This window comes from Rhipicephalus sanguineus, chromosome 1, assembly GCF_013339695.2.
Source record: "Rhipicephalus sanguineus isolate Rsan-2018 chromosome 1, BIME_Rsan_1.4, whole genome shotgun sequence".
Taxonomy (NCBI): Eukaryota; Metazoa; Arthropoda; class Arachnida; order Ixodida; family Ixodidae; genus Rhipicephalus; species Rhipicephalus sanguineus.
The window spans coordinates 323529057-323673235 of record NC_051176.1 but is presented as its reverse complement, the minus strand read 5'-3'; the positions used below and the strand labels follow the sequence as shown (position 1 = coordinate 323673235).

Below are 144179 nucleotides of genomic sequence, written 5' to 3'. Positions count from 1 at the left end.
GAAGCAGCGGCATTTGCCCGCTGAGAAGACCGATCAATACGCAGTGCGAGACAACTTGTCAAATGACATTGAAACGTACCCGAATTTAGACCGAAAAAGAAAAAAAGAAACACTGAATCGTCGGGACGGCAGATCACAAAGTTGTCATGCGCACCGAAGCCGCAGTTGTAAGGAAATTGTTTTTGAACTGCTCTGATAGCGTCAGCGCAACAGTAGTTGTTTGTTTACTCACAAATTCTCATGTTTTGCGGCCTAAAGTTCGCAGCGCGGTACCAAAACGCGCTCGTAGCAAAAGCGAAACCAGCAGTACGAACATACATGCAGACGCTCATACATGTAGAGGCACCGTCAGTCGTCGCGAACCCGTGCGATCGCTGGCTTGAGGCTTCTTTCTGTTATGCTCCGTTTGGTTATACAGGCAGTCTACTCTAACGAGATATTTCACATAGTTTGCACTCAGCGAGTGACTACCTTTCACGCAAGAAGCCGGTTCAGGGGTCTGCAACGCGGTGACAGCGTGAAGCGGGTGCTCGGTTTTCTGCAAAGAGACAGCGACTGTAGACTATCTTGTGCTTTCAGTTCGTAGAAAATGATTATCTTGACAGTAAAGAACACAGTTCATTTCGAAAGTACTTACAGAAATGCCCTGGAGGGCTCCCGCGAGGTGTTTTTGTAGAGCGCCGACAGCAAAACCTATGGGGAGCGCGCCGGCGGCATCCTGCCTAGCACGCAATCGAGGCGCGTCCGATAGAGGGCGACTCCGTAACTCCTCGAGGCCAATACTCTCTTTGCAGAAAAACGAGCACCCGCTTCACGCGGTCACTGCGTTGGGGACCCCTGAACCGGCTTCTTGCATGAAAAGGTACTCGCTGAGTGCAAACTATTTTAAATACCTCGTTAGAGTAGACTGCCTGTATAAACCAAACGAAGCATAGCAAAAAGAATCCTCAAGCCAGCGATCGCATCGGTTCGCGACGACTGACGGTGCATCTGCATGTATATTCCTACTGCTGGTTTCGTTTTTGCTAGGAGCGCGTTTTGGCACCGCGCTGTAAACTTTAGGCCGCAAAATATGAGAATTTGTGAGTACACAAACGTACTTTCTGGTCGAACTGCGCAAAGGACGGGACACGAAGAAAAGCAAGACAAACGAGCGCAACTGTTGCGCGCACGCTATCAGAGCAGTTCAAAAACAATTTAGTTACAACTACGGCTTCGGCGCGCCTATGGGAACTATGTGATGTGCCGTCCCGACGATTCAGTGTTTTTTTTTTTTTTCGGTCTAAATTCGTGTGCGTTTCAATGTCATTTGACAAGTTGTCTCGCACTGCGTATTGATCGTTCTTCTCAGCGGGCAAATGCCACTGCTTCTGTTTCTTTATTCAGTGCATTCGTTTCGTTTGGTGCTCACACAAAACATGAGCAAATGCGAGGCCTTTTTTAATGCTCTTTATTTATCGTTCACTTTGCATTCCAGTAAACTTGCCGCTCTCTACCATCAACAAATTCACAGGCCAAAGCTTCACCACTTCGAGGTTGCTGGTGGAAGGAGAAGCAGTCTACGAGACCGAGCATGGTAGTAGCATGCAATGCCAAGGAAAAGAAAGAAAGTACAGTAACGTTCGCCGGACTTGTTCTGCAAACGTCGGCTGTGAACTAGGACCCACATGAACTTGAAATAGCGGTGAATAAAATAGAAGTTATTGCATTAACCAGCAGTCGCAAGACAGGATAGTAATTATTTGGCGGGTACCCCAGCAATTTTGGCAGCAGTGTCGTGTCTAACGCCAACAGGGTGGCATCTTTATCACGTAAATAAATGAGGCTCCAAAAAATACATGGGGTTAGAGAGGCCCAACGTGAGTTTGAGAGTGGCACAAATAAATTTGGGCTGTTTAGCACATAGTGTTTGCGTCAGCGGAACGCAAGCTTGACCGAAAAAATGTTATTCCCAACATAAATGCACCACACATCAGCCGCAGCATTTGACTCTCTCGCTATGTACGTCCACCAGCAAACGTCGCGTAGCTTATGAAGGCGAAAGCTTAGATGCCTCTTCAAAGGGGTAGATTGGCGTCAGAACGAGTGACGCAAAAAATAATCCTCACGTGATGACGTCATCATGACGTTACAGATCGCCTAAATTTGTGACTTCATTATGCCATCACCATGACATGAAATAACGTGATGTCACATGATGACGTATTCACACGACATGGACCCATTGCATTGCCTCCGTGATCGGCTCACCGATCACGGAGGCAATGCGAAACGTCGTGTAGCTTATGAAGGCGAAAGCCATAGAGTTTCTTACAATAATACCTAGAGGAGAATCTGGCGCTAGTGTCTACGCGGGCTCCTTGAGCGGCGCTTCAACCACGATGGGAATGATGGGAAGTACAGGCTTCGGATTTGCTTCGGATGGATTAGGTTCTTGAGATTCGCGACGCTTGTTTGCCGAGCGTAAAACAAAACGATATGAAGTTATTTCCAATTAAAACTTGCTTCTTTCTTTTGCACGTAAAATTTATTGCAAAAAGTTCGCGTGACCGTGAGATAGGACTGAAACCTGGACAAATTCAACCACCAGGGTATGCATTGCTCTGCAATTGTGTTCCAGATTTGGCATCACAATATAATGAATTATTTTCTTAACAACACTTGCAACAAACGCGCTTATCTTTCCCTCGACAGTACGCATTATCTATTTATGAAAATAACAGTACCGTATTGAGTGAGAAACACTTAACGTATCATCTGCTGCGATGCCAGATGCGTCTTTCCAAGTGGCTTGCCTTCAACGCATCTCTCGTTTTGTTGTGCAGTCAAGGCAGAGGAGCTGGACGGTGCGTCTACTTAGCTTCGCCGTCATTTTGCAGTCGATTTGAAAGAATTTTGACAAGTAGCACTTATCGCAAGACCTGAACTCTATGCAATTTCCTGCACTGGCATGGGACGCTACATCTATGCGCAGCGGTGAGTGCACGACGCTTCGCTAAAACTGTCAAATACAACCTGTAAAGCTTCAACGTGGCAGCAAACCAAGAAGCCTAGCGGTCTTCAGCTTCTTTGAACAACAAAGGCACTGCTTGGGTGCTTTGCAACGCACCCCACTGCCCACGCCTCGCAAAGAACGAAACTGAAACTGCAGAAAAAGATCCGTAGACAGTTCGCTAGCTAGCTCAATCCAATCCGAAGCCTGTACTTCCCATCATTAGGGTGGCTAGAAGGGGAGGTGTGATGACCGGGCGGCAAAAGTTGGCCGCCATTCGCGTGAATGCCGTGGGGCGGCGCTGTCGTCGGGGGCGCCGTCAGCGAACGTAGCCGTTCTCCGTTCTCGGCAAGGAGAACGCTTCAGTGGAAATGCGCGCGTTACCAATTTATATAAAACTTTAGCTGATAATGCAGTTCCTAGTTGATAATGCAGTTGATAATGCAGTTGCACGCATAATACTTGAACATGTTCTATTTACCAATGTTATGACTCATATGAACACGCATTCCTTACTTAATCCTCAGCAGCACGAATTTCGTAATCGTTTTTCCTGTACAACACAATTACTTGAATTGACACTTATCCTGTGCTTTAGATAAAGGTTTCTCTGTTGACTGCTTGTTTCTAGATTTAAAAAAATGCCTTTGGTGTTGTACCCCACTCTTTATTAATTGAAAAACTAAAAACGTATAATGTGAACGATACAGTTAATTGTGAACTCGTTAAACGAGTATTTAAATTTGAGAAGGCAAAATGTCATTATCAATGGTAAGACATCCCGGGAAGTTGATGTGTCCTCTGGCATGCCCCAAGGGTCAGTCTGGGTCCGCTATTGTTCCTCATCTACATAAATGGCATTTGTTCCGGTATTTCATCACATATCAAATTATTTGCCGATGACTGTGTTTTGTACAGAATTATACATAGCTCCCATGATTACACTACTCTCCAAAACGACCTCGACACGGTCTTAGAATGGTGTGATAGGTGGCGTATGTTTATTAATGAAAAAAAAAAAAACAGTGCATATGTGTTTCACTAGAAAAAAGGCCCCCCATGACTCTTTTTATGTAGTAAATTCAACCAGGCTGCTATCAGTTCGCGAACACAAGCATCTTCGTGTACATTTCACACCGGACCTTTCCTGGAGCTGTCACATCCATCACGTCACAAAGCCGGGTGTGTGCTAGGTTTCCTGCGCAGAAATGCAAAAGTTAACCATTTGAGGCCAAGACTCAACTGTACATGTCTAACGTTCGATCTATCTTAGATTACGCTTGTGCTATGTGGGATCCGTGGAAGGCAATTGTGACGTGTCCAATTTAGAAAGAATTCAGAACTTGGCTGTTTGGTTTGTCTGCTGCTCTGACTATACCAGGAATTTCAGTGTTTCAAAAGCAAAAGAAAGGCTTGGTTGGGAACTTCTACACAAACGAAGGGAATATCTGCGGTTGAAACTATTTCATAACGTATTTCATGACCTAACGGGTCTGGACCCCTCGCGATACTTTCACAAACCGGATTACGTTTCGCAGCGATTACATCATGCCAATAAGATAAAGGAAATAAGCTGCCCGACTGACGCATTTAAAATGTCATTTTTTCCGAGGACGATAAGCAAGTGGAATAGATTGTCTCCTGAAGTAGCAGAAATTACTTCACATGAAGTATTTTCAAGTTCACTTCTGGGTTTCCAGTAGTGTACTCGTGCGGTTGTGTAAGGACAAAACTGTACTATGAACCTGATTTATATTGTGTATATCCCATGTATCGCTACGTAAGTTGACAGTGAATTGCATTTATTGTAATGTTGAAGTGTTGGAATCTGTATTCTGTATCGAAATATTGTATTCTCGCCGCCCCCCCCCCCCCCCAACTGTAATATGCCCTTGGGCGCTGTGGGTACTATGATAAAGAAATAAATAAAGCAGGAAAAAATTTCGGGGGGTGTCAGATCCCCTCAACCCCCCCCTCCTTAATTATGGCCCTGGGGGCTTAATTATGCTCTAATGCACTCTGATCATTTTATTCGTGCGCCTCATTACGTGCGAAAGCAGATAACTTGATCTACGCCAACCAAATCAGGATTAAATCATGGCCGGCATACATGGTAATACAACGCTAGGTAGTCTTTTGAGGCTCAATTCAGAAACCAAATAAATTAATGCAGCATGTTACTAGGTAAAGAACCTTTATTGTGTACAACAGAATGCACTTGATTGTTTCCGCGGCTTGCCTCACATCACACAAGGCTTTCTCCTTTTGATTTTTTTGTCATTCATTTCTTTGACATTTTGCCATTCATTCCGCTGTTTGCGCAAATGCTTGCGCAAACAGCAGAATTCTCTTAAAGCGGTTTGTCAGCCCTCGGAATGGAGCGTGCCCACTTCAAGAACAGTTCTTGGCAAGTCGGGGCACGGAAAAGGGACACTTTTTCCCAACAAGATCTGTAGCCGGAATCACACCCTGGCACGAAGCACCAACGCTGAGTTTTTTTCTTTGAGGTAGACGGCATCTTTGCTAGCACACAACACTCATGAATCAACAGCACACGCCAACAGTTCGCAGCAAACTACACAACTACAAACCGCCGGGCCGCCGGCCAGCCTCTCTCCGCGGAAACGCTGACGGCGCCCCAGACGGCAGCGCTACGTTGTGCCCTAGCGGCGATCACGCGAAAGAGGACCACCCTCTCCTATGGCTGGCCGCCGCGCTCAGCACACCTCCCCTTCTAGCCACCCTACCATCATTCCCATGGTGGTTGAACGATCGCAGCGCCAGTTTCCTCTCTAGGTTATTGTATGAAACTCTATGCCTAGATGCCTCATCAAACGGGAAGACTGCCCGTCGGCGGCGTCAACACGAGTGATGCAAAAAATAATCGTCACGTGATGGCGTAACCATATGACATCATGACGTCACAGATCGCCAAAATATTGTTACGGGGATTATTTATTCGGCAAGCACTGGTCGAGCTAACACTGCACACAGTGCACAGGAACGCAGGTCAAAAGCAGCTCCAGACTCTGCCCCACAGCAGCAACGTCGTCTTCATCCATCCGGTATCAATGCGGCGCCCGTGCCAAAATGACCTTTCCATACCCGTGACATTACCCCGGTCGGCAAAGCACCGTCCCGGTGTCTGTTATGGTTAGAAGGGCGTGTCACCATTGTAGGGCTTCAGGCGAGAAACATGCACGATGTCAGTTCTGGGTGTAGCAGTCGATGAGCCAGGGAAATCTCGTAGGTGACAGGTGTCACCTGGCGCGAGACTCGGTAGGGCCCAACGTATCGCGACAGAAGCTTCTCGCAAAGGCCAACACGACGAGATGGGAGCCAGAGTAGAACGAGAGAGCCGAGAGGAAAATCGGCATCCCTATGTCGACTGTCATAGTGGGACTTTTGTGCAGTCTGGAATGACGAGAACCGAGCGCGTGCTACTGTACGTGCGATGAGAGCACGGGTGATGGCATCTTGAGCGTATGAAGTGGTGGATGGTGGGTCAGGCGCAAGCAGGGTGTCAAAAGGTAGTAAGGGATCACGGCCAAAGAGAAGATAAAAGGGTGAGTAGCCGGCAGTTTCATGACGCGACGAGTTGTAGGCGAAAGTGACGAACGGGAGGGCAGTGTCCCAATCGCTGTGGTCGTCAGAAACGTACATGGAAAGCATGTCCGTCAGTGTGCGGTTGAAGCGTTCGATCAGCCCGTTAGTCTGAGGGTGGTAAGAAGTCGTAAAGTTGTGTCGAGTAGCACAAGATCGAAGTAAGTGGTCAACCACACGAGACAGGAAGCAGCGACCACGATCTGTGAGTAAGTGACGAGGAGCGCCATGCTGGAGAATGATGTCGTAAAGAAGGAAATCTGCAACGTCCGTCGCGCAGCTGGTCGGTAGCGCTCGAGTGATAGCATACCGAGTAGCATAATCCGTAGCTACTGCGATCCACTTATTACCTGTTGTTGAAGTTGGGAAGGGACCTAGCAAGTCCAACCCCACTCGATAAAACGGCTCGGCTGGGACTTCAATAGGTTGAAGGCGTCCGGCAGGGAGAGTTGTAGGCTTTTTTCCGCGCTGGCACAGGTCACACGCAGCGACGTAGCGGCGGACTGAACGATAAAGGCCCTTCCAGAATACCCGTCGTCGAACGCGGTCACAGGTTCTGGATACGCCTAAATGTCCAGAAGTTGGCGCGTCGTGAAGTTCTTGCAGGACGTCCTTGCGCAGATGACGCGGGACGACGAGTAAAAGTTCCGCGCCATCGGGGTGTAAGTTGCGGCGGTACAAAACGTTGTCTTGAAGCAAGAACGTGCTCAGTTAAGGGTCGGTATCGCCGGACTGAAGGTGGTCAATGATGGAGCGCAGTGATGGGTCGCGGCGTTGTTCATCCGCCACCCTGCAGAAAGTCAGTGATGGCTAAGATGCAGTCATCAGCTTCCACCTCAGTGGAGTTGGGTTGATCAACAGGGTGTCGTGATAAGCAGTCGGCATTGCTGTGCAACTTGCCAGATTTGTACACTACCGAGAACGTGTACTCCTGCAATCGTAATGCCCATCGGCCTAGTCTTCCTGTGGGATCCTTAAGTGTGGACAGCCAGCAGAGTGCATAATGGTCTGTGATAACTTGGAATGGGCGTCCGTATAGGTACGGACGGAATTTCGCGATAGCCCAGACGAGAGCTAGGCACTCCCGCTCGGCAATGGAATAATTCCGTTCCGAATGTGACAGAAGGCGGCTAGCGTACGCTATCACACGGTTTGTGCCATTCTGTATCTGAGCGAGTATAGCACCAATGCCATGGCCACTTGCGTCGGTGCGAAGCTCTGTTCGAGCGGCTGGGTCAAAATGAGCCAACACAGGTGGTGATGTGAGCGCGGAAATCAGCGACGCAAAGGAATGTTCTTGGTCGTCACCCCAGGAGAAAGCCACGTTCTTTCTTAGGAGATCCGTGAGTGGCCGAGCAACTTCTTGTGTGGAACGTGGAACCGGGAATTCGCGGACAGCGCGAACTTTGTCGGGGTCGGGTTGGACACCAGCAGCGTCAACAAGGTGGCCAAGTAGTTTAATTTGACGGCGTCCAAAGGTGCACTTCGACGCATTAAGCTGGAGGCCAGCACAGCGAAAAACGTCAAGAATGGCCGACAGACGTGGAATGTGGCTTTGAAAAGTGGGCGAGAAAGCAATGACATCGTCCAGATAGCAAAGGCAGGTCGACCATTTAAAACCGCGTAGGAGAGAGTCCATCATGCGTTCAAAAGTTGCAGGAGCACTGCACAACCCAAAAGGCATAACCTTGGTAAAGGCCGTCGGGTGTGATGAACGCTGTCTTCTCGCGGTCGCGGTCATCGACAGAAATCTGCCAGTATCCAGATCGAAGGTCAATTGATGAGAAATACTGGGCACCATGGAGGCAGTTGAGCGTGTGGCGACCACTGCGCACAGACCTACGCAGCCTCCGTCTCGTCACTGATTAGCCCGGCGTGACACAGCTACTTGCTGCAACACGCTTCCGATAAAAGACAGCGCCACGCAGTTTCGTCGGAGGCTTACGTCACCACTGCTGGCTATATAACCCAAGCTACCAAGCTTGATTTCATGTTTTGTTTCGCTAACCTTCCGAAGCGCAGCATCGGCATGCTTGCCCTGCTGCTGCTACTACGTTAATAAACATCGTTTTGTTTTATGTTGGGATCCGTCCTTCACCGACTCCGCATCCCACATCTGGTGACCCGGAAATCGAACTAACCGCACCGCCATGGCCGACCCAGAAGACCTCACCGCTCTCCGCCATCAGGTACAACAACTCCAACAGGTACTACTGACCCAGCAACAGCAGCAAGCTCGCAACGCTTCCACAAACGAGGCCGTGCCCACCGGACCCGCAGCTGCTGAAGCCACCCCGCACGCTGCTTCCTGGCGTGTTGCGGTCAAGCTTCCGCCGTTTTGGGCTGACTCACCCGAGGTCTGGTTTGCCCAGGTCGAGGCCCAGTTCTCCCTGGCGCACATCAATCAAGACCGGACCCGATACGACTACGTCGTCGCCCACTTGGACGCACGTTACGCCAACGAGGTCCGGGATATCCTCGCTAACCCGCCAACGGCTAACGCGTACGAACACCTCAAGAGCGCACTTATTCTTCGCTTATCACTCTCAGAAGAGCAAAAGATACGACAACTGCAGTCCGCTGAGCTCGCTGAGCGCAACCCTTCGCAGCTCCTGCGCCACATGCGTGCACTCGCGGGCAACATGCACGTACAGGATTCTTTCCTGCGATTGCTGTGGCTCCAACGACTCCCGCCGCACGCCCAGGCAATTCTGCAGGCACAGATCAGGCTACCTCTCGACGAACTTGCGGAAATTGCTGATCGCGTCGTCGAGGCCTCCTTATCGCAGTTGTCGCCCACCACCCAGGCTGTCGCCGCACCGCGGAACACCACGGAGCTTGCGCGCCGTATCGACGACATCGATCGACGGCTCACCTCCATCCAACAACACCTCAGTGAACGTCTTCCGACGCGACAGCGCCCCCATTCGCCAAGCCGCGACCGGAACACCGCCTCATTGCCGCAACCTGACATCAACGGTCTGTGCTACTACCACCGACGCTTCGGCGACAAAGCCCGCCAATGTCGTTCACCTTGTTCGATGGGACATGCGGAAAACGACAACGGCAGCTCGTAGAGACGGCCGCAAGCTGCCAACCCGGAGGCCGTCGCATCTTCGTCACAGACCAGATCACGAAGCAGCGTTACCTGGTCGACAGCGGTTCCGACATTTGCTGCTACCCGCGATCTCACCTTCAAGGCCCTCACCCGCCGACATCTTTCGAGCTCAGCGCGGCAAACCGGTCCACAATCAAGACGTACGGCTCGCTGCGCCTGCACATCCAGCTCAAGAACTTACGCCGCGACCTCCACTGGAACTTTGTCATCGCCGACGTCGCCGAGCCAATCATCGGCTCAGACTTCCTGGCTCACTACAACCTCCTTCCGGACTGCCGCAACGACCGGCTCATCGACGCGACAACGGGACACTCCACACCAGGCCAGCGAACGACCGCCCAACAGCCAAGCATCAAGGTCCACAGTGTTGATGATCACTCGCCGTACCATGCCATCCTCGCCGAGTTTCCCGGCTTGACGCGCCCAAGCGGACTGCCACGCAAAGTGCAGCACACCACCGTGCACTACATCCGGACCTCTCCAGGCCCCCCGGTTTTTTGCCGTGCCCGTCGCCTTGCCCCAGACCGCATGCGCATAGCCAAGGCAGAGTTCGAAGCCATGCTCCAAGAAGGCATCGCCCGTCGCTCCGACGGCCCATGGGCCTCGCCACTTCACCTTGTCCCGAAGAAGACCGCTGGCTGGCGACCATGTGGGGACTACCGCGCCCTCAACGCACGCACCATCCCGGACAGGTACCCAGTCCACCACATACAGGACTTCGCCCATCGCATTCATGGCTGCCACGTCTTCTCCGTGCTAGACTTGGTGAAGGCTTACACGCAGATACCCGTCAACCCGGACGACGTCACGAAAACTGCAATAATCACCCCGTTTGGCTTGTTCGAGTTTCCCTTCATGAGTTTTGGCCTTAGGAACGCTGGGCAAACCTTTCAGCGCTTCATCGACGAAGTCGTCCGTGGCCTCGACTTCTGCTTCGTCTATCTTGACGACATATTGATCTTTTCACGAGACGCCGAAGAACACCACGGGCACCTTCGTCTGTTGCTCCAACGCCTCGACGACCACGGCCTGCTCGTCAACGTCCAGAAGAGCACGCTCGGCGCTTCCACCGTCCATTTCCTCGGCCACGAAGTCTCGTCAGAGGGAACTCGACCCCTGCCTGATCGCATCTCTGACCTGCAAAAGTACCCTCAACCCACCACCGCTAAGGACCTTCGCCGTTTCCTCGGCATGCTGAACTTCTATAGACGCTTCTTACCGCACGCCGCCGACTACCAGGCGCCCCTTCATGATGTCCTGGCTGGTCTACGTGGAAACCAACCCGTCACGTGGACACCGACTTTGGTGCAAGCTTTTGAGGAATGCAAGACTGCTCTCTGCACCGCCACGCTCCTCTCCCATCCCGTCCCAGACGCTCCCTTGGGACTCTTCACGGACGCCTCTGGTTTCGCCGTCGGCGCCGCCCTGATGCAACGCGTGGACAACACCTGGCACCCCTTGGCATTCTTTTCTAGGAAACTCTCAGCTCGGAAGGTGAGCCCTTCAATGGCCAGTTCCACCGACGAAACCACGACCGCTGCCCGTTCGAGTTCGCCAGCTTACTACAGAGAACTTCTGGCGATATACGAAGCAGTGCAGCACTTTCGCCACGTTCTCGAAGCGCAGCACTGCACCATCTATACCGACCACAAACCTCTAACGTACGCCTTCTCTCAACGTCGCGACAAACTCCCGCCTGTTCAGCAAAACCAACTCTCGTTCATCGCACAGTTCACCACCGACATCCAACACATCAGCGGGAAAGACAACATGGTCGCCGACGCGCTTTCACGGGTGGCCACCATCAGCTCGGTGCAAATAACAGCAGACATCCTCGCCGAGACTCAGACCACGGACGCCGAGCTGCAGGAACTTCTCCAGGGCACGTCCTCACTTCAGCTAAAAGAAGTCCCCATTCCAGGGTCGGCAAGAACTATCTGCTGCGACATGTCGACAGGACGAAGCAGGCCCTACGTGCCCCTGTGCCATCGCCGTGGTCTTTTCAACCAGCTCCACAACCTCAGCCATCCCGGCATACGTGCCTCTACACGCCTCGTGGCTGACCGCTATGTCTGGCCCTCCATGCAGCGGGATTGTCGCACGTGGGCGCGCTCCTGCATTCACTGCCAACGTGCAAAAATCACCAGGCACGTCACGTCCCCACTCGGAACATTCGCTCAGCCCTCAGGTCGGTTCGAGCACGTCCACCTCGACATTAATTATCAGTTGGTAATTATGGATTACCAACTAGCCCGAAACAACGCCTTGCTGGGTTCATTTGAGTAGAAAATGCGAGAAAACTTCCGTATTTGAACAGGCCGCAGCGCATGTGGGACTTGAAACTCGTTTTCAAAGCACGCGGCAGCGCTCCACAAGCAGCCGACGCGGTCGCTGAAACCACGTGATCCTGCCAAGCACGTCACGCCGACGGTGGCGCCGGCGTTTCCAGTGGTGGGCCTCGCGGCCAATAGCTGATTTTTTTAAACACGAAAGTGTTTTATGCCGGGGTCCACCACGACTTTATAATGACGTATTTCCGTCAGTCAGCAAAATGAACGCCATCAAAAGGCAAAGAAAAAACTATAAGAAAAAGTTCCGCTGACAGGAGTCGCACCCATGACCTCTCGGTCCGCGACGATGGCCGGCGGGCGTTTAGCCCACTGAGCTACCGCAAAATACATAGCGGAGGCTACATGAACGCGCCTCTTATCTTTCCCACTTTCCTCTCACAGTGCGCTTGGATGGATGGATGAATAGATTCTATGAGCATTCCCTTTATAACTCGGCGGTGACATGGCCACTAGGCTCGAAAAAAACAAAAAACGTGCCGTCGCTAGACCGTCCTATTCGGTGCGTTTCCAATAGAAGTGCATTTCGTCAGCGCTTTAACACGCCGCGAGGTGGTTGCTTTAGCCCAAGCCTCTCATAGCATCCATCCATATCGAAAAATAGATCTCCGACGTTTGCCTGGCTGTCGCACCGCGTTCCCCGCTCGGCGTGGAAGAATTAACGGCCAGGCTAGAGGGAAGACACGATGCGCGTAGCGTTTCTCTTCGCATTTCACGACGCTTTGAAGGAGTGCATATCGAGTATCAGTGTTTATTATGTGTTTGTTGATGCCACATTTGCGCGGGATTCACAATATGCGGTGTCCACGTATATGTTAAGAACTTCAGCTACCGCAAGGGTTCATGATCGTGGGCGTTAGTCGTTGGTACAGAGATGTGCCACTAGGCGTCAACGTGAGTGCGTCCACATTAGGGAGCCTTCATGTGTGCGCCTCCGTGCCTCCGCATAGTCCACATCAAGTGGTGCTATATCTGCCAAACAACAGCAGACATGTACAAGCTCTCATATAACAATGTACTATAAACGAACAACTACTTGTGACGACACGTTTCACTTTCGTGTTATACCGATTCCTATGACAGAGGGATCAACAATCTTTTTTCATTTTGTCTCGGCCAGTCTGACAGCAACCAATCGGCCGTTCTAGAGCCTGGACGCACATTCGAACCTCATCGTAAGGCCGCTGCAATGAAAGGGCACGCTTCTCACCATTCTCCCTAATGAATAAGCGATCCACTCGTGGATTTTCGACTTGTCGTTTTTCCGGACCCGATTCTGCTGCGAATGCGACGCGCCTTTTCTCAAAGTTCGTCACGTGAAGTTCCGGTCTGACGAAACACAGTGGCGGCATTTCCTGCGCGCCCGGCGCGCTGTTTCGATATCGTCTTGATCGGGGCCTTCAAAGTCGATTATTAACACCCTGAATTACGTATGTTTCTTGGGATTCCTAAAAACTGCGTATGCAACTTTTCCATATCAACAACTGCCCCGAAATTAATATTAAAAAGCGAATTAACGAGGTTTTCTTAATTGCTCATTTTAATGCGACTTTAGGTGCAGCAAAGTATTTCCGCCTCGAAGTAGAGTTCGTGTGTGAAAAGCCTTACTCATGTTGAAACTTTTTTAGCGCGCACAAAAGACGGAGGACACAGAAAGAAGGTACAAAACGAGCGCTCGTTTTGTACCTTCTTTCTGTGTCCTCCGTCTTTTGTGCGCGCTAAAAAAGTTTCAACATGAATTCATACCAACTCGCCCAGCTCTCAGTTTTACTGAAAAGCCTTACTGTCGTAGCATTCTTATTAAAAATCTGAATTGTCTAAAAAAAAAATCCCTGCATTGGCAACGAAGTGCTGACGAGAAAACAGGATCGTCTGTCGGACACCAACACTGAGATGCGACTCTAGCCGAGTTCCAACAAGGGACGTTATTAAGTTGCGAATATGTATCCTGGACATTATTTTCCCTCATACTGTAATACTGGATCAGTACTCGTTGAATGCCCACGTGTTGTCCCTTTCGATGTCACTTCGTGTCCAAGAATTTCAATAATACTGGCGCAAGTGAGGAAATTTCTTTCAACGTACGAGGCGTAGTACTGAAGAACGACATGAAAAGTTTCCCATGTGCTGCACTTGTAATAGGAGAGCACCAGAGTTGCATGTCCGGTGATCTCTACAAAATTCGTCTAGGAGCGTTTCTTTAGATTTGTTTTTATCTCCTTATAACCTGCTGCCGGCGATGTTCAAAATCGTATAATATATGTAGTTCGATCTGAGCTTCATATAGCTGACTTTATTTCACCTCATTATTATCTGACACTGTGTTTTCATTTAAAAAATCAAATGCCATGTAGAAGTGACGACACGTCCCAAGTTCGAAATGTGATTGGAACGCGTTCCTTTCGCTTTAAAGAAACTCGTAACGGGAATTGGTTTCTAATTTGGGAAGGAATGAGGAACGAGCTTTCATTCCTGCTTGAGAGGAACGTGTACAGCAATAGATATGTTCACTTCATCAATAATGGGCGGTAAGATATTTTCCCCATTTAAACATTTAATATTAACACACCAACACGCGTCCAGCCATACACCGCTTGGCTGTAAAAATCACCAGAGGGCTTACCGTGAATTCAATCTTGCAGTCAATACACTCACCCTTGGCCAAAGGTGTCTTCTTTGTCCGTGCTGCAAGCAAATAAGGCACTGAAATGGGGGTTCAGCTCCCCCAAAACTAGTGCATGCTTTCCTGTGCTGTTACGAAAGATACTGACAACACTCGTGCAAATGATGCGTCGCTCGTTAGCAGGCCAGTAACACAAGAACAGCCTCATCATCCGTAGTTGTCACAAGCCTGTCAAGGTAGATGAAAGGCACAGAAAAATACTTTTAAAGGCCATATGGTCAAAAATTGATTCTACACCTAGAAACGGTGGCAAATGAATCAAGAAAATTCATTTCTCCTTCATTTTATACATAGGATGTAAAGGCCTGTCTCACGATCACACATCGGAGGTTCACCGCCAACCCAGGGCGTGTGCGCCATACTCAACAGATCGTTTTCTTGTATTTTTGTGATAAGCGGCTGATCTTAAAAGTTTGCATCCTCCCCTTATGCTGCCAACAGCTTCTACATGTACTCGGTAGCAGTCTTCATCACGCTATAGAACAATGGCTTTACATTAGTTACCTCAAAGTAAAAGGCTAGAACTTTGCACGGAGGGCCACAAATAGTGAATGCAACATTAAAGCAAATAATTCAAAGCCTCCACACTCAACAATGTAATTGAGTGCAACTCTGCGCCAGCGGGCGAGTGCCCTGCACAGGCGCTGGTCCTTGCTCTGACATGTGCGTACCTGGCCAATGCCCCTGCAGTTCTGAACGATAAAATGCTGCCCTCACAAAGCATAGCCTTCGAGGTTCGTGGCTGTTACAGGAAAGCGTTGAGGGGATACAAGTTTGGATGCCACCTATATCGTGGATATCGAAGCCAATAAACATGTACCCACGTGAGTACATAGAATACCAACGTTGCAGCAGGTGGCAGTGTGCTTTGCATGTGGAGTTTTTTTTTTTTTTCTTTCATCGACGTGCGGAGAGGGCAGTGTTTCAGTGTTCAATGTCTTCCATTTCTTGTGTTGTGCTGTGCCATGTCATTAGTTGAACAGAAGTACCACGCAAGTTATCTTTTCGTGCACTTTACTTTCTTCACATTTATATCCTAATTACTACAAATAACATCCCATATGCTTTCCTTGGCATTATTGTATGTTAGTTATCATTAATATTGCGTCTAACAAGGAGAAAACGAGCCCTTAAAAGTCATCTTCTTTCCTTCATTCTTAGCGAGGGTCTCGTTCTGGCAGACTTGATGCCTTCGGGTAGTATGCGAGGGATTATTGGTCAGCTGCCAGCTCGTAAAGAGATCACGTGCTACGTGACGCCAACAGGCAGAAAAGAGTGTTCCACACTCACCGCCATGGCTGCAATCGGCGCTGACTAACACTCCCATATTTAAAATACACATATATACACCATAAAGTGGACGGGAGCATGACCGCCGCCGTAGCTCAGTGGTAGAGCATCGGACGCGCTATTCGAACGTCGCAGATTCGGTCCCTGCCGGCAGCAAGTTATCTTTTCGTCCATTTTACTTTCTTCACATTTATATCCTAATTACTACAAATAACATCCCCTATACTTTCCGTGGTATTAGTATTGTCTGTTAGTTATCGCTAATATTGTGTCTAACGAAGGAAAAAGTGGAAATATTGCGTCAAGCTGGAAGGTCTGCCAAACCTGAAGTAGACAATAAATATTAAAAGTGCATAGAGGTTGTTGACAACGTACCTGCGCAACAGAAAAGCGATTTAAGACAAAGCCAAATCTTTCTACGGTGACAGGAAAAGACTGGCAAATGAGTCAGATCTAGAGATGCTGAACCAAATTAATAATAATAACATCTGGGGTTTAACGTCCCAAAGCCAGGATATGATTATGAGAGACGCCGAGTGGAGGGCTCCGGAAATTTCGACCACCTGGGGTTCTTTAATGTGCACCTAGATCTAAGTACACGGGCCTCAGACATTTTCGCCTCCATCGAAAATGCAGCCGCCGCGGCCGGGATTCGATCCCGCGACCATCGAGTGGAGCGCCATAACCACTAGACCACCGTGGCGGGGCATATTCCCAGAGTTCCCTCGGTTTATCCCCGAGCGCAAACTTTCATGAGCGATACAGAACTTTGTCTATGCCAAGACAGACTGAAAGCATGTTAAGAAATCAAAAAACTTACCCCAGTTTGAATAGTAAGGAGTAGCGTTTATTTCATTCAAAAGAAAACAGAAAGAAAGGGTACTGCACATAAAATAATGTATCTTTGAAAAAACTGACAGATCCCTCTGAAAATTCGATCTGAACATTTAGAGATATGTATAATAAAAATGAGGTGCATACAGAATAAAATGTTTTCGCACACGCACTATTTCTATCAATTGAAAGCAACCTCATAGGCCCTGACTTTTCCACAAGTGAGATTCTCTCTCAGCAGTTGGAAGGTCAACCTCAGCCGTCCTGACATTCTCAAAATCACTGCTTTAGAGAGTTTATTTTGATGAGGGACACATGCATTTTCACACGAGGCTCTCTCAAAAGAAAGGTGCTAGACATCCCGGCTTGCCTTTACCAAGATGCACTTTCTTGGCTTTTGCTGATCACTAAAACATGTCGCGGCAGCAGGGTACCATGTGTGCGTCATGACAATATTGAGACACCACATCACGCTGAAAAATACCCTTTCCTGCATGCTCGGGTTGGATGTCACAAGCCATTCTTTAAGCAGATGAAAACTGTGCAGAACCTAAGGCCACTAGTTCGGCTTTCGTCAGAACGGCAGCCAGAGGTTCGCTTGCCAGCAGCATGTCCCGGCTCCGGTCTCAGGAAGTTGGTGTCTCTCACTTTCAGCGTAAGTTGTCACCGCTCTCCTTCCCATATTGATGAACAAAAGCTGCTTCCCCGTTCACGGTACTTTCAACGGGCCTCAACCAAGCTGCAAACTCAATGTTTCGGATTCGTTTTGCCCTGGACAAAAGTGCACCTTAGCGCTGTCATACTAGTCACATCAAACACCACTGCAGTGACTAAGTCGGTTCACAACGACGTCACAAAATCTGGACACAAATCGTTACTTTGTACTTCTGTCAGCATCGGCAGACCACGGCAGTGTGCGGAGCGACATTGCCCTTCTGCTAAGCCGCCTGCGTCACCTTATGCGACCCCCTGAGGCAGCAATACACGAAGCTTCCACTAGGCTGTAGGAAGAGTTCGCTTGGCATTGGACAACCGAACAAAAAATGTCCCTTCGACAGAGAGAATTTGCATACGTCCAATCAAACACTTCTCGAGCGTTTAAGACAGTTCACTTCCATATAGACGCATGCTTGTGTCGAGGTCAGAACATTGAATTTCCTGGCAAACTTCGCCAGGGAATATGACGCCGCTGCTCAGCCATAATGTATTGTTTTAGGTAGTAATGGCAAACCTCCTAAAGGAATATTGAAACAATTTTGAGGCATCACAAAAGGGACATTTCTTGCTTCGTTGACCCATAATGTAAACGCTCTCCGCACATCGGAGCCAGGAAACACGTATAACATCATTTACTTTGATTTTCAAGCATCTGCAAGACAATCCAACCGCAATGGACATTATCATGAGGAGCCAACACAGTTTTGCCAACTCTGCATCCTGGATGCGGCCGAAATGGCTGCCAGAGCTGCTGGATGTCAATTCACCATTCATTGTTTACGTGCAACTAACAGCAAACTGCAGATTGCTGCAAGAACGTCAGGAGTTGTTGTCCCCATGTGACTTAGACCTACGTCACACTGTGTTTACACGTCACTGGATACCTCCATATCGAAACAGAAAGTGGCTTTTTAAGGAAGTGGTATTAAAAATATATTGAATGCGTTCCGAGCAACCACAACACACTTTTTGGCGTTCTTGACAACAGTACTTTCACTAAGAGCAACAATATGAGAATTTCTAAAATTCGTGTCATTACTCCTTAGAAGGTGCCTCGCAGCACTTTTGCAAGTACAGTAATCCGTCGTTACAACCAAGTCAGTGGGACGGCGAAAACATTCGTTTTATGCGGCATTTCGATACAAGCGCTCACTCGAGAAAAGCTAAAGCAGTCGAGCTTTAATTGCGCCACAACTGCGATGAAGCCAAAACGCAGTGTATTCAGTGAAGCAAAACTTTATTCAGGGCCAAAAAAAGCTTTGGCTGTTCTTGCCGGGTTGGGGATTCGTGGCGAACGCTCGGAGCGATCGGACGCACTGCACATCGCCTCCCGAGTGTTTCGGCTTTTTCGCTGCGACGAATGCTTACCGACAAATAGTTTATGTACGAGTGGGTGCATGAAGTTATTAGGAACGCGCGGATACCACACTCGACGCTGGATTTCTTAAGATTCTCCCAGGAGAGTGTTTACCCGGCCAACGCCGCTCGCCGCCCTGAGCCTATAGCTGGCTCAGCGCGCGTTCGGCTCCTTGTCGAGGCCTTGCGCCGCACCTGTCGCTACTCCCATCGTCGTACCCCTGCCGCCCACCGGCATGCAGTGCGTCGTAGAAGGTCATACCATCTCTGAAGAGGAGTGGTCGGACGACTCGTGGCAGTCGCCCGGCTATCGTGCCCAGGAACGACGCCGACTAGAACTTCAAAACCAAGGCAAGCTCGATCTTCAACTGAGTGCGTCGGACAATGCCCGCGCCGCTGTGCCGGAACGCCAACACCAGATTAAGCCACGTCCGCCTCCATTACGCCGGCGTGCACCACTTCCCCGATTGCCGCAAGACACCATCCATATTGTAGGACGGCCAAGAACACCCATCGACTTGACGAAAGTGCCACCGTGGCAATGGCATGACGCCCTGCTAAAGGCAGCGTCGCTGCCGGATCAGCCACCCGCAAGTCGGGATCGTCTTCGGACGCACCCCACCAATAATCCTTTACACTGAGTGTCATCGACTCACAACACGCCCAGGCCTACCTCCGCGTGAAGTCTATTAACGTGGGCACTGATACCATCGAGCTCCATGTCTACGCCCCTCCTCCGGATGACGCCGTACGAGGCATAATGTTCCATGCATACGATGACTTCTCGGACAATGAAATACTGGCGGACCTACAAGCCAGCAACCCCGACATGCCTATTGTGAGTGGAAGACGCATGGGGCAAACTAGGCACATTGTGGTCGCACTCACGACCAAGAATCTTCCCAAGTGGATATTCTACCACGGCACCGACATCAGGCTCTATCCGTTCTACAACAGCAGGGTGGAAGCATGCTTCAACTGCCGCAAGGTCGGCCATCGCATGGATGTTTGCCCGCTGCCACGTAAGCAGCGGTGCCGCCGCTGCGGCGAGGAACACCCTCCGCCAGGAGAAGGCGAGAAACCCAAGTGCACGTCGCGCTGCATCGTTTGCTGTGGTGCACACAACACCGGCAGCTCAAACTGCAAGTATCGCTTTGTCAAGAAAGCGCCACCCACCCCGCAATTGAAGCAAGAAGCCCAAGAACCTACATCGAACACCCGAGGCAACCCGTCCCACAGCGGCACCTCCAGCAGCCGCTCACCATCCCCACGAGACCATTCTCCATCTTTTCCACCACCCGGGACCAGCAGCAGCCAGCACAAGGCCCAGAGCGCAGGCCCCGATCCCAGACCCGGCGCGTGAGGTCCCGCTCAGCCCAACGCCGACACAGCAAATCTCGATCTCGCTCACCGTATGCAGCTTTTCTGGACACCTGCGGTCTATTTCGCGTGAACGACACCACGTGGCGTATCGACCTTAAAGGGAACGACAACCAACTTTTGTGGTACCAGTTTTCTTGGGTGCAATGGGAAGCTTACCGGTCAGAGCTTCTTATCACGGAGTGGTAACGCGGAGAACGCCGTAAAACATTTGTAATCAGAGTTTTTCGATCTGCAGCGATTATGCAGTCTTAATATCACATGCTGCAAATAGTGAGAGGTGAGCGCGATAGCGATTATACGCCAGCAATGGTGACAAGTTATGCCCTAAGTACGAAAAGGCAATGTTACGTTTGCAAAGCCTGCGGTGCCGCGACTACTGCTTTCTAGCCTATTAAATTATTTTACAATAGTTATAGCGTTTTTTCTGGGGCTTCTTATAGAAGTACTTTGGCCGTACACAGGTCGCTTTATCACATTTTAGTCAAGCCAAGCCAAGCTAAGCCTTCGAAAACGAAACAAGTGGTAGGATACACCAACGTTTATAGATACTTTTTCAGTTCCGTAACTACTCCGCCGAAGGCGGCCGCCACTTTTACCCAGGCAGTGAGAGGGCGCCACAGTCGTGAATAGCGCTGTCGCGCGCGCGGGCACACGTGTTCTTTCCCGTAGCTGCTTCGCCGCGTGCGGGGCTGACATGGAATGTTTTTCCTGGGTGTGTTGGCTGTGCATGCGCGAGGTTACTCTCGACGACTTCGGTGAATTCAGACAACCGAGCATTCCTTGCCACAGGAAGTCAAGCAGTTTTCAAGCTTCGCGATGCCAACTTGTCTCGTGCCCGGCTGTGCCAGCGGGTAGAAAAGCGGCACTTTTTTGCGCCGCCGCCCGATCCGCAGCATCTTGAAAGCTGGGTGCGAGCTATTTCTCACGCCGATAAACCGCGGAGAAAAACATGCAAGACCATATACCATAGCGACCAAGTTTAGCCACTAGTACCGTGCTCAGTGCATTTGAAAGCATCTGTGCAAAAAAAAAAAAAAAAAATGCGTCGTGAAGTCCTCGTCCAGAAACATGCGATGAAAGAGAAAGTGTGCCAACAGCTTATGTCCATGCCATTCCGTGACCTCTTAGGTGCTTCTGACGACCGTGGGTACTGTGCACCATTACCAGAAGCAACGGCCTTTTGTTACCTGGCAGGCTACGTGGCTTTCAAATTGAAGAAAACAACGCGTTGCGAGGTCTGCAAATACGATGCCCTTGGTAGGCGGGATTCCCTGCCGCTTGAGTCCATGCTGGTCACTGTGCGCGAATGTGTCAGTGGTAGCCTTTCAGAGAAACGGCTTGCACGTAAGCACGTACGGTAGAGCGTGCCCTCAAGCATGCTGGCAAGGACACATTTTTGGTGACCTGTTTTGGGGTGTGTTGAATGCTCTCATAACGAGAGGCACAAACACCGTTGGCTTCACTTTTATTTACTCCCATGCACTTCTTTGCGCAAGCCAAATGCTTGGAAAACAGCAGTACCATTAGGGCACAGAGAGAGCGCAAGAAAGCAAGCTTTAACAATTAGCTGGCAGCAAACCTGCCAACACAAGCGTAGCCAGGAAGGGGGTGGGGTCAAACTTCCGCGTCCGATATTTTTCGATTTTGCATGTGTATATACCCACGCACTCTTACAAACACACGAACGAACACACAAAAAATGTGATTGACCCCCCCTCCCCCCCAGGTCCGTAGCCTGGATTTTTTTTTTTCGGGGGTGGGGGGTACTTGCTGAAAACCTTGACTATTTGAGAACAACACCTATTTTCATTATTTATTTTTGGTAAAAACACATACTTCAAAATTTTTGAGGCGGGGGGGCCCTAGGGCCCCCCCCCCTGTCTACGGGCCTGCCCTCCTCCCCCCCCCTCCCCGAATATAATGCCTGGTTATGCTACTGCCTGCCAACAATTCTGTGCAGTATCTACGCGTGTAAAAAATTTCCACGTTCATTTTGCATACCAAGGATCTCGGTTTGCTTTCACAATGTAATATTTTTTGCGATGCCACCATGTTCGAATTAATTGACCAAAATGCATGTTGCTTGTCGTTTTGAAACAATACAAATGCGCATAATCATTTCGTACAATGCAAGGCTTTCGAAAACGTCACATAACGCGAAGTTGCAAAATTATTACGCACAGAACATGGTGTGCTCTTGGCTAGACCACATATTTTCGTGTTAATGAACGCACTAGAATTACTGAAATGATATGTATCCGTAAGTTCTCGCGAAATCCGGGACACGCTTGCCAACCGCGAAAAATTCTCGGCGAATAATTCGAGTATGTTGATAGAGCAATGTTTGATTCGTACTACAAAATGTTGTAAATTTCCCCGTGTTTGAGAGATGTTATGTTTAGTTTTCTACGTTTGAAATTCGTATTTTTGGAGCATGCTCAATAGCCAAACTAATGTGGTCTTAACGAAACGGACATGGAAAGGCGCAGAGCGAAGCGAACACGTTGTCATTGCCCAAAACTGACGCCTGCGAAGCGAGTCTGTACAGGTCTTTTCAAGTTTGTGAGCAATATAACGCGCACAAATTGAAGTAAATGTCCAATTAATGTTAAGTAAGGAGAGTAAAGACCAAGTACAGTGTTCGCGCAATTCTCATTCGGCCGTGTGCAATAGCTCATGCGAAGAAGCCCTTCGTGCTAGCAGACGACCCTCGCTCTCCTAGCGCAAAGCGCGACTGCAGCGCTGTGGTGGCGGGTGCGGCGACAGGCCGCTTCCTCCCTACGCGCGCCGCGAGGAGATACGGAACTGAAAAAGTATGTATAAACGTTGGGATACACTAGCAGTGCTGTTCATGAAGTGGTAGCAATCCTCCATAGAACAGTAAGTCGATGGCATTTTGCGAGCAGCAGCGAAAACTCGCGTGCTACTCTTCAAAAGTCCGATACGACGAGAACAGACGAGAGTCGAGCTACGCGGGAAACGCCGCCGGACGCCGCGCGCATGCGCCGCAGCCTCCGTTTCACTGGAAGCCACGAAAGCAGCGCCGCATCTCATGCTTTACTTCTTTTACCTTAGAAACAAACGGTAATTGAAAATAACATACATATTCAAATTTTCAGCCCTCGTTCTGGTGCGTGTAAAAGCATTAGACTACGTACAACAAAGCGCTTAAGACTGCATACGTCTGGTTCATGGCGCTCGCGCTAGGCTGCGCGACATACCGGTTCTTGTTACTTTTAAACGCGATTTAAAAATGTAAATCCTACTCAGATCGCGAAAAGTATTCTGGAATCTGTCACTATCATTCACTGCCTTTTCATTTCCACCAGGATATAATCACCCGTTCTGGCCAGTTGTCGGTCCCTTTAAAGAATTCAAAAAGTCCCGCCAAGACGTATGCAGTGACGCGGCACTAAATAATAATAATAATAATAATAACGTTTATTTCCACCAATACACAGTTGATGGAGGGGGTGAGAATAAAAGCGACTGTCCGCTTGACTACGTTCTCACCCCCCTTTACATCAGACAGAGGCGGCAACAGAACACAAGATCTGACGAGGGTATACACAACATTCTAGAATCTAGCAATAACAGAAACTCGAAACAGCAGGCCGCGGTGCTGGCAGAAAGAAAAAGAAACACAATGCAATAAACATATATACCTACAAGCATAGATCAGTACATAAACTACATATACACTAAACACAAAATTTACGCGGTAACAGTGTTGGTTATTTCCTCATTTTTATTTAGGCACGTTATTTCAAGAAATTTTCAATGTCAGATGAGTTAATGAGATATTGGCGTAGTTGAGAAAAGGTCTGTTATGTCAATACCTGAGGAATGTAGTCTGTTTAAATGTAACGGTAGCTGATAGGTAATTTTTTGTTGTCCATAATTAGTCCTCGTACGAGGAAGGATCCAGTGTGGTTGATGACGGTGGGGGTATTTTGGTTCATAACGCATCATGGAAGCTAACTCTCTAATAGTGGATAGACGTCTTTTTTGTTCGATCTTATAGTTGCGTAAGAGCCTGTAACTGTAGAGGTTGAAAACATTCATGATTTCGTGTTCTTTGAACAAATGTTGCGTAAAAGAGAATCAAAAGAAACGGTACACACGCCCCGACACTGTCGCTTCACCTCAGTGCGCAGAAAAGAGAGTGCTGTGTGTCGGCGTTATCTCGACGGCGACGACTGGCAAAGAATCGGCAGTTTTTCTAGACGTACCGTGCCAAATGTCTGGCCCACGGTGGTCTGGCCGTTATAGACGCACCCGCGATGCATCAAGAGAATCGTGTCTTTTTTATTTGTTTGTTTGGTTAGTTTCTTGCGCTGCCGTACAGGTGAGCTTTTGGAGCAGCATGCTGCTTTCCGAGTTTCTTTTTGAGCTAGTTGGAACCATTATGTTTGGGTACGAACAGGATATTGTGGTTGCATAATAACCGAATTTCCTTTGGTGTACCACTTAGGTGTTGCTCATTTGCTCCTTGCGTTACCTCAAATTAAAACTGGATAAGTTTGAGAACGCTAGGAATGACAGTAAAAAAACACGAAGTTAAAGATAGTGTTTATTTGTTTTCATTTAGTTCTTATCGAAATGTGGCTGCCACCGCAAGCTTGGCGCCGTCGAAGCGGGTGTGCAAAAATGATACCGTCGTTGAAAGATAATCTTGTACACCGGAAAATGTGCACTTGGTTAGTTTTTTTTTTTTTGGTTAGGAATGAACGTATAGTAGAACACATACGACCGACGCGTTGTTCAATAACCTCTAGATCTGCCGTCTATCCCGCGCAAAAGAGGCACCTATCTAACCTATTGCATTTTTTTTTCTTTCCTTTTTTTTTCCCCCACAGTCGACCGACTCATATGCTGGAGGTGATTGTCTTAAATCCTGTTGGCGCAGGTGCACCAACAGGTTACTCTAATGGCCTGGAAGCTCTCGTGAAGCTCTCGATTCATGTTCTGTAGGCGCAGTCTCTTTCAACTTTGCACTTCAGCAAGCATAAAGTCGATCATGAATCACCTAATGGCCCAATCTTCCACTTTGATCAGCACAAAGAGTTTCAGAACAGCGAATTGTGGCGTTTTTGCGCTCACAACAATGATTGTTAATGCAACATAATATAGTAACTATTCGTACAATCTCTGAAAACCACTTCTTTATTCTGTATCGCTCCAAATGTAGAATACAAAATGCATTTGACTTGCTCACCAACGGCCGGGTCACAAGACGCAGCAGAGAAAAGCGAACCCTCAAAGCAGATAAAAGCGAAGACATCGCTTGCCGAAGGCACTGATATCCGGTCAACATCTATCTGATCTGAACAACATTTCTGATGTGAACAACATTCTGCAGCCTGAAACTAGGAAGGAACCTTCACAAGAATGTGTCCAGCACCACTACGAATTCGCGTTCCATACCCAGACAAACGACCTTACCGAGCGAACTAATCCGAGTACCCAGGGAAGACTCGCTCCGTATAATGCGGTAAAGCAGAAAGGAGATGACGATGGGGACGTCCACTTTCCGGCAGCTGGCATTGCAGTTAATACATCGTTGCAGACGTCTACTGGTGTGAGGCCGTACATAGACGTGTATAAAAATCTGCCCAAGCTGCAAGCGCTTCTCAGTCTAGATACTCCTGTTAGCGTCACATTTATGCACATGTTAAGGAACCCCAGGTGATTAAAGATTTCGGAAGCCCTCCACTACGGCGTCCCTGAAAATCATGCCGTAATTTTGCAGCGTTAAACATCAAGAATTATTGCTTTGAGCGCCACACGTTAAGAGAGCCGCAGCGTGTGACAGCCGTAACAGTATGCCAGAAGATCGGAGTTGCGCCGATGAAAAAAGCCACACAAGCGCAAAAAGAAACAGGCGCTCCTTTGACAACTGCCGCCTACTTGCCGTACAACATCGCAGACGCGTTGTGGGTGCGCAACACCACTCAGTAATCCGCACATAAAAAAATTAGTGCGTGTACAAGTAAAAAACCCCAGAAGGCTATCCCATGCACTCTATAGCAGAACAAACAGTCGCGTGCGCGTTCAAATGCAGCTGTGTGGATGCAGCTCGCCAATTTTGCGTGTACCGCCGTATTAATCGCTGCGAAATATGCCAACAATTTATTGAAAGGTGAAACTTGTATACAGTTAGGCTCTGCATACCCATGAAGGTGCCTTTCGCACAAATACTGCGTATAGTACATTGCATGGACTCGCGCTTCCAGAAAATATTCTAGTAAACTTGTGTGAAAAATATTGTATCATCCAGTGTGAGTTTAGCGAATTCTCCGTTTTGAGACGAGTATGAGGCGATTTAAATTGCGCGGCGGGACCGCTATACCCGCATGAATCGAGATGTTCTAAAAAATATGGCCACTGATGGAGTCGTAACAGAACGTCGCAAATATTTCGGCGATAACTACTGCCGGATATAAGATCCTGTTCATGTTAGCAGCCAATTCCCGCCTGCGCACTGCGTGTCGGACAACGGCGAATGCCGAGCCGCCATGTCTTTAGCGTGGACAGTCCACTTCACAAGTCACGTCTGTTCTGTCGCGCGAGTGTCGTCCAAAGTGAGCGCATGTTAGAGGCATTTCTTCCGCGGCGCAGTCCGCCGAGCGACCGCGAAGCTGCATGCAGTCAGCTCTACCTCTTCCATGGTCGACCGAAACGTGGGCCGCACTTTCTGTTGAAGCAAAAATAATATCTGCGGGAATAGTGTCATTCGTTTGAGGGGAAGCGACGTGCACTATCCAACGTTTAGAACCAAGATGTATTCCTTTACAAGTGAAGTTCATCTGCAGTGCGTGCACGACGCACCGCACCTGCTCGGGCGTGTTCGAATATTGTATATATGGCTGACAATACCACGATTATCAGCGCATGTTCATCTCAGTGTGTAATTATTGCGGGCAGAGGGTCGAGCCAACGAAGGTAAGAGGTAAAACATCCTGGCATATGAGCGTGAGCGGTTTGTTCTGAAGCACGGTCGACTACGGCTTCGAAATAAACTAAATAGGCTTAGTGACGATATCGGCTACCGGCCTGGTAACCATCGGCGGTGAAGCGGCCAGCGACGTTACTGAGAACACGGTGATTCTCCGTCGGTAATCGGCTACGTCGCTGTGCAGTTGCCGCGGATGGATTCCGAGCACACGTTTCACGGCAAGCGAATCTTGACGTTGAAAACTCGTTCAGTCCACGAAAGGCAACAGGCTGACGGCCAACATGAATAGAATTCGGATATTATGCACGCCAAAATTCTTTAAATGTCACTGAGGCGCCAGTGCCAAATGTATGCGGAACAGTTTTATCTTCTTTACCAAGCACGCAAATTCGCTTGAAGCATAACTTGAGTGACGCCGTATATAGTTTCACGAATGTCATTTAAAAAATGTCTCCTTACGTATCAGTGAACGCTACATGCACAATAACGACCTCCACTGCACTAATACGCCAGAGCGTGTAGCGACACATTGGTGCATATAAACCCCCGTACTTTTATCACTCTGGCCGCGGCGTGACGTGGTGTAGTGGTTAGCGTACGCGCTTGCTGATCGAGTGTTCGCGAGTTGGAATCCGCGTGTGTTCATTGTGAATTTTTCTGTGGTTAACTTCTGATTGTAATATGTGTGTATGGATATGTATGTCATAAAACATGTGTGTAAGTCTCCAAATACCCCGAATACAGCTTAAAAGGTGACCTAAAATCTAATTGTTTTTTCGCCGCTTCGTACACCGCCTATAGCTAGGACGCGCCGCAGCTGGGACGCACCGTAGGTAGGACTCCCCGTAGCCAGGACATCTGGTCACGTGGAACGAGGAGATGTCTATAGGCGGCCTTCAACTAGCCGGGATTCGAGACGAAAAATCTCCGGGCTATATTGAGTCCCGCCTATGAGATGAGCCGCTGAGAAAGCTATTACGCCGAGGGACGGCTACGGGTGGCACCGCCTACAGGTTGTGCCGGCTAACAGACAGTCTATAGGCGTTAGATTTTTCGTCTCGTTTCCGGGCTATAGACTGCCACTTTAAGCAGGACTTGATTAAGAGTAGCCACAACCAAGCCTGGCCACTGCGTAGAAGTCAGCAGCACACGCTCGAAAACGTCGCACTCGGGTGCGCTCGTACGGTACACTCACTCCTGTGTTGTGAGACATTCGTAACACCAACGGCCAGTACAACAATGACGTCACAGGCGTTTCTTCAGTTATTGAACGCATCAGATTCTACGTCACCAAACGCGATACTATCGCTTTTTGCGATCGTTTGAGAATACGGGCCCTGCGCCACTCAGCAGAAGGAGGGGGGTTGCACTTGCTGACGGCCTTGACAGTTTGAGAAAAACACCTATGCTCATTATTCTTGTCGGTAAAACCCTCCCTCCATCAAACTTTTGGGAGGGGAGCTAGGAGGTATTGCCCCTGCGGCATACCCCCTAGATACGGGATTGGGCTCTCGACTCCTAGGTGGCCCCGGTCGGTCTACGAAACTTGTTCCCAAGTACCACGGCCCGTACCGTCTGGTCTAGCAAGCCTCGTAATTGATCTAAGCCGTCAAGTCGCTTGAGACTTATTGCAATCAAACAATGTCGAGGCATGAGATTGTGCATATGGACCTGCCTTACTGTCACTGTGCATATGTCCGTAATTAGCCAGGATGGCTCTTTTTCGGACGGGGAAGTAAATGTAATGTAAAAGAGCAGCACTACTTGCACAAGCAGAGAACGCTGATCCTGTAGAAATAAGGAGACGATTCGACAAGCTTTGCATTGGTTCTACAATTGCTGGTTACATTTCTGCGTGTCTCTAATAGTAGAGTACTTCTTTAAAAGGCTTCATTATATTATCAATGGCTGCCCTCATGCTTGCCTTGGTTTCATTGTGTATTGCCTTCTTATGGTTGAGGAAAATCGTGCCCGGTGGTTCCTTTTCTTCGTTATCAAGTAATGGGTTGCGTGGTAAAAAATAATGAAACATGAGAAGTTTACTTGCTCCATTTCCAGAAGCGAAACCGAAACTACAGCAAATATCTCGGGTGCAATGCTCCAGCGAGAAAACAAGCAACTAAATCTTCAGCAGTGTTGCACTAGTAAGAATAATTGCTGGATGTGTCAAAACCACAATATGTTTATGAGGCGTGCCGTAGAGGAGGGCTGCGAACATTTCGACCGCTTCGGCTTCGTCCATTTAAAACCATGTACGCGAGCCTCGAGCATTTTCGCCTCATTCGAAAAAATGCTGGAGCCGCCGTCAAACCCTTTGGGTCAGCAGCCGAGCACCGTAACCGCTGTACCACCGCGGCAAACATAAGCAATTCTGAGAGAGACAAAAAAAAAAGAAAACAACGCATTGGGATTCGAACCCGCGCTTCCGCAATTACGCGCGACCAGCCGCCGCGCGCGCGCGGCGGCTGGCACGTGATACGATAGGTATTATAAAGATACTACGGACAAATGCTGCTTGCAAGTGTCCCCACCTTCCAAAGAGCAGGAACGAAATGCAGAGTTGAAAACAGCTGCTTTCCCTTTGCAAAAATGCACTGTAGATAATAATTCGATGTTTGACAGCGTAAGGAACGAGGACGATATCGGAAGACAGCGCTGAACTTACAACTGGCTATATTTTCGAGCGTGCAGTAATATAGACGCGCTTTTCACCAGGAACGAAAAAAGAATAGAGCAAATGAAATATACAAAAAATCGTAGAAGCCCAAGAAATTTTTACACGTGATAAAAAAGGTGCATGAGTGCAGCTTCGCTTGCTCTTTCGAGCAACGAAAGTGAATTTCTCGTGATCGTAAAATATATGTGATATCGATGATGGGTTGTTGTTTCCTGTGACTGCAATTTTTTGTACGCCAGGCCTGCAATTGTCGCCTGACTGAAATCACGTAACATCGCACAACATCTACTCACGTGACTACAATCGCGTTACAACACGTAACAACTAGTCACGTGACTAAAAATCATGTAAGATCATGTAATTAGTCACGCGACTAAAATCCCGTAACGTCACGCAACTATTTATGTGACATGTTTCCGCCAAAAACTTCGGAACAACCGGGTGGTGCGGGGCAACCTCAGCGTGTCTGCAATGGACTCTAATAAAGTTGTACTTTCCCTCTAGGCAGGGGCGTAGCCAGAAATTTTTTTCGGCGGGGGGGGGGGGGGGGTTCAACCATACTTTATGTATGTTCGTGCGTGCGGTTGTATGTGTGCGTGTATATATACACAAGCAAAACTGAAAAATTTCGGGGGGGGGGGGGTTTGAACCCCCTCAACACCCCCTTGGCTACGCCCCTGCCTCTAGGTGACTAAAATGACATCACGTAACTACTAGTGACGCGACATGTCCCCTTCAGAACCACGTAACAAGTGCGTACTGTGGGGAACCGACCGAAACCTGAGAAGAATAGAATATCCAAGTCTAGGCATATCCTACACCCACAAAAAAGATCGAGTAAAAAGGGCGCCTTTTTGTCCCACGACAATAATCGTCACCTGGCTTGCTTGCGTTTCCTTTCTTGAAAACTCGGCGCTGGCCACTTTCCTACGAAGAATGGAGGAGGAGAAGAAAAACGGAAAGACAGGGAGGTTAGCCTCATACCGGCTGCCAAGAATGTTATGCCACGCTGATAGTGCACATGCCGTTCGTGACCAGAAAGTGCAGGGCGCGCGGCGATAACGCAAGGAAAGGAAGGCAAAATAATTGACGATCATTGTTGTGGGACAAAAAGACGCTCTTTTATTCCATCTATTCTGTTAGTGTAGTACGTCAGGGCTGGGCAAAGATACTTTGAAATTGTATCGCGATACGATACAAGATACTCAAGCAAAAAGTATTGGAGATACGATACAAGATACTACCGCAATAATTGTATCCGATACGATACTTGCCAACTGTATCTTAAGATACTTCGATACATTCGCAAATCTTTTATTATAGACCCCCATAACGAAGTAGCGACCGCCTATGCACGGAAAGGTTTTCTTGAAAATTCCTTTAATGTGAACAATTTTGTTTCATCTTAATGAAATGTCAGTATCTCAAAAGTTTTGTCCTTCTTGCTCAAAGTGCACTAGTTTACTTCCGATAGAACTTATTGGGGTTTGTTTTGGCTGCTTAACAGGACAGCTCTTCACTGGCAGCGGCTCTTGCTTGGCATTTTTGTAATTTATAGGAGTCGCTGCTCAGCTTGCCGACTAGCTAGCGGGTGGCCATCTAATCACAAGAACTTCAATAAGAAGCCTTCACACGATGGCGCAAATACCGGTGTGGAGCTTTACCTTGTCTGTTAAATACCGTTTACGCAACACCGAATCACCGGTGTACAGCAGCGACAACACTGCCAGCGACATTGTTCGTGACGCATTGTGTATACGTAGAGCTCATAAAACTGCAGCGACTTTTCATATTCTGCTTATCTGCTGGAGCAAAGGGTTCGTTATCAATATACTCATTAACGTGTAATCTTTTAACAATTTTTCTTCAACGAGAGAACATGTGCACCCCAGAAATGCCTATTATCTATTGTATACTGAAATTGTCACGTGGTGGTGACGATGAAGAAGGCGGCAGTCACTCTGGTAGAGACTAAACTGCTCACTGGGCAAGCTTTTGCGCAGAAAACTAAGTAACTCAAAGTACAAGCAAAGCACGCTGTACACTGATAGCGGCAATAGGCTTCCAAAGCAACGTCGAGCGGCGCCACTGCTCTTATCGCAACTGGGGGCATCCACGGCCACAAAACTGCCGTCCCCGCTTCCGCGCACGCGCAGAGCTCTCGGATTGCATCTGTGGTGCGTCACAATGTAAGTATTGCTGACTAGCAGTGCTCTGGGCCGAATGAGGAGCACATGCGCGCACGTGTCCTTGCCGCCGCCGCCGCTGGCAAGTCCGGCGACGAACCGCCCTCGCGGGCAGCGTCTGCCCCCAGAAACGCATAGCTCAGCCGCGCGAGCGTCGCGCCCAAACTTGAGCTTGGTTCCCTATAAAAGTCGACGGCCTTCGGTATTGTGGTCATCGGCGGAACGCGTAGTCTTTTATACATCAGCGATCGAACCTTCCAGCGTTACCGCTGGTGCTCGCGTAAGCTCCTGAATGAACTAGAGTACCTCACGTGCTGCGCATAATTTTAATAATAATTGTTGCAGTTTTGCATCACAAAACCACGATATGATTATGATGGACGCCGTAGCGGAGGGCTCCGGAAATGTCGACCACCTGGGGTTCTTTAACGTAAATCTAAGTACCTGCAGTATTTCGCCGCCATCGAAATATGGCCGCCGCGGCTAGGATTCGCTCTCAACGCAACAATTTGAAACAACCGAGAGCGCTGCTAATATTTCGTTTGCGGTTTAAACCCGATCACACCAAAATAAAGAAATAAGAGCGCGTGGCAGTATAGTTGCACAATTCGTCGCAGGACACCGCTGCTATTCACGCTATTGTCACCTCCGATTACCTGGCGATTAGTAATAGTAGAAAAATTAAGGAGGCCTCGAAAGGAAAAACAAATATACGTAAATAAAATAGAAAAGCCGTTCTGTATCGAACATTCATTGTGAATAAGTATTGAAACACGATACAGGCGGCACCCCTAATAGCTATTGCAATTAAGCATGAAGTATCGTCAACGCACCTGTTAATGTAAGACAATAAAAAGATTTAGTACCTATGAAAAATTGACCATTTGTACTAAATTGATCATTTAGTATAGCAATGTTTCTCGAATCCCCTTCCTAACGACTTTAAGATGGCTCCTAATTATTTTCATTATTATAGTGCAAACTCAATTTCACTGTTCTACTAAGCAGTAAGCAGTATGTTTGGTACTGTATACTCGGTGCGCGCCTACATAGTTATATATTTGTTTTCAAAATCACCTGGGCAGAACAGTAAACTCAAGTTATATATAAATGTGTAAACAGTAGCAGAAATAAAGCAGGCACTTCAAAGTAAGAATAAAGCAGAGAGCTTATTTTGGCAGCACGTTACAAGAGGCACATTGCTGTGACCAGACCGAAGAAAAAAAAAAACATTTCAGAGCGCTATAGTTAATGTGCGGGATGCAAGAGAAGGACAACTAAGAAATCACTTGTGCTAACAATCAAATTATAATTTCAAAAACTCTTTGAATAATGATAGCAGGAAGGTAATAATAATATTTGTTAGGGTTTAACATCCCAAAACCACGATACGATTATTAGGAACGCCGTAGTGGAGGGCTCCGGAAATTTCGGCCAACTGGAGTTCTTTAACGTGCACCTAAATCGAAGTACACGGGCCCCATGTATTTTCGCCTCAATCGAAAATGCGACCACCGCTGCCGGGACTCGGTCCACAGCAGGCAGAAAAAGATGGGGCACACGATGATATCTTCTGTTAGGTAAACGATTGCTCTATTAGATCTAGCATTGGCACTAGAGGTGCTATAGTTAGGATCTTATCTGCACATAAGTCAATCGCATGTATGTCGAACTTGCATCCACAAAATCCTTCAAATCGCTGATGTATAGAAGCCATGAGACGCAGAGCAACTCTATGCTTCAGATTTCGTAACGAAGCACCAAGCACGAGAGCGGCATCAGAATTTCCGCGATAATCGCCGCACGCGTTGTGGTACGCGGCGCTCGACAGTGGACAAGGGTAAGTGTAATGGCACTGGCACAAGTAAAAAGAAAAAAAAATCGAGAAAAACGAAAGGCACGTGAGCTAAGCATAGACGTTCGCGCCCTTGCTCTGTCGAGAGTGCGCGAGCACTGTCATTTTACTCTGCTCAACCAAAACGGACGCGCACACCTCATTGCCTGCCCTCACTCGTGTACTCTTCTAGAAAGACAAAAATATTCACTGCCCTTGGTTTTATTCAGGCGCTTTAGTGGCACCAGTACCAGCTTGAGAAGCAGAGTTGAGCCAGCGATTATTGTTTCGTAGGGTGGTGTTCCTATAGGAGTATCTTGCATCTAAAGATACACGATACATTATTGAATGTATCGGAAATACAGATACAGATACTCATCTTGCGAGACGTATCGCGATACAGATACAAGATACCCAAAGTGTATCTAGGATAGTATCTAAGATACATGTATCTTCGATACTGCCCAGCACTGCTAGTACTATACTAGCAAGAACTTGCACCTCTAGCAATAGCTTGGTATTACTAGCAAAACCTTAGAAGAAGCTACGTCGAACACTAGCTCCGCTGTCGGTTCCAGCCTTGCGCAACCAGTAAATGCTGTGCACATTTTTATTTATAGATGTTTAAAATTGCATCTTACTGCGGTACGTTGAGGTGGGCTGCGAGTGCGTGCGAAAAGCTGCTAAATCACAGGATTTTCGTTTTGCAACTGGCAGCACCAGTCCCTGGACTTCCCCAAAGCTATAATCCACACACGTACGTCATATCACACGGACCATCAGATGCAGCGCACAGTGCTTTGTGATGTCAAAGGAGAAGGCATGCTGATCTTTTTCTGTTCACGTAGGACGATAGATATGACCAGAGATGAATAAAAATCCCAGCTCCACCGCAGGGCGATGCAATGAGTGCGATAACAACAAATGAAGTAATTCTGGTCGAACTGCGCAAAGGACGGGACACGAAGAAAGGCAAGACAAACGAGCGCAGACTGAGTTTATTGAACGATGAAACCAGCCTTTTTTAACAGCCTCAGACCATATGACGCGTCCCCCTAGGGGCTAACACAGGAACCGCTAAAAGCCATGAAAATAGCACGTTAAGGAATTATCAATGAAACATCTCAAAAGCTATCATAAAGACATGTGACAGGCTATAAAACCACGACAAACAACATGAAAAAACATGAAAAGCGCAGTGCGAGAGAATGATTGTGCGCACATGGAAACAACCAACGTAGACTGAGATGATTACGTGCACGTGGAGCAGAGATATGCGTACTCTTTGTCAGTAAGAATAATCGACGGGTGGCTGATGCATCCCTCCCCTTTCCTCCTTATATGGAACGCCTCGATAATTCTGCGGCCTATGAACTTCCTTTCTTTCGACAGAACTGTCGCGTCTTCGAAAACTGCCTCGCATCCGCACTGCCGGCAGTGCGCTGGTAAATGCAAAGCTGGGGCGTTAGACAGTGATCTCTCGTGCTCCCTTAGTCGCATGTCAATGCATCTCGCGCTCTGCCCTATATACGGTTTCCCGCAAGTTAATGGCACCTGGTACACCACACCGACCTCGCAAGTTACATACTTATTCCTGTGATGAATTAAGCACTCACTTCGACGCGACTCACTCGTGTCTTCCTTCCTCTTACTAACCATGTTGCACACTTTGGAAAGTTTTGCAGGGGCAGGGGTGGAATCACTAAACCACCTGCAAAATTTCGCGGAAGAGCACAGCTTACTTCCCCCAACAATGGTGGGCTTCAGGGCCCATCTATCTACCCAGGATGCACTCATCCAGTTGCACCACGATCTTCTACGTCCTGGGAGTGGAACTAGTACCAAGGCTTTGCTCGGTCTGGATTTTCACAAAGCATTTGACAACGTGAAGCACACTACCATTCTAGGCAGTCTAGCTGAACTACAACCCGGAGAACGCATATTTAACTACATCCGTGCTTTCTTAACCGACCGAACAGTTGAACTCTCGGTGGGCGACCTCCGTTCCAAGCTAATAACTCTTGGTGATCGCGGCACTCCGCAAGAAGCCGTTTTATCCCCTTTTCTATTCAACCTCTCTATGAGGTCACTACCCTCCGAACTCGACACGATACCGGGCCTGCGATACACCCTCTACGCAGACGATATCACGCTCTGGACGACTGTGGGATCCGATGGTCAAATCGAAGAGACCCTTCAAAGGGCTACGGGCACAGTCGTCCAGCACGTGACGGATGCGGGTTTAGAGTGCTCGCAGAGCAAATCGGAGCTACTAATACTCCGACCTGCAGACCGACGCAAAATTAAGACTCTACTCCCCAGTATCAACGTTTATGTGAACGACACGCCAATACCACAGGTGGGCCACATGAGAGTGCTCAGACTCATTGTACAAACAAACCACCAGAACAACATCACATTGGACCGCCTCACCGTAACGGTGAACCAGACAACCCATCTGATATCTCGAGTGAGCGCGCGCAATCGAGGCATGAAGGAGAAGGAATTACTCCAGATAATCCAGGCCTTCGTTTTGTCGCGCTTCACGTGCACCTCCTTCAGTCTGAGCGAGCCCAACTAAACCGCCTTATACGTAAAGCTTATAAGGTGGCACTGGGGCTCCCTCGAAACACCTCGACCGAGCGCCTCCTCAATCTTGGGCTACATAACGCTTTAGAAGAACTTCTCGAAGCGCATCATACGGCGCAAATACACCGATTACATGGAAGCAGGACGGGTCGATGGATCCTTGATAAAATCGGGCACGAGGTTTCTCCAACGGGTAACCCCCACCCCCAATATCAGAAAAAAAATCCCCATAAACCCGCTGCCAAAGAACATGCTGGCCAACCAGCGCAACGGCAGAAGGAAAGCGAGGGCCAAATCCGTGCACAAAAAGTCCAACCCTGAAGTGGCGTACGTTGACGCCGCCCAATACCGAGACTTGACCAATGCATACGCAATAAGTGTATTCACTCTTCCCGGCGTCAATGCAGATTCACCCCGAGTAAAAACAGCTGGTTCCGTCCGCGCGCTTAACACGACAGAAGCCGAGGAAGCGGCCATAGCCTTAGCAGCAGCAGCCGGATTCACCGTTATACTAAGCGACTCAAAGGCCGCTATTTCCAACTTTGCACGTGGCATTGTGGCCCCCACAACACTGCGTTTACTCCTCCCCACTCTGCTTACTGATCCTGAGGAAGAAACACTATGCTCCACTGAGCTGATATGAGTCCCGGCTCACGCAGGGAACCCGGGAAACGAGGCGGCCCACCAATATGCTCGAGAATTCGTCAGCCGAGTGGTGGGACCCACCTCTGATCCGGGGGACCCTGGTGAAGCCTTGACATCATATCACGACATTACGCAATATTACCGCCTATCGAGGCAGTTAAAACCACCCCGGCACCATAAGTGAACTAAGCGCCAGGAGGTTGTCTGGCGCCGACTGCAAACGCATTCATTCCCGTGCCCATATATTTATGTACGTATATAGCCCGACACGATTGACCCGTATTGCTCGCATTGTGGGTCAATAGCCACACATTCTCTGGGACTGCAGGGAATACCCCCCCTCTCCCGATCTCCTGGCCCTCGCCCGAAGGGTGGGAGGAAGTTTTGACCTCCACCAGCCTGGGAGTTCAGCAGAGGAGGTTGCCACCAGGTTATTTCGTTTTTCAATACAGTTGACAAAGTAGATGCTGAATTGCTTCGCGATGTCCGTTGTTTTATCAGCACAACTTTCTGCTTTCTCTCGCCCGGAGCCTGGCGGCCCATTTACCACTGTACACCACAAAAACACACGCAAGGCATGCCTAACGAAGCATACCACAATCACATGGCCTGCAGCACGGCGCCAAAGTGACTCAGTGCGGCGCAGAAACTGGTGATGGCGACGGTTGCAATGGCGGGCTTGGCTTCACATGTCGTGCAAGAAGCGTGGAAGGTCAGAGGAGCAGCGACGTCAAAAGTGGCAGAAAGGAGGCTTGTCATGAAGGCGAGCAAGAAGAGCAGTGACTGGCGTCCGCGCTTTTATAAGGTGTGTGTGTGGACGTCGTTTCACGCTGGAAAGCCAAGTGGCTCCCGCCCGAGGTTGTGTTCGTTGTGCTCAAAAAACAATTAACCGCTCATTTTGGGTACACGACACGATCGTGAAAACAGAATGGCTTTGCAGTAGGGGCTTTTCATGATCACTGGGCCATTTTTTCCCAAGGCGTGCAGCTGTGAAGTTTGTAAAACAAGAGTTTTTCGGTGCCCCAATGTCGACGAAACGGCTAATTCTACGGTTCGAGTGTCGGTGTTCGCGCACCGTCGCATCCACGCAATTGACGTCTGGGAACAAAATGCAATCACGCGCGTTTGGACCGTTTGTCTAAGTCGGATGACACGTTTGAGCGCCAGAAGTGCTCATTGGAGCGCTTTGCTTGAGCGCACCCCATGGAAGGTGTAAGTCAACTTTTTTTGGCCCCTTTTCGGCGTCCACGAGAGCGTCTGGCGTCGACAGTTCTTTTTCCGATAAGAATATTGACGGCCTATTTGGATTATTCGGCACGTGGTGTTCCGGGGTAGGTACTTGCTCTTTTTGTGGTTCCTCCTTCCCTTTTAGCTTTTTGTTTGGTACTTGCATAAGCATGTGGTCTTATATTTCCTGTAGGCTTTGCATATTTTTGTAATAAAATTCAGTTGGAAGTCTGCGCTGGTCCTCGTCAATTCTATGTGCGCTGAGCAGTTCAATACCCGCCAGGTTTCTTTTTATTAGAGGATATTTTCGAGCCCTGCCAGCTTGCACGGGCGGAAAGTACAATCGGCACATCGTGCAAGGTCAAATTAGATCGGTCGCGAAACACCGTGTCTTGTAGTGTTCCCCGTCTAAGTCTTCTTTCACGCGCAACAGTTTACGATGATGACAAACCGCCCAAGTGGACACCCTTCTTGGAACAAAAAGTGGCCGAAAACCTATTGCCACAGACATCAACAACGCCTGTGGAACGATTGAGGCGCGACTAGGTGAGCAGGGGACGAAAACCAAAAACTCTTTTTTTCGAATACTCTTAATTTTATATAAAACAGGAAATTTGCTTTACGGTTTGTCTGACACTTGGCTAAATAGTTTATTGGCTCATTTTTTGGTCGAGCGCCATAAATGGGGGGCAGGCAGTCTGCTATGTGGGCTCGTGTTCGCCGCATTGTCGGGTCAATGAGGCATCGCTCACCGTGCGCATCTTCCGAAGGTTATTTCTTTACTGGCGTGACAGAGAAGCTGAACTTGCCCACAGAGTGTGTAGAAAACCGCTCCTGTGACTGCATTCGCACGGCCGGCGTGCCTTTCGAGACACTGTGCTCTAAGGTTGCCAGAGTGATACGATCAGGGCTGCTGTCTCGCTCCAGTGGTTTGCCTCGAGTGGGCAACGTGAGTTTTCCAACTACTAATGCTCGTGAGCCATTGCATCATAATTTCTTCATTGCAAAGTATTATGGTGTTTATTGCAAGTACGCTACTTGGCTAATAAAACAAGCTTGCTCTTTCCTGTTGATCTTCCTTTTCTCTCGCACGCAGTCGGTGAGCCATCAAGACGCAATAATATCGCGCAGTTTGTGGAGATAGGTTTGCGAGACGCTTACCCTACGAGGCGACCGGCAAGGGACGCGACGTCGAACGAAGACGCTACGGCCGGGTTTGTCGACTCTCCGGCACGGCGCAGAAAAGGCACTCCAGGCAGGATGTCAACAAACAGCACGGGTTTATTAACCCAAGGTGCAGCATAGTACGACAGTCACGGGCTTGCAGGCCGTAAGGGGAACTCCGCAAGACCGATCGAGTACGCTTGTCGGCGGCGACTATCACACAAAGGGCAGTAGTCGAGCGCACGAACGAGAAGACACCTGCTAGAGCAGTGCGTCAACCTCTCGTGCTGGCCTGAGAGCATCTCCCGCGGGCAAGCCCGCGCCAGACAGGGCCCGTATTCTCAAAAGGCGACAATCGCAAAAGTATCGCCTTTGGTACGCGCTGACTGGCTATGGGAGACCAGCGCTGGATAGGTGGCGCGCCGAAAAAATGCGCCTGGCGGGAAGTCGCGGCATAAGTCCGCCGCTCGATCCGACGACGTTTGTTGCAGCTCGCATATGTTTCGGCTGTGCGCGTCGTTTCGCTTCGGTTCAAGCTTCTGAGAGAGAGAAAACATTAACAAGGTTCTGCGAATGGTCATTCAGCTAGCGCCATCAAGCGAAAGAATACTGAAGAAAATTTGCAAAGCTTTATATATTTTTCGCAGTGTGCCGCGGCGAGCGCGCCTAAGGCGAACGAGCGCATCGAGGCACTCTAGCCTACGTAAACCCGCTAGCGTGGTTCCCGGGTTCGCGGTCCCGTGCTTAAGTTGTCGACAGCTATGGCGCCAGTTGTGCTCCGCTATGGTTTTAGTAAAATAATATGGCCTGAGGACCACTTCCGCAGAAAGGCACTTGAAAACGGGGCGAAGCTGTGCAAGGCGAAATACGTGTACGATGTGGAAGAGACGGTGTCGTGCCGTGACAGCGATTCTCAAGTTGCAGCGAAATGCCGCTCGCAAGTACACCAAGCCAGCTACGATGTCACACTTCAGGTAAGCGAGCATTTGATGCTAGATCGGTGATTACCGCGTGTTCCTGTCCTGTTTCTTTACGGCGCGTGTAGTTGTGTAAAATAAGCGCGAAGCTGTACGCAGTAATCGCACAGTTGGTTTAATCCTACAGCGAGTTGACTTCCGTGCGTGATCGCAACGCTGGCACTACATGTTTCCATGTCGAACGAAAACTTGTGCACGTTTACTTAATGCAGTTTTTATGTGTTCGCCTCTAGCTGTCGTCTCAGCGCCTGATAAGTGGGGCCACCTGTTCCTGCAAGGCCGGCAGCGACGGCGCATACAAGCACGTCGCAGCGGTAGCACTCGAGCTCAATAACTTAGCCGATGCAACGTCGTCAACTGACATGCCTCAAGTGCTCCCATAGCTGGCCGTCTTCACTGTTGTATAAAACAATGAAACACGCGAAATTCGCTTTATACCCCAGCTCGACGCCGCCACACTCTAAGCAGAAAAGGACTAAAATGGGGTATGGCATTGGTCCTTCAGGGGACTAAATGGGCTGCCACAGATTTTGAACCATTTTTGGACCAACTGCGGGAGTAACTACAGGGGTTCAACTTTTACTCTCTAGCACTTACTCCAGGGGGTTTAAACGTTGGTTCTCGTAGAATGCTCCAGAGGGACTAACAGTTGAACCGTCTGGTCTAACCGAGAAAAAAAAAAAGATGGCGATTCTTCGCTATGTCGGCGTAATTCTTGGTATTTCTAACTGAATCAGCATTGAATAATGCATTATTTGCGGCACGTGCACAAACATACAACCACACACACAACCATTGCAATCTGAACACCACACATACCTACCGCCCGCGCTACACAGCTGAAAACCAACCATCGGCTATATATAGGCACAGTATCTTGACCTCCCATGTGGTGCTGGTGGCAGACTTCTGTTCGAAGTAATAAAACAATAAACATTCGCAGCGTAAGTGTAAACTTTCGTGGGCTCAATGGTAGCACCGCAACACACCGATCTTTTAATATGAACCCGCCGGATGTTTAACCCCCCTTTCAGTCAGCGAATTCGAATTATCAGCTGGTAGTCTATTATCAGCTGGTACTCTAATTCGAATTATCAGCTGGTACTGGTAAGGTCCGTAAAATGCACTTATGCACACACAAGCATAGAAGCGGCGCTTATGCAGGAACGCCGGCGGAGCAGTGAGGCGCCCCGCTGGTGCCGGCTTCCTGCCGACAACGTCGCTAGGCCTTTACGAGGAGCACGGTTATGAGTTAAACGACCGCTGGCGATCACAACATGCGTCTCCTGTGCAATTTTCGTCGTCGTTATTTCACATACAAACGAAAAATAGATGTCCGCTGTCGGCGGCGTCTTACAGACTGATGTAGATGTATGTATACCTACAACGACGAGACGGCGCGCAGGCACGGTTCTTTCACCGTGCTCGTAAGTCGCTCGCTGTACACCGCCGGCCGCACGTTGATTCGTATCGGCGCTCGCCTTCACGCTAGATGTTTGACAACAGTTGTCGCATGGAGAGAAAGAAACAGATTGAACTGTACTTTATTCCAGAAGACATCATTCTCCGTGAAACAAATTCTACGCAACGTTTCTTTCACCTGCACCGGCAACGAACTCGCACCGGCCGCCGGCCGGCTTGGTGCCGACGACGCTAAGCCTACTTCGTATCGCTTCGTATATATAGTTGCAGCCGGTGACTCTGCGGCAGTAGCGCACCCAGGAATTCTCTCAGGGGGGGGGGGGTTGAAATTCTGAGAAGCCTACAGGAGTGTGGGATGGGGGGGGGGGGGGCACATTGCATAATACGCCATTTCGTTGCTTAGGCTGGAGGATTGCAACGACAAAGAAAATATGAGATACCAAATAGTAATAACAATACTACTACTACTGCTAATAATAATAATAATAATAATAATAATAATAATAATAATAATAATAATAATAATAATAATAATATCTAATGTGATGATGATGATGATCTTTCAGCATTTTACAGCAAGATCTTGAAAAACTTGAGAGGGCCAAGAAACTGTTCAGTGAAGCAGCGCACGGAGAAAATAAATGGCAAATTGAATAAACCAACGCGTAATATAGTTCCAACAAAGATGCCTGGCAAATACTTATTTTTGCTAGTTCTTCAGCTCCAGGTAGTGATAAGGGTGCTGACGTGCCGGCCTGCTGGCGGTCGCGCATTGCTGTTAAAAAAATTATTACTATGTTAGCGCAAACAAATGGGACGCAAGAAAGGCACACGAGGACACCCAGCGCCATGTGCCTTTCTTGTGTCCCATTTATTGTGTCTTGTGCCTGATTACCACAGTAATCAGGAAATGTCATACAAACAAGCCCCATTGGCAACTTTAGCAGTTAAAGAACTCTGCAACTGAGAATTTTGTGCACAATGTGAGCAGAACATCCTATATTATACTTCCTTCAGGCCTCGCCAAACTACAAATATGGAAGTACATCGTAAATATTTACTATAAGCTTTGTGACATTGATTATAAACATTATATACGTACAGCTCAATGCAGCACACGTACAGTACAATTCTCAGCTCACGGATAAACTGCACTGTAGCCACGCTTACCGATTTGCCATGTCATTCGGGTGCACAGGTTCGGCGACTGAAGTATCCTCAGTGATAAGTGACTGATCGATTGACGCATCTGAAGGCGATAAGTGCTGAGTCATCGCTTCCTTTTTGGCCGCAATCGGGCATTCCGGTGCTGTCGCTGCATCTCTTGAATCTGAACACGGAATCTTTTTCGGGAAGTAGTTGAGGATCGTGTTCGACTGGCGCTTCAGCGAAATCCCTGTGATGTGGTAGCTCATTCGACGCAGATTCGCGCAGCAGACACAGAAGCAAGTACTAGCGAGCGAACTGAACGTGTGCATGGGGGCACATCAAACTTCGTAGCTTCCGTCCGATGTAGAACATACAAAAAAGAAGTGGTGAAAAGAGAGAGAGCGAGAGTTGTCTGAAAAAAAGAGAAAGAAAACGTGGCACCCCAATATAACTCTCGCACTTTCCAAAGCCCTTTTTTCTTGTCACGCGTCCTTGAAAACAATTCCGTCGTCTTACTCCTCCCATCTTCGCAACGTATGGATTTTCGCATAGCATTCGTGCTTGCTTGGTGTCCCTGCGTGCGCGCGGTACTGCGGCATGGCTGTCGACGCACACATTAGTTGCGCCAAGGCTTGCTCATAAATGCAGGAACCACAGTGTATGTGCTTAAACGAATATCGCCATGTGCTCGAGCTGTACGGCCTCCCGGGTTTGCTGTCGCTTTGACGAACGAGCCGCGTACGAGGTCGACTTTCTTCTCGCCGCTCCAATACAGCTCGTCCGTCCTCTGTCAACAAAGTTAAAAAAAAAAAGTGCGCGGCCACCCCGCTGGCGACACCATTTGCCTGTAGAAAACGCAAGCCCCGAAAAAAACAAAAAACACTCTTTTCGAAGCGCCGCCGACGCCCTCTTATCTTTGGAACTTTGAGTGAACATTTTTCCCTACTTTTCGGAATACATACGGTTCCTTCTTGAGCGGTCGAGGGAGGGATGAACAGGGCTTCTTTTCTTGTTTGGTGGGTATGAAAGGGTGAGGCAGGCGGCGGCAGTGCTCTTCGGTCAAAGAACAGAGTGGGAATGAGTTGAAGAGTAAAAGGGAGTGGGGAGCACCTTTGCCGTGTGGATGTGTCGAGGTGCACTGTTAGATGAGAGACAGGGAAAGGGGGATACTTGGAGTGCCGGACTGTGAGGCTGTACGCGTACATCTTTTTTTCCTTTTCTTTTTCTTGCGCTTTGCTCGGGGAAAAGCCAAGTCCTGTCAGCATTCATTTCCGGTAATTGGCTTCAGCTGCGATGGATTGGGGACGTCTTTTCCGTCTCTCTCAGTTCCGCTGATGCAGCTCGCGTCGCAGCCAGTACAATCAGTTTTGTTGAAGATGGCTTGGGTACGCTCTGTGGCCGGTTTTTGGGAGAAGGCATAGAACGCGCTATTGTGTTCGTAATGCTGCAAACATTATCACGAACCGCCGGTCCCCATCGTCGGCTATGGGCCACGCGCTCGGAGGAGTGGGGTGTCAACAAGACCGTTTTTTTTCTTCTTTTTTCGGCAGCCTAGTACGCCGGCGGCTTTTCGAACATGTGGTTTCGCTTTGAAGTCGCGCGCGCCACCGTTAGCGGTTTCGAACTGGCTTCGGTCAGGTCTTTATCCCTCCCGTTTCGGACTGCACGTGTGTATGGCACAAAGGCGGCAAAGCGCAAGAGCCGACGGGCCATTCGCGTTCTTACTGTCACGTTACTCAGCCGGCCGCGGAAACGGGCGATGGTTTTGCTGGCGCCACGGATAGCGGAGATATGTATTTCTGTCGTGATGTTGATTGGGAGACACCTGTTACTGGATTTCTCAGCTTGCGTCGTTGTGTTTTTGGAAGCGAAATGCTTCCTGAATAAAAGATTTTGGGTAGCCGTTCCTGGCGCGTTTCCTGAATATATCGCGTTTTTCTTTTTTTTCTTTCTAAAGTTGTGTGCTGCAGTGCGTTCCGGCTCTTCTTTACTACTGATGTATTGCGGATTTTTGTGGGGTTCTAAAGTGAACTGAAAATATCGACTTGTGTAGGTGTGTTTGCACAGTTTCATTTGCAAGTTACAAGGGCATCTAAAAACGACAGGGAGTCTTCTGTTTCAAGGGTGAACTGAATACTCGTTGGATAAATTTAGATGAGAGAATAATTGTGACTTATGACCTCTTGACGCTCGAATGACAGTCGTTGACACGTATCTGTGAAAGATTTTCGACTGCGGCTGCAATGAATTAGGAGCTTGTTCCTCGATGTGTTTCATTGCTATATTTGCTATGGCGACAGACATGGGCACAGGGTTCCAAATAGTGAAACGTTTATGAGAAAGTTTGCATATTTAGCAAAATTAATGCATTGTGATAAGGCAGAAAAAGAAGATTCGCACCATATGTCTCTGGAAGGGTCCAAGTGCTTCAAATGCTTTTCTCCTTTTTTTTTTCGTTTTGGAGGATCGATAGTTACCTTGGTTCGGTCCTGCCAATTAGAATTACGCTAGAGCTCGTCTGCACGTAAAAAGTGGCGCTAATTGGTAACACCGTGAATATAAAGGGCATTTTAGCGGTGACACGTGGCTATATACTTTAGAGCTTGCCGTTGAATTAGTGCCTTCATTTTCATTTTGTGTTTTGTCACGGCCGCTAGATGAAAAAGCTTCATCCAGAGGGCGTGGTTTTGTAGAGCCCATCTATACACCTTTTCAAATTCTCACGCCAGGGAGGCGCCATATTGAAATGCGCGCCGTCTAACGTGCAAGATTGGCGAAATCGCCATCTTGGGCTGCGCGTACTCGAACCGGCGCGTTATCTGTTGGTGTGAGGTCCCTGCTAAAGCCTGTGTTTGCTGATTTTTCGTTTCTTTAAGCTGTTTTGTTTGGTATCGTCGCTGCCATTGACTTATTCGTCGCTGTCTGAACCGTTCAGCGGCGCGCATTCGCCCGTGCGACGCAAGAATTAGCTCCGCGTCAGCGAACGGCAGTGCTTCGTCGTCGGTACCAGTAGCAGCCAGCGTAGTACCAGGTCGATCACGGCGTGAAGTGTTAATAATCGGTAACTAGAGCGTTGTTGCAGCTGTCTACCGCTTTCCTTTATTGGCGTACTAAATGTCTACGGATTATCCATCAGTTTCAAACCTCTGCGCATACTCGTTCGCGGCGCGTAAGTTTGTCAGCTGTAAACTGTAAACACCGCACAATCCTCCTTCACAGATACAGTTGACCTACATTCACACCGACGACGTCGAAGACTAGGTCGAGGAGACCTGTGAGTGGCCAGAAATACCGCGAGCGAACATTGTTTATATCTCGTTGAGGCGAATGCGTGGGGTCTTCGCCAGGTGTGCAACTACGAGGCACTGGAGTCGCGCAGCTACGTGCAGTTTGACTGTGTGGGTCAGTCGCTGGCGCACAGTGCGAAGGAAAAAGTCGTGCTGGTGAAGGGGAATGTGACACCGTCGCAAGCCGTCAACAGTAGGCCCCATCGCGCGTGGGTTTCCGCGAGGCCGTCCGCTGAAGTACGGCGCGCGCAGGCTGCACATGCGTAACCGGGCAAGGCGAAGTTTGCAGCCGTGTCGGCCGCTGTGTTATGGACGATATGAAGTGTGAATCCGCAACATTCTCACGAGTAGGTGAGTCATCAGTGGCTTGCGTACCTTTCTTTCCTATCTAGGATACTGCTTGGGAACGTTGTTCTCGTCGTTTTTCTTGCCGCCAACGAAATACCGGGAACAGAGGCGTGACCAGGGCGACACGCGCAAGTTCTTACTATTTAGTGAAGCCGCCCACTGCTGCCGCAATTTAGGCGACGAAGGAAAACGATGCAGCGCGAACATGCCACGCTTGCACTCATCGCGTGGCGTATACATGCATTGCGGACACACGATTGCACCTTAAATATTTCTCTTCCGCTGCTTGTTCGTTCACCCGTACACGACACAGTGATGACCAGATGACTTGCTATGCGAATGCAGTAAATTTTCTGCCGTGGTAGTCACTTCGTATCGGACACAGGCGCATAACACAGTCACACAAACGCGTACCGAAGCAACACACACACAGTACTGGCGCAGCCCAAAGCACGGAAGTTTTTCCGATTTACCGACGCCACCCATTTCTTCTGCAATTCCGGCGACGACGGAAAGTGATACAGCGAGAACATGTCACACTTGCAATCCTCGCGCGGCGTGCTGTGCTGCGGGCACACAATCACGCCTAAAATGTTCCTTTTCCGCTGATTGTTCGTGCACCCGTGCACGACACAGTGATGGCCAGACGATCGGTTCTTTGAATACGCACCATTTCCGGCCATGACAATCGCTTTTTATCGCAAAGAAGGGCCTAATTCACACACAACATCCAAGCGTACCAAGCGTACAGATACAACATGCGCAGCCCAAAGCGCGATGGCAACACTGAAAACATACCCTCGACCCCTGCAGCGCACAGGTGCGAGCATGGGTGCGAGGGTGCTCCTGTGAAAAGGAAAAAAGAATGTTTGTCGGGAAGGAGAGCGTACATTATTGACTATTTAAAGGAAAACAAAGGTGCTCCGTGACGGACACAATTCGTGTTCACTATAATATCAAGGATTTAAGAAAAAGTAACGAGAATGCCACCGGCATCGCAACAGGAAATGTTCATCACGCTTAAGCGAGTTTCGTTTCCATGGCGAGTAAGGCATTGAATGTACATGAAAGCGCTTGTTATTTCTATAAAATGAGTTTTATGACGTAGAATTTGAAAGAAGTTGCACATTCAAGACAAAACCAGCATATATTCATTGCGCAATTTCGTCGTCGCGCCATTAGTGCCAATAAATCAAGCCATGTGACACCGACAATTTAATGGTATTTAGGCACTTGATATCTTAATCTCTAATTACATTAGAAGCGTCCCAGTGAACCAGGTATAATTTGCATGTGCGCAGGTAAGTGCATTAGATTTGCCCGTGTGAACCGGATAATAACGTTACAAACGGTAAACAACACTGCGAACTCTTGTTCTGGACAAACATGTATGTAGCACTGCGTACACAGCTGGATGAGCTGCTATACCTAATATTTTTCATGTCACATGCACTGTGCACCGACGTCTGTGGTCAAGTCACGCGGCGCATTGTCATTGTACACAGCCCCTTTTAGACTTCCCCCGAGAATCAAACAAATAAAAAAAAACAATAGCTTGTTTTGAAGATTCCGAAATATCTCCTTGCTCTATTGCAATAATCAGAGGGGGCAAGAAAAGAAGAGGGGTCAAACTGACGACCCGTGAATGCATCTTTTCTTTCGTCCAAAGCCGCTTCACTGGAAGTGAACGCAGAGCCACAGAGCACGCGGTTTGCGCTCTTTCAGTTTAGGAGTAGATGGGTGAATACCACGTATTTCTGGAGTAAATGAGAGAAAATCGACCTCAGACCACCTCTCGAATTGAAATAACAACGTCTGAAAGGCCCGTGAACGTGTACGCTGGATTCTCGGCGACAATGACCGTGAAGCAGTTACGGGGGGGGGGGGGGGGGCAGCCTCAGGGGGGGGGGGTTACAACTCCCAAACCCCCCCCCCCCCCCCCCCCCGTCGGTGCGCCACTGCTCTGCGGGAATACAACCGCTGGCGAACAGCTTACTTTTGTGAGCGCTGGCAGTGTTCTTCGTAGTTCTTCCTAATTCGGCACATTGAAGCGAGTTATCCGCGGTGTCCGGGCTCGAACACTTGTTTGGGTCCGGCAGCTCGATAGAGAAGAAACGTGGGTCAGCGCGCTCGCTCGCTGTGTGCGCCGGCGCGAGTTGAACTTGACTCTCATAACTGCTTCTATTTGTTGTAACAGTGCTTCGCTTTCACTCTGGCGTGTAACCGATATAACTCGTGATCGTGCTAGCCGACAGGGCCGAGAAGTGCAGCGCGGCAGCAGGCGATCGGCGCGCAGTTACACCCCCCGTTGGTCCCCTTCTTGCCAGGCGTTTGCGCACGACACGCACTGTCTCGCATTTACACCCTGTTGGACGAACCGTTGATCCTTTGGTTTAACGACTGCCGTTAGTCCAATTTTGCCCAGTTTCGGCTTAGAGTGCAGAGAGGACCGAACTTACCCCGCTCGCCTGACAGCTTGTATCCAACGTTGCCTCCGTTCTTGCTCGTATGGTTTCGCAGGAAAGACGTAGAAAGATATATCACCTCTCATTCCTACGTAGTTATGACACTTATATACGCTGCAGTAACCGTCAGCCTCCTTTTTTTTTTGTTCGGCGTTCAGTGCCCGCACCGCCTTTGCTAGTAGCCATCCTTGTGCGTGTCGTCCGCGGGAGCGGCTGAGAAGTGCGCGCTTTGACCGCCAGGGCGGCACGGAAACTCCAGCCACGGCCGCTTATCCAGCGGCCGTTGCTCCAGCGCTGGTTCCCTATTGAGCAAACCAGAAAAGCTAGGGCGCCATCTGGTAATTCCGCCGACGTCAATTTTGCGTCATGGTGCTCGACGGTGCTCTCGACATATTTGCAATAAACGAAGGCATCGTTAACCGTCGGTTCGTGGTGAAGTCTAGCGTTTCAGTGACGTAGGCGGTAGCTTCTAGTATTCAATCCTCGGTGGATGTACGCAGCATTTCTTGCGCTGAAGCTTTCATCAAGCATTACCTTGGGGTGTTATCAGCACTCGTTCTTTGCCAGCGCGTGTTTTTTCGTGGTTTGAACGTCCCAGGAACATGAACCGTGCGTTGCTCGCGTGGCTTATCGCGAGCCGGCAACATGTTGAGGTCCTGAGACGATGTCGCTGCGGCGGCACGCTACAGCTACTACAGCTGAACTCTCCGAGTACGCCGTGTTAAACTCTCAACGAAAATACGTTTCACGCAAAGTTGCATTCTTTGAATATTATACTGTGCGTTAAATAATCGGACAAAAAAACGTTGAAAGCACTTTCAACACGTCTTATATTTCAAGTAGCCACAGCCAAGCCGGCCAAGCCTGGCCACTGCGTAGAAGCAGCAGCACACGCTCGAAAACGCCGCACTCGGGTTGCTCTGCGCTCGTACGGTGCGCTCACTCCTGTGTTGTGAGACATTCGTACTACCAACGGCCAGTTGCAACAATGACGTCACAGGCAAGTGTTTTTTTTTTTTTTTTTACTTATTGAACGCATCAAATTCTACGTCACCAAACGCGATACTATCGCCTTTTGCGATCGTTTGAGAATACGGGCCCAGAAGCGAGCTCAAGGGGGAAGGGGGTTGTCACTGGCGGCCAATGAGGACCGGCGTTGTGCAGTGACGTAAGCTGCGCGGTGGCTTGTTCAAACATGACGGGACGCGTGGCCGCGCGCCGGGAATCCGACACATGGCTCGCACCAGACAAAAGGCCTGGCGGCGCCGCCGTAATTAACGGCGGTTCCCGGCGCTCGAGCCGCGCGGGGCCAACACACGCGCTAGCTGGGTAACGAGGCGCCAAAGGGGAGGGCGCGCTCGATTCCCACAAGTTATCAAAAGCATGTAAAAGGTCAGCAATTAAGAAAAATTTCAATTTCGCGCTATGTAGTGCAAATGCGCGACGTCGCTACCACTTCCGGTTGTCCCCGCGATACGTAGACGGTGGCAACGAGCCGCCAACTACCTGATACATGGGCTTCTATAGAAGTTACGCTACCAGTTTACCTTGCATCATGCCTGCTCGCAACCTTCAAATTATGAGAGGTGCGATGCACATAGGGCAGCACCTCAGGGCGGCTCCTTGACTGCGGCCCAAATTTCATACCAGAGCAGGCTGCTTCAGACTCGCACAGGAGATTGCCGTAACGATCGTGCAAGGATACCAACACCCGTCCAACTGGGTCAGTAAAGCTATCCTGTGGGCACGATTTTCTGAGCGCAGAACCAAACTTTTACAGTACTCCGCTTGACTAGCTTAGACTGCACAGAGTCCTATGGCAGCAGTGCCTTCTGCGCTCGGGGGCTCTAAGACCAACAAACGTGATCGCTTTAAAAAAGCCATAAATTAGAGCTGTCCAATAGAAAAACGTTGGGCGCGAAGCGAATTCGAATAATAAAGTTTGAGTGCGAATCGAATAATTTTCGAATATTTCTCGAATACTTGGAAGCGAAATTACAGAACAAAAGTTGCAGAGGATCGCTAAGCATACTTTTACGAGATAGAAACATGAAAGCGTTTCTTTTGGCTAAGTTGATGAAGCACTGAAGGATGCCGCTAAGTCATGCTCCCTAGATGTCTTATAGAGAATGAGAAAATGCAGAGGCCGAATTGTGTTTATTTACATGATTTGGTACAACTAAAGCGGTGTCGACACTTTACACGTTGGCGCCGACGTCAGTGCCGGTGGCAGAGGTCACGTGTTTTCGGCGCACGGCTTTTGCGGACGCCGGACAAGTGCGCACTTTCGCAAACCTGGCAAAGTAAGGCTTTCGCGTTAAAATGTAGAGCAAAACACTGCCAACAAGAAAACAATTCCTTCTGCAACCTGCACACCTGGCGGCAGCGTGCTCGTGAAAATGAAACTGCGCTGCTAGCTGTGGCGCAGTGACGCGGGCAACGTAACGCGCAGTATTGCCACGGGCCTGGATGGCTCGACATTTCGCCGTTTTTCGGGTGATACTAATAGGCTCATTCGGCAAGCACATTTCGCAAAACGAATCGATCGAGTACGAAACCGAAACCACATTTGCGGCAATAGCAACAGCCGACCGCCAGTGGCAGATGTCGAGACATCGCCATCACAAACTGGCGACAGAACGCATACCTCATTACAACAGACCTTCATAGTTAAGAGGATCACTGGGTGCTGTAAAGGGAGTAGGTAAAATCCGAGTACTCCTACAACAGAGGTTTATGTAAACAATGAATGGGCACGTCATAATCGGAGAGGATTACCATTCACAAACACGGTCAAAGAATGGATTCATTCTTACTGGGGGATGCGCCTTTCGTATCGCGAAAAAACATTTTTTTTTTAATATCACCTTTTCAATTCCTGCAGCCGTTTTTCTGATTCCAAAATATCTTCACTGAAAACTAGCTAGAAGTGCGGCGAAAAATTTGTTGCGCCTGCCCAGGTGGCGAAAACTACTGTGGAAATCGCGAAAAAACAGGGTTTAAAAAAAAACGTTATAGCTCCTCAACGGCGCAACCGGGCGCCGTCATTTCGGATTCATTGGAAAGAGCACTTTTCCGTCCTCGAATTTCCCGCTTCAGCTAGGTCCTCCATTCAGAAACAAACGTACAAAAGGAAATGTTTGGAATTCTAGTTCGTTTCGAGGCCTCCGATTGGCCGCGTCCGCCATGTTGCTCCAGCGCGCCTCGCCATTGGTCCGATCCTCGCTCCGGGAAAGCGTCGTCTGCTGCTTGTGTGTCCCGAGGCTGTCGAAAAGTGAGGCGAAAGAACGTGAGCCTTGCGTGTGGGCATCGTACCTCAGTGTCTTGTGTGACGCGCGTTCGCACTCGTTCACCGGTCGATGATCATTTAGAATATCATTACGCTTTAGTTCGGCAGCTGCAAGTGGATGTTCAGATTACGACAGTGCGCCGCGCTCGTCGCGACCATTGCAGACGCGCGTCTCGGACCGACTGTGTATAACTCGTGGGACCCGAAGGTTAGAGTTTCTGCTTATCAGCACTTCGAACATCATGACGAAGACCATCGCGGGACGACTCTTTGTACTCGCGACCGAGCATGACGTACTTTGAAACATCGGACATCGCGGCCACGCACATCGCTACCGAGCTTACTGCTCCAAGTCGTGGTTAGGCCTAACTCCGCTCACGGCGCCAATGTACGAGACGAATTCGCGGGCAGGGACATCGCGCTAGCGGGCATGCGAAAGCGAAGAAGCCGCAATGCGCTTCGTCGCAAGCAACGAATCGCATCGCCCGCTGGCTCCTCGGAACCATGGATGGGCATTTTTACGCATCGGCAGCGGACGGCCCCGGTCAAGCTCGTCGCGCAGCGACCGCTCGGAGCACGGGTGGAAGCGGCTAGCAGTTTGGCACGTCGGCGCCCCAAAACGCAAGACCAAGCACGCTTCACGCCGATTTCTCATCATTATATTTATTTTCCGGAAGTTCGAATACTTGGAATAGTAAAATTCTGGTGCGAATCGAATAGCAAAACACTATTCGAAAAATATTCGAAAGTTGGAATATTCGCACACCCCACCGTAAATCTAAAAACTGCAGCGAGTCATTAGAAGGAATTTCACGGGTGAAGGTCAGGCAATTTCCACACAGCCGAAAAGTGGCAAGAATGTGGCGTGGCGATATTACCACGTGTCATTTATGTTGGTCGTACAGACACGTCATGCAATACCAACTTTGGTGTATATCAAGCCAGCTAAACAACCGCGAGCGCACCATGAGCATGGCATGTAAATCAGGGCCTACATGACATGCATATATCATTATTTTCACGTTACTTCCTGCCATTTATGTTCGCGTCACGTCACGGAATACCAGTTTTGGGGTATACCAAGCTACCGAACCGGCCGCTAGCGTACCATGAGCGTGGCATGTAAATCATCCTCTACATGACATTCATACCCTAATTGTCATGTTACCACCTGTCCTTTATGCTAGTTATACAGTCACGTCACGCAATACCAAATTTGGTACATGTCAAGCTAGCGAAACGGCCGCGAGCGGACCATGAGCATGGCGTGTAAATCATGCTGTACATGACATGCATGTCATGGTTTTCATATTATTACCTGTGATTTATGTTCTTCATACAGTCACGTCGTGGAATACCAAATTTGGCACATGTCAAGATAGTGAAACCGCCGCAAGCGCACCATGAGCGGGGCATGTATGTCATGGAGTAAATGACATACGTCACGATCTTCATGCTACCACAAGTCATTTATGTTCGCCATACACAAATGTCTCGTCGTATCAGTTTTAGCATCATCATCAGCCTGTCTACGCCCACTGCAGGGCAAAGGCCTCTCCCATGTTCCGCCAATCAACCGGTCCTGTGCTTTCTGCTGCCACGTAATACCTCCAAACATCTTAATCTCATCTACCCACCTCATTTTCTGTCTCCCCCTCACGCGTTTACCATCTCTTGGAATCCAGTCAGTTACCCTTAATGGCCACCGGTTATCCTGCCGACGTGCTACGTGCCCGGCCCATATCCATTTCTTCTTCTTGATTTCAACTATGATGTCCTTAACCCCCGTTTGTTCCCTGACCCACTCTGCTCTCTTCCTGTCTCTTAAGGTTACACCTATCATTTTCCTTTCCATCGCTCGCTGCGTCGTCCTCAATTTAAGTTGAACCCTCTTTGTAAGTCTCCAGGTTTCTGCTCCGTAGGTAAGTACCGGTAAGATGCAGCTGTTATATACCTTCCTCTTGAGGGATAGTGGTAGACTACCATTCATGATTTGATAATGCTTGCCGAATGAGCCCCATCCCATCCTTATTCTTCTAGTTATTTCACTCTCATGGTTCGGCTCCGCGGTTACTACCTGTCCTAAGTAGACGTACTCCTTTACAACTTCCAGCGTCTCGCCACCTATCACAAAGCGCTGTTCTCTGCCAAGATTGTTCCACATTACTTTAGTTTTATGCATATTAATTTTCAGACCTACTCTTCTACTTTCCGTATCCAGTTCAGTAATCATGAGCTGCAATTCGTCTCCCGCGTTACTCATCAATGCAATGTCATCAGCGAATCGTAGGTTACTGAGATACTCTCCATTAACTCTTATCCCTAACTCTTCCCAATCTAGGGCCCTGAAAACCTCCTGTAAACATGCGGTGAATAACATTGGAGAGATCGTGTCTCCCTGCCGTACGTCCTTCTTTATTGGGATTCTGTCGCTTTCTTTATGGAGGACTATAGTGGCTGTGGATCCGCTGTAGATTTCTTCCATTATGTTTATATAGGCTTCGTCGATGCCTTGATTCCGCAGTGCCTGCATGACTGCTGATGTCTCCACCGAATCAAATGCCTTCTCGTAATCTATGAAGGCTATGTATAGGGGTTGGTTGTATTCCGCGCATTTCTCTATCACCTGATTGATTGTATGAATATGGTCTATTGTTGAGAATCCCGTACGAAATCCTGCCTGGTCCCTTGGTTGATTGAACTCTAATGTCGTATTAATTCTGTTAGCAATTACTTTTGTAAATTTTAGCATATATCCGTCTAATTAAACGGCCGCGAGCGCCCGGAGACCATGTCATGTAAATCACGCTGTACATGACATGCGTGTCACGATTTTCATGATAGGACCTGTCACCTGTGTTTGTCATGCACTCTTGTCACGTCATACTAATTTTGGTATATATCAAATTAACGAAACGGCCGCAAGAGCACCAACACCGTCGCATGTAAATCATGCCACTCATGACATGCATGTCATGATTTTCACGTTATGACCTGTCATTTATGTTCGTCATACAGTCATGTTATGCCATACCAATTTTGGTATACATACCATTGACGAAACGGCCAGGAGACCACAATGTCGTAGGCGGATGGATGGATGGATGGATGGATGGATCGCCGGAGTTGGCCTTTAAAGGCTAACTCCGTCGATTTTTCGGGGTCGATGGATCTTAATGAAATTCGCTGGGTACGTTCCTTTGCATGTTTCCGTCATTTATGCCAAATTACAGGCTTGAGACATGCGCAGATTGTTTGCAAATGAATTTTAAAGATTGTCTGCAAACACCCTCCTGGCTTCCCACAATTATTGGCAACATTGCGTCTGTGACGTCAGTATTGGGAAGGTGGCGGAATTGACGCAGCCGAGGACACCGCTAACTTCGGCGCTTCGGCCGCTACAGCGAGCGTCTGCTGTGCACAAGGCGACAGAGAGCGTTGGTTTGGCCGGCGCTTCGCTGGTCGTCCCTGCTGTCACAGTTTCCATACACCGCACCGGCGTGACCGGCATGCCTTGCACGACTTCCGGTTCGTTCGTAACAACGTCTACGTCATAGGTAGACAGTACACTTGGTTGGGTTTCGGTGTTGCGCTTTTTTGCTACCGCACCCGGTTACCAGCTTTCGGGACATTACCCGGATGTACCGAGAGGAAAGGTGCAGACTGCCAGAGCCGCACCCCGAACTGACCAGGCAACAACAGACGATACTGCGTCGAGCTCAGGCGGGATCGCTTGCGCATCCTGTACTGATGAACCGCATGTACCCTGCGGAACACGACACGCTCTGTCCGTTTTGCAAGAGCGAGAATGGCACCCTGCCGCACATCTTGACAGAGTGCACAGAACTAAAAAAACCCCCTCCTTCCCTTCCCCCCAACACCCCCAATCCCCAACCCCTTGAGCGATGGGAGACCTTCTTATCGAGCCCCGCCCTACCGACTCAGCTTGCACTGACGGACAGGGGCCAGGAGCTGCTAGATACATACGGGTCCCGAAACTAGGGAACCGCCCCGTCTGGTGCCTGCGTGCACTACCAACACAGTTGGGCTTAATAAAAGTTGATTCATCATCATCTTTTTTCAAGCAAAACTCGCTTAATCTGTCAAAAAGAGGCAAAACGTGTTACATTGACTTATGTTTTCAATGTTTTCTAAGCTGGAACTTTTTTTCTAGATCTTTTTTTTCTTCTTTCCTCGACGCATTGTTTTTCTTATATCTCATCCTGTTGTTTTCTTTTGTTGTAAAATGTAATGACAAATGCATGTATATGTACCCACTCCTGCCTACGACTTCGCATAGAAGTCGGCAGTACTGAATAAATAAATAAATAAATAAATAAAACCACGGTGGTAGAATAAAACAGGTGGCCCATCGAGCGCCGGGAGCGCGTCGCCGTACTGCTCGAGTTGCTCGCGGCCGCCGCTAGGTTCGCGACGAGTTTTTGGGCCGAAAGACGCGCACCGCAAGCTCTCGCTGTACTGTAAAAACGGGTTTCTCTAGCTAATTTTGAGGCTTTAAACGGTTGTTTGTGCTTTTACTAGCTTGTAGTGGCTGTCTGCCAGATTCGACCGCAAAAGTAAGAGCGCCAGGCTTTATGAAGCTTAGAATTTTTTAATCGACGCAGGTAGTCCCGATATGACTGTCACAGGGTGCCGATTGCCAGAGACGTGCGCGTATTTTTTTTTTTTTTCGAAAGCGTGAAAATTCCTACCGGCGAGTATACAGAGTAAAAAAAAAGCATTTGGTTTTCACGTTATCCTATGTATGTCGGAGGACTGTAGCTGGCGGTCTTTCCATGGAATTGCATTTCTCCACAACTGCAGTCGCTTTTCGTCTTTCGGCGCGGAGAAAAGACACAGCTTTTCTTTGCACGTTTTGTAGCCAGATTTGCAATTTGGAGCAAAGCATTTTCGTCCCATGGTGGCCGCCGCATCAGCGGCACAGATCGAGCCACCGTGGTGTCAGCCGTGGTTCCAGCTTACAAAGTGAGCGGAAACACCGATGCGGTCGCGCGCGTTGGTTTGACAGAGCGCAACGAACGCGACGCATCAGAGCGGATCTCAAGCCGTACCTAATCACGACCACAGTGATCTGGCCGTGATCATGACACGAAGGCTGATTGCGACTTTGCGACGCTGGTTGCGTCACATAGGGACGCTCTTGCTCTTCGGACGCTTGCAACCACGGACGCCTCCGCATTTATCGAAGATGACCAAGCAGAAAGGAAGAGACGCCGCTGCAACGCTGGTTGCGTTGCATGCTTTCATTAGTGGCGCGTCCGTTCTAAGCGACGGCGACTCTTCAGTGTTGCTCAAGGCCTCTCTGGTGTAATAAATACACCGTGGATCTCTTTCTCAAAAGTTAAAGATGTAAATTGCAGTTTAAATGCTCGCGACGCACGCTGGCCACATGCTTTCAAATGCGCCAGGGCGGAGATAATGGCCCAGATAGGGAGCCTACATGACCGGCCGTTTTAGGGTGATGTCAGCCTTTGACCCACTACATGCCGCCAACGCACCGCCGCCCGCCAAAACACAGTGTTGCCAGACAGCAACGCCGCGCTGGGAGCGGCGGCTGGCCCCAATATGGCGGCGCACAGAAAACTATGCATCTTGGTGCCCGCACTGCGTCTACTCCCGGTTGCGTTTAGTTCTCCACAATACGGCGTCGAGCGTTGCGGTAGCGTGTTAAACGCTGCCGATGAAGCCCTGGATGCTGCGTACCGCTCTGCACTAACCACAACAGAAAGGGCGTGCGAATGTTCCGCTTCCCCGCTAGCCCTGGCCGACGACAACTCTGGCTGGCTCAATTGAAGCGAGACGGCTGGGAGAGTGCGTCTCGTATTTGCTCTGTGAATACTGCGTATTTCGTTCACTGTTTTTTGCTGCAGCACATGTTATATGTCTGTCACGGTGTTCGCAAATGAGTAGGTAACCGAAGTTGTCGTTGCTGCGTCCACGCACTGCGAGTAGGAAGCCTACAAACGGGACGCATCCGCGCGTCCGTACAGAGACGCGCTCGCTAGTCTGAGCTGTTGCCTCCCTTGCGTGAGTTCGCGTCAGCGTAACCTCAGTATTATGTCGCCATAGGGCCCCTTATGCCTTTGCCTAAGATGACAAGAAACTGAGAGCCTTCTCATTTCGGTCGATTACATTGATCCTTACTCCGGAAGCTTTCTGCACCTAACGTGCTTTTGCATTGCCTCCGCGATCATAGGCTTGCAACTTTTTATTTTCAACTCTCGTTGTTAAGAATTGCCTCTGAGATGGGCACACGTTTCAACAAGCGACGATGGCGTGTGATGACGTCATCATGTGAGGTCATGCGATCAACTCATCATGAAACGTTATGATCACGTCACAAATTTCGGAGCTCTATGACTTCATGACAACGTCACACGGTCAGCTCCTTGATGACATATGGCATCTTCGACAAATCGCACTGGTGCGCACCGGGGCGCCCTGGTGCGCCGTTTCGTCCAATCGTCATAGCGCATGGATGCCCCGGTGACCGGTGCGATTTGTCGAAGATGGCAATAGATTGACATTCAGGTCATGCGACTTTCGATGCGCCGTCGGCTCGCATGCATTCACCCATAGAGTTTCATACAATACCCTAGAGAGGAAACTGGCGCTGCGATCGTCCAACCACCATGGGAATGATGGGAAGTACAGGCTTCGGATTGGATAGCGTTAGCTAGCGAACTGTCTACAGATCGTTTTTCTACAGTTTCAGTTTCGTTCTTCGCGAGGCGTGGGTAGTGGGGTGCGTTTCAAAGCATTCAAACAGCGCCTTTGTTGTTCAAAGAGGCTGAAGACCGCTAGATCTCTTGGTTTGCTGCGACGCTGCAGCTTTACAGGTTTTATTTGACAGTTTTAGCAAAGCGTCGTGCACTCACCGCTGCGCACAGATGTAGCGTCCCATGTCAGTGCAGCAAACTGCATCGAGTTCACGTTTGTTTGATAAGCGCGTCTTACCAAAACTCGTTCAAATCAGCTGCAAAACGACGGCGAAGCTAAGCAGACGCACCGTCGCGCTCCTCTGACTCGACTTCACAACAAAACGAGAGATGCATTGGAGGCAGACCACTTGAACAGACGCACCTGGCATCGCAGCAGACGATACGTTAAGTGTTTCTCACTCAATACAGTACTGTTATTTCCATAAATAGATAATGCGTACTTTCGAGGGAAAAACAAGCGTGTTTCTTTTCAAGTGTTGTACAAAAATAATTCATTATTTGGTGATGCCAAATCTGGAACACAGTTGCAGAGTAATGCATACCCTGGTGGTTGAATTTGTTCAGCTTTCAGTTCCATCTCACGGTCACGCAAACTTTTTGCAATAAATTTTACGTGCAAAAGAATTAAGCAAGTTTTAATTGGAATTAACGTCATATCACTTTGTTTTACACTAGGCAAACAAGCGTTGCGAATCTCAAGAACCTAATCCATCCGAAGCAAATCCAAAGCCTGTACTTCCCATCATTCCCATGGTGGTTGAAGCGCGTCTCAAGGAGCCCGCGTAGACACTAGCGCCAGATTCCCCTCTAGGTATTATTGTAAGAAACTCTATGCATTCACCTATCCAGCACGTGACCTCTGGCCTACCTTTATTCCGTTTTCTTGAATCATTTTTGTTGACACCGCCGCCGACAGTGTGTGGCAATATCATCATACTTGTTACGTCATAGTGATTCTCATGATGACGTCATACTTTGGTGTCATACAACATGGTATTGCTAATGGATGTATCACTCGTGTTGATGCCGACGCTGGACGCCAACGACGGTTACATTTCGCATGGGATGCATCTAAGGCTTTCGCCTTAATAAGGCTTCCGCCTGGAAAAGAGCCTTTGAATACACGGCAAGTCACTGCTAACTGTGCAGATCACGAGTAACCCTTGTGGAGAGCAAGAGCTTTCGCGTAGCTGGAGTACATGGAGGAATCTGGAGTAGCTGGAGGGAGTGGCGGCTGGCCCCAACATGGCGGCGCACAGAAAACTATGCTGAATTTGGTGGAAGCTGGCAACAGCGTGTCCCATCGCCCGCTGGCTTTGGCTGAGTTTCTTGAAGGCACTTATTAAGATGTCTCCACCCTAAAAACGGCCGGTCATGTAGGCTCCCTAGGCCCAGAGTATACCTGCTGCCACCTTGCGGAAAAGCGGCGGCAACTCGAGCACCTCCGTGACACGCGCGGCGCATTGGCGGAGCGGCGCGTCGGGCCACCTGTTATTCTACCACCGTGGCCAAAACTACCAACTATGACGTAGTTCCACCTTAGTTCCGGTTAGTTCATTTCCACGCCCACACTTTTGGCGCGCTTGCTTGGGGGGAGCAAGACGAACTTTTCTTTCGCGTATTTTAAAGCTCCTGCTGTCACAACAGCGAAGAAAATTACGCCATCGTCGACAATAATGTTGGTCCTTGCTAACAACAAAGTTTTACCGAATTGTAAAACCACTTCAGCATCCCTTTAAGTATTTTTTTCATGAGGCACCCCATCCGCAGTGCTGGCGGTAACGTGTTGCAAGTAACGGCGTTACCGGTAACGCGTTACTTTTTTCATTAACTTAGTAACGTACTCATCACTATTTTGGAACTGTAACGGGTAACGTAGTTATGTTAGCATTTTTCGTTAACGCTAGGTGTCGCGTTACTCATTACATTTTATTCCAACTATCCCCGGAGGTTTACACAAAATTCATTTTTGTTGTAGGAACCACTTTCCCAGAGCTCGGCCCGATGTTATTGTGTCACTGCGGCGGACTGCTGTCAGCCCGCCAAACGTTGACAAAGCGACCCCGCGCTTGTTGTGCAGGGGCAATTGCAACTGGGGGCGAATTACCGAAATTCTTGAATGAATCTGCTATATTTTCGGCTACCTTGCTATCTAGGTTCAAGTTGTCATTGATCGTCGATGAAGTGAAGCGAAATGCCGTCCTCCTAACCGTCAAAAGCGAGCTGTCGAGATTTGCTTGGCTTGTGGACATCAAGGCTCGGTGTGAGCTCGAACACAACGGAGGATGACTTCTTCGGAAATGCCTTCTCGACAACATCGCCAACCGAAAATGAGCGCCTCTCTCAGTACCTTTGGTGCCGCATGACATCGCGATGAGCGGGCTCTGGGAAAACTTTCGGCGCGTTCATCAGCTCTTCCTGAGAGTGAATACCACATAGCGCATCCGTCGAGCTCCTATTTAGCGTGTGGCAATCACGCCCACCAGTTATCTCGAGATAGCGTCACGTGCTGCAAAGAGGCGGTGCGCGTGGCCCACCTGAGCGGTTTAAAAGGGGCAGCCCACGCGCTGCCCAGGAGAGACGTGCCTTGGCTGCCAAGAGGAACAGACGCTGCCACCCGTGCTGGCCGGTGTTACTGCTGCCGGAGATGATGGTCGCCGCCTCGCTGCCCCGTGTCCCTGGGCCGACCCTGCCGTATAAGCCATAGTTATAAATAAAGTGTTGCGAGTTGAAGCCTCCGTCGTCCTTGCTTTAACCACGGACGGGATGCAGCAAGCCCAGTACCCACCGTCGGCGCCCAACGTGTATTGCCGTCCGCTACCAGCAAGCATGAGGCCGCACAGTTGGCGCCCAACGTGGTTTTTGCTCTCGCCGTAGGAATAGCGCGGTGGACGTAGGTCCGGTCCTTTGCTTTGTTCGCCGAGCTTCCGTGTAGAGCATTCTCGTGCGTGTTCTTTTGTAGCGCGGTATTTTTTTCTCCCCATGGCGCAGGAAGACCGAAAGTACCTCCGGTCCGGGACGATCTTGCCTACCGGCGGCAAGCAGGACTATTTGCGCCAGCCGGCCGACCAGCTGCTGGCACAGTAGCTGCACACATTTCAGCGTGTCGCTGAGTTATGCAACACGGTCATGGACCGCATGAGCACTCTGGCCGTGCAGCCACAGACAGTGGGTGAGCCGACTTCGAGTCGAGCTACCCACGTATACGCGTTACGACGACCAGAAATCAGTGGGTGATTTCCTAGATGAAGTAGACAGCTATGCCAGAGCTACTGGCACCTCGGAAGCGTACGTGATGGCTCGAATCCGGCCGTTGGCTTTACGGGACGCCGCAGGACGGTAGTGGAGGCTACAAGCGCCTTTCACCACATGGGCAGAATTTGAACAGCGCTTCCGAGAGGAATTTCTGCCCCCTGGGTACGAGCTGCGAGTCCAGCGTGAGCTCAAACTGAGAATCCAGCATGTGGACGAATGTTTGCTCGAGTACGTCCGGACGATGCAGGAACTGCATCGCCGACCAGCGCCGACTACCCCGGAAAGGGGCCAAGTAGCTCGGGTCATTCGACATAGTCATCCCAGATCCAGGCCATTTCTTTATGGGCGCACATTTGAAACCCTTGAGCATCTCGCACGGGAGGCCCGCGGTGTACAAGTTAGCCGAGAGCACTTACGTGCACCGCCAGCGCCGCAATCTGCTCTTGAACCGTCGATGGCTTGGCGCACCCCCGTAGCCAGTCCATCATGCGACCTGACGAGCCCATGCGCATTCACGGCTGTCTGCTCCCGCGCCCTGGACCCCTTCACACATGAGCAAGGGCGGCACGTGGCCCCATTCAATACCGTATCAAGGGTAAGCCGTTCCTGGGAGCAAGTGTCCGCGGAGCAGCGTCATACTGCAGAGCGCTAGCTCCTTACTCGAGCCAGACCCCCAGTCCCGATCTGCCGGGTTCACAAGTCCTGCGCGAGCCGACTGCGACAGGCGCTCCTGTGATGGGTACAACGGGTAGTGATGCAGAACTATCAGTAAATTCACTGTCGATAGCATCGATAGTTTTTTTTTTTAAACTACCGATAGTGTAAACAAACTATCGATAGTACAACTGTCGACAAACTACCGATAGTGCAATCGGTAGTACCATCGGTAATATTACTAGTGATACTACTGCGACACGTTTTTATTGCTTTTCGATGTATTCGGGTTTCACCCACAAAGACTGTTACCAACGCTTGTCATAGACCGCGCCGTAATGTTTGAGAAGCTTCGATATTGTTTGACATCATTCTGTTAAGATTACGCGCCGGACTCGAATAGTCAAGTTTATTCCAGAGCTTACGCGAGCACCAGCGATAACGCTGGAAGGTTCGATGACTGATGTATAAAAGACGACGCGTTCTACCAATGATCAGATTACTCGACCGCCGACGACTGTTCTCGCCGCTACCAGTACGCAGCGTGTATCGCTTGAATTTACAGTTTCGATTTTCGGGGCACAAGTTCGCCCAAATAGAGAGCTCCGTATTTCTTAGTCTTGCTGCAGCATTCTTCACCGTCAGAACCACGTGACAATACTATCGATAGTGGTGTGAATAATGATGCTGTTGCTGGCCGGTCATATTGCCAAAGTATTTGCGATAGCTTACTATCAGCTTCGCTTAATTTATGAGCAACTTTTGGCAAAAGAAATAAATTTGCGCAGTGAAAATGGCGGAATATGTCCATCAGTAAACACATATTCAAAAGGAACCAGTTACACCTTGCAATTAACAAACCTAGTTCTTGATATTTTTTTCTAATTTTAAAATCATAAATATCAAGCCGCGCAGTTCCACCACATGTAACGGCTTCCTTTCCGCTACAGCTGAACAGTTTGACTTTATGATCATGTGTCAGCAAAGCACTCTGGTGAAGAACACAAGTGTGTCAACTTTCTTGTGCTTCAGCCTGCTCCTCCGGCTCTACTATACACCACGCGCGCGGGGAAACAAGTTTATTTTGCAATGAGTTCGCGTTGTTGATTTTATACTATCGATAGTACCATCGAATTTACTATCGATAGCGCTATGGAGAGTATTTTTTACCATCGCTAGTTCGATAGTGACTCGGCTATCGATAGTATCGATAGTACCATCGATAGTTCTGCATCACTAACTCCGGGGGTTGCTCCGCTGAAAGGCATGATTTCAGAGATAGGCTAAATGGCCAACGCAGACATGCGCAAGTCTTATCTACCAGTGCGGTCAAACTGGTCGTGTGAGGCGGCAATGCGCGACTGCACGAATGCAGAACGTTCGGGAAACTGCATCGGCCGGCGACGCTAAACGCTGGCGGTGTGGCGCAGCCCACGGCCGTCGATGCCAGGAGCGTGGAACACTGTCCGGTGCGTGCAATGGAAGATCATCAAGTTGGTGAGTCGATCATCGTTTCTTCTGTTTGCCGCATAGCGCAGGTGCAGTCTTCAGAACCGATGATGAAGATTAAAACGCTGGGCATTACCGTGCCTGCTCTTCTAGATACTGGTTCAGGAATCTCTTTAATCGTTGACATGTTGCTGCAGCAGTGTAAAGCTAAATAAAAGACAGTTTCGTAACGCAAATGTTCGAATGGCATCAAACCACGTATCAAACGCTGAAGGTTGTGTTCGCTTGCGAATAAGTTTTAATGGGAAAACCAAGTGCCAGCAATTTGCCTGGTCTATCTCGGCCGAGATTTTCTCGGCCGAGATTTTATTGCAGACAAGGGGTTCACGCTGGAATTTCCTGCATGAGGCCTTCGTGGACAGTCCGAGACAACACCCTTTGCGGAGAAGATAGGCTTCGTGCCTGTACCAAGATACACGGAAGGCGTGGCACACCACTCTGCCGTCAGCAGTCATGAGGTCCCTCAGCGACTTCAAGGGAACGAACCACCGACGGACGCAGCTGGAGGCCGTGCTGACACCGTTCTCGGGAATGTTTACGGAACGTCCTGGGAAGACCGATGCATCGCATCAATACTGGCGAGGCCCAGCCTTGGCGTTTCAACCCGAGACCGCTGACCCAGCACAAGCGAGCCGTTCTCGATAAAGCCCTGGATGAAATGATCGACAAGGAACCGTACGACCCTCGGAGAGTCCGCGGGCCTTCCCGTACGTGGTACTAGCCCCAAAGACGGTACGGCCCGTCTTTGTGTGGACTACCGCAGACTCAACGCAGTCACGGTGTGAGATTCCTATCCTTTGCCGGCAATATCAAGCATAACTTATGCGATGGTAAACGCAAAGTTCTACACCACTATCGACTGCTCTCGTGGGTATCTGCAAATCGAGGTTCACCCTGACGATTGAATTGAATTGAGTTTATTGACAAGGTTGCGAGGATGACCAGGCAAAAAAGCTGCATTGAGCAGCTTGAGGGGAACCTGGTCACCTCATACACTAGGCAGCTTCCCACAATATCCCGAAAACGGCATTCACATGTCATAGAGGCTTGTTTGAGTTTGTGCGCATGCCCTTTGGTCTTTCCAATAATCCGAGTTCCTATCAGCGCATGATGGATATGGTCTTGGGTGATGCAAAGTTTATTTATGCACTTTGATATCTTGACGATGTGACGGTGTTTTCGTACGCATTTGAAGAGCATCTTGAGCACTTGCATGCGGTGCTACAGCGCATGTCAGCAGCCGGTGTAACTGTTCATCCCGGAAAACTGCAGCTCGCTACTAACAAAATCAACCTTCTTGGGTTTGTTGTCGACAACGATGCACTGAAACCAAACCCAGAAAACTGAAGGCACATTACCCCCCCCACCCCAGATTACTAAGAGTTTGCGAAGGTTTCTCGGAAAGATTGCTTTTTATCACGACTTCATTTCACAGTGCGCAGACATCTCCCGACCATTAACTCAGCGTCTGAAGAAAGGCGCGAAATGGTTCTGGAGCGGCGAGCAACAAGCAGCTTTCGACACACTTCTGAAAGCGCTCACCAGTAACGCCTTCCTTCAGCTGCCAGATCTTAACAAACCATTTGTGTTGCAGACCGACGCCAGCGATTACGGACATGGCGCAGTACTTTTACAGGAATGCGCAGGTAGGCCCGTTGCTTTCGCAAGCCACAGCTGGGCGGAACGCAACTACTCGGTAACAGAAAAAGAGTGTCTGGCTATCATTTTCGCATTAAAGAAGTTTGACGTGTTTTTGGATGGGGCTCAGTTTGTCACAGGGTTGCCAATGGTGGCTACTTTTCGCCAAATTGGCGAATTTGAGAGGCCCGTGGCGACCTAAAATTATGAATGGCGACATGGCGAATTTTCGGCGATTTTCAGCTTAGGTCTCCACTGAGTTATGCATCCTAAGCTCAGTGCCTTCCCAACGAATGAGCGGCACTATTCTCTGTATTTTTCTGGGTTTTGAGGTGCACATTACGCGCCGTTCTGTATGTCCGTCCTGTAACTCGTGTGTATCTCCCCAATTCATCTAGATTCTTCTAAACTCAATTCATCTAGATTCATCTAGATGCTTCAGAGCTTCGCTAAAGTTTCGCTTCTGAAGGGGCTGGATGACGGGTTGGTTGTGTGTTCCGGCCATTTATTCCGCCAAAGCTCCAACTATTCCGAATAGCTTGGCGACCTATTCACCGCTGCAGCATCCCCTAATCGAGCTCGTATAGCGAAGATGGGCGGATACGCGGGTGTTCGTGCAATAAAAAATTATTTATTCAGGCATTTTCTACTCTTCTCGGTGAGCGTGTGCAATGAAAACAATTGCTATATAACATTTTACAATGTCTACCTGTTCAATTTAACGCACTGGTTGACGCGGGTAGATATAAATGATTATATATGAAAGGGACAGTGGCGTCCGGTATCATATTAGTTCACACTGAAAGGTATAAGACTCACTAATGAACGATACCTGTAAGAATTCTGTCTTACTACTTTCAATAAACCTGTTAATCCTTTTTTTCATACGAGGGGATGTAAAGCTGTCTACAAACAACGCCTTCGCGGCTTTCGCCCAAGGTTTACCACACTTTTACCTTTGAAACGAGCGGACAGGGATGGAAGGATATCATGAGCGTTTTATCCTTTCATACTTGCGCCTCCGCGCATCTTGCGGCTAGTCGGTGAACCAGGTGCACCAAGCACTCCCATGGTGAAGGGGCGATGCGCCTGGCACTGAGAAATGTCAAGATACTTTAAGGGCTTTGAATGGCACTGTATTCTACGGGGCTATACATCAGTGAAAATTCATATTACTAGTATATGCCGCACACATCTAGAATGGCAACTTTTTTGGCGAAATTTCTAAAAAAAATGGCGATTTTTGGCGACTTTCTGCTCGTTGTTTGGCGACATTTACTCGAAAGTCAGTGGCAACTTTGGTTTGTCATTCAGACTGATCATCAAGTGCTCTCTTGGCTGAAACGGTTGGCTAATCCCTCGGGACGATTGGCCCGATGGCGGCGCTTACCTTGCAGCGCTACGACTATGTCATTGAGTACAAGAAGGGTAGCACTAACACAGTTGCTGACGCACTTTCACGTGTGCCTTTGTCTATTGAACCCCACGTCGAGCCGGAAACAGTGTGTGCGGTTACGACACCACCTCTGACAATGAAGTCACGTTGGGGTACTTTGGTCACTAAACATGAACTTCTTGCAGCACAGCAGGGCGATGGCCTTTGTCGTAAGGTGTCAGAAAAGCTGGCAGCTCGTGATCCAGCTGACACCGGAAGCGACGAGGAGACCGACTGCTAGCTGCTCGGAGGAGGAGGCCTCTTGTTCTGGTACCTTCCTCAGATTGACGATGGTAATGTGGAGTCACCCTTTCGACTTATTCCTCGCAAACTTCGCAAATTGTTCATAAAGTACTACCATGACAGTGCTTTAGCTGGTCAGGGCAGAAGACGTCCGAGAAGCTGTGCCGTACGGTAACCTGGCCAGGTATGAAACGGGATGTATTACGCTATGCGCGTTCCTGTTCAGTGTGTCAAAAAGGCGAAACCACGTGGTGGTTTACCACTAGGAACAATGCAGTCAGTTGAGAGTACGTCGCCATGGCAAATTGCTGAATGTGACGTAATGGGCCCGTTTCCCATGAGCCCGCGGCGAAACCAGTATCTGCTTGTTGTGACTGACCATTTCACGAAATGGGTCCATGTCCAAGCTCACTTCGCAGAAAGTGTGGGACTGTCTCCTCGAAACATTCACAAGGTTCGGATTCCTTGCCCAGCTGATCACGGACAACGCGACATACTTCACCAGCAAGGTGTTCACAGATTCCTGTGACGCCCTGGGAATTCGTCGCAAGTGCACGTCTGTGTATCACCCGCAAGCCAACATCATGGAAAGGGTAAACCGAGATCTTAAATCTATGCTTGTCGCGCATACTGAGCGTCACAAAAAATGGGATCTGAAGCTGGCAGAAATAGCGTTTGCAACCAGAACGACATTGAATCACTCAACAGGTTTCACTCCCGCTCAACTTAACCTGAGCGAAGAATTGTTTCCCAGAGGGCAGTGCTTTGACGTGTGCAACCACTTCTCCGAGACCTTATACAAAGTTTGCAGGTGACCTGAGGCAGAGGTTGACCGACGCTGTACAACAAGCCAGACGGCACCTCGATGTATCGCGCATGGAACAAGCGGGACAGTATGATAAGCGTCAGCAAAACATTAGCTTTGAGGTTGGACACACCCGAACAGCGACGCCTCGAAAGGTTTTGCAGCTTCCTTAGCTAACAGGTTGGACTGCTGCTGCCGGAGATGGTCCCTGGGCCGACCCTGCCGTATGAGCCAGTTCTCAATCAATTGTCGTTGTTGTGAGCCTCCGTCACCCTTGCCTTAACCACGGACAGGATGCAGCAAGCCCAGTACCCACAAGCATAGGTGCGGGTGTATTCACTAAGAAGCGAGTCAAGCTGTCTGATGGCAGCTTTGAAATGCAGCTATTGCTTACAATCAGCAATTTGTAGTTACATTAGGGAGCTGTCCCTGCAATACTTTAGCACTGTTAATAAACTGAGTATTCAAAATGAGTTTTCCTTCTTGCAATCTGCAACTGTGACTACGTTTCTGGTTATTGAATTCCTGAGCGAGCACGGCTGATCCTGAACACCTTCACATACACAGTCGCAATATTTGCGGTAATTATACAGGTTAAATTGAAAAAAAAAATTAATCTACGCAAATACTTTTTCCCAATTTATGCCATTCAAGCATTTCTTTATTGCTACAGAATTTGCACATTTATTTTGTAAGTAGAAGCACGCTGTCATAATTACTGCAAATTTGTTCAGTGATGTTTTCTTTGTGAGCGTCGATGATGAAATCGATCATTTTTTGTTTAATGCCCCACTGCGAAAAATGGATTCCCCATGTCCCATAGAGTCAGAAGTCATCACGTGTAACTGTACAGGCAACTTTGGGCCACTATAGTACTGCCAAGGTACAGCGCATTTGTGCAAATTATTCTCGTTAAATGAGTACTTCGGGTAAAATTGTTTTTGCTAGAACTGTTATGTCAAATATAAATATGAGCTTTATAAAGTTGCTATCGTAGGTTCCTGCTGCGAAGATGCACTGAATAAGATTTCTGACCAATGAATAATGGCAGAAGTAACGCCCGTTACTTTTTTTGGTAACGGTAATGCGTTAACTTTTTTTATGGGTAACGTAGGGCGGTAACAGGTTCCTTTTTCTTTAGCGTAACAAGTAATGTATTTAGTACTTTTTTTGGTAACGCATACAACACTGCCCATCCAGTCACCATGTGTTAAAACATAACCATGGAACAAAAACTCTATATTTCAGATCAGCGTCCAGATTTCAGTCATTGTGCAGGTCATTATCGATAGGTTTCTCAAAAAATTACGCCGAATCCCGTTCGGAAGTGAGCTATATATGAGACATTCGAAAGTCCGTCTTTCAAATGGCAACATTAGCTGACATTTTGTTCAAACTCCTTCTCCCCATGCCCCCTAAAAATATTTCATTTTTAGACACATTCAGTTTTGGTTTGTATTTGACATCATATTAAAGTATATTTGGCACAACTGTTAACCTAATGTGGGTCAACACTGAGAAGTTTTGAAAATTCTGGCTGTTATACAAGCGGAGCAAAAAAATGTGAAATCAAAGCATTATTGAAGAATGCGCCATATTTGCATTTTTTTTCTCATAATAAGGGCCCCACAATTCTAAAATAAAGAAAATTTTGGCATTAGCCCAGCTGTTGCATTTCCTTTGAAGTTACTATGAATGACACTGTAACAATGAAGTTTAAATGCAGCGCAAAAATGCCACAATTCTGAATAAAGCAGTGACAATGAAAAATCCCTACGCTCGATTACAGTTGCGTGCAGGCATACCTGGTTCCGAGATCTTCCCGGTCAATAGTGGTAGCAAGGACTGGTGGCAAGTTATGCAGCTCCGTGCTGTCAGCCACTCCAGCAGACATTTTGTCAGCCAGTGGTTCCAGGCATCGCCTGCATGTATCAACAACCATGTGGTTTCTCCACTACTGAAACTAAGTTTTTACTCGTCTGCAGACAAAGTGATGAATGTGGCTCGCAGTTTTCATTCAGAGCAACGTTTACTATTCCTCACAAAATAACCCAAAATAAACACATTTCAGGAACACCAAAAATTTTCTGAGTTCTTTTTTCCACAAGTTCACATGGAAGTATCACTTAATATCACTGAAATATCAGATGAGCCTATACGATGAAACGCACAATCACAATCTTCACACAACAAAATGTAACTGCCGCCCCTGCTGTGAAACAATCTGACAAGATTTCTTCTTCGGTCACGGATCAATATTCAAGATGGCAGCCACGCATGCTTCCAATGAAATACGTTATTGAATAGGGATGCATTCACTGTCGTTATTAGCCCTCGTCGATCGAATAAAAACATTGAATGAAGCAGTGAAAATGGCGGAAAGGTGGGGGTGGGGGAGGCGCTTGCTCGGTTATTGGCTGATATTTCAAATATTTAGAAAAAGGGAGGGGGGCGCCTGCTCGGGATTTTTCGGTAAATATTAGTGAATATTAGTGAAACATTACAGTGAAATTAAACTGCTAGAGATGCACTGAAAAATTGTGAATTCAATTTTCAGAATTTTACAAATCGCAGATAAAAATTCAAATGGTGGGGTAAGCGATTTAGTAGGGAGACAGAAGAGTTATCAATGTGCATGTTTGTGCTATAGTTGGTAATCCATTGACGCTACTTGTGGGGGTGCTATCAGCCCCTGTAAAGTTGTCTGCGCCTAATGGCGCACGCGCGCCTCGCGGATAGGCCGTCGGCGGCAGTGGCGCTGGGCTCGCGTGCGTTGGGGTTTGCGCGTGAGCGACGGCCACGCCACCGGAGAGAAGCGAGCGAGGCCGCCGCGGCCGCCGGGCGGGAAAAAGGAAGTCTCTTGGGATTTGGCGGCTGGCGTGGACGGGCGGGCTCCCGCGGTGGGTCCCGCAGGGGGACGATACCGCGGCTCGTTTCCCTCGGGGCCCCTCGTAGTGGTGAGTCGTGCGTCCTCGCGACGCCGCATTCGCGGTTATTGCTTGTCTTATGCTGTCTTATGTTATGGTGTATTTTATGTCTTATGTGTCTTGAGTGTGTCTTATGTTATCCGGATATTCATTGTCATTATATAACTTTTAGCGAGTAACTAGTTTGTAATAGGATTCGGCCGGCGAGCTCGCCGTATGTAAAGAAATGGGTAATAAACGAGAAAGTGTTCGTTGAACCAACCACGTCTGCTGTCTTCCGTGTTCCGAGAGTGGCGATTACACACCACCGATCAGATCCCACATACTATAGCCCAAACTTCAGAGACGAGGGACGAAAGAAACTACACACACAAGCGCTAACTTCCAACTGAATTTTTATTCTTTGAGACGCATATTGATAATGATAACCGCGCGCCTGCGCCACTTGACCTCCACAACCCACGACACCCTAAAGTGATAACAGTAAGCTTACTATCTAAAAGACATCGGTAACGTGCAAAACCAATAAGTTGTACACCTGGCACTATCACGTGCTGCAGCACAATTCTTTCTTTGAGAGGGCAATGGAAGAATACACTGGTGGTCATCCTTGACCATTCCTGCTGCTTCGAAACTCTGGTGTTGTGTCAAGAGTTGTGCAAGCAAGCCACCACTTGTCGCAGGACACACTAGTGACACAAACCACTTTGACTCGCATCCTGTGGGAAACACCACGTCATAGAGCAAGCAAACAGGCATTAAATCAACACGTGCTCTCGCTATCATCTTTTGCAATTTTTTTATTGTACACGCGATATCAAACACAAAGTACATGCTTGCAAGAGCTACTGATGTGACATAAAGCAACATCGAAAACAGTATGCCACGAAATCACACACTCACTAAGGTATGCGATACACATCACAAATGGTCATCCCAGCATGAAAATTAACAGTACACCGCAAAATGGTGTCCAACATATGACAAAAGAACAAATAATATTGGCTGAGACTGGCACATCGTATGTTTAAAATTCTAAAAATTCGGGGGATGCTTAGCACTTTCCGAGACTATGAAGGCGAAAGCCTGCTAATACCTTCTGCTGATATGTTGTTGAACATTCTGCCTATGTACTGAACTTCATTATGAACACTCTGCTGATGCCCCATTGAAGTTCATGTTCAACTTAATGCTGATGTCCTGTCAAACTTTGTGCCGGTATTTCTGACTATTCACATTTGGTTAAACTTCCGGTTAGGCTTTCAAAGAACTTCCCATGAACAATCATATACATTCTGTTGATATTTATGAAGTGTTATAGTACTGACATATGTACAACTTTCATTTACCTTGCCTTCTGTCAGAGTCGTGTGGAACTGATCCTGTACTACGATCGCATACATCATGTAAGCTCTCAAACCCACCTCCTCTTTAACAAGTTGCAATGGACTCGGACCACACCAAACATACTGATCACTTGCATCTTTTATTTACACTCTACGAGATCCAACTCTCCCAGTACACATTTCAATCATCAAAGCATGCATCCACTTCCAATGACATATCGTTGTCCACTTGATTCACAGCACACGTGCACACAACATCCCCAGCAACTCTAAGTGGGTGCTCACTATCTACACTCACAAGCCTAACCTTATAATCTGTGAAGTAGCAAGAAGCATACTGTATTGCTTTTACACATTCCCGGCTGTGAAATGCCAAATCGATACACGTGCTTCTATTGGTAATTCCCATTTATCATAAAGTTCAGCACATCAGCAGAATGTTTAACAATAGATCAACTGAAGGTACAAGTATGTTTTCGCCTTGACATTCTTGACCGTTCTTAGCATCCCCTCAATTTCTATTTTTAGAGCAATAGCTCTACTCCCTCCTGGTACAAACCCAGAAAATGCCTTTGTGCATGCATTTGCCTTTCAAGCTCAGCCAAGGTCAATGCTGGCAAAAGACCTGCGAAACACTAGTGCGGCCCGCGAGAACAAACGCGGCTCAAAACGCGGTCTTTTGTGTCGCCACCACCAGAGGTGCTGGCGGCATCAATATGAAATTTGGCAGATCCCACACCTTGTGGGAATCGGTATCATGCGAAGCCCTCAGCGAGTAGTTCTATGCTGCATTTTTCTGGCTTTGAGCCAAGCGTTACGATGTGGATCGATGTGTTTTTGTAATTGTAGTAGTTGTGTGCACATCATGGGCTTACCAGGCACGTGGACAGCGCTGGTGTTTATAGGGTAACTTATGGTGTGATGTAACGTCAGCACTCGCGTTACAGCACATACGGCTGTATTATCGAAACGAAGTGCAATTTATGGTGCGATGATGTGAATATCATACGTAGCTTTCGTTAGCGTATTCATCCGGGATCGAGCGACACTTGAATTTAGCTTGGTGAATCACAGAAATACAAATGTAATATTTACCAGACTGCTATAAAAACGGAGCCAACACTAGAACCACAGATGCTAACCTGATATGATACCTGTACCATGAGTACATGTTAGGTATGAAATTGGATAGCTAGCACCCCAGCCACAATTGACGTTGCACCGACATCGCGCCTGCATAGGGCGTTTTTCCAAAACACTTTCTAGACCGGGCGTAGCTCTGTAGTCGAATAACTGACTGCCACGCAGAATGCTTGGGTTCGCTAAGAAATGCTTCGCATTTAACAATTGTTAGGGCTTAGCATCCCAAAACCATGATATGGTTATGAGGGACACCGCTGGCTGCATACAAGTTCACTGTGCGTTCGCACCGATGGCACCAAGCAACATCTGTGTGTAGCCTTGCAGTGCAACACATTGGCTCCCTTATTGCAGTGTGCAGTCAAAGCAGACTTGTATACGTTACAGAAAATAAGTAACCGATTACAATTACAATTACTTCCTTTAAAATGCAATTGATTACAGTGGTCAATTACTACCCGAGAAAAGTAACTGAGCAATTACAGAAATGTAATCAATTGCTTATGTGTTACTTTTTTCAAAATTTTATTGCCGTAACACAACACAATTGTACTCAAATTACAAGGAACTACTGTGGCTTGCATGGTAGAGAGAAGGCTGGAGGAGTGGCGTAGCCAGGGGGGGGGGAACACCGGGCCCGTGCCCCCCCCCCCTGAAATTTTTTTTCGCCATGGGACACAGAGCACAAAATGACACTCGACCACATCTGACTGCCCGGGCGCCACTTCAGATCAAGGTGGTGCCCCCCCCCCCTCCGAAAAAAATTTCTGCCTACGCCCCTGGGCTGGAGGCTTGCGTGAAGGATGGGAGGCTTCCTGTGGCTACTGTGATATAGTGTTAAACGTCGTTAACTTTAAAAGGAGCTGTCTTTCAAAGTTGTTGCTGATTCTTGCACGTTTCCTACACTGAACACTCAATGCATGCGCTGGAGGGAAGGGTGGTATCATGACATAGGAACACCTTGCGCACCAGCTCGTAGTTGCGCAGTGCTCCGATGCTGGTGTCCATCATCATAAAACAGCGCACACACACAAATAAAAAAGGACGAACCTTCTTTTGTATTTGTGTGTGCGCGCTGTTTTATAATAGTGTAATAGCTGCACAAAAAAAGACGAAGACAAGAAAGTGAACACCACAAGCGCTTACTCACAACTGAAAGCTTTATTGCTTGAACAGAAAATATATATCTAAACTTGACGCTCAACTAATTCCCGCGCATGCGCATCGTGGGCAAGGCAAAAACCAGAACAAGAGCACACCTCCTTCAACCCCCCCCCCCCCCACCGCCCACCCCTCACCTTTCCTTTAGTAGTATCACTTGCTTCTCCGATATGGCTAATGAAGGATGACTAACGCACATAGATGCCCTCGTGTTAATATGGAAAGCCTCACCAAGCTCTCGAGTCGTGCGATCGCGGTGTTTAAAGATCTCCGTCGCGGATCTCCGTCGTTTAAAGATCTCCGTCGGGGATTGCGCTTCGCACCGGCACTCAGCGCAGTGCATGGCCAAGTGCGTAAGGGGTCTCCCCCGCAAGGAAGACTGATGCTCTCTTAGACGTATGTTCAAACATCGGCCTATCTGGCCGACGTAGACATGACAGAGGGATGCAATAGACGACGTTGGCCCTGCACGACACGAACCTAACTTTGTGGTTAATGGAGCAACCGCGCGTCCCGACATTGTCAAGCCTGTTGCCGACCATTGAACATAGTCTACCTACCTTGTTACTAGCAGAGAAAACCACCCTCAGCCCAAACCGCTGGGCTGTCTTCTTAAAGGAGCACTGGCACAAAATTTCGAAGGCAAGATAATGAGTGAAATAGGTGTATGCGGAGCCATACACAACGTCTACGAAATATTAAGTGCCAAAATAGCCTAGAACATATTTAAAATCAATTTTAAAGTGCATGCCGCGCGACTGAGCGAGATGCGACCCCCCCCCCCCCCCCCCCGAGACGCCGACATCAACGCGGTGCCAATGTAAACAAACCTACGTCACGAAGGCTACAGCGCACAATGAGGGGGACAACAGAAGAAAGCACAAGACGAAGCGCCGAGAAAGCACAAGATTCGGCGCGTCGTCTTGTGCTTTCTTCTGTTGTCCCCGCCTTTGTGCGCTGTAGCCTTCAAGATGCAATACCAACTAGCCCACCAAGCCATCCTACGTCACAAGTTTGTGTTGGCTGGTTGCTGGTTGTGCCCTTACGCTTGCTCTACCTGCGATTTCTTCTCGCTTGCGGCTTTCCGTGTGCTGGTTGTGCTCTCCTCCGCTGTTCGCTCGTCGTACCCATTGGCAGATGTTACACGCCACCTCCTGTAAACTGTTGATATTGCGGCAGTGACTCCACGATATCACTTTCCGAGCCGCTGCTGTCGAGCGGGTCAAATTGGAAGTGGCTGGCCATGTCCAACAAGGCGGCGACTCCTGTCTGCGAAAAATCGTCGTCTTCGAATGATGACGACGATGGCGACGACACTGCACAGCACGTGCAGGCGTAGCAGACGAACTGTCAGTGCGGCTGCCCTCTCGCGTGCCGCCTACGTCACAATTTTGCGTGTTCACGTGGCCACCTATGTATGCCTTGCCTCCGGAGCTGCTCCTGCCTAGCTCGGAGCTCTTTGAAACCGAAACTGCGACTGGGCGCTCTAAAAAGGTCTCTAAATAAATAACCGTCGCGCATTCGCGCAAACGATGTTTCCACCCGTGATAAGTGGGTCATAAGCTATCTATTGCAACAAAAAAAAAGGTGCAAAATTTTTGTGTCGGTGCTCCTTTAAACCTGTCATTTATGTGCGTCATACAGTCACTTCATGCAATACCAATTTTGCTGTATCTGAGGCTAACGAACCGGTCGTGAGAGTGCGATGACCATGGCATGTAAATCATGCTCTACAGGACAGGCATGCCATGATTGTCGTGTTGCCACCTGTCATTATGTTCGTCGTACAGTCACGTCACGCAGTACTAATTTTGGTGTATATCAAGCTAATGAACCGGTTGCAAGCACACCATGAGTGTGGCATGTAAATTATGCCCTACTTGACATGCATGGCACGATAATCGTGTTAAACCTGTCATTTATGTGCGTCATACAGTCACTTCATGCAATACCAATTTTGGTGTATCTGAGGCTAACTAACCGGTCGTGAGAGTACGATGACCGTGGCATGTAAATCATGCCCAACTTGACATGCATGTCACGATCCTCATGTTAACACCTGTCATTTATGTTCGTCGTACAGTCGCTTCACGCAATACCAATTTTTGTGTATATCAAGCTAGCGAACACGCCGCAAGTGCACCATGAGCGTGGCATGTAAGCCATTCCCTACCTGACATGCTTGCCATGATTTTCATGTTACCAGCTGTCCTTTATGCTAGTTATACAGTCACGTCATGCAATACCAAATTTGGTACATGTCAAGCTAGCGAAACGGCTGCGAGCACATCATGAGCATGGCAGGTGTGTCATGCCGAACATGACGTGCGTGTCATAATTTTCATGTTACCACCTGTCCATGTTCGTCATACTGAATTATTTTGTGATACCAGTTTTGGTATATTGCCACGTGCGTTTCTTTATCACTTTTGCTGTATTCGGCTTTCGGCCACAAAGACTGTCAGCAACGCTCAGCGCGAACCGCGCATCATTGTTCGAGAAGCTTCGCGATCATTGTAGATCGTTTTGTTAAGATTGCGCGCAAGACGCGCACACTCGAGCTTATTCTAGAATTTGCACGACAGCCAGCGATAACGCTGGAACATTCGACGGCACATGTTTAAATGCCGACGCGCTCAACCGCTTGTCAGTTGATCGACGGTCGACGCTATGTTCGCCGCTATCAGTGCATACCGTGCGTTTCTGCGCCGATTATCGCTGCCTGGACAAGGTCACGAAGAAGGACGTGTACCCTCTCCCACGAATAGACGACGCCCTAGATCGACTCCACAACGCCAAGTACTTTTCGTCGATGGACCTCAAGACCGGCTACTGGCAAATCGAAGTCGACGAGAGAGACCGAGAAAAGACTGCCTTCATAACACCGGACGGCCTGTTCGAGTTCAAGGTCATGCCCTTTGGTCTTTGCTCGGCACCTGCGACTTTCCAATGAGTCATGGATACTGTATTACCTGGCTTGAAGTGGCAGAACTGGCTTGTTTACTTGGACGACGTCGTTGTGTTTTCCTCGAACTTCGACGAACACCTCCAGAGACTTCAATCCGTACTTCAAGCAATCAAGAACTCCGGGCTCACCCTGAAGCCAGAAAAGTGCTGCTTCGCGTACCAGGAGCTCTTGGTTTTGGGTCACGTAATCAGCAAGATTGGAGTGCTCCCAGATCCGCAGAAGACAGCTGCCATCGCCGCTTTCCCGCCACCCACCGACAAGAAGGCCGTGCACCGATTTCTCGGCTTGTGCGCCTATTACAGACGCTTTGTCAAAGACTTTTCACGGATAGCCGAACCACTAACGCAGCTCACGAAGACCGACGTCGAATTCAGGTGGCAAACAGCGCAAGTCGAAGCATTTCATGAACTCAAACGACGCCTGCAGACACCTCCGATACTTGCGAATTTCGACGAATACGCCGATACAGAGATTCACACCGATGCAATCAGCGTAGGACTCGGCGCCGTCCTTGTGCGGCGGACAGGTGGACTGGAAAAGGGTTATCAGTTATGCTAGCCGGTCGCTATCTAAGGCACAGGCCAAATATTCCACAACAGAAAAGGAGTGCCTCGCCATCATCTGGGCTACGTCAAAGTTTCGCCCCTACCTCTACGGCAGGCCCTTCAAAGTTGTGTGCGACCATCACGCCTTGTGTTGGCTAGCTAACTTGAAGGACCCTTCAGGTCGCCTCGCACGGTGGAGCCTAAAACTTCAAGAGTTTGACATTACCGTCGTGTACAAGTCCGGAAGGAAACACTCCGACGCCGACTGCCTGTCTCGTGCCCCCGTCGACCCACCACCGCCCAATGACCCGGATGATGACAGCTTCTTGGGAGCCATAAGTGCCGACGACTTCGCCGAACGACAGCGAGCCGACCCGGAACTGAAGGGCCTTGTGGATTACCTCGAGGGCAGGATCACCGTTGTCTCGAAGGTATTCACACGGGGACTGACGTCGTTTTTCTTGCGCAACGATGTTCTCCTAAAGAAGAACTCACCGCTTCGAGCCGATTGCCTTCTCGTGGTACCCTCGACATTGCGGCCAGAGGTCCTCCAGGCTCTCCACGACGACCCAACGTCTGGACACCTGGGTGTTTCTCGCACGCTTGCAAGAATACAGGAGAAGTACTACTGGCCGCGCCTTTCCGCCGACGTCACCCGTTACGTAAAGACCTGCCGGGACTGTCAGCGACGCAAGACACCGCCCACTAGGCCAGCCGGACTTCTGCAGCCTATCGAGCCACCTCGACGGCAGTTCCAGCAAATCGGGATGGACTGGGGCTGTTCCCGACGTCCAATACCGGAAACAAGTGGATCGTCGTGGCAACTGACTACCTCACCCGCTACGCCGAGACAAAGGCCTTACCCAAAGGCAGTGCCGCCGAGGTAGCCAAGTTCTTCGTGGAGCACATCGTCTTGCGTCATGGCGCCCCAGAGGTCCTCATCACAGACAGAGGTACCGCCTTTACTGCGGACCTAACTCAGGCGATCTTCAAATACAGCGAGACGAGCCACCGCCGCACGACCGCCTACCACCCGCAGACCAATGGCCTCACCGAGCGTCTAAATAAGACTATCGCCAACATGCTGGCCATGTACGTCGACGTCGAACACAAGACATGGGACGCTATCCTTCCGCACGTGACCTTCGCGTACAACACGGCCATACATGAAACGACATAGATGACGCCATACAAGTTGGTCTACGGACGGAGCCCGGCAACGACGCTCGACGCCATGTTACCAAACGTGACCGACGAGGAAAACATCGACGTGACCACCTACCTACAGCGCGCCGAAGAAGCACGACAGCTCGCCCGCCTACGGATCAAGAACCAGTAGACGACTGACAGCCGCCACTACAACCTTCGACGACGCCACATGGAATACCAACCCGGTGACCGTGTATGGGTATGGACGCCAATACGCCGACGGGGACTTAGTGAGAAGCTTCTTCGACGATACTTCGGAATACGTAAAATCTTGTAGTGTGGCAGTGGTTAAGTCAAGTTCATGTATGTTTTAGATTACCTCTTTGATTTCCTAGGTTTTTTTCGTGACAGTAGTTCACAGACTTTGACTTTATAGTCGTAGGTGTTATAACTGTGACATGTTAATTTATTCAAACAGCAGAAGTAGGTGTGCTCAAACAAATTTGGGACGTTTCTCTGCTATATGAAAAAAAAAGAAAAACACTACCATTTTCAGTGAATACAATCTCACTCATCACAACAACGTAAACGTGCTTGGTGAAGCTGTGCTGCAAGAAGTGATCGTCACATTTACAATTTCTTTATTAGCTGTAAATAATTTGAAGGAGCCCATTGAACATATGTGCAAAGGCTAATGTAATTGAGCACAGCCTTGTAAAGCTTCGGCGTATCTTTTTATAAACTTCTATGATATAAACACAGTTAATTAGGGCAAAACAGTTTTGAGCGCAGTTTCTAAACTGTCTCATAAGGCGCAACTAATGTCGGAAAGACTGTTAATTCCCCTCAGTGCTGTGATGTTCATTTTGTAACGTAATTTATCATTTAAAAAAACTGACCCTACGTTTCGAGACCCGTTCGGTCTCTTAGTTTAATTTTTAAAAAACTAACGACTAAACATGGCTGGAGAGCCTTTTTATTCTTATAATCTTACCCAGCCAGACAGATTTCTACTGAATATGTTTAGCTTTAAATTTAAAATTTCTGATGATTCACATGCAAACCATGTTATGATTATGAGTCATACAGTAGTCGGCAACTTTAGATTGATTCTAACAGCCTGGAATTAAAACAAACGCAGTTGTAGCCTTGAAGAAGACAAGGCTGCTTGTCGAAACATTTGCTCCAGCGACACCTCTTGTTCACAAATTTTTCGTCTCTTCAAGCTTCCGTCTTTCCCTGAACTTCAGACGCAGATCTAAGCACACGAGTGTCTTTGCATTTCGCCTTCATTGAAATGTGACCCCCATGGCTGGGAATAAAACTTGCATCGTTGAGCTCAGCAGTGCCACGTAATGTAACTAATGCATGGAGCAAGTGTTCAATTTCAACGCTATTGCAGTGTAGATTGCATGACACAGTAGACAGCTAATGCTCGTGGACGACTGTAAGCACCCCTCCATGAGATGCCTGGTAAACCATTCACAAATACAGCATTGCAAGCGTGAGGTTCAAGATGACCTGTTGTAGCAGACATTCACATGTTTCGCCGCACTTTCAGAGTGGACATTCGGGGGTAGTCATCCTGTCGTTGCCTGGCAATCCTGGAAAAACAAGTAATGACATCACCAGATATTCATAAGGATAATTACTGAATATTAAATTTTGCCAAAGTAAACATATAAACACAGTGAACAAATAAACAGCAGTTTGTTATACATATATGTAAACATACCTTATAATGCATGTTGTATCACTCGGGCTAGCTTCTTTACAAGGTGTGTCATGTAACAGGTGCCTTGCCCATTGCACACAGCTGTTTCCTTGTCAGGCCAGGCTATGGCAGGAAAAAAAAAGTATATTTCTCATTATAGTGACGGTTTCTTTATCACACTAAAGTGAAAGTACACTCATAATTATGTGAAGCTTTTGTTGCACTAAATGTGTGGTAAAAATAACCTAAACTGACAACAGGACAAATGAGACCTCTAAACCTGGCTTCTCAAATGCGACTGCAGCAAACTATAACTCATATGTTTTTTGCACTGATATACGGGCTAGTTACGAAGATACATGCGAGGCATTAGTGATACAGTTGCCTTTTTTTATTGCAGCAGCCTGGTTAATGTTAAACTCAACAACTCGCTCCCACTTGAAGCCACGCCACAAGGAACGCACCTTTTCTCATCGGCATAGTATGACACATTGAAAAAATGAATATTGCAGTGTGTCGCCTCCATGTGACACATACAAAAAGCCATTGGTAAAAAAACTGAAGCAATGGGTTTTTACTCACCGAGTGTCATCCGGTGAAAGCTTCAACAGTCCCTTCGTTCCCCCGAAGTCACCTGAATGCCCTTCACGAAAGCATTTTAACTAATCAAAACAAACAGAATGATGGCGAGTGTGCCAGCCGGCAGTGGCTCGAAACATTTATAGCAAAACGAGACGGCGCGAGAACCACCCAAATGCACCGTGAACCATTACCTGCCGTTGCGCCGCCTCTGCCACCGTATATTTTGAAATGAAGATAATGATGTCGATAGGCTGCTGACAACTACGAGCCAGCTGGAGCAAAAACTATTACAAAAGATTGATGGCGCGGCACCTGGCAAGGCAAGGCCACTTCGTATAAAGAGCAATTTGTTTTATTGAAGTGTAACAGTACGCAAACTATTAAACTCCGTTATTTCAAGAATATTTTGATTTGATGTTTAGCCCTGGCGAGGGCGCCCCTACATAAAAAGTGCAATAGCGCGAATGGCGGCCACCACAATGGCCACCATGTGATCCTAATGCAGAGTTTAGTAGATCCACTCCAGGCGTTTAAAGCTGGAACTCGCCGCGGTTGATTTTTTCGCCCTCTGCGACGATCGCTGGAACTTGAGACTTTCTGGGGGCTGCTTTCCCTACGAAGCCGCCACGGTGGACGCCGCTCGCATAGCCACGATGTTTGTTTACATCTCAGCATTAGTCTCGTATCATGTTTTGATCTTTTCTGACAATAATGCTAAATAATACCTTAGTTATCATTCCTATATACTACATAATAAAGGCTGTATTTTTTTTATTTACACTTAGCAGCATTATGGCGGCCCAATATGCCGTATAAATTATTAGGACGCCATAGCAGCTGTAGTTTCGTGCAGCACATGGCGGCTAGTCCTGGTGCCTGTCTCGCACGTGTGTGTACGGTGTGCTCGTTAGTGTAGCAAGTTACCTTGAGGAACCTGTGTGAAATTACCAAGGAATCGTTATTTTTGAACAGGTTATCTGTGAAAAGTGTTACAAGACAAGATAAGCTTGTTCAAGCAGTTTTTGTTGGTGTACTGTGCGGTGTATTGGATTCATCAGCACCGATTGAGGGACACCGATCGATTTCCTCAGCTCTGATTCTTCCATTTTGCAGTAAGTACTGCATTTATATATATATTTGAAGTATAAGTGAACGTTTATCCCGAATACATGTGCACTTTATTAAGCACAGTGTCGTCGTACCTTGCTGTATGCGATGTTTATATATGCGTGAAGTGAATACCGGTTTGCACAAGCACCCGCAAGTGCCGTGTAATACCATTGTGCCTAATGCAGCACATGCGTCTATGCATCATACTATGGTGAATTTATGTGACGTCTATTCAGAGTATGGTTCAAAATATATACATCAATAATGGTTACATGCTATACTTATGCTAGAATTGAGTTTTATGAGTCATTGCTATAATTTTCACCCACTCTATATAAATATTTCTTTCAGGTGGGGAACAAAGATATGTGCAAACACATTCCTCATCTCAAGATATATTTGGACGACATCTGCTGCAAGCGTTCAAATAAATGCGGTCCTCTGAGCGTAGTTTGGCGCGCAAGCAGACCTCATCCGCAGTCGAAGTGGCACTCACATAATGTGAGTGCCCGCAGCATTAAGCGGCCGCTGCTGCGGGTTTGTCAAGCGGCTGATCACAAGACAAAGCTTGCTGAACCATGACACCTGGCTGCGCATTCATTTGTTGGTGTGGAGCTGCTGATTTGTGATTATGTCACGTACAAGTATTTTCAACAACTTATATCCAAGTTTCAGCACATAACGAACGACGTGGCCGCTATTCTCGCATGGTCACATTTGACGCACTATAACTTGTTAGCAACCAAAATAATGCAACATTTTTTTCTGCAGAATGGTAGATGACGACCTTGACTTCAATCAGAGGGATTTTAAAAAAATTAAAAATGGCCTTTTTGAGAAAATAATTTTCAAAGTTCGGCGTTTTTGGTAAATTACTTACGTTTCAGCCCACTTATCGAGTAAAACAGAGCGCAATAAAACCACGCAAATTATTTTAAAAGAGAGCAAAAGTACCAATGTTAACATGTACCGATTTTTATTATCCTCACTTGCTTGCAGCAATAAATTCCTGAAATACAGGTATTTTGTGCGATTTGCCAAGTTTGTGATTTTTTTCTTCAAAAGTGCTTTAACAAGCAAGGGAAATAATAGACTCATAAGATTGTATTTCACTTGTTCTTTAAGGGGAATAAATATTGTGACGAAGAAGTGCACCGTTTTTCCCTAGGTGCGCTCAAAATTCAGAAATCGCGAAATTGGCGGAAAAGGGTTTTTTGCGGCCAAAAGTTGTATATTTTTATTCAGGCGAACAAATTTTTTTTTTTTGCAAAACTAACTGCGAAACCATTGTTCTGGGTTTAATGCCTAGGCCGCGGTGTTAGAATAGGTTAGGTGTACCGACGCGCCGCCTCCGCCGCGCAGCCTCCCCGCCGAACACTGAGACGCGCTTCGCATTTTTTCCGACAGGTTGCGCTGGGTGTATCGAGACTTCAGGTCGGCCGCTTCAACGGGGGCCGCGTCGCTTACAAAGCTGCATTTGCACAACTCTTCAACTGGTGGCCGTTCGTTTTTTATCAGGGTAACCGCACATATCACTCTGATTTGAAAGTAAATGCACATCAAGAAAATTTAGTGGTGGTAGCCAACAGATGGAAACCCATAGGAAATATAGCTTCTGCGAACAGCGATAATGAGTTTACAGGTGAACACGAATTTCAAAAATATTTTAGCTCGTGCACAGATAAGGGCACCATGGCAAATTGGGTGAGGCCGCCGTGACGAACTGGGTTAATAATAACATCTGGTGTTTGAAGTCCCAAAACCACGATATGATTATGAGAGACGCCATAGTGGAGGGCTCCGAAAATTTCAACCATCTAGTATTCTTTAAAGTGCACTGACATTACACAGGCCTCCACCATTTCGTCTCCACCGAAATGTGACCACCGCGGCCGGGATCGAACCCGCGACCTTCGGGTCAGCAGCCGAGCATCTTAAGGGGTATTCAGACGGGGGAGGAATGCTCGGGGGAGACGGGGGGGTTGCGGATCACGTGACCACGACGTCACGGATTAGCGAGTGGGCGTGACCCCCCCGCGCCTCCTCGGAGGAGACGGGGACGTTTTCCCCGAAAGGACAAACAATCCCCCGGCGGTGGGGGATGTGGCGGAATTTCTGGCTCTTGTTTGGCCACATTGTTGCACTTGCTCCTGCAGAGAGCGGCAGTGGGTGTCCAGTCTGCAGTTGGGGTCATCTGTAGCTGGGGTCATCGTCGTCGGCAGCTGGTGAAACGGGCGGTACAAGCCACAGGAGTAGTCTGGTAACACTGGTCTCCCCCTCCGTTCGCCCCGTCCGTGTGAGTGGGGGGCATTTGTGGCGACTTCGCCTCGCGAGTTGACGTCACTAGGCTCCGCCTTTACCCCCCGAGCATTTCTCCTCCGTCTGAATACCCCTTTAGCCACTGATCCACCGTGGCGGACCCAAACTGGGTTAGTCAAAAAGAAAAAGCTATTCCCCGAAAAAGAAAGCGGGGGCGAGGGGGGTGGGGTTGACATTTCACTAAATGATGGTTGTCGGAAGAAAGCAACAAATTTGACAATGGTAGGTTAGAAATTCTTCTCAAGGGGTGTCGTGCATGACCATATCAGATGGATTCAAGAAGCCGCCTTTGCAACGTTTACACATGCTGGCTGGTGCGTGGTAATGAAGGTTAACGTCCGTTTAACGACCAATCCATCACGAATCACCACGTGCCATTCTGATTGTGCCTCTCGTTATTCGTCACAGAAATGCTGTTTGTCGCAGTAGCAGAAAAAGAACTTTGTGCCCTGCTCTGGGTGCACAAATATGAAATGGTTGTGCTCGTTCCCTTTCTGCGTCTTAACCATTTGCTTTCCAGTTTTTCCTTTCGGTAATGACAGGAATTGAGAGTGACACCATATTCCGTGACGTCACTGTCTGGCCCGTTAAAGCTAACTCGCCAAACCAGACAAGGCCCCATTGGTGCACATACATTCGCCAGTCGAAATGCCTGCCATCCAAATGCTAGCCTATTCGAAATTGCTTAGCCTTGTTCCTCGTGTCCTTATTTTCAAAACTTATATTGTCCAGATGGGCAAGAAGTGCTTTGTGCCGTGATGCAACTCGGGCTACAAATCGTGCACGGAGAAAGTTTCCCTTTTCGCTGCTCCGAAAGATAGTGTTTTCTCTTTTTGCTACCACCAACTCTCTTGAGTACCATTCTACATTATTTCGTATCATTTAGCCACACCATACAATACTCGAGCTAAAGCAGCTTTTTCAGGCAAAAATATGTAAAATTCGTAGATCGTGCCAATATTGTGATAAAATTCTTGGCGCACGATAACGTACATATCTTGCAGTCTATTTATTTTGAATATATCAAAGAGCGGCTTCGTAGCCATCGGTCACAAGCTGTCGCCCACTTTATGGCATTATCTTTCAATCCTGTATTTTCTGACGTGGGAGCGGCGCGGCACCTGCTAGTGCACGCCCCGAAAGACCTAAATAGAGTTATCCTATTCCATTACATTAAAGCATTCGTCTTCTCGCAAATGTTTAGGGAATTTGCAAACAAGCGGTTCGTAGTAAAAGATTCTCTAGGGTCACTTGATCTCGTATGCGAAATGCCCCTTACGCATGATACCTGCTCTTTATATGACACTGACACTGACAATACATCAATTAATATTTCGAGGGCAAATGAAGGGTGAATTCAACACGCGTCACACAACTGCAGATTTACTTTTGTAGACAAAATGCGGGCACGATTGCCTAGGCCATGGTGTTGCCGAGCCCGAAGGTGGTGTTTATGAGCTTCACGCCACATGCCAAACCGTCATGCATAAAACAATACTAAGTCTTTATACTTCACTGATGTCTATGACATTACAATACCACACAGTCCTCACAGGGCCTTGCGATATCGCTAAACACGCTAAAACATCGAATGTTAGAAGTGTCAGATTTGCGCTGGGTTTAGCCAGGCGGCCACCGTCCCGCGCGGGCCTCCTTTCGGCAAGAAAGGGAAAGAGGTCCCTGATTTCTCCTCATTCCAACGCGCCGTCGCTCCACTTAAACTATTCTAACACCGTGGCCTAGACCTACAGTAAATTTCATCAAAATCAGGAATGGTTACCGGGATCTCATGTTCGATCTTATCTGGACACACCTACAGTGAGCATAGTGCATTGGTCACATGTGTAAACTCTATGACGCGAAAAAAAATGTTTCTCCCAATACTTTCGTTCACAAAACCTTGAAACGTTTATTCTCTTTCAGCATGACCAAATGGAAGCATTATGTTTTCAAACCCAGGTTCAGGTTATAGTACATTGTCAAGTACTCATTGACTTATTTTAGGAACATGAAGGCACATAAACAGGCCCCTGTCTAACTTCATTTTAAGTCTCTTCAATAAACCTCTGTCCATCAATCAGGTTAATGTTTTATCCACTAGGCCCAGATTCTCCCACTGTTTCCTCATGGCTGGCAGCACTTTGAGGCAGTGTGTTCGATTGCACTGGCTGCCCTGTCAGCCCAGTTCAGGTGACCATGCTTCCTCACTAGTGAGCAAGAAAAAAAATTGGATGGATGTTATATTCATAACATCACCATAATCTCAGAGCTGTTGTGTCGTGCATGGAAAAGTAGATAATAGTTGCAAAGTGGGCAAGGTAATGGTTCATTTTGAAAAAGCAGTTAGACCAGGGGGGCAACATAAACAAAACAGTGTGTCTTGTGTCCACTTTTTTCCCTTATTCCTAGCTTTAAACATTGTTCCAAAGATTACACGTGCTGTAAGACTTTGAGGAACCCCGCAGCACCCAATAATTAACTGCCTGAAAACTTCTTTTGCATAGGGATTGTCACAGCACACAGGTGTGCATTATTTCTGCTAGCAGCAGACTCAAGTTCACAGCATTCGTACAATGAAAAATGTTGAGCACATCAGTTTTTCCATTCACGTTTCATACTGTTATGACTGATGTTTCATTTATGTCAACCTTCTTGCTATACGTAAGAGTTCAAGTGAACCTCATTATAAAGGCAAAAAAAAATTAGGGCCTGCAGATTAATATTCACAATGTGTCACTGACATCCGCACCATAAAAGCGACAACAGCAAATCCTCCTGAGACCAGCTATGTCGCCTCCCCTAATTTATCACCTGTCCGGACCAATATGGACACCACTGGCTCCACATACCAGCCAGACAAGTCAGCTTGGACTGGGGGAGGACGATTCATTTACGTTAGTGCTAGTGTTGCATAGGCAGAATGGATGAATTTCTAGGGGTGTGCGTATACTGAAATTTCATCTCGAATCGAATAGTGGCCAAAAATATTGAATATCAAATACACAACATTTATTGAAAATTGAAAGAAAGAACAAAGAAATGAAATCTGCTTATGTCCTCGAACATATAACGCGGTGAGTGACTGCTACTGAAAGCCTACAAATTGTCATGCATAAACGCAACCTGTTCCACATGACCTGGCTTCACATTCTCTCGCCGTGATGTTACAGTGTTTCCTGCAGTTGAAAACATGCGCTCACTGAGCTGCCCTTATTTATATATCTTATTTACACAAAACGTGTACCGCCAGTTACGGCAAGACAAAGGAAAAATTAGGGACTCTATGGTGTGGTGACAGCTTTATTACACGCTTGTTTGGGAGGTTTTCTTTTTTTAAGCTTTTATGGGCGCACAGGCATGTTGATAGAAGAGCCGCCATTCCAGTCAGCAGCGGCACTCCTAACCTCCCAACAACTAATAGAGGGGGTGCAGTAGGGAGTCTTTTTTTTTTTTACCCCTATGTCGCGTAACATGGCTCATTTGACAACGGTAATGTTGTGCTTATCGTCATGAGTGCTCTGGGCCCAAAAATCTTCGGGCTCCCATTCACAGCAGCGTTTTAACTGCGTGACAGAACGATGACTGCACTGATGACTGCACAGCGTGAACAAATTTTCACATGTGAAGCCAATCGCTGAGGGTTTCACGGGCCAAAGTCAGGATGTTTTACGGCGCTTGAGGCACGCACAACCAAACTGCGCAAGAAGTCCGTGCCATCGTTTCAGTAGCACAGTTGTGAAGAACTTGACAGTGTGGAAATGACATAATCTCCTTTATAAATAAACATGCACTCGCTTTTGAACCAGGAGATGGGTGAAAGTATTAACAAAAGGCCTGCTGCAACGACGTTAGTGTTAGGTTTCGCCACTCTGCCCCAACCACGTGGCACCATAGACCTTTGTCGTGTTTTAGATATTCGTCCTGTCTAATAATTGGAAACTTCAAATACTACCTATTCGAAAGTCGAATCAAATTATTCTATTCGAATTCGAAACTCGAATATTTGCACACCCTTAAGAATTTCCCAACATAACTTTGCTAACAGTCTATTGACATCATACATAGATAAGTTTGAACAGAGCCCTTGCACTCATATTGCAAGACTCAGATGGCACTAAAAAAAAAGTAAACAGAAGCCGCTGGTTGTATGGCATTAGTGCATGCTTGGATGGTAAGCAATATTGTCTACAGGAGCATGGCAATCACACTAAGAGAAATAAGTGACTGCGCAGCCTTATTATGTAATTTTATGCATTAGTGAGAATTCACATTTTGCATATTCTTTTTCAGAAGGTGTGGATACAGTAGACGCATGGCCTTCGAGTTATTACATCCTCTTTCATACATGTCTGATGGTGCTCTTGATCCTCTGCCACACATGCCTCTCCACTGCCTGCACTGTGAAGCTTCAGCACTCAGAGACTCGCATCACAGCAAGAGTTGAGTGCCCTAACACACACACGTACACATGGTGTGATGTCAACTTCTCGTTGGCGACAGGCCAAAGGGGAACACTGACTTGGCCACAGCATTGCTGTTTTCTGTATTGAGTGTTGCCTCCAGCCTAGTAATGATGCGTTTCATGGGTCTCCAAGCAGTCATTGATTAGTAAGGAATAATTGGTTCATAAATTTAGAAGAATGCTTAAACTGCACGAAGATGACACATCAGAAACATATAACACGCACACACATGAAGTGCAGACTTTCAATTGTGTTTATTTCTTGAACGCAGAACATTTATAAGAGTTGACAGAGTGCAATTGCACTGATAATTTAACAGGCTGCGAAAATGTGACAAGACCACGGGCGCGTTACAATTCTAAAAGGGTCCATCTTAGATGTGACCATCTAAGAAATTTATTTCCTTTTTTGTCTTTTTTTTTTCGATGAAGAAAGCCTTGATGACATCTTTCTGTTCCCGTTTTTGCCTTAGAAAGGAATTTAGTTTTTTCCAGCTGAGCAAAACAGCTCATGCTGTCACAGTTCTTGCATTGTAAGGCAAGATTACTGCCCGAGCCAGTGCACACGGATTGCTTGTGTTCCTGCACGCATTCGTTGAAGCAGCGGCCAGTTTGACCAATATACGACCGACCACAGGACAAAGGAATTTAATAAATAATATTTCACACACATTTTGTGTACTCATTCTTGTGGTCCTTTGTGCACGAGCCTTGCTCGTTTTTTCCTTTAGTCAGCAGAGGGCACACTTTTTTTTATTTGCATGTCACTAAAAACACGATGCAAATTCCGTACCTTTCTGCTACCTTTTTGATGTCGTTTGATAGGCAGTGCAAATATGGCATAACTTAAGGTGGCTGTTGAATCAAGGGTTGCTGTTTCGTTTGTGTAGATTTTATTTTCTGAAGTAGGCTTTCAGAAGCGCTGCGGATTAAGTGATCTGGGTAACCGGTGGACAGCAGGCACTCAACCTGACTGTTGAAACTGGCTACAGCTGTGTGTGCGTGCACAGGATTTCTGTAGGGCTCAGAGGAAGCTAGACATGATGATGCCTCGTTTCATGAGTATGGAGTGCGCGCTCTTCTAAGATAACAGACTTTCGTTAGACCTTGGGTTGTACGACCAGCAAATAAGGGTGTCGGTGAAATGCAGTTTAAAATCTAGAAACTGGGTGCAGTTGATCTTGGTCAACAAACTGTTCGAAGTACGGAGCACAGCGATGTTTAGACACAAGGTGGAACACCGGGTGCTCCGTGATGCATCCTTCAGGCTGCGCAGCAGTGACAGGGTCTCCCATCTCTCGACAGCAGAGGCACTCTTCCTCGCTGAAGTTGTTGAGTACCACGCAATGTTCGCAGTCACACCTGAAACAGTACCAAACAAGCGCTCAAAAATTTCACGTTGGGCTGCGTTCATAAGATAGTGCACGCAACACATAGCTGCTGGAAGTGCCTTTTTTCTTAAGGTATCGTTGCTCGGGAGCTGCGCATGACAAAGTAACAGGGATCATTCAGTCGAGGTGGAGTCGAATTAAGATCTAATTTCTTGATCAAATTTAAATAGCTTCCTTGCGGTGGCAATCATAATAAATAAGTTCTATCCTGGTCCGGGTGAGTTGGTGTCATCTGACGTGCAATACAGGTGACGCAAGGCCCACTTTTGACAGTTATCGAGTCCAATTGGAATCGATTCTTTTAATCACGACCGGCTCCCTGTTGCGGTCCCTATCGCGGCTCGAATGCAATCAAAAGTGCACCGTGTGACGAAACATTCAGCTCGAATGGAGCATTCGTACACAAGACAGCGTAGACACCGCTGCGGACTGGGCTCAATGACATCGCCCTGATACTGCATAAATAAGAAGCCGCAGGAGAAATTGCACAGCGCACGCAGACGGAATTCTGGCCCTAGAGGTAAACCCTCACTTCGTTGCATTGACACACCATGCTACTTCCAAGGCACCTAGCAGAAGCACCATTCCTTTTTCCTGAACGGAAGAAATACATGGGCAGTTAAACGCTCTAGCACTTACCAGTCAGTACGGGTGAGTCGCGAATGAAGCTCTTCACCGACGACGTCGCTTGGCTGACTGGCCGCCTCGCCTTCCGTCGACGAAAACGAGGCTTCGCCTTCTGACGGCACGCACTGAAACACTAGCCGCGCGAGCTCGAAGAAGCATATCGCACTCCACTTGGCTAAAGTCGCTAAAATGTAAACCCGTTTCCCTTGCGAGGTCTTCATTGCAAGGTTCAGCGGGTTCAATCTGCACCGCTATCCATCGCAGCCATGATCACAGAAAACATGGAAGCAGCCATGAACTAGCGGCAGCGGCGGCTTACGCATGCAGTGACGTATCATGGCGTCCTCTGATTCGCTGAGAGCAATGAAATCAGTGACGACACAGCTGCGGCGCCAGATTTGAGGCGAGAGAAATTGAGGAAGAGATATTTGGTCTTTGATTACCAATTTCTCCGCTAATAAGTCATTTTTTTGCACTGAACAAAAACCTGCACACATCCTCGAATGCCCATCTTTCGTCCCGTATCAACTTCGTGTTGCTCTTTAGTGTCCCTTTAAGCCAAAGTGAGAGCACATGTACGTATGGCATAAAAGCCATTTTATCATCTTGATTCATATTCTGGCTGCGTGCATCGATACCTTTTATCTGTTTGATGAGGCGCTGGCAGGTGATTTGTATCACCGAGGCAGGAAAGGCTGTGTTCTTTAGATGATCCACCTGCTCTTGAAAGCGCAATTCCCCGCGACGGAGATCTTGTTTAAACACCACGATCGCACGACACAAGAACTTGCTGAGGCTTTCCATATTAACACGAAGGCATCTATGTGCATCAACTAGCTCGCCTTTCGGTTTTGCTTCGCTGTTTTATCATGAAGTTCGACCAACTTGCCCAAATAGCTACCTTGCTGGTGTCAATGTCCTCTGTGAAGCATTGCGCTTCACTGTTCGGGTCAGGCATTGCAGGTAAGGCCAAGGTGAAAAAACAGGCTCGGTAGGGACCCCTTGTCTGGCAGAACAGGAGGTCCTTACAGAGCAGTCGCATATTTTTCGAGACGAGAACTGCCGTAGAAGAGTGGTTACAACTTGATTTCGGAAAAAGGTAATCGATTACCGGTAATCAATTCCAAGAAAATGTAACTGAGTTAGAATGTTACAGTTTCGAAAAGGAAATCAATTATATTACAAATTACAAGAAAATGTAATTGATTAAAAGTAATTGATTACTTGTAACGCGTTATGTAAAACGCTGAGTCAAAGCGTGTACACTTCTTGTCGTCCTTGCATAAACCAAGACATGCAATAAAATTAAATCTCGGCGAACTAATGCTCTCGCCCTTTCCTGAAGCAAGCAAAACTGAGCTATCGCTCGACAACTTGGTTTAACCATGTTCAAGCACAGCAAATTTTTTTACTCGCACGAATGCCACAAAGACAAAGCTGACAAAGTAGGCGCACAGTTTGCGCACTCATGTGCTGCTTCTTTTATTTTTTTTACTCGGTCAAATGCTGCAATGACAAAGTGAATGAAGTACACCCGCAGCTGGCACACACACTTGTTTTTCTTGGACCATGTTTTGGACCTCACACAAGCTTGAAGCATAAGACACAAGCGGAAACATCGAATTTTAAGGCTTATCACCTTAAAAATTCTAACCACATCTACGTAAACGAAATTATCAGCCTCACGCATAACCGGTGGCAGCGCTGCAAATGCTGTTCCCATGGCATCAGTTGTCGATTAACATACTCCGGCTGGAATCGCTGCATTTTCATTAGTTTGTTCGTGCTCCGACTGTGACGTTTCAGTTTATTACCTCTACTTTTTTCTAAAGAATGAATATAAGAACAGCGCAAGAAACAAGGACTGACCAAGATAACACACAAAGCGCTGACTTTCAAAAACAGGTTGTTGAAAGTCAGCGCTGTGTGTGTTATCTTCATCAGTCCTTGTCTGTTACACTGTTCTTAAATTCACTATGTGCTACGAACATGCCCAAGTTTCCATCCTTCATTTTTTCTAGAGCTTCCGAAATGCCAGCATTAGTAGGTCAGCAAAAGTGTTAACTGAATGTACCTTCTCTGTATTGACAACAATCGCAGTCATCTTGAGACGCGGCAGTGTGACTGCTGTTAAAACATGTTGCATGAAATAGACTGGAAAATAAGCTCAATCTTAGAACTAAACGTATACAGAAAATATTAGCTGAATGAAAATTTCACACTTTGCTTATCACTGCACTTACAAGCCGGTTAGCACAAACTTTCATTTACCCATGCCCTCAAAACATACTTTTGAAAAAGCTTGCTGCCACTTCCCAATATGAAGACTATTTTTCATCTAAACTATCATGGTTGGACCATTTATGTCCAATGAACATTTAGACGACCTTAAACGCTTAAAAAAGAGCATTGATTTATCTTCGCTAGAATTCAAATATGTTGTATAAAAGCGAATGCATGAATACCTGTCAACCTTTCGCAGCACCATTATGCACCCCCTTTCATTCTTGTGTTTAGCACTCCAGCTACTTAATCAGCCCATTACAATTAAAACCAAACTTTTACATTTGTTTGTCCTAGTTTCAAATATGTACAATGCACTTACAGAACAAATGCTAAAAATGAGGATTTAATCGAAGCTTGTTGACTGCAGCAATCACTTAATTTATTGATAATGACGTCAAACATCATTTGTGCAAAGCAACAATGTCCAGCCGACTGAGAAGGGCAACTGAACACAGAGTTCGGTTGCCCTTCACAACCATTGTACTAATGCTGCAGTTAATCTTTAGCAAACGGGCCACAAAGTCACTATGAGTGTTTCATGGCCAAGAAGTTGTGGTGGCCCATGCGAGATTACAATAACTGATATGAGAAGTAAATGATGCAGCATATAATAGCACTATATAATTCACAGGTGATGTTTGCTTTACCGTACAGTAAGGGCCGTGATACTTGGGCAGAAGTTTCGTTGACAGACCCGGGCTGGTTGAAGGGATCCAAAGCCATAAAGTTCATCAGGGGCATAGGATGCCGGAGGTGTCGAGCTATCGCGATGGTGTTTCTGGGGTTGTTGATCAGCAGTAGTGAGGGAGTGGGCAATCTGGCGACACTCTCCCGCGTATTGAGCAGCTTGTGACACCGTCGTCGACTCAGCCACATCAGGGCGGTAAGGGAGGATGGTGTCTAGCGTGCAGGAGGGCTTGCATCCGTAAAGGAGGAAGTATGGAGAGAATCCAGTGGTTATCTGTATAGCAGTATTATGCGCGCACATCACAAAAGTGAGAACACGGTCCCAGTTGGAGTGTTCGGAAGCTACGTACACTGACAGCATACCCCCTAATGTTTGGCTGAATCGTTCTGTCATACGGTTTGTTTGAGGATGGTACGCGGCGGTGGTCCGATGAATGACATGGCATTCCTTTAGAAGCGATTCAACTGCATCCGACAAAAACATGCGTCCTCGGTCACTGAGCAGCTCACGCGGTGCACCATGACGTAGAATGATGCGATGTAATATGAAAGAACCGACGTCACTTGCCAATGCAGGTGGCAATGGTGAATTTTTTGCGTACCGCGTAAGGTGATCAATGGCAACGATTATCCAGCGATATCCAGCACGTGTGATTGGAAGAGGTCCATAGAGGTCTATACCAACACGGTCGAATGGTCTGGCAGGACAGGGCTGTAGTGGAGCCAGAGAACAGGAAGCTGGATTCTTCCCACGCCGACAAGCAATACATGAACGAACATAGCGGCGAACAAAGCGATACATTCCGCGCCAGTAGTAGCAGTGGGACAGGCGGGTGTAAGTTTTTAACACTCCAGCATGCGCGCAATGTGGGTCGGCCAAAAAGGAGGCACATATGTCCGAGCGGAGATGTCTGGGAATAACCAGGAGGCATCAGCGTCCTTCGGAGAGACAATTTAGTCGGTATAGCAAACCATCCCAGATAACGAAGTGCTGTATTGACAGTGCATACCTCTAGGGATGCGTTGCGAGGGAGGCCAACGCAACAAGCTCAGAATTGAAGCAACCTAGGCATCTTTCCGTTGCTCCAGAAGCATGTCGTTGACACAAAGTGCAGATATGTCGTGTGTAGGCAGATATGGCAACTCGCCGCTAGATGGTAGGGGTGATCGGGACAGAGCATCTGCGTCAGAACGTCTTCGTCCAGATCAGTAAACGACGTGAATGTCGTACTCCTGGAGCCAGAGTACCAAACGGGCGAGCCGGTCGCAGGGATCTTTTAAAGAGGAAAGCCAACATAATGCATGGTGGTCTGTAACCATGCTAAATGGGCGCCCGTAAAGATAGGGTCGGAATTTGCCTATCACCCATATGATGGCCAGACACTCTTTTTCTGTAACTGAATTGTTCGCTTCGGCTTTTGTGAGCGCACGACTGGCATAGAAGACGATGTACTCATCAAATCCAGGTTTACGCTGGGCGAGTACAGCACTGAGATCGGTACCACTAGCATCCGCGTGGATTTCTGTCGGGGCAAGTGGATCAAAATGTCGCAGGATTGGAGGTGATGTAAGAAGGGGACGGAGTGTGGCGAATGCATTATCACATGTTGATGACCATCCCGAAAGGTCGCGGTTGCAGCGAAGAAGTCCAGTCAAGGGTGATATGAAGGAGGCAAAGTTGCGGATAAAACAACGAAAATAGGAACATAGGCCGAGGAAGCTGCGAAGTTCTTTCATCGTCTTTGGCTTAAGGAACTCGGCAACGGCACGAAGTTTCATCGTGTATATTTATCATCAGCATATATAATTCACTGATGAAAGAAAAATGTACTGATTATAGCTTCCTATGCCTGTTACTTAAATCAGTTTTTGCAACACTATGTTTACATGGTCATTCATTTCATCATAGTGAAGAAAAATACATGCCTACTTAGATGCTGTCTGCAACTTGATTATCGTATACTATGCTTATGTATGATTATGTATACTATATTATATTATGACTATTATGACTATACTATGATTATGAATACTATAATGGGACAGTGCTTCCTTTTTGGACGAAAAATTAGAACTCTAGTTTTGGTTGAGTTTACAAATAAACAGTCCGGTCATGTCAGGAGTACTTCGTTTGACAATGTGATAAGTTTGGCATAGGAATGTGACACCAGAAATATGCTGGTGTTTTCTGCATAGATTATAAACTTTACATTATTAACAATGTCATTAACATGTATAAAAATGTGCGCAGCTTGCACTAGTGGCACAAGGCTGGAACCAATAGCGGAGCAAATGTTTGACTTAGCTTCTTCTAAGTTTTTGCTAGTAATGTTAAGCTGTTTATTGGACGGCACTCGGCGACAATGCACTATGGCGACAGTCAAGGCAAAAGCACGGGCTCCGAGCGCGAGCGGCGTTTAGAAGAGGACGACCCACTAGGAGCCGCTGGAGAGCGCAACCGTTAAGCAGTACCAATTGCTTCGCCACAATTACCCCGGGTACGAAAAGGGAGCCGTCCGGCGACCTAACAGCTCGTTACTATGAGTGGGTCATAGTAGGCCTTGAGGCGCTGAAGCTGGTTCGATGGGTTCGATCAGGTAGTTGACCGGGGATGTGCGCTCGACGACCCGGTTGGGGCCTTCGTATTTCGGCAGTAGTTTTGAAGAGAGGCCGGTTGCAGTGGTAGGGACCGAGAGCCATACGAGCGCTCCGGGGAGGAACGTGGACTCAGAAGTGGTGGTGCCACCGCGAAGGTTCTTCTGCCGCTCTTGTTCGTGCGTTGTAAAGGCCTTTGCAAGCTCGCGACACTCTTCAGCAAGCCTGGCTGTGTCAGAAATAGGCGCACAATCAGATGGATCCGGCTTGTAGGGTAGTATCGTGTCAATGGTGTGCAACGGGTGCCTTCCGTACAAGAGGAAGAAGGGTGAAAAACCAGTAGTGCTCTGAGGGGCGGTATTATAGGCGTAGGTGACGAAGGGTAGAATGGCATCCCAATTTGTGTGATCGGCGGCGACGTACATTGAGAGCATGTCGCCGAGCGTGCGGTTGAAGCGTTCGGTTAGGCCATTCGTCTGCGGGTGGTAAGCAGTAGTTTTGCGATGAACAGCATGGCACTCTTTGAGAATGGCTTCGACGACTTCCGACAAGAAGACACGGCCTCGATCGCTGAGAAGCTCCTGGGGTGGACCGTGACGCAGCATGAATCGGTGTAGCAGGAAGGAGGCAACATCACGCGCTGTAGCCGCTGGGAGGGCAGCGGTTTCGGCGTATCGCGTTAGATGGTCAACGGCGACGATGGCCCAATGGTTACCAGCCGACGTCAGAGGAAGCGGTCCATACAAATCGATGCCCACGCGCCCAAACGGACGGTTAGGGCAAGGTAATGGTTGTAGACCGACTGGTGACACGTGCGTTGAAGGTTTTCGGCGTTTGCAATCGAGGCAGGAGCGGATGAACTTCTGCACGTAGCGGTACATCCCTCGCCAGAAGTATCGTTGTCGAATGCGGTGGTAAGTTTTGGATACCCCAGAGTGCGCGCATTGCGGATCAGAGTGGAAGGACTCGCATATTTCAGCACGCAGACTTCGGGGTATCACAAGTAGCCACTGGCGGCCGTCGGCGTTGTAATTGCGTCGATGCAGTAGGTCGTCACGAATGGCGAAATGGTGGGCTTGACGACGCAACGCACGAGTGGTTGGTGTTGTCGACGGATCAGTGAGCAAGTCTATTAACGAAGCGATCCATTTATCCTTGCGCTGCTCGGTAGCGATGGTCTGAACATCGATAGAAGAAACAGCAGTGTGAGAAACTGAGCAGGAGGCATTGTCGTCAGGCAAGGGGGAGCGCGAGAGGGCGTCGGCGTCAGCATGCTGACATCCGTTGCGGTACAGCACGCGGATGTCGTAGTCTTGCAGGCGAAGTGCCCAACGGGCGAGACGGCCCGAGGGATCCTTCAATGACGACAGCCAGCATAGTGCGTGGTGATCGGTGACAACATCAAATGGGCGCCCATACAAATAAGGTCGGAATTTTGTAAGGGCCCAGATGATTGCCAGGCACTCTTTTTCCGTGACAGTGTAATTGGTCTCAGCTCTAGTAAGCGTACGACTTGCGTAGGCGACGACATATTCGGGGAACCCTGGTTTGCGTTGCGCAAGAACAGCACCAAGGCCTACACCGCTGGCGTCCGTGTGTACCTCCGTTGGGGCCGTAGGGTCGTAGTGGCGTAGTATGGGAGGAGACGTCAACAAACGACGGAGCTTTGCGAACCCGTCGTCGCATTCGGACGACCACGAATGTAGGGGCCCGTTACTTCCAAGGAGCTTCGTCAGGGGCGATATGATGGAGGCAAAGTTGCGTATGAAACGTCGAAAATAGGAGCACAGTCCTACGAAACTGCGCAGTTCTTTGACGGACGTAGGTTTGGGAAATTCGGCCACGGCCCGAAGCTTGGCCGGATCGGGAAGGATTCCGTCCTTGGACACGACGTAGCCTAGGATTGTCAGCTGCCGTGCTGCAAATCGGCACTTCTTCAGGTTCAGTTGGAGGCCGGCGTTGGTCAAACGCGTCAAAACATGCCGCAGACGTTGAAGATGCGTGGAGAAGTCCAGAGCGAAAACGACGACGTCGTCCAGTTAACACAAGCACGTGTGCCATTTCAAGTTGCGCAGAACGGTGTCCATCATGCGCTCGAAGGTCGCGGGCGCATTGCACAGACCAAACGGCATGACGTTGAACTCGTACAAGCCGTCGGGCGTGACAAAGGCTGTCTTCGGTCGAGCGTCATCAGCCATGGGTACTTGCCAGTACCCCGAGCGCAAATCGAGAGATGAAAAGTATTCCGCTCCTTGGAGGCTGTCAATCGCGTCGTCGATTCGCGGCAGTGGATAAACATCCTTCCGAGTGATCTTGTTGAGCCTTCGGTAGTCCACACAGAAGCGCACAGAACCGTCCTTCTTGGCAACGAGAACAACAGGAGACGCCCACGGGCTGTCCGAGGGTCGAATAACGTCGCGTCGAGGCATATCGTCCACTTGCTCATTAATTACCCGACGTTCTGTGGGAGACACGCGATATGGACGTTGCCGCAGTGGTGGTTGGGCGCCAGTGTCGATGCGATGCGTAACAGCGGACGTGCGGCCGAGAGAAGTTTGCCCGACATCGAAAGAACGAAATTCTTCCAACAGGCACAGAAGCTGGGAACGCAGAACCGACGTAAGGTTGTCAGCAATGGAGGGACCAAATACATCTGCGGGTGAGGAATCAGACGTGGAAACGGCACTGATGGTACGGGAACTGGTGCAGTGCGAGTCATCGGGTGCGTCCAGAACTTGTGCGTCTTCGAGGGGCTCCACTCTGCCGAGACATTCCCCTCGCACCAACGTAACAATGTGCGGTGATGGGTTGGTAACAAAAATAGTGGTGCTACCCTGAGTGACTTGCACGGTCGCGAAAGGTACCAGCAACCCTTTCCTAGTGCAAACACGGTCAGATGGCGAAAGGAGTGCAATTGTGTCGCAGAGACCGGCGCAGTAAACTGGCACAGCCGTCGACGAGTTTGGAGGAACTTTGGTATCGTCTTTGACGAGGGTCTTGGTGAATGCCGATGGACTGTCTGCCGGCGTGAAATGTGAGAACGGTGAGAGTTCGAGGGCGGCTGGTGCGCAGTGAATTATGGCGTCGTGGCGGGAGAGAAAATCCCATCCCAGGATGACGTCGTGGGAGCATGCAGCAATTATGATGAACTCGACGTCGTACAGAACGTCCTGAATGACGACGCGAGAAGTGCATACTGCTGTAGGCCTAATACTCTGGGAGCTGGCGGTACGGAGGGACATCCCAGAAAGTGGCGTCGTAACTTTTCGAAGTAAGCGGCTAAGTTTTGCGTCCATAACGGATACGGCGGCTCCAGTGTCGACAAGGGCAGATGCGCGAACACCGTCCACAAACACGTCTATGACATTCGATGGACTTCGCTGAGGGCTTTTACAGTTCGATAGCGTCGCAGCCCTTGCCTCGTGGACTGCGACGACTAGTTTTCCTGCTCTCGTGCGACAGAACGTGGCCGCATTGGTGACAGTGAGCGACGGCGTGGAGACGGAGAGCGGCGAGTGGATGGAGCTGGGCGTGACGTCGGCGACATAGGCGGGTCGTAGAATGCACGGCTGGACTGGCTGGTGGTGTTTGACGCGACTCGAGGAGGCTGCACGCGATGGCAGTAACGGGCCACGTGACCGGCATAACCGCATGCAAAGTAGATGGGCCGATTGTCGGGTGTGCGCCATCAGTTCGCCGGGGCAGGTCCCGCCCACGTCGCAGGATGCGATTGACGGGGCGGCTGCTGAAATGACTGCAAGGTGGGTTGCAGTCGGGGCCTAGGGATGACGGCAGCATACGTAGCCGGCACGCCCGCTTCGAAGGACGGTCTAGCGGCGGCTTCGGCGTAACTCAACGGTGCAGCCGCAGGGATTGCCTGGTGCGTCCTGGCGACAACCTGAGCGTAACTCTGTGGCGCAGGAGCCGGAGGTTGCTGGTGGTACTCAGGCATCACCTCCGCGATTTCCTGCTCAATCGCTCGGCGGATGGGAGGAAGAAGGGTCGTCGACGACTGTTGAACGTGCGGCGGGTGGGCGAAGGCCAGGAGAGAGAACTGGCGTGCGATTTCCTCGCGCACGAATGCCTTCATTTCTGCCAGCAGCGTGGCCTGGTCAGGTATGGCCGCCAAGCCAGCAAGCTCTTCGTCGCGTGATGGAGAGCGACAGGTCATCAAACGTTGCCGGCGGAGCTCCTCGTAGCTCTGGCACAGTGTTATGACCTCGGCCACGGTGGAAGGGTTTTTAGCGAGCAACATGGTGAAGGCATCGTCGTCAATGCCCTTCATAATGTTCCGGATCTTGTCAGACTCGGACATGGTGCCGTTGGCTTGCTTACACAAGTCCAGGACGTCTTCGATATAAGTGGTGAAAGATTCACCGGCCTGCTGAGCTCGTTCGCGTAAGCGCTGTTCTGCTTGCAGCTTACGAACTGCAGGGCGGCCAAAAGCGTTGATGACGGCGGTCTTGAAATCCGACCAAGTAGCAAAATCGGACGCGTCGTTGTTGTACCACAAGCTTGCTACTCCCGCAAGGTAGAAGACCAAGTTGCTCAACTTGCCTGCTTCGTCCCATTTGTTGGGTACGCTCACGCGCTCGTAAATTGCGAGCCAGTCCTCCACGTCGGTGCCATCGGCGCCAGTGAAGATAGGTGGATCGCGGATGCGTGGGACACCGGGACATGTGGTCGGTGTGGGAGGCGGCGTTTGCTGAGCGGCGTCTTGAGGCATGGTAGATGGCAGAGTACGGGAACGAAGCTCCAGGGGCATTGAATGGGAGCACAGCACTCTCCACCAATTTGTTAAGCTGTTTAATGGACGGCACTCGGCGACAATGCACTATGGCGACAGTCAAGGCAAAAGCACGGGCTCCGAGCACGAGCGGCGTTTAGAAGAGGGCGACCCACTAGGAGCTGCTGGAGAGCACAACCGTTAAGCAGTACCAATTCCTTCGCCACAGTAATACTAAGTTTTGCTAAAGATGCTAAGCAGTATTAAGTATGGCTGGGCTTTGCTATTCTCCTCCGGTTTCGGTCGGTTGCCTCCACTACGCACGTGTTACGTGGTGTTGGAGGGAACATGTCACGTGACTAGCCGATACGTGATGTGATTTTAGTCAGGTGACCAGTTATTACGTGATGTTACGTTATTTTAGTCACGTGACTAGTTACGTGGTTTTGGTCGGAACATGTCACGTGATTAGCTGTTACATGGTGTTACGCATTTTTAGTCACACGACTAGTTACGTAATTTTTAGTCACGTGACTAGTTTTTACATGTTACATTGAATTTATTAGTCACGTGACTAGACGTTACATGATTTTAGTCACGTACCTAATGTTACATGATTTTTAGTCACGTGACTAGTTGTTGCGTGATTTTAGTCCTGCGACTAGTTAATACGTGATGTTACGTGATTTTTACTCATGTAACAGACTCACCCATCAGGATTATTGCATTCCACTCCGGTCAAATCAGCACAGGTGTTGTGGGAGCGAAGCAGGAGATGAAGAAGGCGACGAAGCGAGCACGTGCCGGTTCATGGGTTCATGACGATAATTTCTGTTCGCACTACCCGGCACAACGGAAGGCTTAAACAGCTCCGCTGTTCCAAATAAAATACCCAGAATGTTGCCCTTGTACTCCAGAAAGGCAAATATTAAGCTCCTGAGGACTGTTGAAGTAGTGTGCCAGAGATCTCATAGTGCTTGTTTTGTGCCAAGGATATGCTTTGTTTGAAAGAAATTAGATTTAGTGGTCCACATATTGTTACCACAATTCAAACCGCCTGCCTCCTAGAATGGGCCTGTGACGTAGCATTCGTCATACTCGCACTTTACTGCCCGACAGCAGGCACTGTCGAAACTTTTGGACCAGTTGCTTCTTTCGAAAGGGTCATGTCAGGAAGTTCTTTTTTTCCCTGAATCAAACTGAAATGCACAAGCTGCTTTTTATTCCGTCTTGTGATGCACTGCAACATTCTTTTCCATATGAGTAGTTTGAGTACTAGAGATCAATCGTACTGGGGACATTCTACATCATCAGCTTCTTGTTCCAAGCACGTAGATAAAAACATTCCTTTTGAAAGGAAAGGAATAGAGATGGGAAGGAGACATATGGTTGACCTCCGCAACCTCCTCTGCCCAATTCAGGATGGCCTCCTTGGGTTTGGAGTTGTACAAGGCAGCCTCCCATTGCTCTTCATTACCTAATACTTTACGGTGGGGCGGGAGGGCACCCCCACATGATATCATGTGCCTTCGTTACAGGGCACGAAAAGGGCGGGTAGAGAAAGGAGAGGTCAAGAATGTGAGGAGAGGGAAAGGCCTGCAGCTGTCGCCACACTACTTCACGCCTGCGAAGGGACTTTGTTATCAGTGGCAGAAAGGTTAAACAACGAAGGCAATAGTGGCTGCAGGTGTCATGAAAAGTTAGAAGGCGATCTAGCGCAGCAAATGGAGCTGTTGTCGAAACGGAGCTTGGCTCATTTCAGCTGAGACCGTGAATCCTCACGCGCTGGTGTGAGCCGCTTCGTTATCAGCAAGGCCCGCATGCGTGCGAGTCCATATTAAATTTGTATTACTACAAAATAACTGCGCAAAATAAACAGGGACAGGGAAGACACACGCACAAGCGGTCTGTGCTTGCTAGTCTGTGCTTGTGCGTGTGTCTTCCCTGTCCCTGTTTATTTCGCGCAGTTTTTCGTAGTAATGGAGTACCGACTCGCCCAGCGCTCAGTCCTTTTAAATTTGTATCTTGTTGCTGGGGATTGAGCAGGAGGAGGCAGAGGGCTGTTTTTGGACACCCTACCAGCTCCAAAATTACAGATGAAAGTTTCAGAGTCGGTGACAAAGACGGAATAATTTGGATTGGTAAGGGCTAGAGCAATGGCCGCTTCGTCTGCCTCACCAGAAGAGGAAGCAGAAATGGAGGCATCAGTAGCTATATGGCCTTCAGAGTTGACAATTGAGAGGGTAAAAAAAGGACCTGCACTGCATTCAGCAGCATCGACGTACAGCACCTCCTTAGAATGAGAAAATTGTTTTGTGAGAGCCTTTGCATGCTGCCATTGCTCATGGTGCACAGGGTGCATGTTTTTTGGGAGCAGCAGAATGTGTAGATTCATGTGTATTTGGTGAGGAATAGTGTGTCTGGCTTTAGTGGTAGGAGTTGGCTTGATACTGAGAGCTTCGAGTATGCATCTTCCAGTTTGTGTGCTGGAGAGCGGGGTATACTGTGAGGATAAGTGAACTTCAATGAGTTTACGGTGTTGAGCCTGTCTCTAGGAGCTGTTCGGTGGACGTTCGAATGGGTACTCCGAGTGCGATTCTTGTTCCAGAATGTCCAACTGGTGTAGCAAATTGTGTCCTACAAATGGGTACTCCGAGAATGATTCTTGTTCCAGAATGTACCACTGGTGATGCAAATCGTGTGCTACACTTACCTTAATTTCTCTATTACTAAAACGCTTCTGTGCATAATATTAATGTCTTAGAGGTTCTCAAGCATTGACATTTCACGCTGACATCAAATGTTATTTGCCTTTAGTGTCCCCTCAAGTCTTTCTTGTGACCTGAAGTACATATTCAGGGTTCGTACATGTTCCAAAGGCAAAATTCAAGTGCATTCAGGGACTTTCAAGTTCTAGTTGTTTCAATGGGTTAGTTTCAATGGGCTAGTTGGTACATGTGGTTTGGTGAGACAGGAAAGAGCCCAATGTAGAAGAAATTTGCGCTTGTGTGTCTCGTCTTCGTTTCATAGCGCTGTAAATACTCAGTATATATCAAGACTTTCCAGTCCCTATCGAAGGTTTTTCAAGGATGCAAAGCAGCATCCGAAGTAGAAATTTTTGCTAGAAGTCAACGTTTCCAAAACAATATGGATAGTTTTATGCATTATAAATACATAAGTTAGATGTCCAGTCTTGATTTAACTTAATTTCATAAAATACTGCAGACATGAGTCCAAGTAGGTTAAGGTGTACATAAAAACGCACACACACATACACACACAAAAGGGAAAAGATCACAAATTAGTGCGCAACAAGGGTGAGGTAGATGGTAATGAAGTGTTTGCGGGAAGAATGAATATTTATATAAATTTGTTCTTGCAAACAGAGGTTTGATGCAACGACTGCGCTTGTGACGCGACGCTCGACCATGTGCTTCTCTAGTAGAACTCGCTGTCGGGCTAGTTGGTACATGTCTGAATTAAATAGTCAACTTCGTGCCAAATTCACATTCACACAGAAGAAGAAACACAAGACAAGACGGGCGCTCACTTACAACTGTTTATTCCTTGTGGAAACAGGCTAATATACACCCACTTCTCATAAACACATGCGCAACATGCTCGCTTACCTAATCATGCTATCGGACACATTCTCTCCAGATACCGTACTTCCGAGTCATACAGGCTGAGTGACGTCTCGCTAACACAATTGATACCCCGTTTCTTTATGTGATATGCCTCCAAAATTTCCCGCGCTACCTTGCTTTTACTTTTTCCCAGGATCCTAATCTGCGTGAAGCATGGCGTGCATCCACATGAAGCGACATGCGCGCTTAAATGCGCACCTTCCTTATTCTTTACACTGAGAGCGTGTTCCCTCGCTCGATCATTTACGCAGCGCCCCGTTTGGCCAACATAGCTCTTCCCGCACGATAGGGGTATCTCGTAACCACTGCGGTGGCGCACTTCGTGAACGGCCGCGCATGCTTCTTTTTGCAGCCTTTCGGCTGTTGAGCATGACTTCCATTGATGCGAGGGCACAACTTCGCCAGTTTGTTTGGGGCCGCGAACACCAACGGTACACCATGCCGACTCGCCACCTTTTTCAGGTTGTGTGTAACCTTATGAATATAAGGCACCACCTCCGGCCGTTCTTTATCCTTTCGTGCTTCCATTGGGCCTTTTTTTTACCTTCTGCAGAAGGCATTCCGCAACCGCATACAAAATCGAGCTAGGGAACCCGGCGACTTTCAAACGGTCTAATTGTGCACTAAAACTAAACTTCATGAGATGCGGACACGACTTCCGAAGTGCGGACCCCAGGGAAAGCATTTCAATGCCCCTCTTCACGGTTTTCGAGTGGGCCGAACCAAAGGGTAAAAGTTCCTTCCTCGCACGGGGGGAAAGACACCAGCAAACATGACTGTCACAAAGGGTTAGTTTTAAGTCTAAAAACTGCATCGTCAGGCAGCTCATGTGTAAAGGACAGACCTTGTCCGTTCTGCCGAAAAGTCTCTAAAACCTTATCCACCATTACTTGGTTCGTCAAATCTTCCCGTTTTTTTAGTAAAATCAGAAAATCGTCTACGTATCTAAATACTTTAAAAACCATTTCATTGCTAAAAATTTTGCTCCAGTGTTTTGTCAATCTGTGAAAGAAAAATGTTGCACAGCAAAGGAGCAACACATGACCCAATGCAAATTCCTTGACGCTGCAGATAAATTTTACCCTCATATGACACAAAAGTGGAGTCAAGATAGGCTTTCAGCAGTGATAAAAACCTATCCGCAGGCATGCCTACTGAACCTTGAAAGTCAACAATCCCGTGCCCATCAATACAGGTCATCACTGCCTTAAAAAGAGCATCATGTGGCACTGAATAAAATAAATCCTCAATGTCTACTGAGAATGCAAACCCAATATTATGGTTATCCTGCAGGCACTCAATCAAATCTTCAGACTTCTTGACCATGACGGGATCATTAACCCTAAGCAGGTTAAGCTCTTTTGTCAGAAAGCAGCTGACGTTTCTTTGTCACGATTCTTTTTCACTTACAATCGCCCTAAACGGAATGCTCGGTTTGTGCGTCTTTGCTGTAAAGAAAATCTCTAGCGCCTCCCTTTTGCTTTAACTATTTCTTTTGCCAAATTATCAAGCGCATACCTTTTACATAGCTTTAACATCTCCCCCTTGGCCCTAGCCACATTTCGCTTTACAGTCACAAAGTTTTTCATAACAGCTTGTCCAGCCTTGTCCCCATAGAGTTCACATGGAAGCACCACAAAACCACCGTCCTTATCCGCTTGCACAAGCTTCAGACCACTGTCCTTGAAAAATTTTTTGTTGGCCAAACTATGTTGGCCAAACGGGGCGCTGCGTAAATGATCGAGCGAGGGAACACGCTCTCAGTGTAAAGAATAAGGAAGGTGCGCATTTAAGCGCGCATTTCGCTTCATCTGGATGCACGCCATGCTTCACGCAGATTAGGATCCTGGGAAAAAGTAAAAGCAAGGTAGCGCGGGAAATTTTGGAGGCATATCACATAAAGCAACGGGGTATCAATTGTGTTAGCGAGACGTCACTCAGCCTGTATGACTCGGAAGTACGGTATCTGGAGAGAATGTGTCCGATAGCATGATTAGGTAAGCGAGCATGTTGCGCATGTGTTTATGAGAAGTGGGTGTATATTAGCCCGTTTCCACAAGGAATAAACAGTTGTAATTGAGCGCCCGTCCTGTCTTGTGTTTCTTCTTCTGTGTGAATGTGAATTTGGCGCGAAGTTGACTACAGTAGACTCTCGTTAAACGGAACCTGAAGGTACCAAGAAAATGTGTTCCATTTAACAGGAGTTCCGTTTACTGAGAGATGAACAGGAGTGCAGAATCCAAGTATGAAACCAATTATATTAGGTGCAGTTGTTCCGTTTAAGCAGCAGTTCCGTTTAACAGATTTCCGTTTACTGAGAGTCTACTGTATTTAATTCAGACATGTACCAACTAGCCCGACAGCGAGTTCTACTAAAGTATATTTCTTCTACAGAGGGCTCTTCTTCCTTTTGTGTTCCTGCTGCCTTTCGTCATCCAAACGTGTTCATTGCCAACATCGTTCGCGCAACATGCCGTGCCCGGTACATTGGATTTTGTGTCAAGAAAGGACTCGGTCCCGAAGAAGTAAGTGTCTTGTTTGGTCCAGTTCGGCCTTCCTGGTCTCACGTCAAACGAATTTCCAAGATTGAGCGTTCGGAGTTGTGGCGTCAAGTGCGCCTTTTCAGTGACTGGCTCAGGGTGGTGTGTTACAGCCAGTTTCCAGAGTGGCTCGCCTTGAGAAATTTACGTGCTATGAGGCAGCATGCGGCTCGGTTAATTGAAGGAAACTGGATTTGCATTCTCAAGCAATTGTTGACCAGAATAAGGACAGACAGTGGGACTGAAAGAAAGAAGAACGTGGTTGTTCTTGGGGGTGCCGCTTTGCCTGCTAATGTTACGCAAATACTGGAAAAAGGTCCAAAGTTTGGCCTTGAGCCCTGCGTGGATGCGCACGAAATCATTGCCATGAACAGAGGGGTGGCAAATAGAGCAAGCCAAGAAGCACAGGAGAGGTGTCTGCTCGAAGGGATGGACTGCCTGCTTAGACAAACACCACGGAGCGGAGGGAACCATACGGATCGCCAGGTTTCCGGTGTCGTGAAATTTTTCAAGGACAGTGGTCTGAAGCTTGTGCAAGCGGATAAGGACGGTGGTTTTGTGGTGCTTCCATGTGAACTCTATGGGGACAAGGCTGGACAAGCTGTTATGAAAAACTTTGTGACTGTAAAGCGAAATGTGGCTAGGGCCAAGGGGGAGATGTTAAAGCTATGTAAAAGGTATGCGCTTGATAATTTGGCAAAAGAAATAGTTAAAAGCAAAAGGGAGGCGCTAGATATTTTCTTTACAGCAAAGACGCACAAACCGAGCATTCCGTTTAGGGCGATTGTAAGTGAAAAAGAATCGTGGCAAAGAAACGTCAGCCGCTTTCTGACAAAAAAGCTTAACCTGCTTAGGGTTAATGATCCCTTCATGGTCAAGAAGAAGATTTGATTGAGTGCCTGCAGGATAACCATAATATTGGGTTTGCATTCTCAGTAGACATTGAGGATTTATTTTATTCAGTGCCACATGATGCTCTTTTTAAGGCAGTGATGACCTGTATTGATGGGCACGGGATTGTTGACTTTCAAGGTTCAGTAGGCATGCCTGCGGATAGGTTTTTATCACTGCTGAAGGCCTATCTTGACTCCACTTTTGTGTCATATGAGGGTAAAATTTATCTGCAGCGTCAAGGAATTTGCATTGGGTCATGTGTTGCTCCTTTGCTGTGCAACATTTTTCTTTCACAGATTGACAAAACACTGGAGCAAAATTTTTAGCAATGAAATGGTTTTTAAAGTATTTAGATACGTAGACGATTTTCTGATTTTACTAAAAAAAACGGGAAGATTTGACGAACCAAGTAATGGTGGATAAGGTTTTAGAGACTTTTCGGCAGAACGGACAAGGTCTGTCCTTTACACATGAGCTGCCTGACGATGCAGTTTTTAGACTTAAAACTAACCCTTTGTGACAGTCATGTTTGCTGGTGTCTTTCCCCCCGTGCGAGGAAGGAACTTTTACCCTTTGGTTCGGCCCACTCGAAAACCGTGAAGAGGGGCATTGAAATGCTTTCCCTGGGGTCCGCGCTTCGGAAGTCGTGTCCGCATCTCATGAAGTTTAGTTTTAGTGCACAATTAGACCGTTTGAAGGTCGCCGGGTTCCCTAGCTCGATTTTGTATGCGGTTGCGGAATGCCTTCTGCAGAAGGTAAAAAAAAAGGCCCAATGGAAGCACGAAAGGATAAAGAACGGCCGGAGGTGGTGCCTTATATTCATAAGGTTACACACAACCTGAAAAAGGTGGCGAGTCGGCATGGTGTACCGTTGGTGTTCGCGGCCCCAAACAAACTGGCGAAGTTGTGCCCTCGCATCAATGGAAGTCATGCTCAACAGCCGAAAGGCTGCAAAAAGAAGCATGCGCGGCCGTTCACGAAGTGCGCCACCGCAGTGGTTACGAGATACCCCTATCGTGCGGGAAGAGCTATGTTGGCCAAACGGGGCGCTGCGTAAATGATCGAGCGAGGGAACACGCTCTCAGTGTAAAGAATAAGGAAGGTGCGCATTTAAGCGCGCATGTCGCTTCATGTGGATGCACGCCATGCTTCACGCAGATTAGGATCCTGGGAAAAAGTAAAAGCAAGGTAGCGCGGGAAATTTTGGAGGCATATCACATAAAGAAACGGGGTATCAATTGTGTTAGCGAGACGTCACTCAGCCTGTATGACTCGGAAGTACGGTATCTGGAGAGAATGTGTCCGATAGCATGATTAGGTAAGCGAGCATGTTGCGCATGTGTTTATGAGAAGTGGGTGTATATTAGCCTGTTTCCACAAGGAATAAACAGTTGTAAGTGAGCGCCCGTCTTGTCTTGTGTTTCTTCTTCTGTGTGAATGTGAATTTGGCACGAAGTTGACTATTTAATTCAGACATGTGCTTCTCAAGTAGACAGGTTTTATTCCAAGCTTACCAAAATACACCAAAGCTAAAAAATTCAAACGTGCCCTTTTTCTTCTTTCAAATAGTGGCTCTAATTCAGCCAACTGTAACATAGCCGAAGGTGAATCAACACGTCTGAAATGTTTGTAAACGTAGCGGACGGCTAACGTTTGTTTTTTTTTCAAGTTTTTCTGTGCTTACTTGGGTATAAGGATCCCAAACAGCACCACCGTATTCCAAAGAGGGTCTCAGTGATGCCACCGAGGACTTCTGATTTGTAGCAATTTGTGGAACAGCAATTTTGGAGCACTTTGGAGCAGCAAGAATTTCCATTTGGAGCATTTTAGAGCAGGCAATTTTGCATCTGGGAGCACTCTGAAGCAGCTAATTTCACATGTTGGAGTACACTAGAGAAGCAAGTTTTTTAAGTACAAGCACCTCAATAATTATTATGGGGCTTTTATGAAGAGCTAGAAATATTGCGACGTCGCAGTTAACACACCTTTAATAAGCCTTCAAGACTTGGCGAACCGAACACATCCGAGGCACAGAACAATATCCAGATATGTCCCCACTAGCAAAGATGATGAAGAAACACCATGTGATGATGATAATGTACAGATGATGAAGTACCTGATAAATGCCCACACTAATTTCCCCCGCGTGCAAGCGGCCATCCTGGCCGCAGCTTAAAGGTACGGAGAGCGCCTTGTAAAAGGCTTCATATGAGATACATGCACAATCTCGGCACTGCGACGGCGCCGGTCAGTTAGAGCAATAACAGGTTCAACGCGATAATTAACGGGAGAAGTCTGCTCCAAGACTGTGTATGGGCCAAGAAACCGAAATTGAAATTAGTCGCACAAGCCAGGAGTACGAACTGGTGTCTGGAGTACCACCTCGTCGCCGGGGTAGAAGAACACAGCACTGTGAGATGCATCAGGGAGACTCTTGCAGTGCTCTTGTCTTGCCTCAGTGTTCACTCGGGCGAGCTGGCGACAGTGGAGGATGCGGGACACATTGTTCACAGGAAGATGCAGATGGAGTGACAGGGGTGGACAAGAAAGAGACGTCAAGAAGGGAAGTTGGCGATTGGCTATAGACAAGGTAGAATGGCGAGTAACCAGTTGTGTGTTGTACGGCGGTATTATATGCAAAAGTGACAAATGGCAAAATTGTGTCCCAGTTTGTGTGGTATGGCTCAATGTACATGGCTATCATGCCGGAGAGTGTGCGATGAAATCACTCAGCCCATTGGTTTGGGGATGATAGCTAGAGGTTGTCTTGTGCGTGGTACCGGAGGCTTTGAGCAATTCCTCAACAATTTGTGAAAGGAAAGCTTTTCCCAGGTCGCTCAGAATGACACGAGGAGCACTGTGACGCAGGATTAAGGCTTTAAGCATAAATGCAGCCACTTCAGACGCCGACGGCGAAGTCACGCAGGTTGTTTCGGCGTAACGTGTCAAGTGGTCGACAGCTGTCACTATCCAGCGATGACCAGTGAGAGTCGTGGGAAGAAGACCATACAGATCATTGCCAACGACTTCGAATGGTGCCGACGGACACGGAAGTGGTTGCAGCTCGCCGCTTTGAAGTGATGTCGGGAGCTTTCGGCGCTGACAAAGGTTGCAGGAAGTGACGTACTTCACTACACTGGTGGATAAGCCAGGCCAATAGAAACGACCTTTAATGCGGTCATACGTTTTCTGGAAACCAAGGTGACCAGCAGTCATGTCGTCGTGACAGGCCTTAAGAATATCAGCTTTAAGAGAGCGAGGCAGAACGGGCACCCAGTGTTGACCGTCTGGGTGATAGATATGACGGTAAAGGACGTGGTTATCAAGCTTGAACTGCATCAGCTGTCGACGAAGGCGGGCATTAGGCGGCCGCGAATTTCCCTGAAGGCAGTCTATGATGCGTCGACAGTAAGAGTCAGTGAGTTGAGACATCATCGAGCCGTGGTCGTCAGGAAAGATCTGGTCAAGAGCGGCTAAGGAAGAGACATACGTTGAAGGACCATCCGAGCATTCATCGCTGAAGTTAGTAGCAGAACCAGTGCACGGTGCCATAGGAAGTGGGCAGCGAGAAAGCGCATCTGCGTCCTGGTGCTTTTTACCACACTTGTAGATAATAGTGAAATGGTATTCTTGCAGACGTATAATCCAGCGACCAAGGCGTCCTGATAAGTTCTTGAGTGTTGAAAGCCAACATACAGCATGGTGGTCTGTAACGATGGTAAAATGACGGCCATGTAGATAAGGTCGAAACTTCTGCACCGACCAAACGACAGCTAGGCACTCCTGCTCAGTGATGGTGTAATTCTTCTCAGCGTTGGTCAGTACGCGGCTTGCATACGCGACGACCCTCTCATGTGATGACTGATCTCGCTGCAGGAGAATACCACCGATGCCATGACCACTAGCGTCAGTATGCAGGAGTGTGGGCGCTGTTTCATCAAAATGACAAAGTACTGGTTTGGACGTGAGGGCGTTTTCCAGATGGCTAAACGCCGATTCACATTCGGGAGACCAGTAAAAGGGAACACCAGAACCGAGTAATTTGTGGAAAGGTGCCGCTATTGAAGCAAAGTCTCGTATGAATCGGCGGAAGTAGGAAGCGAGGCCAAGGAACCTGCGTAAATCTTTGCTCCTTTTGAGACGAGGGAAGTGAAGAACCGCCAAAACCTTATCGGGATCAGGACGAATGCCGTCCTTACTCACAATGTGGCCTAAGACCTTAATTGTCTTGCTGGCAAAATGACACTTTTTCGTGTTCAGCTGAAGCCCAGCATTAGCAAGGCATGTCAGCACTTCCTCCAAACGTTGTAGGTGTTGAGAGAACGTTAACGAGAAAACAACATCGTCCAAATAGCCCAGGCAAGTATTCCACTTGAGGCCATGCGGAACGGTGTCGATCATGCGCTCGAATGTTGCGGGAGCATTGCAGAGACCGAAGGCCATTACATTGAACTCGTAAAACCCATCTGGGATCGAAAACGCCGTTTTTTCTTTATCGTCATCATGCATCGGTATCTGCCAGTATCCCGAACGTAGATCGAGACTCGGCCCCCTGTAGTACTCGGCCCCCTGTAGCGAATCCAATGCGTCGTCTATACGTGGCATAGGGTATACGTCCTTGCGCCTGATCTTATTTAGCGCCCGGTAATCCACGCAGAATCATACAGAACCGTCTTTTTTTCAAACTAGGGCGACGGGAGATGACCAAGGACTAGCCGAGAGGCGTATTATCTTCCGTCGCAAATGTCAACGTTTTCTTCGATGACCTTCCACTCGGCTAGAGATACGTGGTATGGTCGGCGACGAACGATGGACCTACCATTAGTCTCGATCCGATGCGTGGCGACGCATGTCTGTCCTAATACAGGGGAATGCGCGTCAAACGAAGCTTGATGCTTGGTTAGCAATGCGATCAACTGTTGTGACTGCGAAGTGGTCAGGTCGGAGCTGATGATAGCTTCAAGAGTGGAGATGGATATGGATCGTCCAACAGAGTGATCTTCAGAGGAAGCCGCTTGAAGAGGAACAACAGAAAAAGGCTCTGATATAGCGATGCAAGCCAACGTTATGCCCTTAGGAATCAGAATTTTTTCGGATGTCGGGTTTGCTGCACAAACGAATGCGGAGCCATCGTCGAAACGCACCAGCCCCCATGGAAAGGCTATCCCTATGGTGAGACAGCGTGCAGATGGTTGTACGAGCAGATCACCATGGTCAATGGCATCAGACGTGATGGCAACAATTCGCTGACTGCGGGGAGGTAGCTCGGTGTCATCTGCAGCAAGAAAGCGAAATGGTGTGTCATCTGTGTGAAGCGAATAGGCGGTGTCAGTCATGTGGAGAACACGTTGCCGGCAGCAGATGGTAGCGGACGCCATTGACAGAAAATCCCATCCTAATATGAGCTGCTGGGCACACGAACTAAGCACTGCGAATTGTATATAATGCAGAACTCCATCAATCTAGACTCGAACAGTGCACATGGCGGAAGGTCGAATGGCGTGCCCTTGAGCAGCGAGCAGCGTAGGTCCATCATAGGGAGTAGTAACTTTCCGTAGATGTGAACACAAACCACCGTGAACAACTGACAAATTAGCACCAGTGTCTATTAATGCTTCCACTTCTATGCCTTCTACCAAAACAGAGATCATATTATGGGACGTGCTGGAGGAATTTCTCTCATTTCGCTAGATGCAGATTTTCCTCCAAAAGCTGCATAATTTAGTTTTCCGGGCAACGGCCAGTGAACTGAGAGGCTGGTCGAAGTGGTGACGTCGAGCGACGAAGGGGTGACGGCGAGCGGCGCCTGGCAGGACGGTAGCGCGGAGCTGTCTCAAATGTTGCAGGTGGAGAGGGAGAGCGGCCGGAATCGTAACAGAAGGACGGCGCTGGAAAGTGGACCCAGCGGAAAAGTCGTCCCGTTCGTAAGTGTCAAACCCGCGACGCTCTTCTTGCTGACATTTGCGACCGAAACGTGCGATGTGTCCACGATAGCCGCAGTAGTAGCCGGTAGGTCGCGTCGGGCACCATGGTGGTTAGTAGGGCTGGTTATGTGCGCTGGGGGATATTGAAGCCAGGCGGGCTGGCGTCTGCTTCAGTAGCATCAATGGAACGGTGGCCGTGGTAACTGCGGCGACTTGCGCGTATGTTGGTTGTGGCCTAGAGACGAGAGGGTCTGCATACGCAGCACCAGTCATAGCCACCAACTCCTCCTTAACAACGTCACGCAAACTGGTACTGAAAAGCCGAGCGACTGCAGTTCTCGTATGATGGCATGGACCATCACGCGCAACGAGATCGGCAGTAGGGTTGTTATGAGGGGTGTCCGGCTGCAACCGTGCGGATTCGAGCTCGTCCAGGCACTGGCACATAGCTAAAATATCAGCGATGGTAGTTGGGTCCTTTATTGCCAAAGCATTGAAGGCGACAGTCGCGATGCCTTTCAGGAGATGACGCACTTTCTCCGACTCTCCCATGGAAGCGTTGACGCGACAACAAAGAGAAAGGACATTCTCTATATATGAGGTATAAGACTCACCCAGTTCTTGTTTGCGAGTGTCCAGTGTTCTCTTCGCAAGGGCGGATCAAACCGCTGGAGTACGAAACACTTGTCAGAGACGCTCTTTGAAAGTGCTCTAGTCGGGAAAGTCGATCTGATGGTTGAAAAACCAAGTCTTCGCCACGCCTGTGAGGTAGAAGGAGACGTGGCGGAGCTTGTGCGGATCGTCCCAATGGTTCGCAGCACTCACTATGTCGTATTGGTTGAGCCAATCCTCTACATCTTCACTGCGAACTCCAGCGAATAAATGGGGATCGCAATGGGGCCCGCTGACGATCCAAGGTGGAGAAGCCGCGGCAGCCGTAGCAGAAGAGGTAGATGAAGTGCCCAAGGGTTCATCCTGCGGCATGCTGGTGGAGAACTGGCACAAACGGTGACCTGAACGAAGCTCCAGGAGGTAAAGCGGGCGAGTAGAAGACGGGGAACCGATGAGCACCCTCCACCACTTGTGATGTCGCAGTTGACACACCTTTAATAAGCCTTAGAGACTTGGCAAACGGAACACATCCGAGGCACAGAACAATCTCCAGATATGTCCCCACAAGCGAAGATGATGAAGAACACCATGTGATGATGATAATGTACAGATGATGAAGAAGTGCCTGATAAATGCCCACAATATTTTCATTCATTGCAAATCTCATGGAGAAATTTTAGGAGCACTCCCCATTTCACTCGATATTGCAAAGCTAAGGGCATCTGCAGTTGAGCGCTCTGGAATAACCTCTTCAGCTATATTATTTTTGACACTAGCAAATAAACACAACACTGGACCAATAAAACTGTACTTCATTAAATCACATTCTCAATACGTCTATGTGGTTATCAGCAGACTTGGTAGACAAACATCTCGACGTAGAACAGTGCCTCAATGCTGAAGAGTCACACTGTACGTAATGCATTCCCCTAAGACGACTCCAAGGCGAAAGCCAGGTTCTTTTTCTTCTCAATCGATTGTACTGCTGGGCGCAACATAAGGTCACTTGACTAGCCTCAAAAAGCCAACCTCCTCCGACACTCCCTACCCTCTTTCTGAAGCCTCTCTGTGCTGTAGCAAGAGCATTCTCGCAGTGCTTCCAGACTACCATTTGTGCATACAGTGGGGTGCCTGGAAGATGGAGATCGGCTTCAAGTCGAGCTTCTGCGAAAGTGTCCGAAAACGCATTCAACGAGGGACTACATGATTTAACAAACTTCGTTTCATCTTACTTCCAAGCTGTTTATGGCCAGGACATTCCATTTGTACGTCAAAAACTCCCTAGTGCCCTCTAGGGTGTCGTGCAAAAAAGAAAAAAAAAAACCTCATAGGGTTGCTTATGCATTCGCCTAAGACGACTCGATAGCGAAAACCATCTTTTTTTTTTTCCTCGCGCGATAAATTGATCCTCCCCTGCTCCTCCGGTGCGCCTACATGATCGGTGCAGCGATCACGACGACAGTGCAAAGTGACGATGTCATGTATGACGTCATCACGTGATGTCACGGTGTATGACGTCACAAGTTTTGGCGATGCAGAGATGAAGGGAGGCAGCCGTCTCCATCGCACGGAGGGTGTATATGATAACATCACCCCGCATGCGATGCCTGCCATCGATTGCTCATCAAAGAGAGGAAACGTCCTGCCCGTCTTTCGTAAGGAGTATGAAGGGACGCCAGGGGAGGCGGGGGGCTGCAACACTCAAAGGGCGCACTCACTGGCACACGAGCTATATCTCGAGGCATCAGGAGACAGCTTGTAAACTTGCTGTGCTTAACGCTTACTTCATGTTAAGAGAACTGACAGCACGAAAAGCGCTTCAGTCCCTACAACGCCCATGTTCTCTTGAACCAGCGTTTTGTTGAGTCACACGTGATCAGATCCAAAAGAGATAGCTGCAAGCCTTACTTCATATAACAATTCAAATTCTTGGTATCGCATTCCCTGCTTCGCAAACTGTTTTTTTAACTGTCAGCTATTGACCCTGGAAAGCAAGGGGCGGACGAGTAACATGGCATAGCCATTTCACAATGGGCCTTCCGACGCCAGGGCCGTCAGTGACAGGCCCGCTACTGACAGCTGCGCATATTAAAACTGAATTGCGGCTGCTCCGACCAGGAGGCATGCTTTTATTAATGAGATGACATTTTTAAAGAAGCAAGTAAGAAATTCGAATTGGGACCCTAGCACACACGAGCTCGACACCTTCGTGTTATTGACACCCTCAAAGGTGACCATGAAGAAACTGCCAAGTTCAGCCTCTTTCTTTTCACCAACTGGCAACCTTGTACTATCGCAAACTCGCTCGGCAACGGGCATCCCTATCGAAATAAATTTAGATCTTTCGTTCATCCCAAACGAAGCAGTTGGTTCTTTTTTGACCTGCGATAATTTCCTCATAATTTGGTGCCGAAACCCGGGAAGAAGTTATCAAACTTACCGTTGAGGCAGCTGGGTCAACAGACGTCGACAGCACAACGAGCTTGAGCAAAAACAGCAACGATCCTCGGGCAAGAAACGGTTGACGAGGCGCTTCAACCAACAAGGCCTGACGACGCCACACCCAGCCGAAACCGACACCACTGCTCAAGGCAACGCATACGCCAGGCAACACAGAATCACAGACGCCAGGCATCGTAGACGCCAGGATGGACCGGCTCAAGCTAAAAAGGAGCGCCTTGGAACTCAGGTGACCAAACTTATTTCTGAGGCAGAATTATTTTTGGCGAGCCATGCGAACGACGGAGCTCTCAATGTCTTGTCGGCCAGGCTAAGTGCCCTCCAAATACAACTAAACGAAGTGGACAATGCCATTGAACCACTAGTTGTTGACAAAGACGCGGAGCAAAACTACATAAGAACAATCGAGTACAACGACCGGATCGTCGCATGCATCGCGAAACTCAGCCAAGAAGCCGAAGAGCAAAAAGCAAAAAAACAAGCAGAAATGGCCGCGACGCGGGCGCCGACCGACGGCCCTCTGAGGGCTGCGCAGACCCACGTTAAACTACCGAAGCTCCAGTTACAGCGATTTAGCGGCGCTTCCACGGAGTGGCAGTCCTTCTGGGAGCAGTTTGAGAGGGCGGTGCACGAAAACGACACCCTCTCCGACTCTGAGAAGTTTCTGTACTTGCGGTCGTCACTTTCTGGGAACGCTGCATCGGCCATCGACGGCATCCAGGTGACGGGAGCTAACTACAACACAACCATCGAGCTCCTTAAAAGAGCGCTTCGGTCGACAAGACGTGCTGATACAAGAACATTTGACTCAGTTGCTCGAGTTGCCACCAGTACGCAACGAGAATGAGGTTATCGGCCTACGTCGACTCTATGACCATCTGCAGCGCAACATAGCCGCTCTCGCAGCGCTCGGAGTCAAAACAGATGGCTACGGTGCCCTGCTCTGCTCCGCACTCTTGCGAATGCTGCCATCGGAGCTAGTAGTCAACTACCACAAGGGACTCTCCGCTGACAGCAAGGAAGAGGGGATCGGCATCGAGAGTTTACGAGCTTTTCTCAAGACTGAAGTGGAGAGCCGAGAGAAGGCACTGCAGACTGACCATAGCGAAGTAAAAGGATCCAGCTCAAAACATCGAGATAAAGAAAAAAGCAAAACACCAAAAGGATCAGCGGCTTCGCTCTTCTCTGCAGGCAAATCGAAGCAGATCGATTCATGCGCATTTTGTGATGCAAAGAATCACGCAACTCACGAGTGTCAGGCACAAATGTCGCTCGATGAAAAGAAGAAATGACTCACTGCGGCTGGTCGCTGTTTCCGGTGCGGCGTAAAGGGACACATGTCGAAAATATGCCGCAACAAAAGGCTAAGTTGCAAGCACTGTGGCAGAAGACACCTGTCACAAATGTGTGACCCCACCTGGAGGCAACCTGAGAACACAGCCACAGAGTTGCACTCTTCAACAGAACAGAAGTCGGAAAATGTGCCTACGGTGCTGCTCCAAACGGCTCAAGTTGGGCAGAAGGACGAGGGAGAGCTCTGACACGCCTCCTCTTCGACGGGGGTAGCCAACGAAGTTTTGTCACAAAGAAGCTTTCCCACGAACTGCAACTAGAGGTGATTGGTGAAGAGGACATCACAATCTAGCCATTCGGAGGATCAAGCAACATTATCAAAGAAAAACGCAGAAGAGTGAAACTTTGGCTAAGAAGTCAGTATGACCGCAATGAGCACTTCATCGAAGCTCTCGAAATACCAGAAATCTGCTCTGATCAGCTGCGAGTACCTGAGAACATCATACAAGAATTGCAAGTGGAAATAGATGAATTGGCAGATGTCACCGTTGCACCAGCCCACCTGGCGAGAAGCGGCATTGACATCCTTATCGGTGCCGACTATTACTGGTCGTTGGTGTATGATGACTTCAAGAAGCTGCAGGGCACACTTGTTGCACTGAAGACCAAATTTGGGTAGACGCTTCAAGGAGCCATTCCCTGCAGTAGCTCAGCTGCCTGCTGCTCAACCGCGGCCGTTCTTCGTGCTGGAGTGTCAGATGACACAACGAGTTTGACCAACGAGCTGAAATCATTCTGGGAGCTGGAGAGCATCGGAATTACTGACTCTTGTGCCCAAACGAACGAAAAAAGCCAAGAAATCATCAACACGTTTTCGACATCGATCAAGAAAACAGACAAGCGCTATGAGGTGGCATTACCATGGAAACCTCTGAAAATTCATCTCGCTCACAACAAAGCGATCGCACAGAAGCGTTTGACAAGTCTCACGAAGAGGCTATTGAGAGATGACGCGACACTTATCGAGTATGACGTGGCTATCCGTCAGTACCTGGAGCAAGGGTTCGCCGAACGACTTCCACCGGAAGAAATCAATAACGACGAAAACAGAGTACTACATGCCTTACCGCGCTGTCTTCAGACCTGATAGCCTTTCAACCAAGATTAGGGTCGTATTTGATGCATCGTCTAGCGACACAGGATGTATCCCCTGAACGAAGCCCTGGAGCCAGGACCAAACTTGAACCCAGACTTGCTGAAGGTGCTAATTAACTTCAGAATTCACCACATCGGACTAAGTGCAGACATTGAGAAGGCATTGCTGCAAATTTCAGTGCCACCGGCAGATCGCGATGCCCTCCGATTCTTGTGGTATGAGCACTTACCAACGAAGCAAGACCGAGATCCCGTGATAGAAGTCTGGAGAATGACACGAGTGCCCTTCGGTGTGACAAGCAGTCCGTTCCTTCTCGCAGCCACAGTGCGTCATCATTTGTCAACTACTGCGGGTGATTCACGCATCACTAAATCTATCAGTGAGAGCCTGTACGTGGATGACCTAATAACAGGAGCGGAGACAGAGGAGGACGCTATAGACTTCTACAGAGGTGCACGTGATGTCATGAATCGAGCAAGCATGACACTGCACAAATGGAATTCAAATTCCAAGAAGCTGCAACAACTGTTCAACGACGAAGGAACCGGATGTGCCCTGAGCCACGTTGAGTGTCCGACATCAAGTGTCTCACGAGTCCTCGGACTTGTATGGGATAAGGACAGAGATCATCTGGCGTTTTCCATGAAGGCGACCTTGGATTTCTTAAATCGAAACAGCGACACGAAACGATTCATCCTTCAGGCATCAGCTCGTATATATGATCCGCTTGGTCTTATTTCTCCAGTCACAGTGACAACGAAACTCATGTTCCAAACACTGTGGGAACTGGGTATTGAGTGGGACGCTCCTCTGCCTGAAGACGTCAAGACAGCTTGGACTCAGTGGCACACCCAGCTACACTATTTAACGGACGTAACAGTGCCAAGACGATACGGTAGTTTGCCCAACGATAGCTGGAAAGATGTGCACATTTTCACAGATGCGAGCCCCAAAGCTTACGGGGCAGTTGCGTATTTGCGCACCTATGGAGTCAAGGAAGCAACGGTGACTCTCGTTCTTTCAAAGTCCCGAGTAGCACCGATTAAGAAACTGTCTCTTCCAAGACTGGAGCTGATGGGCATGGTGATCGGTGCACGATTGAAGGAATATTTGGGGCAATCATTGGGTCTCCCAATTGACAAATGGTACATGTGGACAGACTCATCTATCGCACTGCATTGGGTACGAGGTTCCGCGCAACAATGGAAGCCCTTTGTCGCCAACCGAGTTTTGGAAATCCAGCAGCAAACGGATCCAGAGCTCTGGAATCACTGTCCTGGGAACGAAAATCCCACCGACCTCCTGACGAGGGGAGTAACCCCGAGAGCACTCAAGTCAAGCTCAGTGTGGTGGAACGGGCCTGTCTGGCTTTCACAGCCACCTACTTGCTGGCCACGTCATGAAAACACCGCTGACTATCGCAGAGGAGGAAAGAAAGACACTTCGATTTCATGTGACAGTGAGGGAATCCATATTACCCCTGCAGAAATACAGCTCCCTCTCCAAACTGGTTCGAGTCACCGCTTGGGTACTGCGATTTGTTCACAACTCCAGGCATCCCAAAGAGAAACGCGAGGGACATCTTACGACAGAGGAAGTGCAAGAGGCGCACACTTGTTTGATACTTCAAACACAATTGGAGGCCTTTCAAAATGAACTCCACTGTCTTCACCGCTCGATATGCATGCCAAGTGATTCTCCGATACGTGATCTCAGCGTGTTCTGCGACGACGAGGGCGTGTTAAAGGGACCGACAACTGCCCAGAACATGAAATGAGATGACTGCACTGAGGGAATGATTGTCCGTCGCATTGACTCAAACCAACCCAGTTTATCTCGTGAGAGGCGGATTTATATTTTTATTTCTTCATTGAAAGTCGCGAAAAATGACCTTTGGCGCCTCTGGCGGCAAAATCATACACGGTCCGATGAAGGCGGTCACGTGACCATTGATTGGTGTATGCGTTCGATTACTTTTCTGTTAGTACTGAAATATTGTTCATTTCTTTATATTAAAAGATATTACTCCATAAAAATGTACATATAGGCCTGCGTTAGTTGTACGCAACAAAGTGGCGCTGCCTTCGCTTGGCGTAATGATCCCATGCCGCGAAAAGCCATCCATGACACAGGCGCAGGCAACCTTGGTCGCAGGCGCGCACAACTCTGTACAATTACCGAGAAGGTGTATAAAGCCACATCATCGCATTGTAACAGCATGCTATTTTCAAAAATGGCTGGCAAGCTCAAAATAAAGGTGGTTAAGCATAGCTACAGTAACTCCTGCGAAAGCAGAACAACGACAGCTTTCACAGGGACTAGCGGCATTGCTATCAATTCTCAGCGTTGCTGGAGCAAGCCTTCATGCGTGTTTGGAGCCTTTCAGATCGAAAATACTGCTTATAAAATAACTACGTGCTTTTAGGATAAACCACTGCAGCTACAAACTCTACGAAGGGTAAGCTTCCTGTCGCGCCGTAAAAAGCTGGGTCGAGAAAAATCAGTTGTCGGTCCCTTTAAGAGTGGGAGGAAGGCTCAATGCAGCCGACATTTCCTACAACGTTAAGCATCCGATTGTCCTTCCGTCGAGGCATCCCATCACAGAACTTGTCATCAACGCAGCTCATCGCCGTCTCCTGCATGCTGGCGCGCTAGAGACTCTTACCGAACTAAGGGAGAAGTACTGGATTGTGCGAGGAAGGCAGATGGTAAAAAAGGTGCTAAGAAAATGTGTGACGTGCAATCCTTTCAACAGCCATGCGGCTACTGAGCCAGTCGCTCCTCTGCCTCGTGAAGGGGTGACACAAGCGCCACCCTTCGATGTAACAGGTGTAGATTTCGCTGGACCGCTGAACACGAAAGATCAAGGAAATAACAGAAAGTCTTACATCGTCATTTTCACGTGTGCAGTTACGCGCGCAATACACCTTGAACTGGTGACCGATATGTCGACATCAAACTTCCTGATGGCGTTCCGATGGCGTTCTCGAGATTCATCTCGAGAAGGGGGGTCTGTCGAGTCATCTTTTCTGACAATGCAGGAACTTTCAAGCGTGCTCCCAAGGACCTGCAGAAACTGTGGACCACAATACAAGGAGAAGACATCCAGAATTTCTTCTTAAACCACCAGATCCGCTGGAAGTTCATAATTGAGAAAGCGGCTTGGTGGGGCGGATTTTGGGAGAGAATGGTTCGTTCCGTGAAAACATCCCTGAAGAAGGTTTTGGGAAGCAGCTACTGCAATTTCGAGCTCACGACAATACTAATTGAAATCGAAGCTATCATCAACTCTCAACCCCTCACCTACGTCTACACAGACGCGACCGAACCCGAACCTTTAACACCGTCTCATTTCCTGATAGGTCAGAGACTAACCACTCTTCCTGACAGCTGCTCCGCCGCTGAAGTGGTTCAGAAACCTGGTCAACTCACACGTCGCTGGCGCTACCGCCTTAGAATGGCCGACCAGTTTGGCGTCGGTGGCAAAAGGAGTACCTGACGAGTCTCCGATCGGCATAATTCGCTGTGCCGAATTCGTCAAGTGCACTAAAGCAAGGAACCCTCGTCTTAGTTCATGAACAACATCTGCCAAGGTAGCTCTGGAAAACAGGAGAAGTGGCCGAAGTCCTTCTGGGACGTGATGGAAAGATCCGAGCCTGCATGGTGCGCATGCCGAATGGAGCCACATTGAGAAGACCAGTTCAACTCTTATACCCCATGGAATACACGGACGAATGACCAGAGGCTCACTCCGGGGGGAGTATGAAGAAACTGTTAAGTTCAGCCTCTTTTTTTTCGCCAACTGGCAACCTTGTACTATCGCGAACTCGCTCGGCAACGGGCATCCCTATCGAAATAAATTAAGTTCTTTTGTTCATCCCAAACGAAGCAGTTGGTTCTTTTTTGACCTGCGATAATTTCCTCAGACCACGCTGCAACAAGTTCTAATGACGTCATAGCACGGTGTAAGAATAAGTTAGGTGATGACTTTGCCGCCAGCGCCGCGTGCAGATTGTGTTCGCCGCCTTGGCTGTTTCCTTTTGGCTGCAACAGGTGGCGCTAACAGACGGGGGCTCATAGAGTCACTAGAAAAACTTCAGAGTATCGCATCTGTTTTCCGCGTGCCACCGCCAACACGATTGGCTTACTCGCATCACATGACCTCTCGCCGCCATATCCCTTCCAAGCGCTTTGGGGGTAGGCGCGTTGAATGCAGAGCGCGGCCGGACATTTAGCAGTACCACGGTCCCTAGAAGTACTTCGTCGCTTTTTTAAACGCGTCTTGCAGATGCCAGAGAGTAGCTCACCAGTAAGCAAACGTTGCTGGTGAGCTACTCCGGGAATTTCGTATATTTTTGTATTCCGTGTGGGAAACATTAACGTCAAAGAGCGTCGTTGTACGTGGCTGCATAGTTGGCCGCGGAATGAATTCGCCCCCCTCGAAGAACATTCCTTTCTGCAGTGAACTACACAAACTTTGCTGGAAAACCTCTCATGCAACAGGATACTTCACCTTTTCGGTTCGCTATGTTCAGCGATATTGAAAACTACATACATACCTTTCTATTTGCTCGGCTGTTTATATCTCGATCTGTTGAACAGATTGTGCATGCATTTCGAGTTATAAGCGTGTCACGCACGAGAGCGAAATATTTTTTTTAAATAATAACTGTTTACTGTATACCTTGAAGGCAATTGTCGCATAATCATTTGCCACTGCGCAAAACTGAAGCGTGGAACTCTGTTGATAAACTTGGTATAAGGCAATGTTATTAAGCGTATTTTATTTTTTTCAAAAAAGAATGTTGCTAATGCTGCATTGCGCCGAGCGTACCCTTACAATACTGTTTAGCGGGTGAGAAATGGTCACAGCAAAAAAAAAATGGCTTATCCTCTCACGCATTGAGGGAATCGATTTCATGCAAGCGCTAGATCTATATACATACTGTGTTGCAGTAGCATGCACGTTAAAGGTTTTCGGGATGTGCCATTTCTGATCAAGATAACATAAAGCACTGCACCGAGGAAGCTTTAACAAGAGTGCATTCCAAAAAAAAAAAAAAAAAAGTTGAAATTAAAAGCAGTGCAGAAACCGAACCCCAGCCATTTACGCGCTGGCAACGCCAAAAAAAAGAAAAAAAACTTTGTCGGAACACAGCAAAATATTTGCAAATGCACTGCAACGTTGGGAATATTAAGGAGACCAAAAACAGGAAATGAAACAACTCAGTAGTGACGTCAATCATTTTTGATAGCTTATTTTCTACGTATCTGTTAGGAAATGACAACGTATTCGCAAAATAAGATGCACATTACCTACCGCACGCCGATTCACCCATGCGTTCGGCTGCTGGCGTTCCAAACCGAGACAAATACTACACGCACAACTTCCACTTACCGTACACACACCACTTCTATTACAGATAACACCCAGGTGAACAGCAAGCATGGTGCGCAAGTAAGATATGCATCAGCGATCAGTCGAAGGACGCAATGCTGAATGTTCTCGATGTTCGATAATGTTCTTGAATGCGCTATGAAGTGAACCTGAACACCGACTGCAAAGCTAGCGCAAACAGTCAACATTCACCAAGTGTCGAAGTAAATGGCATCTCGCACGGTCATTGCGCTAATGCAACTATGTCTACAGCTCCAAACCTTGCGAACACACCCGGCCATGAAACGAAAAGAGACCAATGAAGCCACGCAGAGAGTTCGCGAGCACATGGCAACATTCACCGCACGTTGCATTAGCTACACCGCTTACCGCGCAGTCAATTCAGACTGTCGATGATTCGAAATCACTTCTGATATCCTTTTGAAGAAACACACACACATATTGCAGTTACGCCGAGCGCAACACGGCATCGAGGCGAAGGGATCGGTCACTTCTCAACACACGCTATCAACACGCCGGACGGTCCGGAAGGGAAATGGCCGCCGTCGCTCAATGTTGCCCGCGTGCAGCCTACCTTTGCGGTACTCTGAAATTTTTCTAGTGACTCTATGAGACCCCATTCTGTAGCGCCATCTCAACACGCGCCGCGAAAACTACTCGTGGCTCAAGATCATCGGCAAACACAATCTGCCCGCGCCCTCTCCTCAAGCGGAGCGGCGAGTGTCAGGAATTTATTCTTACACCGTGGTCATAGCCAACATTTTTTTGCCCTTGTTCGCTACAGCAGCCTACTTCTCAGCGGCTGCTCGCAAACCACACGGAAGTGCGTCACAGTTCTGTGTGCTAATGTGATCGAGCACTGCACCCGCTAGGTGGTGATAGTTGCACCCGGGGGCTTGTCGTTTTTGAAACAGAAACTGGTCCAGGTGACACTGGTCGGTAATGAGGAGCCTGTAATTAATTATCTGTCATGTGCTGCAGCAAACGATGTGCCATGTTATAACAGGCCCCCAGCAACACATCGCAGCAAAAAAACGTGAGGCCAACATTTTTGTGTCAGTACCCCTTTAAGACTGGAAGTTAATGTTATTCCTAGACATTTGCATGCCTGAACTTCTTCAAGGGAATTATTTTTTTATATGGTAGGCAAAAGGAAGTTTCTTGCATTTGTTAGTGATTCTCACGTGCACAGTTTTCTGAAGGTTGCTTACCATTTCCCATTTATTGCACCATTTTGCCAAATTATTTGAGTGCTACTCAAGATGATTTGGTCAGATACAGAATTTACAGGTGTAAATATGATGCAGTCATCCATGAATAACTTCAAACAAACAGACGACTCCACTACATCTCGAAAGTCATTAATATAAATAATTAAAAAGTAGTGGTTCCAGAAAGGACCCCTGCGGAACTCCTGAGTGCACATCCAAGAACCGCAAACTGGATCCGAAAATGTTAACGTACTGTTTTAGATTGGATAGACATGTATTAAACGTGTGAATAATGTGCAAGGGTAAACCAATTGCTGTTATTTTTAATATTAACTTTGAATCCACTACCCTATCAAATGCTTTGGAAAAGTCTAGTAGTATTAAACCAATCTGACCATCTCGGTCAAGAACCTTGGTAAATTCAAGAAATGTTGTGATTAATTGAGCTACTGCGGAAGCCGTGTTGTGCACCAGTTATTTGTTCTTGCGCTAAAAAATCATTTATGTGTTTTGCTAATATATGCTCAAGCGTTTTACAGGAACAAGAAGTTAGGGATATAGGATGGTAGTTATCTGTCTGTAATGCGGAACCCTTTTAAAAACAGGGATGCTTTTTACGACACGCTAGTCGTCAGGTAATGTGGCCATATCGATAGACTTCTGAAAAAATATTCCTAAAAGGGGAGCCAATTGTCCAAGCGCAAGAGAAGCTCAGTCATGCCTTCCATAGATATACTAGCAGTGTTATTATTCTCACTATTATTTGGAAAGCGAGTTTAATCGGAGAGCATGGCTTCGTAAAAACACTTTAAAAAAACGTGTTGAATGACTCAGCTATTCCTTTTTTATCAGTAAGTACACTTTCATTCACATAAGTTTGATTTACTTTGCAAACAACTAAAAAAAATTATTCAAAGGTGCTTTATTTCGAAGATACACTCGAAATCTTTTTTTTAAAATACGCAGAGTATTGGCTTCACTGCGTTGCGCCATGGAAAGTGGTCCTAACCTCTTAAAGGGGTACTGACACAAACATTTTGTTTTTTTGCGTCAAATGAAAGGCCAAGCCCTCAAGAGCCTAGAAAAGGTAGTGCTAAGTGCGAGTGCACCCTGAAAAAGTAATTAGTGTGTTTTTAAAAGCTAGTTTCGGTTCCTACTGTACCCTGACGTCACAACACGGTAGGAGTTTCTCGTCACATACATAGCGACGTTTCCACGGAACACTCCGTACCATGGCTCCACTGGAGACGCACAAGCGGCCATCTTGGAAGTTTTGGTACCTGAAGTCATCAGAAATAGCCAGACTGCTGTGTGAAGTCACCAGAATTAGTACTGTAGCCTGACGTCAAGCTAGTGTCGATGTCGGTAGGTGCGCCATGGAAAAATTGACTTTAATACCACAATAAAATACCTTAGCATTTGCTGAGCTTCACACTTGCTCAGTCTCTGCCTGCAGAAGATTTGTATGGCAGAGTAAACCTGCCTTGGAAAAAAGGTGTCAGTACTCTTTTACGTCTTCCTTGGAGAAAATGTCTCTCTGAAACATAAAGAATAAAGCGAAGGACAAGCGAGTCCATGGGCTTGCTTACATCTAATGGCATCCGCTGCCGATACGCCGACACACAGTCGTCGTACAAATACGATGATTTAGAGAAACTCTGCTGCTATGTATAGTCGCTGCCACACTCGCAGGAGAAATGAAATTTTTTATTTCACAAAACATTGTAAAGCAAGCGCATTTTCTTTTTTTTTTTTTTTCTGGACAGAGCTGTTGCTGGCACGCGCGTGCCACTTGTGCACAGAGGAGGACCCCATTTTCTAATTCCGGTTACCAGAATCAAGTCCTTTCTCGACCAAAATGCATGCTTTGAGTGTGTTTTTAGATTTCTTACTGCACCACCTGTTGAAGCCAAAGAGAACACAGCAAAATGAATCAGGCTTGCTTAACTGCAGCGTCCCCAAATGCTTGTTTCAGGGTGGATGAGCCCAGCTCGTCTTCGGTAGGGAAAGGGTACATGAAGCTGTCTATCGTATTAGCCAGATAATTCTCTTCAGTTCTCCTATTTTACTTTCTTCAGTCTTTGGCAAACTGTTCAGTTTCGCTATGAAGGTGATGTCACATGGTGCTTCCATTTTTTTCTGAGCAGTCATCTGTTGAAGCAGCAAAAGGCAATGATTGCTTCACGTTTTTTTTCTTAAAGAGACCAACAACTGATTTTTCTCGACCCATTTTTTTACAACGCAACAGAAAGCTCACCCTTCGCAGTGTTTATAGCTGCAGTAGTTATTCCCAAAAGCATGTAGTTATTTTACAAGCAGTATTTTTCTATCTGAAAGGCTCTAAACACACACGTACCTTTCTTCCAGCAACGCTGGGAATTGATAGCGATGCCACCAGCCCTTCTCGCAATTTGTGAAAGCTATCGTTCTGATTTCGCAGGAGTTCCTGTAACTATGCTTAACCACATTAATTTATAGCTTTTCAACTATTTTTGAACATAAGCTGTTACAATGAGATGATGTGGCATTATACACCTTCCCTGTATTTTTACCGCATTGTGTGCGCATGCATCCAAGGTTGCCTGCGCCTGTGTCATGGGTGGCTGGTCCCGGCGTCGTTACTCTCTCGATGCACGAGCCAAGCCAAGTCATCGAAAACGTCACTACGCATATGCACGGCCTCAAAGAGTAGCAGCGCATGTCATTTCCGAGAAGAAGTGTAGGCAGCAAAACTATGTCGCTCCAAAATCTTAGCGACCTGGAAACTGCGTGCACGGTTGCATGAGCATGCTGAAAAGTTCCTCAAGACGCGCTCACGAGCATGGGATCATTACGTAACGCGAAGGCAGCTCCACTTTAATGCATACTACTAACGCAGTCCTATATGTACATTTTTATGGAGTAATACTTTTTAATATAAAGAAACGAACAATATTTAAATACTAACAAAAAAATCGTCGACCACGTACAGCAATCAACAGTCACGCAGCCGGGTTCATCGGATCGTTCATGTTTTTGCCACCAGAGGCGCCACAGGCCATTTTGCGCGACTTTCTCTGTCCTGGAGGCGGAGGAGGCCGCCATCACCATGGCAACGGCTATCGAAGGGACGCTCTTCATCGTGTCTGACTCCACGTGAGCGATTAGAAGCTTTAGGTCAGGACAAGTGAGCGAAACCGCGGCAAAAAAAACTCCACAAGAGCCAGCGGTGAGCTTCTCTGGGTCCCCAGCCATGAGGGAAACCCCGGCAACGAAGCTGCCCACCTCGCAGCCCACGCAAATACAAACCGGGCAGAGGTGCAGCTTCATCCGGCAAACCCTGAAGAGGCATCAACAAGTTATGGAGATCGCCTCCGTCGACAAAGAGAGGAGCGACAAATCTATCCTCCTCCATGTGGAGGCCTAAAAAGGCACCAGGCCGTGGCCTTGCGCAGAGTTCAAACGCGCAGTGTGCTCAGCCCCAGGAGATTGGCGGCCATCCTGAGGAATGACATCGTTTCGTCGTGTGCGTGTTGCGGCCTAGCTCAGGCGGGACAGGACCACATTCTATGGGGATGCGACCGCTACCCGCCCCCTAAAGAGCTCCTGCAACTGCCTCCCTCACCCGAAGAGTGGGAAAAAACGTTGCGATGTCCAGAGCAGGCCACTCAGTCCAGGCTGGCGGAATGGACGGCGACAGCCGCGGACCCTTGGGCCCCGACCTAGCATCCCCCCATGTCCTGGCTCCCTTTCCCCCCTTCCCTACTACTCAATAAAGTTGTTTCCTCCTCCTCAATTAAGAAATAAAAATATAAATCCATCTCTCACGAAAAAAACAGGGTTGGTTTGAGTCAATGCGACGGACAATCTTTCCATCAGTGGAGTCATTTCATGTTCTGAACAGTTGTAGGCCCCTTAAAGTGCGGAGCACTTTAGGGGCCCACGCTGTCATATGCTGTCATCGCTTGGCGTAATGCAGGCAAAACCACGTATAGCATAGCCATCTGTAGCATATTGAGCGTGCGCTCGCGCTAAGGAGAAGTCTTCTTCCTCTTGTTCTTTGAGCGCCTTGATGATGACATTAAGTGTGAAGCACTTTAGGGGCCCGGACTGTCGTATGTTGTCGTATACTGTCATCGCTTGGCGTAACGCAGGCATAACCACGTATAAAAATAGAAAAAAAGGAAGCAAGTGAAACAGAAAGAGAAAGAAAGGGAAACGATAGGAAGAAAAACCGAAATAAATGGAAATAACGAGAGAAACAGCGAAGGCTCCTTCAGGCTTGGCACCACTAGTGCGAATCTGCCTTAATTTTTTTTCATGTTTACAATTTAAGAGATCCTTGAATACTTTCTTCACTCCCTAGAGTCATCAAGCTTCTCCTGTTTTGATACGGATTGACTTGGACTCTTGCCAGCATGGCCTTGGCGAATATCCACTGTCCACATATAGTCAATGTCTTTGTATACACAAAAAAGCAATAACAACATTGTGTGGGAGCCAATGACCCTTCATCAGCAATTTTAATCAAAACCCAATGGTCATTGAAACTCCCTCGGACGACCGAATAAAATCCGAACGTCCACGTCCTAAGCAGCTGTCCAGGGGACATCCGATGGATACCAATGTCGGATGAAATTTTGACATCCGTTTGGTTTTCTCCAGCGGACGTCCTCGGGACATAACATGCAGGACATATCTCCAGTTGCGTACGATTCTAACTTGTTTCGGGCTTTATTTGCAAACTTCTAGTTTTCCGTACTTTCGAATCAAGGATATGTCTTGGAGGGCCATCATGCGCGCGATAGGTAGACTTTTCCACAGAAAATGTGATGTACATAATTCACGACGCTTTTCAAGTACTTATAATCAGAGCAGCCAAGCCTATATATCGCTTACAGCGCAGCGTGCCGCGCCCGAGAAAACCCGCACGCTGCCAGTATGGCCCCCACGAGTTCTTATTGGAAACTGCAATCAATGTCCAGATTTCCATTATGCTTTAAATCATTTTTATTGGCGCGAAGTAAGGAAACAAAGGCGGTAAATCCGCCTCCGCTGTAATATATAGTGAGGATCCAAGCTCATGGAGCGCTTAATTTTATTCTGGAAGTATTAAGGAAAATAAATTTTAAGTAAATGTCTTTTCTTTTATAAAAAATTCGCCGCGTATCTGCGTGCTTCGCTGCAAATGTCGTTGAAAGACAATAGTCTTCTGCCAGCCATACTACATGAGTCCGTTGAATCGCCGCATCTGGCTCATAGCGTCGCATTTTCAGCACAGCACGAAAAACACTAGCATTTTCAGCGCAGCCTAAGAAACACTAGGGTCTTTAGAGCTTCGTATCTATGTATTTTCTACTAAAGGAACACACCATCTAATACTTACGTAATGATGTTGCACCTCAGATATGCGTATTATTTGCTTTTTGATCGACAGTGTTCACACATATGAACCCCGCTACCAGTTCAAGATGGCTGGGCGTTATGTAAGTGGTTAAAGTTTGGCCGGGTGGCTGAATCGGGTGACAAACAGTCGACAGACAGACAGACCGAAATATCTGCGTTTAAGTTCCCCAAGAAAGACTAACTGACGGCATGGCGTGCAAAGTCACTCTGAGGCGGCGACGTCCTTTAAAACAAATTACGCATATTTTGAAGCCACAAATCCTACTCGATCGTTGCAAGCGACGAAGCGACTACCGTTGATCTGCGGTTGCCACGCGCATTCTTCCCCTCCATGGCAATAAAAACAAATACAATAAAAGAGCTCCTGCGTCCGCTGGATATCTGCATATCCGCCCTAGACGCCCGCCGGACACCTGCTGGATTGCCAATTAGTATGCGCCTTACAGTCCAGCGGATGTCTGCTGTATGCCTATCGGCTATTTGCGGATGACCACTGGACGACCAAGAGATCCAGAAGTGGATATCCAGTGGGAACTTACTTTTGGCGTTGGCTTGCACGCAGCATGTTTTTTAAACTCTGGTTGCATAGGAACAGTGGATATTGATTGAGCTGGTGATTACACTGGAAGATATCAAGTGATCATCGGTATGTTGCGTACCGCTTGCATGGCACAAATTATGGAGACGCTGGAGGTGGAGACAACTTGCCAGGAGGCAAGTTTGGAGAGAAAGAAAGTGGGAGATCAACAGGTGGACAAGTGAAACGACGATCAGGCCAGGCGTGACTCAGAAGGCAGGGTCAACAACAAGGGAGGAGCGCCAATGCCATGCCTCTTGCTCCGTTTACGATTGGCACAAGTCAAACAACTCTGATGACACTGTATAGTTTCCAAAATATGGCGTGTTCCAGATGAATGCTTACTTGCCATAGAAAGCAGCTCCCATAGTCAATATCAGAAAGCATTTGACAGCCAAGAAATTCAGGGGTTTTCAAGGAAAGAATTCCAGGACTTTCAAGGGCCTTGAAACCCTGCCGAGTCACAGGAGCCTTGCTGACATATGGCAGGAGCGTCATAGTAGTTTTATAAAGAAATTTGTATTGTGTAAAAAAAAACACCCTGTACATAGAAGTGACATCATAAGCCAGCACAAACCACCTCTTCAGGAAGTCAGTCTTCTTAGCAAACACCAATGATGGTCCTTGCAAAACCAAAAATATGATTGGCCTCCACAACTTTGTGCATCAACCGGTCATGATCCTTATGGACAACAGCACATTCACCAAAAGAAGGCCTCCAATCATACTTCATACAATGAATCGCCTGCTGTCATTAAAGCATCCCCAGAACAAATTTTTAAATCTGTGTAAGCAGTTAAAATATAACGCTACCAAATCATTTGAACCATGACTTAACTGAAACACATAGGATTAATGGAGCTACGGGCAATTAAATGCTGCCCTCCTTCATAGCACTTTTTTCTACTCAATTTATTCTGCGGGTTGGCCAAGTGGACAGCTTCACTGGAGATCTGTGGTCAGTGCTGAGCTCCCACAGCCAGCACATGGTTGAGCTCTACACCACGAGGTGTAGCAAAAGCCACTAAAAAGCGATAAGCACAGATTGTTTTATTATGACTTATTTCAGTGGCCGATAAAACACTGGGCTTTTGTTAACGGGGATTAACTTAGTTTAATAAGCGTTGGGGTACAAGAATAGGTGTGGCTACATGGAGGTAGGAATGTAGAGTGGAGAGTTCAGAGGCGGGGGAGCGGTCAGCGATCCGGAGGGCCAGACGAAACTTGATACTTCGTGAGCTCGGAGTTCAGAGGCGGAGGAGGAAATAAACAGAGGAGGGGGAAGCGGAGAATCTCAAAGGCGCTTGGCTTGTGGGAGACACTGCATGCAATGGTTGCGCCATCTCCGGATCCTTCTTGTAACATCCTTCCTTTTTTTGGAGTCGATCCTTCAACCTACGATGAAATCCTCGAGCCTCTTTGGAAGCCATTGGTTCTTCGAGGTCCGGCAGAAGTTTCCATCTGCTTTGCTTGATCTTTCGCTCTAGTTGGCTGATTGACTTCAGTGTGTTGTTCTGGGGAAGGGCTTGCCCTGATGAATATTCGGTTCCTTCTCAGGACGCTGTCTTCCGTCTGAACTTCATATGACCTGTCAATTCTCTTTATTATGGTGCCTTTGAACCATGGTCCAGTTTTCGTCAGTCGGAACTGTGATATTCTGACCTTCTCTTAGGCTCGGTAAATCTTTCGCTTGTCTGCCGTGATAGTGCGTGATTTTTCGCCTCTTCTGCTTTCTTCTTTTGCTCACATCGACTGTTTCGGGTTGCAGTAGCTCCGAAGCTGTTGGTACAATCGTTCTAGTGCGGCGACTCATTAGCAGTTGCGCTGGACTAGCATTCAGCTCTTGCAGTGGCGTGTTTCTGTAATCAAGAAATGCCATTTGTGGGTCTGAGTGGCTTTCATCTGCTTTTTTTAGGATCATTTTCGCTGTCTTGACGGCTGATTCAGCCATTCCATTGCAACGCGGGTATCCTGCGCTTGACGTTTTGTGTTCAAAGTTCCAGCTCTTCCTGAAGTTTTGGAATTCTTCACTGGTGAATTGCGGCCCATTGTCGCTTATCGGAATTCTCGACATCCCGTACCTCGAAAAGGGAGCCTTTAGTTTCAGTACCACTTGGTTTGAGGTCATCGATTTGAGTTGGTCCACTTCGCAAAAGTTGCTGTAGTAAGTGACTGTAACCAAGAAATTTTTCCCTTTCAATTCCAAGCTGTCGCATCCGACTCGTTCCCATGGATAGCTTGGTTCTGGGTGGAGCAATAGAGTTTCTCTTTGTTAAGCGTGTGCGTGCTTTTGGCATATTTCACACCTCATGATGAAGTCTTTCAGTTCTGCATTCATTCCTGGCCAGAAGACGCATTCACGAGCGTGTCTGAGACAGCTCTCAATTCCAAGATGCGATGAGTGGACTTTCACTTTGATTTCACCTCGCAAAGGCATTGGGACGATTAGGCGCAAGCCCTTGAAGATCAGGTCCTCCTCAACTGTGAGCTCATCTCTCTGCATGAAGTATATGCGCATGTCTTTGGGTAGTTCACGTTTGTCCTGTGGCCAGCCTGACAGAATGATTGACTTTACTCTTTGCAGTGAGTCATCACTCTCAGTCACTGCTCTAATCTTTTCCAAGGTTTCCTTTCTCACAGGGGGGTAGTGTACGACGTTGATGTTTCCGAGTTCCTGTTCTTTGCTTTCGTTGGGGAGGAAGGCCCGAGATATCGTGTCAGTCAAGATTAATTCCCTTCCTGGTCTGTGTTCGATTGTGATGTATCTTTGCATCTGAAGGATCATGCCTTGCAGTCATCTTGGAACTTGATCCAATCATTTCTTCAGTATTGCTTGCAGTGGTTTATGATCGCTGATTATCTTCGTTTCTTTACCGAATGTGTACTGACGAAACTTGTTCAAGGCGAAGATGATGGCCAGCATTTCCTTTTCTATTTGTGCATATCGAACTTCCGTCGGTGTCAGTGCTCTGTTGACGAAGGAGGCTGGCTGTCCATCCTGAAGAAGAGCCACTCCGAGTCCAAGATCGCTCTCATCACACAGGATTTCTAGCTGCTTTCGTGGATCGAAGTAGGCCAGAACTGGAGCTCTTGTTACGGACTCTTTTGCCTTTTCGAATGCTTATTCTTGCAGTTTCCCCCAGTGCCATGGTGCATCTTTGACAGTGAGTTTCCTCAAAGTCTCCAATACACAAGAAATTTCGGGCAAGAATCTGGAGAGGTAATTCATCATACCGCAGAAGCGCTGTACTCCTTGGACATCAGTTGGCTTTGGCATCTGCTGAATTGCCTTGACTTTATTTGGATCAACTTTAGTCCTTCAATGGTCAGTACGTGTCCTAGGAAGACGACTGATGTGGTTCGAAGCTGTGTTTTATCCTTGTTGAGACTGATTCCAATTTGTCGGCATCTCTGAAGTAGGCTTTCTAACTTCCTGCCGTGGTCCACTTGAGCATCTTTTTCATTCTCGCCCACTCCAAAGACAAGGATGTCCTCTGCGATGAAGAGAACACCGGGAAGTCCCTCAAGTGCCACTTGAAATCTCTTTTGGAATATTTCGCTGCTTACCGCAAGTCCAAACGGCAGCGGAGCCATCGGTAACGACCTTTCGGAGTTTGGAAAGTAGTCAGCAAGCTTGATTCGTCATCGAGAGAATATTGCCAGTACCCCTCTCGCAAGTCCAGTTTTGAGAAAATTTTGGCTTTAGCAAGATCGGGTAAAACATCATCAAGAATGGGCAATGTGTGACGTTCTCGCTCGAGAGCCTCGCTGAGCGCTTGGGGATCGATGCATATTCGCATTTGTCCATTTTTCTTGGTTGCGACTACATTCTGCTGACCCACTGCGTTAGCTCTGCGACGCTTTTGATGACACCTCTTTTCTCCAGGTCCGTCAACGTGTCTTTGACTTGCGGTTTAATGCTGACAGGCACTCTGCAACTCGTTATTGCTTTCGGCAGCGTATCTGGCTTAGTGACCAAATGAACAGTTCCCAGGAGCATTCCTAGAGCGTTTCCAAAGACGTCAGGGTATTTTTCTACTATCCGACTGTTGAACTGCTCCTCAGGAATCTCATCTATTCTGGCCACGAGGTTATAGTCTACAGTTATCACACCCATTTTCTCAGCTGTTGTTCTTCCAATCAGATTGGTGAGGTCTTCTTTAACCACTATAAACTCTACAGAATGTCACTGCCCGTTCGCCGTGGTGACTTCTAGTTGAGTTTTGCCCCAGCAGCGCACTCTGCTTCCGTTCCATGTTCGCAGTGTCGTTGTGCACGGTTCTATTTGCTGTGCGTTGACGTGTCTAACAGGGATGACGTCTACAGCTGCTCCGCTGTCCACTTGAAATTTTACTGACTTTCCATTCACTGTGAGGAACGTGTGGATGGAGCTTGGTTGGCTGCTTTGAATTGCCAAGATGGTTTCGTCTTCGCTATCTACTGCCAGGCCCGCAACTACTTTGCTGCTTTTGCAAACTGCTGCGAAGTGATTTTGTTTCTTGCACTTGCTGCATGTTTGCTTCCAAGCTGAGCATGCCTCTCTTTCTTTTGCGCTCATGGCTGCCACCGCAGTACCTGCACTTTGGTACAGTAGATTTCTGTGGCATTCCTTTAGCAAACTTTGAGATTTTGGCATTGGTGCGATGGACGGATTTCTTTACTGCGTGCACAGAATTGCTGCTGCTTGAAGTACCCTCTTTAAATGCTTGCATTTGAGTTCCTGTTGCTTCATGGGCTCGACACACCTTTTCAACCTTCTCTAGTGTTGGATCTTCTACTTTGAGAATGTCGGCACGAGCCTTTTTGTCGTAGATGCCACAGACGATCTGGTCGCGGATCATTTTTTCTCGTTCGTTTCCGAATCAAAAGTCACACGCTTTGAGCTTCAAATCAGTTACCAAGCTGTCGAACTGCTCTTCAACCCGTTGCATGCGAGTTCTGGAGACGTATCGCGAGTACAGTTCGTTGTGCTTCCGTAAGAAATGCGCGTCGAGGAGGCTGATGACATGAGCATAGTCGAATTCTGGGTTTGGTCTTTCTGCAATTGATTCCCCGAAGTCCAAAGTGTTGTATATATCAAGCAGTGAAGAGCGTCCAAGGGTCAAAAGAAGTGCTACTTGCCGGTCAGATGGTTCTCTAGCTGTGTTAGTTGCCTTGAGGTACAACGTGAAGCTCTGCTTGAAGGCTCGCCATTGTTCTGCAGCGTTGCCCCTGGAGTCCAATTTCACTGGTGCAGGAATCTCCATGGCTCATGCGCTGACTTAAAACTGGTTAACTTGTGACACCATGTTTTGTTATATGACTTATTTCAGTGGCCGATAAAACACTGGGCTTTTGTTAATGGGGATTAACTGAGTTTAATAAGCGTTGGGGTACAAGAATAGGTGTGGCTACATGGAGGTAGGAATGTAGAGTGGAGAGTTCAGAGGCGGGGGAGGGGTCCGCAATCTGGAGGGCCAGACGAAACTTGATACTCCGTGAGGTCGGAGTTCATAGAGGAGGAGGAGGAAATAAACAGAGGAGGGGGAAGCGGAGAATCTCAAAGGTGCTTGCGGGAGACACTGCACGCGATGGTTGCGCCATCTCTGGATCCTTCTTGTAACACAAATAGTGATGGTAATCTTCTGGCAAGAAGTGGCAGTAACCAAAATGCAGATCCTGGCATCGATAGGGCAATGAGAACCCAAAGCTCACTGTACCAATGTGCTGCAGTCACTCCACTCCCTGGTTGTCTTGCACAGGCACACAACATCGAAGCTGGACATGATGCAAATTGCTATGTTTGCCGTCTACAACGCAACAAGGGAGTTCCTTGGTGATCGAGAAAAGAAACCTTGAGATCAACACTGTCATGCAGCTCACACAAACATAGAGAACATTGTAGTACAAGGTGCGTTCAAGTCTGGTGTGGAGCACGGAACCAGTGCTTCATAAGTTCAGGTGATACTGCTGTCATGCAAATGCAGTTAATGACACAGGTGCAGCGCATTAACAGTGCCATTTTGTCTTTGCTTTTGTTTTTCAATCAAGCCGCCAGTGGAGGCTGCTGTGCACCCGCATTGGGCAAAAACAGAAGCTTTAATTTGCCAACTCATACTTTCTGCACAGTTTCTTTGCCTTTGTATGTGATCTTCTGATGCCACGGACGTGCTTCTTCACACCACTATGGGCCTTGTCGACTCTAACAGCATAGCAAAGATACCCTGTTGTGATAGAGGGGCTAGAAAGGTATAGTGGTGCCAAGTCAGCACCCAAGCCGGAACTACTACGGCAACATACGGACATGTATAACTTGAGGACAGCTGCTGCTGATCACTCCAGCCTCTGTTCTGGGCCTTGCATGCAGCAGCTGAACTCTTTAGCTGTAGTACTGGCACGTTTCCTGGTCATTTGATGACTGCTCACAAGTCTTTGGAGACATAAAAAAAATGAAAATAATCGTCATCTGAAAAATAGCAGGAACACAGGCTTACGACCACAGTTAGCTGCGGAATTATTAAATTATTCACCAACTGGTGCTCAAGTTCCACAAGTAGGTCCACCATGTTATTTCTCATTCACAGTGATACTACCGACGACTTCTGATTTGGAGCAATTTCTGGAGCAGCAAAATTTTCATTTCGCGCACTTTGGCGCAGCAAAAAATTTCACACTGGAGCACTTTGGAGCAGGTAATGTTGCATCTGGGAGCAACCTGGAGCAGCTAATTTCACATTCTGGAGTACATTGGAGGAGCAAGTTGCATTTATATTTAGACACCCGAATAATTATTATGGGGCTCTTATGAAGAGCCAGATACACATCTTGATTTGTTGCAAATCTCATGGAAAAAATGCTCTCCAGGGTACTCATTATTTCACACGATTATGCAAAAATTAGAGCGTCATGGAGTTAAATGTTGTGAAATAACCTCTCCAGATCTTTCTTCGACTCAGTCAATGAAACAGAATACTGGATCAATGCAATTGTACACTATAAAATAACATTTTAAACACAATTATGTGGTCACCAACGTGCAAGGCTGCTGCCAGAAATGATCTTAATAAAATGTTGCACTTCAAATCAGCAGAAGTGGCAGAGAAACGTCACGGCATACAACAGTGCCTCGATGCTAAAAAGTCACAAGGTCCCTTCTGATGCATTCCCCGAAGACGACTCAAAGGCGAAAGCCAGCTTGTTTTGCTTCTCAGTAGATTGTATCCTTTTGATTTACTGTTGAATAGTTCCTTAACTGCATGCAGTGTGGCGCTTGAAACGAGCTACCAGCAGCACTTCCGGAACACACGATGTCAGCCGATGAATTGCCACCACCGATTAGCTTAGAAGTCACCAGCCTCTGCTGAGAGTGTTGAGCCGACTTGCACAACATCAAAGGTGGGGGTCTTTAGTGATTAGAGCAAAGATGGAGTGGGAAATAAAGAAGGAGAGAGAAAAATACGGCTTTAGATTGTTTTAAGCATCGTTCTATACAAGCGGGCAAACTAAATTTTAAAGGTGTTTTTCTTTATTTTCATCAATTAATGAGGCAGACTTGAAACAAGCGATCCCCAATATCCGTCATGGTGCTTGGCAGTGTCTGACGTAAAAGAGCTCAAACACAGCCTTGGTGGTGGTAGCACATTATTGGCAAAACCACTATTTTACAGTAGTCACGGCATATCACAAAGGCAGCTGTTCTCGACGGTCAGGCGTGACAGAGACTTGCGCAGAATAATTCAAGTGCGGGGACGCACGTGCGGCGGCCCCAAATGTTTTCCGATGGTACCATCGCAGGTAATCTCAGCGCCAAACTCAGTAGCGCAGGACACATCGGACAGGAAGCCCTCCAAACCGAGCAACGCCGACCAAACAATGCGCACTTTTTTGCATGGACTGAACTTATAACATCAGTACATTTTGGTACGTCGGAATAGCCTGTACATTGTGCAAACACACAACCCAACATTCTAGCAAGGGAGGTCTTACTCGCCTGGTCACTATTGGTGGGGTGCCTGAGAACTCCCGACACTTCCCTGGCATTAATCACTACACAAGAGAAGCTGAGTCGGCACCGTGTATGGCGTCGTGGCTTAATTGGCATGCAAGCGCGAGCAACGTATCTATAAACGTTGCATCTGTTGTATGGCTGCATGCACTCTAGTACCTATAAACGTTACGCAGGAGCACAGTTTCATCTGCAGAGTAATCCTTGATCCGTGGCTGTGACTTTGGTGGCCTCAAGCTGCACATGTCGAAGCGCCGGTGACGCTATTGCCGGACACCGTCAAAGTCTGGTGCAGTTTGGCGCAATTTATGTCGATTTTATCAGGATGGAGCAGTAAATCTAATTTGGCGCACTTTGACGCAGGAGTGGAATCACTGCATTCACCACGAAAAATAATAGGAGTTGAATGGTGTCCAAATCCACAATCAGGGCCAATGTGTCTATTGCTTTCAAGCTGCACTGCAATGGCAGTACCTAGAAGGAAGGTTCACTGCACATCAATCAAGGAATGCGGTGCCATGCAGTGGAAACCAGTGCAGAAGGTGCAGGTGAACTGAACAGATGCTAGAAGTACACGTTGCTGGACTAGTCGGTTCATGTCTAAGTACAAGCCACAATGTATGGCTGTTTCTTGCGCGAGGAAATCACGAGGGAAGGGGTCCAGAACAGTCGAAAGTTTGCGCTCCCCTGGACCCCTTCCCTCGTTATTTCCTCGTGCAAGAAACAGCCATACTTTGTGGCTTGCACTTAGACATGAACAGATGCTAGCTGTTCGCCCCAAGTGAATCATTTGTGATTGTGCATTCCATCTCTTTCATTTAAATATGTTAAGGGGATTTAGTCAGGTTTTGTGTTCACTGGACGAGTACACATGATATTCCCGTTTTTGATACAATGCTGTGCTTACCTCTCATGTTATCAAGGGTACCAATATGGGCTTGTTGGTTCATCGTAAACTGGCTAGTAGCATAGCGCGGGAAGACGCATGGACAAAGAAGTACGAGACGAACACATCGTCTCGTACTTCTTCTTTGTCCATGTGTCTTCCCGCGCTATACTACTAGCCAGTTCTCATGTTATGTTTAACCAATCACAGGCTTGGTGTCATGAATTCCGCCACCAGTAGTCCTGGCGAGCGCCACTACACATTAATACGATCGGCAGATAAGAATATCAAACTTATTGACATCGGTACTTTCATTAAGTATCTCCAACCATCCTTCTAAACAATAAACAGGTCAGAGGGCTCCTTTAACCATGGTTAAAGCACGAAATGATCACGCTAGAAAATAAATCATTACACTTCAGAATTTTACTGGAGCTGGCAAAACGGCACTTGGTGACGCGAGCGCCAGAACTTGATAATCACATTAAAATTCGCTTTCCAATTTTCTAGAAGACATAGGGACCAGTTGGTTATACATATTTGTCTTAGTAATTCACACATGGCGAAAGGGTTGTACGTTACAATTTTGCGATATGCGTGTTCCCGCATAAGCCATCGCTGATTATGGAAGCCACTCAATAACTACATCTTGCTTTTCTTTGAAGCGCGTGTGACTGTTCCGTCGCAAACAAATGAAAGTAGCGCTTAATTGCTGCGCTGAACAGGCGCTGCTTACGCAGCAATCTTTTCTGCAAAATGAAGCTAATGCAACTTGCGTGGCGTTTGACCCACTGGGCGGCTGAATCGATTGTAGTACCTACGTGCGCCGTTTAGAAGACGTTTTCGCATGGATGGACCGTACTGATCGGCTGATTTGTGTTACGAAATTACACAATGGTGAAACGACAGGCAGCGGTCGATATATTGGTTCCCAGGACTAGCCCGCAAGGTGAGAACAAACGACCGCAGATATGAAACAAGAATGTCTTACAATAAAGCTCACCCCAAGGCAGCGTCCGCCAGAGAACACCCACCAGCAGCGAAAACGGAGCCTTCCACAATCGAACAACCTAAAGCAAAATCATACAGAAGTAACCTTTCAATTTACTAGGAAAGCAAAAGCAGCGGTGGTGTCAAAAACTAAGATGTACGACTGAGAGATGGCGCCACGGCTAGAGTGGCCTAGGACTATGGCCTAGGGGGATTGTCAAAGCGCCGGCTCCCGCGTGGGCCTTTTGCGGTGAACTCCCGCGCCGCGCCGCTGCTGCGCCGGAAAACGTAGGGTCACTGTATATGCTACCTTTAGGTAGCAGAGTTGCGCATAGATCCGGCTAGCAACCACAGTTATGCGGTGAAGTCGCACTTCGTTCTTGCGGGCGACATGCCTACCGTGTCGCCGATTAACCTGTCTGGCGTGTCGAAGACCGACGATAAACATTGCCTGTCGATGGCTAGAGTTAATTCAGCTGGCTGCAGCGGCGGCGTCGAGAAATACACAAATTGGCCCAAGCGGCAGCTTCTCCGCAATGCATGGTTGCTAGCGGCGTTGGAAGACAGATGCGCAACTCTGCTACCTAAAGGTAGCATATACAGTAACTCTAGGAAAACGTAGGGTGCATTGATGTTCGCGCGCTCCGCTGAGGGTGAGGACAGG

The 144179-nt window shown here is 48.0% G+C and overlaps 1 long non-coding RNA gene across 1 annotated transcript; it reads right to left on the bottom strand.

Annotated features, from left to right (window-relative positions):
• Positions 1–41393: 41393 nt before the first annotated feature.
• On the bottom strand, positions 41394–143626 carry LOC119379503 (uncharacterized). The gene is made up of 3 exons (XR_007414947.1): positions 143517–143626; positions 70629–70745; positions 41394–41490 (listed from the first exon to the last, which is right to left on the bottom strand). It is a non-coding gene; the product is annotated as an uncharacterized LOC119379503 (long non-coding RNA).
• Positions 143627–144179: the final 553 nt, after the last annotated feature.